The sequence below is a fragment of the Lucilia sericata genome, unplaced genomic scaffold (assembly GCF_015586225.1).
Source record: "Lucilia sericata isolate MDLA Ls3-8-SP2 unplaced genomic scaffold, ASM1558622v1 Contig000885F_arrow, whole genome shotgun sequence".
Taxonomy (NCBI): Eukaryota; Metazoa; Arthropoda; class Insecta; order Diptera; family Calliphoridae; genus Lucilia; species Lucilia sericata.
The window spans coordinates 80,001-201,949 of NW_023994874.1; the positions used below are offsets into that span (position 1 = coordinate 80,001).

At 31.1% G+C, this 121,949-nt stretch overlaps 8 protein-coding genes and 1 non-coding gene across 18 annotated transcripts in view; 7 read left to right on the top strand and 2 right to left on the bottom strand.

Moving 5' to 3' along the window:
- Positions 1–5,331, top strand: part of LOC119608825 (eukaryotic translation initiation factor 5B) — a 40,489-nt gene extending 35,158 nt beyond the window's left edge. For both annotated transcript variants that reach the window (XM_037963361.1, XM_037963362.1), the window contains exons 9-10: positions 2,962–3,123; positions 4,964–5,331. In XM_037963361.1, the coding sequence (XP_037819289.1) occupies positions 2,962–3,123; positions 4,964–5,071 (270 nt within the window). In that variant the 3' untranslated portion in view covers positions 5,072–5,331. The remainder of the gene's footprint in view (positions 1–2,961; positions 3,124–4,963) is intronic.
- A 29,344-nt stretch (positions 5,332–34,675) lies between these two features.
- Positions 34,676–62,119, top strand: LOC119608824 (protein sprouty). Of its 3 annotated transcripts, none has more exons than XM_037963359.1 (3): positions 34,703–34,737; positions 37,802–37,910; positions 57,943–62,119. In XM_037963359.1, the coding sequence occupies exon 3, from the start codon at positions 58,119–58,121 to the stop codon at positions 60,093–60,095; it is 1,977 nt and encodes a 658-aa protein (XP_037819287.1). In that variant the 5' UTR covers positions 34,703–34,737; positions 37,802–37,910; positions 57,943–58,118; the 3' UTR covers positions 60,096–62,119. The 3 variants fall into 3 exon arrangements, with proteins under 3 accessions (XP_037819286.1, XP_037819287.1, XP_037819288.1); XM_037963360.1 differs by having other exon boundaries at positions 34,707–34,725; XM_037963358.1 differs by having other exon boundaries at positions 34,676–37,910.
- An 8,828-nt stretch (positions 62,120–70,947) lies between these two features.
- LOC119608832 (iduronate 2-sulfatase) lies at positions 70,948–72,658 on the top strand. Its single transcript, XM_037963379.1, has 3 exons — positions 70,948–71,175; positions 71,237–72,443; positions 72,513–72,658. The coding sequence occupies exons 1-3, from the start codon at positions 70,957–70,959 to the stop codon at positions 72,650–72,652; spliced, it is 1,566 nt and encodes a 521-aa protein (XP_037819307.1). The 5' UTR covers positions 70,948–70,956; the 3' UTR covers positions 72,653–72,658.
- Positions 72,659–75,119: 2,461 nt separating this feature from the next.
- On the top strand, positions 75,120–76,493 carry LOC119608833 (putative nudix hydrolase 6). Its single transcript, XM_037963380.1, has 3 exons — positions 75,120–75,646; positions 75,705–75,841; positions 75,907–76,493. The coding sequence occupies exons 1-3, from the start codon at positions 75,213–75,215 to the stop codon at positions 76,179–76,181; spliced, it is 846 nt and encodes a 281-aa protein (XP_037819308.1). The 5' UTR covers positions 75,120–75,212; the 3' UTR covers positions 76,182–76,493.
- A 1,210-nt stretch (positions 76,494–77,703) lies between these two features.
- LOC119608829 (proliferation-associated protein 2G4) lies at positions 77,704–82,425 on the top strand. Of its 2 annotated transcripts, XM_037963375.1 has the most exons (9): positions 77,717–77,803; positions 77,979–78,173; positions 78,656–78,753; positions 78,829–78,965; positions 79,092–79,254; positions 79,954–80,268; positions 80,615–80,747; positions 81,859–81,986; positions 82,051–82,425. In XM_037963375.1, exons 2-9 carry the CDS (start codon positions 78,086–78,088, stop codon positions 82,168–82,170), a joined length of 1,182 nt encoding a protein of 393 aa, XP_037819303.1. In that variant the 5' UTR covers positions 77,717–77,803; positions 77,979–78,085; the 3' UTR covers positions 82,171–82,425. The 2 variants fall into 2 exon arrangements, with proteins under 2 accessions (XP_037819301.1, XP_037819303.1); XM_037963373.1 differs by having other exon boundaries at positions 77,704–78,173.
- On the top strand, positions 80,793–80,910 carry LOC119608837. Its single transcript, XR_005231874.1, has one exon. It is a non-coding gene; the product is annotated as a small nucleolar RNA SNORA15 (small nucleolar RNA).
- Positions 82,426–82,971: 546 nt separating the features above from the next.
- LOC119608828 (ubiquitin carboxyl-terminal hydrolase 47) lies at positions 82,972–94,680 on the bottom strand. Of its 2 annotated transcripts, none has more exons than XM_037963371.1 (9): positions 94,340–94,680; positions 87,744–88,936; positions 87,033–87,523; positions 86,548–86,965; positions 84,632–86,482; positions 84,440–84,566; positions 84,084–84,154; positions 83,889–84,022; positions 82,972–83,821 (listed from the first exon to the last, which is right to left on the bottom strand). In XM_037963371.1, the coding sequence occupies exons 1-9, from the start codon at positions 94,341–94,343 to the stop codon at positions 83,614–83,616; spliced, it is 4,497 nt and encodes a 1,498-aa protein (XP_037819299.1). In that variant the 5' UTR covers positions 94,344–94,680; the 3' UTR covers positions 82,972–83,613. The 2 variants fall into 2 exon arrangements, with proteins under 2 accessions (XP_037819299.1, XP_037819300.1); XM_037963372.1 differs by lacking the exon at positions 94,340–94,680 and adding an exon at positions 91,535–91,794.
- Positions 94,681–95,515: 835 nt separating this feature from the next.
- On the top strand, positions 95,516–97,872 carry LOC119608826 (dnaJ protein homolog 1). Of its 3 annotated transcripts, none has more exons than XM_037963363.1 (2): positions 95,516–95,863; positions 96,537–97,872. In XM_037963363.1, the coding sequence occupies exon 2, from the start codon at positions 96,584–96,586 to the stop codon at positions 97,613–97,615; it is 1,032 nt and encodes a 343-aa protein (XP_037819291.1). In that variant the 5' UTR covers positions 95,516–95,863; positions 96,537–96,583; the 3' UTR covers positions 97,616–97,872. The 3 variants fall into 3 exon arrangements, with proteins under 3 accessions (XP_037819291.1, XP_037819294.1, XP_037819295.1); XM_037963366.1 differs by lacking the exon at positions 95,516–95,863 and adding an exon at positions 96,279–96,424 and having other exon boundaries at positions 96,539–97,872; XM_037963367.1 differs by lacking the exon at positions 95,516–95,863 and adding an exon at positions 96,442–96,476 and having other exon boundaries at positions 96,539–97,872.
- Positions 97,873–103,204: 5,332 nt separating this feature from the next.
- On the bottom strand, positions 103,205–112,027 carry LOC119608827. Of its 3 annotated transcripts, XM_037963369.1 has the most exons (3): positions 111,863–112,027; positions 110,955–111,071; positions 103,205–103,943 (listed from the first exon to the last, which is right to left on the bottom strand). In XM_037963369.1, exons 2-3 carry the CDS (start codon positions 110,976–110,978, stop codon positions 103,464–103,466), a joined length of 504 nt encoding a protein of 167 aa, XP_037819297.1. In that variant the 5' UTR covers positions 110,979–111,071; positions 111,863–112,027; the 3' UTR covers positions 103,205–103,463. The 3 variants fall into 3 exon arrangements, with proteins under 3 accessions (XP_037819297.1, XP_037819298.1, XP_037819296.1); XM_037963370.1 differs by lacking the exon at positions 110,955–111,071 and having other exon boundaries at positions 111,859–112,027; XM_037963368.1 differs by lacking the exon at positions 111,863–112,027 and having other exon boundaries at positions 110,955–111,152.
- Between the last annotated feature and the right edge of the window lie 9,922 nt (positions 112,028–121,949).

The window sequence follows — 121,949 nt, forward strand, 5'->3', positions numbered from 1 at the left end:
GAAAAACTGGCGACGAATTACCACATACATACGTGATCGAATAAAAAACATTTCGATATCGAAATTATGCTTATTCAATATCTAATGCCATCAAGAAAAGGGCAATTACACTTGAATATACTTGATCACGTATGCTAGTATGATCATATCTATGATCACGATCTAGTCTATAGACAAGTACGAAGATTAGTTTAGATTATTCTCATTGAATAGGTCGTCGACTATTCAAGCGATTAATCAATAAAATAATAAAACGACTGATCCATAGTTAAATAAGATTACAGTTGACTAGTCCATACAATAGGCAATAGAAAAGTGCATAGACTAGTCAATAGATGAGTCCATTGAATATTCAATAAACTACATAGTCAACAAATTTGTCAATGAACTGGTCACACTATTGAATAATTAGACTAGTACGTAGTACAGACTAGACTAGTCACTAGACTAAAATATAGACTAAACTATAGACTAGACTATAAACTAGACTATAGACTAGACTATATACTAGACTACAGACTAGACTATAGACTAGACTATACTAGACTATAGACTAGACTATAGACTAGACTATAGACTAGACTATAGACTAGACTATAGACTACACTATAGACTAGACTATAGACTAGACTATAGACTAGACTATAGACTAGACTATAGACTAGACTATATACTAGACTATAGACTAGACTATAGACTAGACTATAGACTAGACTATAGACTAGACTATAGACTAGACTATAGACTAGACTATAGGCTAGACTAGACTAGACTATAGAATAGACTATAGAATAGACTATAGACTAGACTATAGACTAGACTATAGACTAGACTATAGACTAGACTATAGACTAGACTATAGACTAGACTATAGACTAGACTATAGACTAGACTATAGACTAGACTATAGACTAGACTATAGACTAGACTATAGACTAGACTATAGACTAGACTATAGACTAGACTATAGACTAGACTATAGACTAGACCTATAGACTAGACTATAGACTAGACTAGACTAGACTATAGACTAGACTATGACTAGACATAGACTAGACTATAGACTAGACTATAGACTAGACTATAGGACCTAGACTAGACTATAGACTAGACTATAGACTAGACTAAGACTAGACTATAGACTAGACTATAGACTAGACTATAGACTAGACTATAGACTAGACTATAGACTAGACTATAGACTAGACTATAGACTAGACTATAGACTAGACTATAGACTAGACTATAGACTAGACTATAGACTAGACTAGACTATAGACTAGACTAGACTATAGACTAGACTAGACTATAGACTAGACTATAGACTAGACTATAGACTAGACTATAGACTAGACTATAGACTAGACTATAGACTAGACTATAGACTAGACTATAGACTAGACTATAGACTAGACTATAGACTAGACTATAGACTAGACTATAGACTAGACTATAGACTAGACTATAGACTAGACTATAGACTAGACTATAGACTAGACTATAGACTAGACTATAGACTAGACTATAGACTAGACTATAGACTAGACTATAGACTAGACTATAGACTAGACTATAGACTAGACGACTAGACTATAGACTAGACTATAGACTAGACTATAGACTAGACTATAGACTAGACTATAGACTAGACTATAGACTAGACTATAGACTAGACTATAGACTAGACTATAGACTAGACTATAGACTAGACTATAGACTAGACTACAGACTAGACTATAGACTAGACTACAGACTAGATTATAGATTAGACTATAGACTAGATATTAGACTAGACTATAGACTAGACTATAGACTAGACTATAGTCTAGACTATAGACTAGACTATAGTCTATACTGTAGACTAGACTATAGACTAGACTTAAATCAAAGCAAAAGTTTTAACAAATGCTTAAAATAAAATAAACTTTCGAATTTTAAAGTCTCCCTAATCTGTAAGCATTTGAATGAATGAATTTTGATTCAATCCAATTGTATACATTTCAACACAGAGCCGACCTGCTGCTGCTGCTGCTTGTCGTCAGCCCACAATTGCTGACTATTACAAATGCAGCATTTTTTAGCTTTTAACACAAACCATTCAAAATAAGAAATCTGGTTAAAAAAATCTATATATGCCTACTTACCGACACTCACACTAAAAATAACAACTTTAGATACCGTGAATATTTTTTCAGTATTTTGATAGTAGGATTTTATAAATTAATAATTTAAAAAAAAATTTGCTCATGTTTAGATTGTTTGAGATGGCATCAATTAATAACTACATCAGAAACTATAACATCTTTACAGGTTTTTTATTTAGAATTTTTCAAGCCCTAACAAATATAGACTTCATTATTTATATTTCCCCAACTAAAATTATTTAATTTTTGTTGTTGCTGTCATAAAATATGTAATATTATTGTTACTTTATTATTACGTATTTTACGTTGTATTCGCTGCTGTTGTTGTAAATAATATTTTCTGGTTTGTGGTATCTATACATACACATCTACCGCCCACAGGAAACACTAAGCTTTTAATTTCCTGTCATAAGAAGTATGTATGGATGTATGTTTGTATAAACGTATGTTTGTTTAAAGAAAAATGTAGATAGAGTTTTTTGATGTACAAAGTAAAACTGCTATAGAAGGTTTCTTTTTACGATTTTTTTATATAAAACTGGTCATAAATTTACATTTATAAAATACATACAAATAAGTACAAAATAACTAAAGAAAATCTATCTGCAAGAAAGTAAATGTTGTGTCTGTTACAACGACTAATACTGCCCACCTTTATTGAACACACACAAGAAATTCATTCATAATGTTGTGCAAAATTTGTTTTGAATTCAAAGTTGTTATAAAATTGTTGGAAATTCCCAAATACATACATACATGTATGTATGTATGTACTTTTATTTACAAATAATTAAAATTTATGTTTTTTTTCGTTTAGTTTGTGGACATTGGTATTGTTACTTCGATTGAATCGAATCATAAACAAATTGAAAGTGCTCGCAAGGGTCAAGAGATTTGCATAAAAATTGAACCCATACCTGGTGAATCACCAAAAATGTTTGGCAGACATTTCGATGCCGATGATATGCTTATGAGCAAGGTAAGTTTTTAAAATATACTCTATGATTTTAAGATTTCCGACGAAGCTCTCAATTTTGACGATATGTAATTGATTAATCAGTATAAAAGGTTCCCACCAGAAATATCTCAAGTGACAGACATTTGCTAAGTCAGAAGCATTTTCCATAAGATTGCGATATTACATCTTCCTCGTCATCATCATATATAGGTAGATCTTCCCCGTCATAGATAGATAGATAGATAGATAGATAGATAGATAGGATTAGATAGATAGATAGATAGATAGATAGATAGATAGATAGATAGATAGATAATATGATAGATTAGATAGAATATAATAGATATATAGATAGATAGATAAATAAATAGATAAAGAGATAGATAGTTAGATAGATCGATAGATAGATCGCTCGCTCGCTACGCTCGCTCGCTCGCTCGCTCGCTCGCTCGCTCGGCTCGCTCGCTCCTAGCTCGCTCGCTCGCTCGCTCGCTCGCTTCGCTCGCTCGCTCCCTCCCTCGCGCCCTCGCTCCCTCGCTCGCTCGTTCGCTCGCTCGCTCGCTCGCTCGCTCGCTCGCTCGCTCGCTCGCTCGCTCGCTCGCTCGCTCGCTCGCTCGCTCGCTCGCTCTCGCTCGCTCGCTCGCTCGCTCGCTCGCTCGCTCGCTCGCTCGCTCGCTCGCTCGCTCGCTCGCTCGCTCGCTCTCCCTCTCTCTCTCTCTCTCTCTCTCTCTCTCTCTCTCTCTCTCTCTCTCTCTCTCTCTCTCTCTCTCTCTCTCTCTCTCTCTCTCTCTCTCTCTCTCTCTCCTCTCTCTCTCTCTCTCTCTCTCTATCTCTCTCTCTCTCTCTCTCTCTCTCTATCTCTCTCTCTCTCTCTCTCTCTCTCTCTCTCTCTCTCTCTCTCTCTCTATCTCTCTCTCTCTCCTCTCTCTATTTCTCTGTCTCTATTCTTTCTATCTCTCTATCTCTCTATCTCTCTCTCTCTCTATCTATCTCTCTCTCTCTCTCATCTCTCTATCTCTCTCTCTCTCTATCTATCTATCTATCTATCTGTCTCCTACTTTTCAATGTAAGTTTTTGTTAGATAATTACGTTATTAAGGCAAATGCAACAAAATGTTTCTTAGTTCTCGTTTGCGAAGAAAATTGGAGGGTTATAAATAAAAATAACATAAATAAATTACTTAAAGTTTAATAATTCGAAAGTAATAAATGATAGCTTTAGAATATCATCTTACATACTGGCAAAATATTAACATAATTACTGTCCTGAGTATAAATAATTAAACCCCACAAGACAATTTAAACAATTTAAGTACACTTTAAAGAGTTCTTAAATAAAATCTATTTGTGTTTGATAAAAATGTTTGACGTCATCAATTACCTTCTACAAATGCTTGTATGTAAAGTTCATTTTATATACACATTCGACTATACATATATACAAATGTAGTACATAAAGATATGGTATATAAAACCAAAATATAAGAATGAATGCTTTTGAAAATGACACATTGACCCAGTTATTTTATAGTGACTGTATATGCATTTCATGCAAAAAGAAATGAACAGAAAAAATAACTACAGAATCTATTTTTAGCAACATGACCTACAAAAGTAACTACTAACTGACTGACGTTAGTATATATGAATAAAACGCTGAATGAACAGAACAACAATTTAAAGTTAGAGAGAAAAAAGAAATGTCCTTATTCCGTTCAACAACTTAATTGCAAATGCGTCATAATTTGTAGTTTTACGACTCCCTGGTTTGTCCTTCTTTTAGAATATAAGTTAAATAGTTTTTACTAACTATTGTTATTTCTATTTAAAATATTTTTTGTTTTTAATTTTTCTAATTTTAGATTTCTCGCCAGAGTATTGATGCTTGCAAAGACTATTTCCGTGATGATTTAATCAAGGCTGATTGGGCTCTAATGGTTGAATTGAAGAAACTCTTTCAAATTTTGTAATTTAATTATAAATGTCTAGAGACTCTAAAACATTTTGCGGCTAAATAATGCAACATTAATTATTAATTTACGATTGCCTCTGCCCAACTAAAACAAAAAAAAAAAAAGAAGAAAAAGCAACAATTTAGTAATTTATTATTTTTATCCTTTTTTGTTTCAAAATTTCATTTGAATTTCAACCAAATGTTGTCACAATAAATGAATGTTTGATGTATGAATAAGAATCTGTATTCAGTACTTTTTTGTACAGTTTCAACGTATTTTATGGGTCTTTTCTTTACATTTCATACCAAAAGGTTAACGGAAGAGTTATTATTAAATTGTATAAAGGTTTGTATTTAAACAACTGACTATGACGTCATTGGCTTAAAAAAAAAAAAAAAGCAGAAGGTTGTTCAATGAAAGAATGAATGGACGGACGGACGAATGGATGGATGCTTGGTTGAGAAAATGTAAGTTCCTTAACCGGCAACTAAAGGATATTGACCTACATACATAACTGTTGTATAGTTACGTTAGTATCTCTGCAGTGCAAACACACAGTTACTTACCACACAACAACATTGTAGTTGTGTAAAATGATGATGACTGTATTAGTTGTAGTTGTTGTTCATTTAACAAGGCTGAAGATGATGATGACTATAAAACGCTGAGAACAACATGCGCATGCTTTCATTCATAAAAAAAACAAAAAAAATAAAATTTCAGAAGAAAAACTATGTTAAAATGTGAATGAACTCAGCTGCACCAACCTTGCCACGAATGTTTCAAGTATTTTGTATGTAAAAATGCACAAATCAATGAAAATATAAATGAATGGAAAGTGTACATACAAACCAAACTACATCATAATACTTACATACATATATACATACATACAAACATAAATACATCTGTCTGTATGTTTATACGACTGTATATATAACGAACGACAAGCGTGCCACCAAATGAATGAGTAAGTGAATCAATCGCATACTCATATGTGTGAGTATGTTTGTTTGTAATATTTTTAGACCATCTCTCAATGAATGTGAAGAAAACACACACACACTTTCACAATTGGTTTATTGAATGAATGAACGATTGAATGAATAAATAAAATAATTTTTTTTTTTCAAAATTTTGATGACATGTTTCGCTAAAGGCCAATTGCAATAAACAAACAATGCAACCAACTAACCATTCAGCCATCCATCCGTCTGTCTGTCTACATATTTGGGTCAACTTTTACAAGAAAAGGCTATGAACCTTGGCTGTTTTGTATAAAGTAGCCCCTTTTGAACATAAAGGACGGACGACTGCATTTACGTATGCACACCCAACATATGAATCAAGACAACAATACGGTTTTTTATCTCCATTTTGGCTTCAATGAAGCTGCTTTAATGCGAGAATGCTGCAGAGTCCTTTTCGATTGCATACATATTAATCTATGTATAGAGAAACAAAATCCTTGAAGTAAATGACGCAAATTTTGTTCATCACTTGGAAAAAAGTACTATTAACACCTTCAACTTATGTATGTATTTAGTAGTTCCATTTAAATTTTGTATGAGTGTAATATTTATCATTTCTTTTATTTGTCCAAAGCCTTCAAAGTTAATTTCAAATTGTTTGTTGTAAGAGGATTTAAAATATGATTTGTTCAACAGATTTAAAAGTTTGCACTTATTAATTAAAAATTTTAACATAAAATACATGTCTTTGTGTAGTATACTCTTCACCTTCGAGAGAAGAAGTTTGTAAGTTTTACAATATAGTTTTATATATTCCGAGATAACGGAGTCGATTTAGCAATATCCGTCTGTTCGTATGAATGTTGAAATATGTTTCAGAAGATAACTTCGAGATCCAAATCATCAACAATTTTATCAGTCGTGCTTTTGATAAGTTTCCTATTATATACGGAGATATAAGCAAAATAAACTTCAAAACAGGATCCAAAACTTTCAATTACTTTATATACTTTTGGGGAATTGCTTCGTAACTTTCATATTTAATATAATTTGTAACCAAATACACAATGTTATCGCGATTATTTATTTTAGTTTGTATCCTATCTAGGTCATTGCTAGGAACAAATCATTTACGTGAAAATTTGTGTATTTCTTTTTATTTCACCACTTAATACCATTATTGATCAAACATTTACTATCCAAACACTTTGAAGATAAATATATAAATCGGTTTAGAAGTTATGTAATGTACTTTCATACAAGTTTTACTACCAAATAAGTAAGAAAGTATTGTTGGTCATGGTCGATTCCCTACACGAATTGTTAAAATATCGACCGATCCTCAAACAATTTTGTGAATAGTTTTACGTTTACATAAACTGAATTTATCCAGAATTTAATCGCGACATAATCTTGTTTAAGCAAATTGTGGACATTTAACTCATTATCTGAAGGAGTCTTTGTGTGGGGGACCTTTGTGAGGTTCGATTAGATTAGTTTGAAGGAGCACGAAGCATTACGACCTATGTGTGAATCTTTTGTGCAGCCCGTTGGTTCACCATAATAGTTTCAGTTCACGCATGAAGGTAACTACTGATTTAGTTGGTGGGAGATTAAAGACGTCTTTTGGGGTTAGTAAGGACCCAAGATCTTAACCCTGTGGGTCCCTAATAATGGGCAGTTGCATAAAATATGCTCTGATGTTTCCTTTGTAGGCCACAGAATCTGCATAGATTCGTTATAGAGTTGCCTAGAGTGAATTGGTATGAGATGGTACCTAAGACTTTTCGACTCTTTTCGACTTTTTTCGACTTTTTCCGACTTTTTGCTTTTTCTACTTTTTGACTATTTTCGATTTTTTTCGATTAATTTTTGACTTTTTTCGAGTTTTTCCGTCTATTTTACAGTTTTTGACTTTTTTTCCACTTTTTTAAAATTTCTTTTTGACTTTTTTCTACAATTTTCGAGTTTCCGACTTTTTTCGACTTTTTCCGACTTTTCGACTTTCTTCGACTTTCGACTTTTTTCGACTAATCGACATTTCGACTTTCAGACTTTTCGACTTTTATTAACAAAGTCGACTTTTCGACTTTTTCACAGAAGATAGTCGAGTTATCGACTTTTTTGGAACAAAATAGTCGACTTCGACTTTTCGAATTTTTTCGGCAAAAAGTCGATTGTTCAATTATTCGAAAGTCGATTTATAGAACCCTAGTATTTAGTGTTTGCGTATTTCTGGGGAATGCCAAAGAAAATCTCGGAGTCCATTAGTTGGCGACGAGCTCCCCTATGTGCTAAGCAGTCTGCCCTTTCATTGCCAGAGTGTAATTGTGAGGGCGTGATTGTCTAGTGGTTAGGGCCCTATGTTGTAAGGTACGATAATTACAAGATTCGATAGAGTCATCAAAGCTAGTATAAAACTTAGCTGCGCCGCTATTTGTCGAAATTAAACATAATTATGAGCTCTATTGGGAGGTTCAGTTGTATAGGGACTAGGTTAAATAATGGACCGATTTTAACCATTTTCAAAAAGTTTCGTCCATGGGACAATAGAAAATCATTTACCAAAAATCTTAGACCCGATTGGTATACTTTCAGGTGGGTATACGACAAATATTATTGTGCGTTACAAACATCCGTACTACGGTTATAACTTTTATACAATTTTTTAAAATTTCAAATCAGTCCTACCCATTCCACATAGAATATAAAAAAATATATATCATTTTTTTCGCGAGTATTAAATAAGTTTTTGTGGCAAATGCTTGTAATATTTCGATATTTACTCCAAACTAAATTTTAAATTTTTTAATACAAAATCGGAAATTTTTGATATTAACAACTGTCATTGTTTGACCCATAACATTTACACGAAAAAAAGCAAGGATATAATAGTCTGCCCTCGATTTGGCGCGGAATGTTTTTGCACAAAAATGACCCGAGACCCAGATTTTCGTTGTTATAACACTACAAGTCATAGCCATAGCATTTGCAGAAACATTGGATCGAGGTAAAAATTAACCACTCTCCTTATAAATAAACATAATTTAATCAAAATTTCCGAGTTGAGCTATCAGTTAAAGCCCTAGTGTGTCATTATAATGCTCAAAGATAAAAATCAATATTTCGATATAAATAAACCAAAAAATAAACTTTTAAATTCTGAAGGATATTAAAAAAACCCAAAGTTATTTAAAGAGTTATTTCCAGAACACTTTGTTAAATAAATTATGAGTGTTTGCATGTATGTATGTATATATGTAACTATTAAAGTGTGTGTATTTTTCTAATGACGTCATTTATATGTACATATGTATGTATATAAATAGGAAAATAGAAAAAAAAAAACATCCTCCACATAGAAACAAATATTACATTCAAAAGCAAATTCATTCACAAAATTTCATGTGGAACTAGGTTAAAACCGACCGCAGTATTGTGATGCTGTCGTGTGGATTCCATTTACTCATACATTCAAGCAACAATACCCGCATACATTAGAAATAGCTATTGGTGAGTAAGTTTGTGTTTGACTACAAGGTGAGTTGAAAAAAATGTCCTTTAAATAGGTATGAATGGGGTGGATTTATTTTTAAGTAAGTTTATGAGAGAGCATCTAAGAGAGAGCCAAAATGAGTTATAAAAAAATCAATTGATAAAAATTTTGTTGTTGTTGTTAGAAATTACAAGGAGACTTGTGACAAAAGCAATCGTTTTTGTTTTTGTTCAAAATTTTCATTGATAACTACAAAAATACAGAGCAGAACAATCATCAATGAACGAACATTATAAGAACGTGTCCTTCAGTTCATTGCTTAATTTTACTTTTAGTTTATGGGAAGTGAGCACTATCCTTGAATTAAAAATAAAAACTATTTATAAAATATATGAGATTATGCTGTTTGTTTTATTTTAAGATATGAATTATAAATATGTACATAGTTTGTTGTATAAGTAAATGTTAATTTAGTACAAAAGAATTTTATTTTGGTTTCATTTGGTTTCATAATTTTTCAAGTACATTTATTTTGTAATGTACTATTTTGAACAAATTAAAATTTATTGTTCGGGGAATAAACTATTTATTATGCGTCAATTATAAAATTCGGTGGAGAGATTTTGGCTTGTAAGAAACTTACTTCTGTATATCTTATTTCATAGCTGTACTAAAATTTGTAAGCCAGTAATGTGCTTTAAAGTCATTTTCTAAAGGGGGCCTTATATGAGGGGTAGGGTCAATTATGGACCGATTCTCATAAATTTCGGTAGAGAGATTTTTGCTCGTAATTTCAGCGCTGTACTCGTATTTTTAAGGCAGTAGTGAGCGTTAAAGTAATTTTCTGAGGGGGACCCTATATGGGGAGTAGAGTCAATTGTTGGCCGATTCTCATAAAATTTGATAGAGAGATTTTAACTCATAAGATACTTGCATATGTCGAATTTCATCGCTATACTCTTATTATTAAGGCAGTAATGAGCATTAAAGTAATTTTCTGAAGGGGACCTTATATGGGGGGTAGGGTAAATTATGGACCGATCCATCATAAAATTCGGTATATAGATTTTTTACTTATATCGAATTTCAGGGTTAGACTAGTATTTTAAGCCAGTAATGGGCGCTAAAGTAATTTTTTGGAGCGGACCATATATGAGGGGTAGGGTCATTTATGGACCGATCCTCGTGGTAGAGAGAATTTGGCTCATATGAAACTAATTTATGTCGAATTTCATTGCTATACTCGTAATTTTAAATCAGTTATGACTGTTAAAGCAGCTTTTTGTATGGGGGCTATGCGAAAACGTGAACCGATATTACCCATTTTAAATACCAAACAAACCTTACCTATAAGAAATATTTGTGGAAAATCTAGCTCTTTCTATTCGGACTCTATAGTGGTTTCAACAGGCAGACGGACGGACGAACAGATGTGACTAGATGGTCTTAGAATTTAATAAGGACCTAGAATGTATATACTTTTGCGTCTATGATCAATATGTCGATGAGTTACAAACGGAATGACAAAATCAATATACCCCCATCTTTTTTGATGGTGGGTATAAAAAACAAAATACGCAAAGCAATGAAACCAATACACATCCAAACATACGTTTATTCCAATCCAGAATATATATTCTTTATAGGGTCGGAAAATTATATTGTGGAAATGACAAACGGAATGACAAACTTATATACATATATATCCTTCTTACACAAAGGTCGACAAAATTTGTAAAAAGTCGAAACCCGAGACCAAGTTATACATTCATAAGAATAGCCGAATCTGACCTTAGAATTTATTCATCACATCTGGGATTTGAAATTTGAAAATTTTGAGACGTTTTAACAACGCCAAGACAACTTTTTTGATGATGTATGCTATCTGAAAGTCCATTCTGTCACCTATAAGATAAAGGCTTAACATTTGACATCTCTGTATCTTCTTCGAGATAAATTCAACTAAAACTTTATGGAACAATAAATTGACAAAAATTTAATTTTTCGTACTTTCGCCTTTATTTTACAAAAGATGTGATGGAGAAATTCTGATGCCAGATTCGGATTTAGCTCAATTATTTAAAAATGTATGAGTTGGTCTCTGAGTTAATGGCTTGCATAATTTAACAAAATTTGGTTCATTCTAATATTTTACCCATAGGTACCATACAACCTCATAGTATTTCTGTAATAATCGACAGATCTCAAATGATCCGATCTACCATACAAACTTAATTTTTAAAAAATTCCTTAAACGTCCAAATTTCAATTACAACTAGTATTATGTTGGTCACCAATAAGTTTTTCACATAAAAATATTTGACCCTAGCTTAAATATAATACCATTTTTATACCCTAAACCTTCCTGAGATGTGTATAAGTAAAGTGCTTTACGTGAACACCTGCCTCTCGGCCTATTTCAAGATGGTACTTTTACAACCAAAGTGTGAGCTTGAGACGCCACTTTGTGTGCTTTGCACCCACATGCTGGTAGTATTTTTTTTTTATAGGGAACCACATAATCTGGTACCACGGGAACCGGCATAGTTTCGGACTTTGTCTTGTACCGGTTATTAGAGAGGTCCCTTCGGGGTGCCCGATTTCGCGGGAAGAGAATGTCGGTTAAAATACTGATGCACGATAAATCAATAATTCGGGATAAGTTTGGTGCTGTAGCCAACAAATAACCCGCAGAGGAGTGACTTTGGGAGTAAGCGTTGGTGCTAAATGTATATGATACGGAATGAATCTTACCCATCCGTATAACTAGAGCGAGTGTGTCGGATCCTGTTGTCTATGAGTGTGTCGAATGAATGAGAAGTGTACTGGGTTGAGTGGTGATCTTCTACAAGTGATACCATAGAATTTTAATTTCTTGTCCAGGTATGTTCAGGGTTTAATCTGTTCATACCAGATTTACCACAGTCTGTTCTCTGTGAATAAGAACAAAAATACGTCTCTAGGTGCTGTTGCCGACTTAACAGAGGCTATACCATCTGCGTGGATGTAAACGGAAGTGATGTCTTTGCATCTCGGAAGTTAAGCAACGGTACAGAAATGGTCGGATATTAGATAGCACGAGTACTTAAGCAAAGTGCATGCACATGGACCGGCAGTACAAAAATTGCCACCGGCGTGTAAGATACACAAAGTGGCCTAGTCATCACACCCAGTATTTGAAAAAGTTCCACCGTGAAATAAGGTCAACACGACAGGTGTTCACGTGAAGCAATTCGACATCTTGTGGTCTAGTATGCAGAGAAAAAACCCTGACAAAGAAGGAAAATTCAATGGTCAATCAATTGTATAAGATATCGTACATCCATCACCATTCAACCCAGCACACTTCTCATTTATCTAAGTGTACTGGAGGATGCCCCACATTGTTGACACCAACTTATTCTCAACGCTTAAACTACAGCCACCACGTGCACCCCGAAGGGTCCTTTCCAATAACCGGTGCAAAACTCTGCCCTGCGGCCTTCCGGTAACCATGGTACCAGATGATAAGGCTCCCTGGTTCGACCCCAGGTCAAATCTTTCAAAGGAAAGGCCGAGGATACATTCAACATCAACAGTTCCGGTAGACTATAGGTATGTTACCAGTTCAACAAGGTAACATACTTCGGGGGATGTGAGAAGGGTATATATAAATTTGTCATTCCGTTTGTAATTTCTATAATATAATTTTCTGATCTTATAAAGATAACGGAGTCGACTTAAGCGTTGATCCAATAAATTTTGTTCGAAATTTTCACCTTAAAAAGTAGTTCTGGGTACACTGATTGTATGGGAAGTTTCTGGAACTAGTTTTAATTTTTGTTGGAAATACTCATCATTAGAATTATGTATGTAGGGTAGCTTTAGACACCTTAGTTAAAACAGTTCAGGAACTAGTTTTTTCCCAACGATTATTGTTTAAAATTGTTAAGATTAGATTAAGATAAATAAATTTATTTTCTTTTGTATTGATCTAATTTTTTTCAACTGGTTCCAAGAAGTTATTTCGAAACTAGTAGGCGTTGCATTGAACTAGTGTAGTACCAGTGTATATAACTAATGTCAAAGAACTGGTTCCTCAATAAAACACATTAGAAGTATTTTAGAATCACAATTATGTTTCAAATAAATTCCGAAATGTATGCTGAGTAGCAAATTACTTTATACAAGTGTAAATTAATAAATAATTATAGTTTTTATTGTAAATATTACAAATTTACAAGCATCTTTATATACAACTTTTAAACATTATTAAATATACAGACATACAGACCTACATACATATGTAAATATATTGTAAATAAACAATAATTTATAAAATATATAGATTTACATACAAATGTATATGTATGTAAAACATAAAAACAAAATTTGTTGTTAGTATTTAGTATTTTAAAAATATGGCGGAACTTTCAATATCAATATCAATATCAAGGGCACGCCCCTAAATACTATAAACAAAAATCTACCGCCCAGCTTTACTAAAGTTTGATACAAAAAATAGGTTTGGGTGTGAGTGAATATTCAAGTGCATACTACTATAACTTGGGTTTATAGAAACAACAAAAAATGGCCGCCAGTAGAGCCAAAACACACACACACAGACATACTTGTGAAATAATAAAATGACCTTGAACATGAAAAGCTCATTGGTGGCCTTCGTTATGCATTCATTGTCAAGGATAGTAGGTGTAGTTCATCTAACCCATTTATACTACACTTTAGTTGTTTAACACCCCTTCTGTATGCAATGTATGTATGTCTGGCCCGTCTGTCTGTCTGTCTTTCTTTCCATCTATCCAACGTCTCTTAGACCTTCTGTCATCTGGGCTACAAGTATCTCTTGTCATACTGCAAGGGAATATCAACGGAACTAGTCAGTTTTTAAAAATGTTTTTGTTGCTGTAGTTTTAAATAATTTTAAGGACATTTTAACTATTGTTTAACATTTTATTATATTGAAAATATTAATTGCTGTTGTTAATAATTTGCAAACTATTAATTATTTACCTGTACATAAGTGTTATCATTAATTAATTTCCATTTTCAAAAATTAAGATTAATAGAAAGTATTTTGTTTCCTTTATTTCCTTTACATTTCTCATGTTTGTAGTGTTTTTTTTTTTTCATTTGTATGTATGCAGCAATAACAAAAAACACACAGATACCCCAATACAAATGCAGTTAGATGTGCATGGAACAAATGTTCTTTTTCTGTTGTACGAACAAACGAAACATTGCGAAACTTAACAGCCAGGAAAGACCGAATAACGACAAATCATTCGGATTTATCTCATGTGGCACGAGGAGCTGGCGAAAGGATACACAGCTTTACGAAGCTTATGATTCGTTTATTATTCGTGATATTTTATTTCTGGCATTGTTTTTGTTTTTTTTTTATCTTTTGCATTGCCATTTGTAGAAATTGGTTGCAACATTTAGTTGCAGTATAAGTCTTGAGCAAGTTGATTGTATCTGTATGTCAGTAAATAATTTGCAAATATTTTACACAAATACATACATCTACTAAATATCTTATACATATAAAAAAAATATTAAATATAAATACATAATATTAATAGAAAAAATACTAGTGTATTTGAAACAAATATAAAAAAAAACATAATAGGCCTATAATTAATTAAATAAAATAATAATTATAGTTTGTTACTGTTGGTTTGTGCAAAAATAATTACATTTTATTAAATAAATTAAAAAACAAAAAGAAAATAAAAAAGCTAAACGATTAATTAAAACAAAATTAGTTTAATTGTTCGTTAAACAATTTGTTTCGTTGATTAATTCCAGGTAAGAATATTAATTATTTTAACTGCATATTTAAGTATTCTTTATACTCATTTCAATTCAAATCTAAAATGTATTTAATTTTATTTATTATTAACTATTTAAAAATCAAATTCGTTACTATTGGTTTAAAACCATTACAGTCTTATAATAATTTATCAAAGGTTTATAGAATAGTTTGCTTAAGGGGCTTATTCATAAACAAATGTTTATTTAAGAAACGGTTTATAAATCATGTTTTGTATGAAAATTTTGTTTTATAAACCTTTTATAAAATAAAATGTTCTTTATAAATGTTTACAGCCCAGGAAATTTAGCAAACAAAGGAAATTTAGATGGCTAAATAAAAGTTGGTACATGGCCTCTTCTTGGAATCTTAATTAAGATACTTAAAGTCATGCACGGTAAGCGAGATAATGAGACTCAACGGTTACAAAAACAGTTTCCTACAAATATCTCATTTCAGCTGCTATTGCAATTCTGTAGACAATTATGTTTCCTACATTTTAATTCAGGACTAGAGACAAAGAGTCAATGCATCCGAAAAAGGCAGTGATTTCCAATTGCGTCTAACCACCTGGTTGGCTCCAATTCGTCTTTTGTCACGGATGTACTCTTTGTAAACGAGGGCGAAGATAATCGTCACTTTAGTGTCCCCTTTGTAAGCGAGAGAGTGGACACTTAAAAACAAACTTTAAGCTTTTTGTCTGTCTCTTCGTAATCTATGGGGTGACGATTGACGTCCTCCTTGCACAAGCACATGTTAAAATAGCTAGTCACCTGGGCAGTGGGTGGCTAGGGGTAACCCTAAAGGTAGGTTAAAAAGGTAGTTCGATACTGTCCGACCGAACTGCTGGGATTAGTTTTTTCCGAGCTATAGTTCATTATTTTTCAAACTAACTAACTAACTAACTAACTAACTAACTAACTAACTAACTAACTAACTAACTAACTACTAACTAACTACTAACTAACTAACTAACTAACTAACTAACTAACTAACTAACTAACTACTAACTAACTAACTAACTAACTAACTAACTAACTAACTAACTAACTAACTAACTAACTAACTAACTAACTAACTAACTAACTAACTAACTAACTAACTAACTAACTAACTAACTAACTAACTACTAACTAACTAACTAACTAACTAACTAACTAACTAACTAACTAACTAACTAACTAACTAACTAACTAACTAACTAACTAACTAACTAACTAACTAACTAACTAACTAACTAACTAACTAACTAACTAACTAACTAACTAACTAACTAACTAACTAACTAACTAACTAACTAACTAACTAACTAACTACTAACTAACTAACTAACTAACTAACTAACTAACTAACTAACTAACTAACTAACTAACTAACTAACTACTAACTACTACTAACTAACTAACTAACTAACTAACTAACTACTAACTAACTAACTAACTACTAACTAACTAACTAACTAACTAACAACTAACTAACTAACTACTACTAACTAACTAACTACTAACTAACTAACTACTAACTAACTAACTAACTAACTAACTAACTAACTAACTAACTAACAACTAACTAACTAACTAACTAACTAACTAACTAACTAACAAACTAACTAACTAATTAACTACCTAACTAACTAGCTAAATAACTAATTAACTAAGAGGATCCGAAGAAATGCATCTAGGCCACTTTCGGACCTGTTGCGCTTATTTATCAGGTTTCTGGTTTGAATCTAGAAAAGGTACTAGAAAACACTTCATATTATTTGGAATAGCATCCCTGAAACTAGTGATTTGGTCATTACTTCTAGAACTCGTTTTCAGAAACATTATTGTGATTCTTAAGTACTTCTAAAGGGTTTTCTAGGAATAGGTTATGGAACTACTTCTTGCAACTATCCCAAAGAAGGGTTATTTATATGTTCTTTAAAGCTTTGCTACAACTATTTTCGTATTGAGCTTTACAACTAAAGCAAATTTTCTTCATAATACACCCCAGCAAAAACTTAACATACTTTTCAATGACTACTACATATAGTCCTGATTAAATAACGTCTTATTTATAATGTTTTATATAACTATTTTCTTAATCATTAGTCATTTAGCCCATGTATATATGTTCATACGATGTACATTGACTAATTTTTCTAATTACTTGAAGCGATTGTAATAAGTACTTGCCTTAAATAACATCAACGTGTTATATTTTTAGCATTTTAACCCCTTACTAGGTAATAAAAGTTTTTGCTGGGATATTGTTAAGCAGAGTATGTATTTAATTTTATAAATACATTTATCGAAATTTATGCATAAATAGAAAACTTTAATTAACGAACACTTTTTTATGAAATAAATTTCTATTTAACTTATTTATCGAATAATTTCAAGGAATAAAAAATATTTATTAGAATTCCCCATTTACTCCACCTTCAGTTATTGTTTAACCGCTAGTTATTTTTCCGGTTAAAATAATTTTTGTATGCAAACTGTTAATATATCTTAAAGTTAAGCGAGTGTAAGTAGAACCACTTTAGATTCTTTATACCATTCCTGAAACTAGTGATTTGGCCATTATTATTAAAGAATTTTCTATGAATAAGTTTCGAGAAAAGTGTTAGTGTTCTAGCGCACAACATACCCGATGGTAGCTTAAGTGTTTTTTTCGTTTCTAACTAACTAACTAACTAACTAACTAACTAACTAACTAACTAACTAACTAACTAACTAACTAACTACTACTAACTAACTAACTAACTAACTAACTAACTAACTACTAACTAACTAACTAACTAACTAACTAACTAACTAACTAACTACTAACTAACTAACTAACTAACTAACTAACTAACTAACTACTAACTAACTACTAACTAACTAACTAACTAACTAACTAACTAACTAACTAACTAACTAACTAACTAACTAACTAACTAACTAACTAACTAACTAACTAACTAACTAACTAACTAACTAACTAACTAACTAACTAACTAACTAACTACTAACTAACTAACTAACTAACTAACTAACTAACTAACTAACTAACTAACTAACTAACTAACTAACTAACTAACTAACTAACTAACTAACTAACTAACTAACTAACTAACTACTAACTAACTAACTAACTAACTAACTAACTAACCAACTAACTAACCAGCAAAAATAAAGCGAAGTACTTCTAAAATAATAACATTTATCACCAACTCAATAGTAGCAATTAGTGAATTTTTTTACATTCTGTGGAAGTGATGTTTAATGACTTCCAAAGAAGCGAAAATAATTTTATTTTTTTCAATGCTGAATATATATTTTTTGTTCTTACATTTTTGTGCTTCTGTTTTAAATGTATCTAATTACCCTTATTAATGTTAATATTATTCAAGTCAAATTAGTTGTATTCCATAATAATACAATTTCACTTCCAAATAACCAAAAGGTGTATAAAAATTACTTCTTAAGAATAACTTCAGAAGTAGTAAATTTGGGATCAAATAAAAAGGACATCTCTCCTATGAAAACACAGGCTTGTCATAGGAGAGATGGCTTAAATCATCACTTCTTCTGGTCTTTTTCAGTACTTCCATGGAGAAAATTCTACATCTTTTTCACTTCTTTGGAAGTTCTTTTTTTGCTGGGTAACTAACTAAGAAGATCCGAAGAAATACATCTAGGTCTCTTTCGGACCTGATGTGTGCTCTTTTACCAAGTCTCTGGTGAAAATCTAATGCTTAAAAAGGTGATAGTTTTAGTGCGAGTGTAAACATAACCATTTTAGATTCTTTAAAATACCATTCCTGAAATTATTGATTTGACAATTACCTACTTCTAGAACTCGTTTTCTGATTCTAAAGTACTTCTAAAGGGTTTTCTAGGAATAAGTTTCGAAACTACTTCTTGGAACTGACCTAAAGAAGGGTTATGTATGTGCTCTTTAAAGCTTCCCTAGAACTATTTTCGTATTGAGCTTTATAACTAATGTCAATTTTCTTCATAATACATCCCAGCAAAAACTTGTTAATTACTTTTAATTGTAACCTCTTACCTATTAACATACCATTCAATGACTACTACGTATAGTCCTGATTAAATAACGTCTTATTTATAATATTTTATATAAATACTTTCTTATACATTAGTCATCTTGGCCACGAAGCTATAAATGTTCATACGATTTACATTTACTAATTTTTCTAATTACTTGTAAGCGATTGTAGTAAGTACTTGCCTCCAATAACATCAACGTGTTATAGTCATTTTTAGCATTTTAATCCCTTACTAGGTAATGAAAGCTTGTGCTGGGATATAATTATCCAAATTAAATGGAAAATACTTTAAATTTAACAGTTATAATAGTTTCATAAAACATGTGTTTTTAATTTTATTTATCGAAATTTTTGCTTAAATTTAATTAATGAACACTTTTTATGCAATAAAATTCTATTTAATTTATTTATCGAATAATTTCAATGAATAAAAAATATTTATTAAAATTCTACCAGAAGAGGATATTATATTAACCCTCATTTTCTTCACCTTCAGTTATTGTTTAAACGGTAGTTATTTTTCCGGTTAAAATAATGTTTATATGAAAACTGTCAATATATCTTAAAGTTAAGCGAGTGTAAACAGAACCACTTTAGATTCTTTAGAATACCATCTCTGAAACCAGCGATTTGTCTATTACTAGAACTAGTTTTCTGAAACATTATTGTGATTCTGAAGTACTTCTAAAGAATTTTTTAGGAATAAGTTTCGAAACAACTTTTTAGAACTGTCTAATTCCAAGGGTGAAAAATTCTAACAAAATTATTAATGAAAGAACTGGTTTCAGAACATTTCTATTGAACGAGTGTCGATTATATAACGCCTCCACAGTACGAGTTACAAAGGTCAGAACAAATTTTTACCACAATCATCAATCATTAGCCAAATGTTTTTTCTAACCAAAAGTTTTAAAGATCATTCTTTCAAAATATATGCACAACTGCGGTTGTTAGGATTTTTTGCATCACGGGCCCTTTCTTCATTTTATTTATTCTTTATTGAATCTTCCTTATGTAAAAATTTACAATAATTATTAAAATCTTAACCTAAACTATAACGTTGTTACTGCCACTGCAGTTTGAACACTTGTTCTCAATAATCTGATTATCTGACAATATCCAGGTTTTCACGCGCCCTAAACAATTTATTTAATCCTGTGGGCCCCCTAAATATTTTGATTTTTATTGCTTTACGAAACCATGTTTTCATTTGAAGAACTTTCTATTGCATGATGGTAACGAACAAAGTTAGTATTGGGGTCCTGGGCTTTAAGGACGCTGTTCTAACTTTTTAATTTGTTATTATTGCAGTAGTACGCATAATTGACTAAATTCGATTTTCATAGACGTTGTTGTGACGTGAATAGTTGATGATCTTAACACAGACTTGACATAGTAGGTAAGTCCTTTTTATTTGATTCCAAATTCACTATTTCTGAAGTCATTCTCAAGAAGTAATTTTTATGTTATTTTTTTTTAATTCACTTGCAAGTGAAATTGTAGAATAAGAAAATATATAATTATTTTCACTTCTTCGGAAGTCATTAAACATCACTTCCACAGAAGGTAAAAAATACATTTTTGTGTTAAATGTTATTCTTTGGGAAGTACTTCTTTTTATTTTTGCTAGCTACTTAAATATATTCAATATTAAAGGGAATTAAGTTACAAAATTAGAAAATTAATTTGTAATAAATAAATTTTATTATTGTCACAATAACTTATTGTTAATAGTTAGCGATGTATATGATAAATACAACAAAACTATTTATGTAAAAAGTTAATAAATAAACGCATAAAAACAAATAGTTATACTCGTATGTAAATATGTATACATATAAATAATATATTCATAATTATGTATGATCGTATGTTGTACAATTCATAAATGTATGCAAATTACATCGAAGGTGTTCATTCGCCGGAACATACTACATACTTCTACATATGTATGTATGTTTGTACCCGTATGTAGGTGTTTATCAAAAAATGCTGATTAACAAATTTCAATCTACAGTTACAGAAATCGTTTCATATTTATGCATTTTTTAATAAAACATGTTTTAACAATTCCTAAGATTTGCAAAAAAATCTTATAGAAACAAGTAACAAGGTTAAAATTTATCGGTAACCCGAACATTGTATGCCTTACCTACTATAGTTTACTGATATAAAATTAAGAAAAATTAGGAAACTTTTAGAATTTGTTTTAAAAACTCAATTCGAAAAATTAAATTATTGAATGCTTCTATAGAACTAGAGATATCGATAATAGTTACTTCTAAAACTTGTTCTCTGGAACATTTTTGTGATTCTAAAATACTTCTAGAACCAGCTCTTATTATAAAATTTATATTAAACCCATTCAATAAACATTTGAAAGTTATAAAATATCACATTCTGCAATATCAAACTTTTTTTCGATAAAAATATGTAATAAATCTTCAAAAATGTTCGAAATTATGTTTCGAATATTCGATTAATCGACACAAATTTTGCGAATTGTTCTTGATTCTAAATTGAAAAAATTTTATTTGTTCTAAAAATTTTTTTTCCCTCGATTAATCGAATTCAATTACGAAATGTATGATATATTTTTATGGATTACTTAATTTGATGGCTGAGCTCATAAGCAAAACGCCAAGGTATTCGACGTTGCTTTAAAGGAAATTCTCCAAGTCGATCTACATATGTATATCTTCATATAGGAAACTGGAAACATTTAAACAGTTTTTGATGGTACTCCACCAGCAAAGTTGAAGAGTTTTAAGGGTCCACACCAGGGTATAAACAGTTCAGCTATAATGGTCTCCACCAGTGTCTAAACGGTTGTCACGAAATCACGCACAGTTATAAACAGAGGGAAAAAAAACTTTTTAAAATTATACACGCTTGGTACCAAATTGACATCAAAGTATTTAAAAATATTCAAAAACACCCGTTGTCGAAGTATGTACGGATAGTTATCAAATCAACAACAAAAATATCAAATTAACAAAATAATACATGACGTTGTCAAATCATAAAAGGAGATTCGTTCTATGACTATGACTATGAAAATTTTAAAATTTGTTTATAATATTTATTTATATAGGGTATCGTTTCGGAGTGAAAAAAATGACAACGCTATGTTGTCACACAGAACGTTGAGTTGTCGAAATCACAATGCATAGCCGAAATGACACAAAGTGTAATCAAAATGACAACAATGCAATAACAACGATGCGTTACCAAAATTACAACGGTAGTTGTCAAAATGATAACTGGGTGTTATTTTACAAACATCCGTTGTCTAAATGTTAACCAAAGTGGTAAACTTTGGTTAACATTTTTGACAACGGATTGTATCAATTTCGGTACTTTTCTACCGGTTTTTTCTTTCTTTGTACGAATTAATACATTACACCAGTGCGAGCCAGACGATGAAGCGAGAGTTGTTCCCCAACTCAGACCTGAATTACGACTGGAAATGTATTATAGATTTAAAAGAATCTGATAAATTCTTTTGATCACTTCAAAATTATGCTATAATTTGATTATTTTCACAAGTTTATCTCTATACTTTACTGCAATTGTAAGCCGATTCTATTCATACTTCAAAATAAATATAAACTAAAATACAATCATTATAAATTTGAAACTTTATTTGTGTGGGAAGTTGGAAAACATCTGAAAATTAAGTTGCATTTTTACCGACGGCCTTTTACCATAAAGTGTCGACTTTTATTGAAATCAAAAGGAAAATCTTATAGATTCTATACGGCATACAATGTAAGAAAGATGGCAATTATAAAGAACCAAAAATATTTAATGAAATAACAAAATTCTATAAAATGCGCTCTAGTTCAATGCTTTGCGGACACACTATTTATTTAATTGATACATATCCAGCAAACACTTTCGTTACTATGTAACCGGTTATATCGGTTTCAATAGCTTAACAGGGATGAATGAATTAGAAAGAATGATATTAGAGTACTTCTATGCAATCCAGACGATATGTTTTCTTAATTCTAAAATGAGGCCATTGTTTGAAGTTGAAATTATTTGAAAGAGAAGTTTCTCTTAAGCATTATCCTATAAACATTTATTGGGCCTACTATTGGCGTTGTAAGGACCTTGTTTGTGTTTAGCAATTTCTTGTAATGTAAGTGGCACGATCTATGTCATTAAAGAAGACAGCAAAATTGAGAAATTTAAAGTTTTCGGGTGATTTTTCTGATTAATTATCGATATACTAATGGGAGTCTAAAATCTAAGCATGAATATCTTTTTGATAATCGTCTCTAATCTCTTCCTGATACCTTTATTAACTCACGAATATTTAGATGTTGAAAAATTTTGATAAATTGTTAATATATTATACATATTATTCCCGTGGGATGTTGTTATGAACCACCATTAGGGAACCGTTAATCTAGTCAAATGGTAAGTTTGGGTTTCTAGGAACTTTTTTTCTTAAGAGTTTAATGATCCAAGGTTTGGATCCCCAAGCTATCGGCGGAATTCAGAAAATTGATTTCAACAAACAGAGAATTTGTTGCAATTTAAGTGGCATAATCTATGTTATTAAAGAAGGCAGGAAAATTGAGAGATTTAAAGTTTTCGGGTGATTTTCGATTTAAATAATCTAAACATGAGCAAGTTTTTGATATTCGCCTCTAATCTCTTCCTTTATTAATTCACGAATATTTAGAGGTTGAACAATGTTCAGACATTGTTGGTTTAGTATACATATTTTTAATCTTTTCTTCGCGGAACTCGTGGAAAGTTGCTATGAACCACCATTAGGGTACCGTTAAACTTGTCAAATGGAAAGTTCGGGTTTCTAAAACTTTTTTTGCTTAAGAGATAAATGATTCCAGATTTGGATCCCCAATATTTAGAAGTTGAACAATTGTCAGTTTTTCAGACTTTGTCAGTTTGTTATACATATTTTTTACTCTATTCTTCGCAGAACCCTTAGAATATTGCTATGAACCACCACTTAGGGAACCGTTAATCTAGTCAAATGGTAAGTATGGGTTCCTAGAACCCTTTTTGCTTAACAGTTGAATGATTCAAAGTTTGGATCCCCAAGCTATCTAAGGGTCTTCAGAAAATTTATTTCAACAAACAGACAGGCGACATCACAAACTTTGCAGGATTTTTCAATTGTAAGTTTGTTTTAAAATGACCAAATGAAAGAACAAATATTTCATTTCTATGGAACCCTATTTTGATTATGTGAATGACTCCTCTGACTGTTCAGCGGCTTATTCCGTCAATCCAATTTTCAGGGGTTTTTTGATGTATTCTAGTCCTTTCCTACTAACTTTTCCGATGAAATTATCTTTAAATATTTTGATTGTTTCTTTATTATTATTATATTATAACTGTGGCCAGAAACGACACCATAAGAAAAAGTTTAAGAAGGTTATCAAAAGATCATTTCAAAAATCTATGATTACACAGACCAACGAAATTTGAATAAAGTTGAAATCCAGAGACCAAAGTATATTTTTATAGAAGACTGAGTAGAGAATCTATCATCAAATTGTTTCTATCACATCATGTATTCAATATTTTGTACCTTATAGTTAAAAAAGAATTGTTTTTAGCAATATTTAAGACGTTATAGTAGAGCGAATACATCTGTATTTATAAAATTTGTTATGTCGTCTGAAAGTCTAATCAGTCGACTTAAAAATAAAGGTTTAAACTCGTTTATATCTTGCTCCTATTTCGAAATATATTAACTCAATGTTGAAAATAACTATAAACTCCAAAAAATTAGGCATGTCTTAAGTTTACAGTTAAAATTTCAGCAGGCGATATCTCTGCAAATACATGAGACGTTTAAGCATTTCTAAAAGTATTTTTATGAGAAAATTAAGAAGAACTTCTGAATTACGAATATAAAGGCCAAATATAGTTAAAAATTCAGTTTTTGTTTTATTTATGGTAGTTTCATGTTTTAAAACATCTCGACAAACAAAGATGATATAACAGAAGATTCGCGCTGTTATAACATCTCAAAAAAGGGGTTTTAAGGAACTAAGATATCTTGTTGATGTGATGCAGAAATTCTAAGGATCCAGCGAGGCTCAATCCTTTATAAAAGTATGCTTTGGTTTTTGTGTTAAAATTTTTTGTCCTGTGTTATTCAAGGCGTGCAGACAAAGCTAAAATATGTTTAAACATTAGTTTTTTATTAAGAAGTCTTACGTCGAAATTAGCCGAATATTAATAGAATTTACAAACGTTTATTTATACACCAATCAACAGTTCTATTTAAGGTAGTGTGTAGGGTGTTAATAGTAAAAAAAAAAGTTAACAAAAATTCAAAAATTTATATGTGGTATGATTTATTAACGACAACAACTAAACAGCACATGCTTTACGAATCGAATCGCGCTAAGTGAGTGTGAGTGACTGACAGAGTGAGTAAATGAAAGAATAGTATGAGTGCGTGTGTCTGTCTGTCTATCTAACTGACTGAATGTATGTGTGCATAGTATGTCTGCAAGTAAGTGAGTGACGGACTGAATGTGCTGAATTTATTATTGTTTGAGTCGTAACGTCGGTAAATATACACGTTTTTTTTGTCTTCAACAACAAAAAAAGAGGTATTCTGTTTGCTTGCGAAATATGAGACCACCGGATATACGTAGGCACGTATTCTGCATACTTGTATTTTATATGACAACAACAACAATAACAGTACTAGCAACACAGCAATAAAATCAACAAAAATAATAAAAACAATAACAACAACACGTTAAATACTCCATGAATGAACGAACGAACGAATGAATGACTGATTGAATTACTGAACGAATGTAGGAAAATACACATATTTTTATAGTTTTGGACTAGGTTGGCACTGTTTCGTTCGATATCCAGAAACACCTGGTGTATGTTATTAATTGAAATTGAAAATTAGTTCACTAGAACATTTTCCGAAATGTTTGTCCCAAATAGCCATCCATCGTTTATATGTGTATTCTTCGAGCTGTTCGAAGAGGTTATTAGAGAGAGAGAGAGAGAGTTATTACATTCGTGACTTTATCGTCCCTTTTGTAAGCGAGATGATCGTCACTTTACTAACCCCAAGTAATCTAGAGAGTAGACACTGACAAAAACTTAAACTTAAGATTCATTGCCATGTATTGACTGCTATGAACTAGTTTTTTGTCTGACTCTTTGCAATCTATAGATAGACAATTGACTTCCTCCTAGGACAAGCACACCTTGGTAGTCGGGAAGCTATGGGTAACCGTAAGTGGTACAATAAATAGCTAGTTCGGGATTGTTTTACTGTATTGCTGGTATTTAGCCTGTGATTTTTTAACAAAAGAAGTAACATTTCGGAGTGCACCCTAATACTTATAAAACTGACTTGGGAAATGAGTGAGCGAGCGAGTAAAATACAAAAAAAAAATCAGATCAGTTATTACTACTAAAATGTGAAATTTGTCATTTGTTGAAGAAAAAAGTGTTTATTTGGGTACTTAGCTTGCAGTTGAATAGAAATACATTCAAAAATTTTACCGTACCACTCAATTGATTATTTATTTATGTCTAAGAAAAGAAGGGAAATCTGAGAAACGCAACATTTTACACACTATTTTTAATACGAGCGCAAGATTAGAAAAATTCACAGGATTAGAATTCTATTGCAAATGACAAAAGCATTTGAGGCCAGGTGTTCTCTTGCTTCATGGACCACAGACGGAATTCCAAAAATCTGCTTTCGTTACAAACTTCCACGTAGAAAGTACTTAAGTATGTCAAATATCAACCTTTCCTTCACAATTTGAACCATCAATCCATGACATTTAATTATGAAAAGCTTTCATGGTCGAAACTGTTGAAAAGAATGGACGAACGGACGTGATATTTAATCTCTTTCGACTCTTTCCTTTTAGTCTATGAGGCTCGTACATCTGAAGTCCTTGGCGGATGATTCTTGAGCGAGAAGGAATCATTCGTTCTTTTAAGCCTTACATTTTGAATTTCGGGACCAACAAAACCTTTGTATTTCTCATCTTCAAGATAACGAACAAGGGTTTTTTTTGTCTATGCTCTAAGAATCTCATTTCTGCTTTTAAATTTGTTGTGATTACAGTGTCATTAAGTTTTCAAGCAGGAGTTGGCCACCTAAATACCATGAGAAACTAAAGGGAGTAGTTAAACGTGTGTGTAGAAAAAAATCCGACATTGTTAATCCTTTCCTCTTTCTATGCACTATTACTACGGACCTCTTAGGGTTCACGGACTCCCATTTGGGAAGCGTTGTTCTATATTACTTAAGGACACCGACGTGACCATTGATTTTCTCCTAGGATTATTTAGATACAATTTAGTGACGATTGACTTTATTACTCCATTAGAAAGTACTCAAACGTAAAAAAACACTTGGAAATATCACCTTGGCCATTGAGAATCCGATTACAACATCTTATATCATTTTACCAAGGAATTTGGTTGATCTGGATTCGTCACGAACTTCCACGTAGAAATTACTTTAGTATGTCAAATTTCAACCTTTCCTTTACAATTTGAACCATCAATCTATGACATTTAATCATAAAAATCTACACGACTTAAGAATATTACAAACGTCCAACTTTCATGGTCGAATCCGTTGAAAAGAATAGACGAACGGACGTGCTATTTAATCCCTTTCGACTCTTTCTTTTGGGTCTATGACGCTCGTACATCTGAAGTTCTTGGCGGATGGTTCTTGAGAAAGAAGGAATCATTCGTACTTTTAAGCCTTGCATTTTGAATTTCAGGACCAGCAAAACCTTTGTATTTCTCATCTTCAAGATAACGAACAAGGGTTCATTATTTGTACTCTAAGAACCTCGTTCCTGCTTTGAAATTCGTGATAGCAGAGCTAAGAAATTATGTTTTCGAGCAGGAGTTGGCCACTTAAATATTATGAGAAACTAGCGGGAGTTTAGTAGTTAAACGTGTGTGTAGAAAAAAAATCCGACATTGTAAATCCTTTCATCTTCCTATGCACTAATGTTACGGACCTCTTAAGGTTCACGGACTCCCATTTGGGAAACGTTGTTCTATATTACTTAAGGACACTGACGTGGCCATTGACTCGTAGGATTATTTAGGTACAATTTAGTGACGATTGACATTAATATTGCACCGATTACAACATCTTATATCATTCTAGCGAGGAATTTGTTTACCTAGAAGAAATCATACATAAAATAATATTTACCTCAATTGTTCTACCTCATCTAAACGAAAACTGTAAGCATGTTAATATTCATTGGGTTGGACAATACTGCCGGTATATTTACATGTTTGGGAATGTTTTATTGTACATTTCCTTCATAAAACTCAAATATTGCATCCATTAATACATACAAAAACACACATGTTTTGCATGGGATTGTATTGGTATTGGAATACTTACATATGCACATGATGATAGAGACACCAACTGATTAATATGCCCACACAAAATATAGAAGGATGAAGAGAGTGGGTGGGTGATAGTTCATAATATGTTTTAATAATCAACATTCATCCAATATATTGTACCTATTTATGCATACGAGTAGGTACACGATTTGTAACATAACATTGCAACACACAGTGATACAGATGTCGGTATCTCATACTCACACTTACCAATCGCAATCTAACCATACAACAACATCTTACTCTCTAATGCAGTACTAATGAGTGATAAGAGAGGTAGATAGAGAGAGAGGGAGAGCGAAACATAAATAGTAAAGATGATAAAGAGCACACACACACAACAACAAAAATGAATTATCAAGCAAAAGAGTCTAGCAAAAAGATACAAAAGAGAAATTCGTAAAGAAAAACAAAGCCAAAACCACTTTTTTTGGCATCTCCAACAGACATTCATCCATTCATTATATTGACCGTATTTCATTCATAAAAACTCTGCCGATTTCGTCCATCATTGTCGGTTGTTGGTTTGTCTTTTGTGACTGCACAACTTAAAAAACGAAACGTTATAAGCAAAGTCACAGGCAATGGCAAGAAGAAACAAAAAAAAAACAGCTGTCTTCCAACATGGACAAGGTTACGACGCTATTGAATGTTAGTTGTTGTCTATTTATAAGTCATAACTCTAACTCACCCCCAAGACAACTAAATTATAGAAAATTTTTCATTTTCACCCATCACATCATCGAAATCGAAAAGGCTAAAAATATTCATTCTCCTCTAGTTGGAATTAGAAAATATTACAAACAAGTGGAGATGGAAACATATTCATGTGAGAAAATGTTTTTGAAAAGGAAGAACGAACCCTTTAATAATAGAGTTTTAAAGCGGCTGTTCGTATCAGAATATACTGTTTATAGGGGAGATATTCATCTAATTGATGTATACAGTTAAATCATTCAAATGTTTTAATATATAGAATCGATTTTTTAGAAACTGATCATAAGAGGATCTATAAAACACATTACAGACATTATTGTTACAGTGATCGTACTGCGTTTACGTCGTAGAAGGAAGTCAATTGTCCTTTTGGAGACTACCGACATACTTGACTTCGATTACAACTAGACAATTGACTCACCAGTAGATTATTTTTGACGTATTGAAAATTTATATCCTTCCAAGTTAAAGTAGAAATGTTGAAGAGTTTTCTCTCTAGATCAGGGAGAAAAAGGAGAATTTCAAGACCAGGAATAACTTTGGTTTCCTTGGGAATTTCTCCTCTTCTAGATAACGAAAAAGATTATTCATCAAAGTCCCAAGCGAAAGTTCAAGCGAAGGGATTGTCGGTTCGGTTCTCTTTACAAATTCTTAGCTTAGCAGTTAGCATGCTTAGTTAGTTTGAAGGAGAATCCGAAGGAATATAGGCAAATATCGGACCTCTTGAGCGCTCCTTGATCAGAGTATCTGGTGGTAATCGAACCCACCACCTCCGGAAAGATAAGAATGCTACCAACTAATCCACCAATGTAGTGCTTACTTATGTAGACTGTGTTTTGATTTAAAACTTTGAATATTAGACGCAGAGGGTTTCATTTGAGATCATCCACAATAACGAGTTCAGAATTTGTTATCCATAAAATCAACATTTCCAATCGAATATCAGAATATATGTAAATGTATAATTCAATCTTTTTAGGTTTGGTTAGTGTTCTAGTCTGGTAGACCAGAGTCGTATTTTCAATTCCCTCCTGAAACACTGGTAAAGAGCACACAACAGTCCCGATAAAGGTCTAAGAAACCGAAGAACTTGAACGATTTTTTTACCTTCTAATATTAAGTTCACATTAAAGAACTCTAAGCATAAAAACCTTTGAAATTGAAAGAATTAATGAACCGATCCTCATTATATAAAAAATGAATGATGGGTTACATAATTCTTCAAAAGGACCTATAATAGTTAGATGGGTTAAACCCCTAAAACCTATGGATAGGATAGAGTTTAAAATTCACAAACCAATATTACATACATTTGTATATGTACATGTGTTTGTGTGTCTGTATATTTGCTATACACACCCATTCGTAGAATACTTGTCGACATCCGCTACAATAAAAGAAGAAAAGTGCAGGCAAGCCGTCAGTTGGGCTGTCATTTTGATTGACTCACTCAACGAATTCGCTTTATAAAAAAAGAAAAACAAAACTTTACACATTACATATGAAATCGCAAAACTTCGCCGCACACTATTACTCTCTTCTCGAAAACCCCCCCAAAGACTTACAACTCCCCCTCCTCCTTAAAAAAAATAACGTGCAATCCGTCACTAACACTCTTCTACTTCCAATTTCAAAATTTCTCGTAGTCTCTTTGTTTCAACTCTCAGTATTTCTCCCATTTATTTCAGAGCGTGTTGGAAACTCTGTTCAACTAAAATAAATCGTAGACAGCCTCAGCGGCAATTTTTCATTGTGGTTTTATTTTATTCAAACAACATTTTAAACAACAAAAAAAACCAACGAGCTAACGAACATACGGGAACGATACAAACAACATGGATTCATTCGTTCAACAGCCATACATATAGCAAATAGTTATTGAGGCATAGATACTTATGTACTATGTTTAAATGTATGTGTTTGTGTTGGGGTACTTGCAAAGAAATTAGTGAAACTAACTTGGTGATTTTTGCACAAGCTTTGGTGATTTTTCGGAAAAGCTTCTAAACAAATAATGATCGGAAATAAGATTGATTTATTCAAGAATCGATGGATTAACAGGGGGCTTTCTTTGAAGTTGAATTCAATTTTTTCCAAAAGCCCACAGATATCTTACAAACATTAAAATTTGAAATAAATTTCACTTTCAAATAACTTACGAATTTGGAATATATGTAGATTCGAAGAATCACAAAATATATAATTTTTTGCAAAAATCTGATAAATTTCCTATAAAATCCGCCAAATGAATTACTTGAAAATTCGGTGCTTTTTTACCCCTAAATATGTTTTTTTGCTACAAAAGTTGACATCATTTAAAACAAGCTAACAGACAGAAATACTTACATACATACAAAAAAACTAACATCCACAATTTACGACTTACTTGTGCTTTTTAAATGAATAAACAAAATACATACTTAAGTATGATGTATGTATGTATGAATGTACGAATGAATGTATGCTTTATTTCAAGAAGTATCTAAATACAAATCGACATACATACCTACTAGATACTAGATGTATGCCTGTAAGTTTGTAACTACACGACGTGCTTTCAATTATTTTGTCTGTCCCTCCAAACGACCTGCCTATCCATCCATCCGTCTGTCCGTCCGTCCGTCCAAATCGACTCAATAACAAAAATACATTGAACCATAGGAGTCTTTTCTATATAATCAGAGAGGCACACAGAGAGAAAAAAAGAGTGTATTATTAGACTCTTTTTAGTTAAATATTTATGGTAAATGAATGAAGCAATGAAAATTGCTGCCAACATGAATTCGCCACTTTATGAGCAACATACACCTTCTTCTCAGCATACGCTTGCCCCCCATTCAGTTGGCTTGAGAGAGCGCGCGCCCACAAGTTGGCATATTTTCAATTTCCGTTTGTTTTTTTCTATTCTAAAGTGTTGTTTTTGTTTTATTTTTTTATTTCAAAATCTTTGCAAGAGGAAATCATACATCCAATTGATGATAAAACAACACAGTGTTTTGTTTGTGTGCTTCCAAATGTACTCATGTACTCGTAAAAGGGTAAAGAGTCGTCTCACTGGCCTACATACATTTAAACACATGTACGAAGATATACACATGTCTGTATGTATATATATAGGTGGTGTACGTTGTATGTTTGTTTAAATATAAAATAATAATAAAAACAGTAATAAGAAATTTCCTTGTTATTTATCAATGAAATTTTTGCTCGCTATTTTTAAGGTTGCAATTGATTAAATTTTGCAAAATAAAAAATAAAAACAGCGAAAAAAAAAAACACACAAACAAAAAAATAACATTGAAATAACGAACATTTCCGAATACCAAACGTATTTTATTATTTAGAATTGAGTTAAATTCGCCTCAGTTATCAATGAAATGTATGTGGTGGGGTTTTAGAGAGTCCGTCTGTGTGCTCCCCCTCTCACAGAATAGCAAAATGTTTGCTCTCTTTTTATTATAATTTAATGAGTATAAAAATAAATGTGTTAAACCCAGCAAATAATTGCGTTGTGATTTGTTTAGAAAATTAAATTTATCTACCAGACATTCCCACTGACTAACACCTTTTTTACTTTAGTTTGTTTCCAGGGTTCTTGTACTAGGCCAATGTCCAGGTCGTCTTCAGTTAAGAGCACACTTTGATTGCCCATAGCGCTTCTCGAATGTTGCATATTAATTTGCACTATTTACTTTCATTAGCATTATCAGCGGCCCACAGACTGTACCGCGCTTTCTCAAACTCAGGGTTCTTGTACTGGGTCAATGCCCTGATCGTCTTCTGCTTAAAGCACCAGCCGATTGTATATAGATCTTTTAGAGTTTGCACTACTCTTGGTACCACTATCAGCATTTGTTTGAGATTTTTAGAGCTTCATTTCGGTGTGAGAGAGAGCTGGCTTCTTCGACTTTACCTGCATGGCACCCCCCCAGGTTTTGTAGGACGGAACACCTTAACCTTTGGGTAGCAGACCTCGCTTTCTCAAACTCAAAGGAGCCCGATTCCGTAATATCAAGGATAATATGCGTTACAAATCTTAGTGATACATTTGTTGATGAATTCCTTTGTGAACACTTACATGCATTTGATCACCTAGTATCCCCGGTGTATCTCACTTGAGTCAAAGCGATGTGCCGTGTTGTCCTCATTAGCAATCAGGTGTTCCATTACAAACCACTAAATGGACATTGAACCCATCTTTATCGTTTGACAGTGCTATTAGTAGATGATTCTTCACCACTTACTCAAGGGTCCGATTCCGTAATAGCGAGAGTAAAAAGATCATATGTCTATCCTATAAGCGACCTGGTGATAAAAGATCAATAAATCGACTTCTGCTCGATGTGATTTTGGATCTTGAGTGGTTTTGTTGTCTGTAACCTTTCTTCTTTTTGACATTTTACCTGCATCGGTCAGAAAGTAGTTTCATTTGGACCATTCATTTTCTATAGCTGCTGCCTTAGATGTGGTGAGTACGGATTCCATAGACTTCTGTCTTGTCCACCACCGCTTAATATTTTTACGCGATCTTGGGGATAGCCATTGGCAGTATTTTTTGCAATCTTATCTAGAATGAACTTGCCATATCCAGCCTCTATGATGTCTTTCTGACTCTTCTCCTTCTTAATTGGTCGCCAGACTATCAGATTGAGAAGGATTCTTGTCGAGATTTTGAGAGCTGTGAAAGTCGCTCAAACTAACTTACATACTGATCAACGTCTCTTGCTTTGAGGATCATCCTCGGATCCTTCTTCTGTTTCATAATTTTTGGTCCCACGAGTAGCCTCATAAAGGAAATGAGGATCCATGCAGTGACGGAGTACATTGATTACACTAGACATTAAACCGACCCCTGTCTTGAAACCAGAGAGGTGCTGTTAGCAACTAATCTTCTTTTAACACTAATATGTCACTCAGGTTTCAACCACCTTAACCTTACAAGTGGGGAATAAGTCTAAAGACTAGTCCATGGACTAGTAGATAAGATTAATCGTCATTTTGTTAGTTGGGTTATAATTTTTTTCTTTTTGATTCACTTTATTTTACATCCGCAGACACATACACATAAACCTAAATAAGAGTCATTCATACAGATAGATATTCATTCGCTCAGAGCTGGTTTAGTTTGTGGAGAGCGCAAGTATGTGTGCGAATCAGTCGTTTTTCATATTTCCTCCAAAGCGGACGGAGTACAAAAAAGTGCGTATAAACGTACGTTTGGTGTTTTTTTATTTTCACAATATTCTTATAACATTTACACATAGATACACAAACATACACACGCACGCGAACACACTCTATATGCATACATTCAAACATACATACATATACTCCCGATATACAAACAAACGTACCTATGTATATAGTTACAAAGATACTTTTGTCACATTTTTACCTTTTTGGATTTCCTATTAAATTTTCACAAAAACGTCTATAAGTGAGGACGGTTCGTGCTCTTTAAATTTCAATTACAACAGCAACAAAACATCTAAAGAACATTGGAAAAATCGGAAAACAAACAACAACAAAACAGCAGCAACTACATTAAGATTGTAACAACAACAACAATAAGAAAAGTTGACAATCAGCAGACACGTACATAAGAACGACCTTATCGAACTGTGTGCAGAAAGAACGACGTTGAAATTCATTCATTGAAATTTTTTCGCAAATGAATTAGTAGTTGCTGTCTTTGTTATTTTCGCATTCGTCGTCGATGTATTCGCCTCGCCGCATTCGTATATAGAATAAATAAACGACTAAGAAAAAAAAACTTGAATCAAAAAAATTTAGAATGAAAGAAACGAAGAAACTAAAAAAAAAACTGAATGAATTTAAAAAGTGTGAATCAATTTGAAAATAACTAAGTATGTGCATAAAGAAATTAAATAATTGAAAATTTCTAACAATAATAAAAACTAAAAAAGAAAATAATAAAGAATAACTAAAAGTATTAATAAATAATTAAATTATGAGTAATGAGTACTTTTTGTTAAAGTTTTCAATAAATTAAATGTTTAAAAAAGGGGTAGGGGGATTTGTTTAAATATTTTATTTAATTGAAAAAAAGAACTAACTGAAAAAATGGGCAAAAGACCAACGTCATCGATAAACACGGCGAAAAAAATAGAGAACAGACAAACAAATAATTGAATATCTTACAAATAAATCATAAATATAAACGAATTTAAAAAAGAAAATAAATGATCTTTTAGCTAAACGCTCTCTTTTACTAATAGTTCATTCAGATTACAAACTCTCTCTCTCCCACTCTCTCTCTCTCGTACACACACACACCTACAAACTAAAGCAGGAAAATATAATTAACGGCGAATTTATCTTAACGTGTTAAACGAAAAGATCCCTAACTAATAATCATACGCTCCCGAACACTCTTGAAATCTACTTATGTAAATGTAATGGTGTGTATGTGTGTGTTGATTCTCTCTCATTTAATTTTAACTCTCTTTCCTCGCCCAATTTGACTACTAAATTGTACTTTAAGGCACCGTGACTCGCGTGAGAGTGGCACGCATGCAACAAACCACCTCGACAGACATTAGTTCGAGGTAGACAGTGCGCGATACACAACCACTTGGATTTATTTCGCTTGAAAGCGTTTCTAACAAACTGTCTCGTACCATCGATCGATCCGTCGCGGGGCTGACTAACAACAACTACACAAGAAAGCAAAATAAAAAAAAATCAAACAAATAAATAAAATTATAAAGAAAGAAATACCGAATGAGTGTGCGTGTCCATATTAAAATCGAGTATATATCCGCCTCTGTACGTTCGCCAAGAAAACGTTTTAAACTAACAGCAACAACAACAAAAAGTGACCACACGTTTAGGCCTTAATTTCTTTTAAATGTAATTTATTTATAAAATATAAATCCTGCTTATTTTAACGATCCGACGATAACACTTTTAAGCAACGACTCATTCAGTTTTTAAAGCAAATGTTATTAAACGAAATTTAAAGAAAAATAACGAAAAGTATTTAGTGCCTAAAAATATAATAATAACAACAACAGCATACAAAAAAAATCAAACAAATCTTTTCTCAAATCTTCTGCTAAAATACAAAAATTAAACAAAAAATATTTTTTTTTTTTTTTTTCAAAAATTTATAAAAAAAAAAGTATTATCAAAAAGAAATAATAATAAAAAGAGAAGAGGAAGAAAATAATTCAAATAAAATAAAATGAAATTGTGTGAATTAAGTGTATACACGTCTACAAATACCAATACAACAAATACAACTACAAATACAAAACGTAGCTATAATAAATGTATGTCTAAAACAAAATCTTCAACATCATCGTTGTTGTTTTCAAACTCTTCGTTGTCGTCGTCTTCTTCATCATCATCATCAACATCCTCATCATCATCGTTGTAGTCGTCGTCATCGTCGTCACCGATGTTGTGTTTATATAAATGTATATATTGAAAATAATTTATGAATGAATTAAAGAAAGAAGAAAAAAAATATTCAGCAAATCAACAACAACAACAACAACACCGTCTCATTATCATAAATATGTAGTAGTATGTTTAAATAACAAATAATTAAACAAAATCGTTTTAAATTTGCAAATTTCTATTAAAATTTTTATAAGAATTTAATACAAAAAAAATAATTATACACAATTTAAAAAAAAAGAAATTATTAAAGAAAAAGAAATAGAAAAAAGTGCAACTGTGTGTTAAATCCAAAAAAAACATAAATTATTTCTTCATACATACTTCTTACTCATAGTTATACACAAACAACAACAACAAATAAACATCATAAAAACATACATTTATAAATAATACATACAACAGCAACAAAAACAAAAACAACAACATCTAATAGTAAAAGAAAAGTAAAATACTTAAAAACCTATCTATGTTTGTTTGAATGTATGAAATGTAAGTTTTTCTTTACATAAATATCTGCTAGATAGATGTATGTATATGAATCTTAAATAAGAAACCAACAAAATTAAAAACAACAACAACCAGCAGCAGCAACAGCGGCATATTCAACCATCTGTCATTTCCTGTCTGGATTTTGTGTGTATGCCTGTGTGTGTGTGTGGATTATTACAACAAGTTAAACACTATAAAAGATTTAAATGAGTTTTACTATTTCTGTGAAACAACAACAAAAACATCATTAATTTTCTTTTTTTTCACTTCTTCTTTGACTACGATTCAATTTGATTTGATTCGATTTAAATCATTGTGGAATCTAAACAATTCAAAATTTAAATACATACAACAACAGACCACAAAAAACAACAACAAAAGAATTAAGGATTATTTTAAAATCTTCCACAAAACGGCATCGAACGAATTTTTATGTTAATTATATTGGATTGCTTTTTAAAAACAATGTAAGTTTTACTAATATTAAACTATATAGTATTATTATTATTTATTTCAAGACCCTTAAAACCCTTAAGTTTAGGAATTTAAAAATTTTTATAAAAATTTATTTTCTCTTTAAAATTTTTTATGAATTTATAGAGGGAGACAATTTTTTTTTATATATTACCAGTGTAATTTTATCAACCATTTGATTGGTTTCACGAAAAAAACAACAACTACAACGTTGTTGTACAATGATTTTACGAGTTAAACGTTAAACGGGAAGTTTCTAATTAGGGGGATATATACAATCAACTACATAAATATTTCATAAATTTAAAATATGTGAACATTTACATGCATACGTTTTATTAATAAATATTAGGAGAGACCATGAAAAAGAAAGCAATAACAGTAAGAGCTTGTGGACCAAAAGAAACTGGTTTTACAAGGTTTTTTCTAATAAAATAGGAAAGGCATATGTGGTCACCTCATAGGTCCTTTTTGGACATCAGAATCCTCTTAATTTCCGAAATAATTTGTTGTCACCTCATAGGTCCTTTTTTGTCATCAGAATTCTCTTAATTTCCGCTATAATTTGTTGTCTTTAGCATTACTTTTATCTAATCTTACTATTGCCTTCATATAACAAGACTTTTGGGTCCTGAAAATATGAAAAAACTAACCTCAGATATCTATAAAGTGGAATATTTAAGCTCAAATATTGAAGATACTTTTTAAATTCCAGTCTATTCGATTTGATCTTTTTAAACCATGAAATTTTTATTTTAACATTAAATCAAAGAGCATTTCTTCTATTAGAATAAAGTTACAGGATTTTATGACCTTTGACCTCGAAAATCTTGTATATTTTGATAATCTTAGAGCTGAATGGTGTTTTCCATTATTTGTTGAATAAAAACTTCATTCCCTAGATTCCTATTGATTTCCGTATCAATATTTAAGGAGTTTCTTAGAAAGGTCCGAATAAGTAATAAGTTAAATATATAGTCTAACCCCCATTTGTTTTTGGAATTCCTGAGTAATCTGTGATGGAAGGAGTTCTCTCAGTTACAATAACATTCAGTTAGAGCCATTAAAAAAACATATCAGATCCTTCTTTTTTTGATGATATTCAGTTGCCGACAATTTTATTAATGTAGTACTTAGAGGTCATTGACCTGCAGTTAGAGAATAAGAATTTTTCTATACAATTAAGGTCATTATAGAAAAACAACCTAAAAATTAACCATAAGCCGAGGTAAGGAACCAATTTCAAAACTATTGGAGCTATTAAAAATACATGTCAGATTGTGCTATTTTACGAGGGTATTTAGAGGTCATTCACCCGCAGTTAAAGAATAAGAAGAATTCTTTACAACTGAGGTCTTTAAAGAGAAACAACCTATTTCTAAATTAACCACCAGCCGATGTTAGAAACCCATTTCACAACTATTGATTTTGTAAGAAATTCTGAAGACTTTTTAACTTCATTTGAAGATCATAATGTATAGGTTTAGGTCCTCGGGATTATATAATTTCTTCGATGACAGTCTGTGAAACACATCCATGCTTTAGGGAACTATGTAGTTCTATTCAGATTCTAACATTTCATAATAAAATATATAGAAAAAATAAGTAAATAATGTCCGATTAAGACGCGATTTATCTTAAGAGGAAGTCCATAGATTCTTAAAATATTTTCATTACATTTTACTTCAATTACAAATGATCAATTAAACCTATAATAGTAGATTACTTCCGATTAGTTAAATAACTAATAAATTTAAAGTCTCTTCTTTTTTGAATACTTAGTTTTGCGCCGGTGTGCCTCCGCTAGTTAGTTAGTGTTAGTGTTCTAGTCTGGTAGATCGGAGGTGGTGGGTTCGATTCCCACCTGAAGCACTGGTTAAGGAGCGGACAACAAGCCCGATAGACACCTATTCTTCAGATTTGATGTATATCCTCCTTTCAAACTAACTAACTAACTAGTTTTGCTAAAGTGACGATTAACTTCCTCTCTGTATTACTTAGGGGGACTAAAGAAAATACTGACTCCCTCTCTGCATTATTTAAAGACACTACACAGCAGATAGAGAATGAGACCTCTAACTGGTTATGTTACGTAAGGGTTCTATTATTAGCCTTTATCTAAACTAAAATAAATGAAGAATATCAAAAAAAGTCAATAGACTACTTCTTAGACTTCTGAATAGATTTTGAGAAACATTATAGATGAAACAAAATTACTTGGAATCTTCTCATATTAAATTCTTTAAAAAATATGAAATCTTTATTAGAACATAAAATACAGTGTAAAAAATCGAACCCATAACCACCAGATTACCCACTGGCTTATAGGGGCTCCCAACCCTTTAATATTAGTTGAAAATGACTAAAAAAATTTTAACCAGTAGAAAAATGTAGTTTAAAGCTGCTTTGACAGATCACTGAAGTTTAAGAAATCCTATGAAACTAGTAAATTTTAATCATATTTTAGAGATAAATTAGATAAATACCTAGAGACGCGAGTTCCGTAACTAATAACTTTAAAAAGGTGATTTAATATTAATTTTCACTTCTTACAAACATTGCTAAAATTAACCTATTTTTAAAAGATCACAATAGAAGATCAGTAATACATATATTAATTGACACCATTTGCTCTTATAAACTGCATATAAGATCAATTAAACATTTGTCATCGCTAACTAAAGTTCGATTTTCATTTTTTTCCCCTCAGCATAGTGTAAAAATTAAGAGAAAGAACTAACCATTTTCAAATAAATTCATAGTATTAGAAGAGTCTTATGTGTAATGTAAAAATTTAAATGCTATTGTGGCATCAATTAAATGACGTTTTTCTTGAAAATGTCCCAAGTATTTAATGTCGGCAACAATGTAAAATTGCTATCTGTCAATGTATTTCTTACGTATTACGTTAAATAAATTGTGGTTATTTACGTGTATGAGCTAAATTCGTAACAAAATGAGAAAAAGTATGTTCTAGAGAAATCAACTAGGAAGTAAGAAACATGTTTACATTAATTACTATAATAGAGTATAGGAAAAGTAAAATCGTTTAAAAAGTATATACCTATAAAACCTTAATTATCATTTTATATCTAAAATAATCCTTTAAAGTGAAAGAAATTTGAAAATTTGTGCAAAAATCTATGACGATAATGTTCAAAGTTTTATCATTAGCATCATCATTCATATCTACTACTCGTAATAAACATTAGATTTATTATGAATTTAAAACATATTTCATTTAGCTGTGGCATTTTTTTTTTCTTTTTATTTTTTCCTACTTATTTTTCATACTACGTAAAAACATTTGTTTATTATTATTTGCTATTTTTACTCTCAAAATTCTTTCGTTGCTTTTCATTTTGCAATTGCTATTTTGTTTTATGACATTTTTATTTTAGAAACAAGAAAAAAATACAATTTCTGTTTGCGTAGATTGTTAATGATTTTCGATTAACTTTGTTGTTGCAAGTGAAATGGATTTGATTTTTATGAAAAAAAAAAACAAAATGAAAATTTTATAAATTAAATTAAAATATACAATTAATATCATTTCTTACACTTATTGTATACGATTTTTGTATAACAATAATAATACTGAAGTTTATAATCAGCTGATCTTGTAATGTTCTGTCTATGTTCACACTAACAATATATTTATTAAAATTGATGTGATTACACAGTTATTTATGTATTTATTACTTAGTTGCTTTAGATTTGAAGTTCTCATTTTAGATTTGCTTTACTATATGATTCGCTATTATTAGCAATTACAAAAACCATGTAAAATGTAAACCAACTACAAATGTTTAATACGTGTGAACGTAACCACAAGCCAAGGTTAGTTACCCATATCAAAACTATTAGAGGCATTAAAAAGACATGTTAGATCCTTCTATTTTTAGAGTTCAATCACCCGCAATTGAAGAATAAGAATAATTCTGTACAACTAAGGTTTTTAAAGAGAAACACAAGCCGTCGTTAAGAACCAATTTCAAAACTATTAATTTTGCAAAAAAAAAATCTGAAGACTTCATTTGATGATCATAATAATATGCATTTTTGATCCTTAAGATTATATAATTACTTCGATGACGGTCTGAGAAACATATCCATGCTTTAGAGAACTAGTTTTATATACATACGTGTGAACGTAGCATAAGAATTTATGAAATTATATTTTAATGGTTTCTAAAACTACCGTTGCATTTTATCGACATTTAAAGTAAAGAAGTTTTTCGACAGTTTCGTACCACTGTCATTATGTTTATATAAACGCCTTAATAGTATATTTGGAATAGGAAAATTTGTCTACAAAATGCTATGAATGCATTTGAAAATACATATATTCATAATATTTAATGAAAAAGAATATATATATACATATATATTTATTCGTATAGCCTTTAGTTTGCAGTAAAAGTCTGTCGTATGTTGAGACTAAAAACGCAACTGTGAAAGTAAAATCCCTGCAGTTCACAGTGTATTTCTTGAAATACATATGTTACAGCATTAACTGTAAGACATGTTTGTCTTAGGAGAAAGTCAAATGTCTAATCTTTAGAAACCTTTAGAAACATTAACATGACAATTGTTTTCCTCCCCGAATTACTTGAGGACACTAAAGAGAAGACTGACATTCTCCCTGCATTACTCAAAGACACTAAAGCAGAAGAGAATGAAGGAAAGAGAGTTCTTTGCCTATATCTGCTTTATAGTGAAGATTGCATTAAAAATGATCCGAATTACTTGAGAACACTAAAGAGAAGTCTGACATTCTCTCTGCATTACTTAAAAACACTAAAGCAGGCATCGACAATAGGATAAAGGAAAGAGAGTTTTTTGCTTATCTCTGCTTTAAAGTAAAGATTACATTACAAACGATCTGAATGACTTGAGGACACTAAAGAGAAGACTGACATTCTCTCTGCATTACTAAAGACACTAAAGCAGGCATCGGCAAGAGGATAAAGGAAAGAGAGATCTCTGCCCATCTCTGCTTTATAGTGAAGATTGCATTACAAATGATCCTAATTACTTAAGGACACTAAAGAGAATACTGACATTGAATATACTTCACTATCTCTGCTTTAAAGTAAAGATTGCTTCACAAATTATTCAAGAAGGTATAAATCAGTAGTTGGACACTATGTAGAGAGACATTGACTCCTTGTATAAAAATTTCTGGGTTATTTGCATACATTTGTATCTAAAAGAGTAGAGTGCAGCACACACACATGAGATACATTTTAAGATATTTTGTGCATAAATTTGAGGAGGTGGAGACGGTAAAATGACATCTTTCTGTTGGTAAAAATAGCAGAAATTTTCAATAAGAAAGATAAAAATAGTTTCTGTTTTATATGAGAAAATTTCTATTTAGTGGACTTTTTAGTTTACTTAATTTTGTTGCATTTACAAATTCATTTAGTTTGATATTTGTAAAAGGTAAATTTTGCAAAATTTAAAGTTTTGAAATTCTTTTTTAAAATTGTTAATTTCCACATACATATGTAGATTATGCTGTGTTTAATTTCTAATAAAATATTCATAAATTGCAAAATATTTATGCATAAATATAGATTTTTGTCATAAAATCGCATAAATATCGAAAAAAAACTCATAACGTGTCACATGCAGTTTGTGCAATTGTATTCGCATTGAATTTTATTATTATTATTATTTTTGTTCTTGATACAAATTTTTTTTCTTTTTTTATTTCTAATTTTATTATTGTATTCAATGCAACGACAATAATATCTCTCACAGAAAAAAAATCTATGTCTGCTTTTATCACTGTATGAGAATATTTATTTTGCAATGTATGTGTTTGTATCTGTGTTTTTATTTTGAATTCATTCAGTAAATTAGAGATAATTGCATTTTTTGTTGTTGTTATTATTGTTGTGTTCTCAGTTTGTTTTTAATTTTTTTTTTTTTTTTAATTTTACTTTAATTTTATGTCATATGTTTGTTGATATTTTTGCTCACTGGTCTTTTGATTATTCCATTTAATTTTTTTGCTTACATTGACAGTTTTCACTTATTTCTTTATTATTTTATTTTTATTAAGTCTCATTTTTGTAGGGTACATACATAAATATGCAAAAACAAAACTCGTGCAAAAAATTATATACTTTATTCTAAACATTTTAAAAATATTTATAGGGCTATCAACAGTCTTATTTACATATATTAACGAAAATACCCAACTGGAAATTGTAGTAGGAGGTAGTTATGGTTTATCAGAGAAGAGAGTTTTTAATAGCAACTAATTTCACTCTCTTAAATGAAATGATCTTTAGTTAATATTTAATAAATTTGATGCAAACATAATGGTTTTTAAGAGATTTAAGCAAAAGTTGTTTATATGACTTTTGACCTTTAACCTTTTTCAATATGTAGTATATTTTATTTCCTTAACTTATAAACCCTTAGTCTAAAAATCTTCTTCTAGGATTGTAACAATCTTTTCAGGTGACCTTTGATCTTTACTTACTTCTAAAACAATTTCATTATCATTAACACTAGCCCCGTAACTGACTAAACGGTTAATTAATAACTGAACCCAATTGAACAGTTTAAAATAGGATTTAAAAAAAAAAAACAGATTTCTCCTATTTTCTCAATATTTGTTTTTTTATTGAAACGCTCTATGCGAAATTTCACAATATCTACCGGTCAAACGATAACCGGAATTTTAAATTATGGGCCTTATATGTAGCCAAATTCGGCTTTACTTGGGTCCATGGTGACCCCTTTGTAAAAATACCTCTAAGAAGAAGAAAAATAGAAAAAAGTAGAAAAGAGAGTATATAGAGGAAGAGTAAGGAAAGTAAAGTCGTCAAGAAGAAGAACCAGGCAGGATTGCACTGCAAGGTTAAAAGTCTTTACTGAAGGATTACGTCCTGTTTAGTGGGAATTCAAGATTCACACCCAATCTGATAAGTTAATGAACGCAGTAAGGCGTTTCAATGAAATATTCGACAAATCGGTTAGATCGCCAAACCGACCAAATACATGGATACGTATGGGGCTCTAGCTATCGAGAAAGTGTACTCTCGCGACCATCGGTCAGGAGCAGTAGAGTAGCAGTACTCGTTAATCTGCCTTTTAATTGCAAGAAGTGGAACATGCCACGGAACTGATCTATTTCTAGTTCGCCAAGCGCGGTTCCAGTTCTTGCCAGAATGTCAGCAACATTGCTGCCATACGTACTCCCGTGTCCCCTGACACAAATTAGGGTGATGTTCGAATGTCTCGCCATCTATTTGAGAGACGTACGGCATTCATGGACTATTATAGATGTGGAAAAGATACCAATTAGGAATTTAATAGGAGCTTGACCGATAGTACCTTAGCCAATTTGACGTCCTCTTTATCGCTGATAATTCAGCTAGAACAATACTACAGTCATCATTGAGTCGGAAAGAGATTTTAATACCAAATTCCTCAAAGAAGATGTCACGGCCAACTCCCTTCGCCATCTTGGATCCGTCTGTTTACACACGGAAGAAATCGTTTGACGGAAGGAGGGTTTCTTGAGACTCAGTAAAAGATATAATATCGGAAAAAGTAGTTTCGAAAACTATTCCCGCCAAAAATTTTGAAGAAATAAAGATTTGAAAATAAGTTCTCATTAACTTTGAGATAGATCATTTAGTAATCCGATCAAATCTGAAAAGACTGATCCTTAATTAGCCAACAAACTAAACTCAATTTTATTTCTTTGTCTCAATCGTAACTATAGGTCTTAAAATAGGATAAATTGATACCTAAAGTTAACCTTTACATTTCGTAAAATATAATGAAATAAAAATCTGCCGCAATATTAATGGAATTTGTTAAAATATTTAAAAAGTCAAGAAATTATTAAGACTTTTTCAAAAACTAAATGTAGTCCAATATATTTGAAATATTTAATTACAGTTTGCGTAGGTTTTACTATAAATACAATTAAATAAAACATATGAGTATAACTACTCAGATACTCTCGGTAATCTGGAAAATTTTTAATAGATTTGCAGGGTAAAGAGTTAGTTGCTGTTATCAAAAAGCACTCTTGATTAAGCACAGGTGTTGAAATTACTCACACACACACAGAAACATTAATATTTTTTATTATATTTCGATTACAAACAACAACAATTTACAAATATAAAGAATTGAAAATGTTGAAATGCATGTGATAAGTGCTTTTTTCTTACGATTTTTATTTTTTTGTTAAACAAGCCGTTGGACTTGCCTGTAATAATTGCAGTCAGTCAGTCAGTCATATGTATACGATTTATAAACTTAACAATGAACACGTTTTTTTTTTTGTATTCAATTCAACTTACTACGTCACAAATCTGTGTATCTATAAACAATTTTGATTGTTAAGTTTTTTTTTACTACAAAGAGTTTGTTATTGTTTTTTTTTAAATATACATATTAAATAATCTTTTAACATTTTAGAAACTTTATTATACAATAAAGTACAATAAAAGCTAGATAATAAGGTTTAGATTTTTTTGTTTTTGTTCTAGATACACATTTTCAATCATTCATTTGTTATATAGATAAACTTGGTTTAAATTGTACGAAACCATAAGTTTACGAATGAAAACAAAAAAAAAAACTTCATTTGAACCAAGTTTGTTTTTCCAACACACACACCTTTTTTCATTTGTAAGATGGATTGAAAGTTTGCTTTTTGTAGTTGTTGTTTTTTATATTTTTTATATATATTTTTTTGTTATTGTAGAACATAGAGTGTGTGTAGTAAAACAATCATTATTACAATAAACTGGTTTGACAACAACGACTATAATAACAACAACACCACCAACCGCCATTGACAACCAACAAAATCACAAAAAAAAAACAACAAAACCAAATACAACAAATTCAAGAGAAAAAAAAAGCAGCTAAAAGTGTAATAACAACTTGATTTGTAATTTAAGCAACAATAAAAACAAAAATAAAACATAAAGAAACTTAAATAAATACATACATACATACATATGTATACAATAAAATATATAAAATATATATATATATAAAAGCACACATAAATACTTATATATTTTTATGTTAGTATATGAGCTATTACCAAAATTTTGTTCATTGCCTAGCAGTTCTACAAAGAGTCAATGCATCCGAAAATGACAAACATCAACACTACTAACGTCGTACCACCTGTTTGGCTGAAATTCGTCTTTCGCCTCTAATATGTTCTCTTTGTAGACGAGACTGTCGTGATTTTAGGTGGGTGTCTCTTTTGTAAGCGAATGGAACTGTTCCATTGGAACACTTTACTGTCCCCAAGTAAACTAGAGAGTTGTCACTTACACTTCTTTGTACTAGCTTTCTGACTGCCTATTTTTAATCTATGGAGCGACAAGTTAAATTAGATAGTCTCCTTATAGTTAGAACGACACTGTCCTCACCAAATTATCCACGTAAGTTCAGTTCTAGTTCATTTCTAGTTCAGTTCTAGTTTAGTTCTAGATTAGTTCTAGTTTAGTTCTAGTTTAGTTCTAGTTTAGTTCTAGTTTAGTTCTAGTTCAGTTCTAGTTTAGTTCTAGTTTAGTTCTAGTTCAGTTCTAGTTCAGTTCTAGTTCAGTTCTAGTTCAGTTCTAGTTCAGTTCTAGTTCAGTTCTAGTTCAGTTCTAGTTCAGTTCTAGTTCAGTTCTAGTTCAGTTCTAGTGCAGTTCTAGTTCAGTTCTAGTTCAGTTCTAGTTCAGTTCTAGTTCAGTTCTAGTTCTAGTTCAGTTCTAGTTCAGTTCTAGGTCAGTTCTAGTTCAGTTCTAGTTCAGTTCTTAACTTTTTCAAACTTCTAAACTTCTTAAATAGCAAGTTAAAGAGTGCATGTTAACCGTCACCCTTAGCGGTAAATAAAGTTAGAATAAAAAAACGAGGTGAACGTTAAAGGGTTAAAATTAGGTTAAGTAAAATTCTAAGAAACTTTTAAATGTAAATAAATTCTAAAATAGCGGAAGTTCTTTAATAAAATAACATAAAATAGAAGAAATAACATTATTATTATACTATTATCTATGAATTCACAAATTTTCACTTTATTCCTTCTTTATATAGACCAAAATAGAGATCAAGAGAACTTTCAATATTATAATGTAAAAATTGTCTGCTTTTATTTATTGGTTCTAGTCGGTCATTAAAACAAAATAAACAAACAAACAAAATAGAATAAGAAATTATTATTTTTCTGTTTTACATAGTACTCGATGTGTAGGCTATAAATGAATTTTGGTATGACGGACAGACAGAAAGACTCTGTATCTGTTTATCTGTCTATACGTACGTCCTGCCTGTTCGTTCGTTCGCCTGTTGTGGGCACAATTATAATATTTGCCTTTGGATTCGCGTGCATGGTGTTTTTATGAATGCGCTCTGCTGACGATGATTTTTGTGTTGGCATCAGCAAATACAAACATGTGATTTGAATTTATAAAAATTGCAAAATCTTATTTAAATCTATATTTAAATTGTTGTCAATTTTAAAAATTTCCTAAGATCTATTTTAAGCTTTAACACAAATTTAAGAGGCAGTCAGGCAGGCAGTAGCAGTAATAGTATGTATTTATGTAGATGAGTTAGTAGCAGAATTAGAGGCGACACTAGGAATAAACGAACAGCAGCAACAACAACAACAACGACGACAGCAGCAAGAACAAATTACCAAAATGAAAGCATCCAAAAATAAACAAAATAAGTATATACAAGAAAAAAACAAATATTTATACTTAAAAACATTCTTATAGATATAAATATTTTATATACAACTTGTAAAAATATTATTATATATAAATTATTTTTTACACTTAAAGAAAAAATATGATGGAAAGTGATTACAGCAATTATTGTAATAATTTTACAATGAATTCTACGATATTATGGTCACTGAAAACATTTCTCGAGTTGTTGTCATCATATTATAATTAATAAATTAAATGACGGACGTAATCATATATATGATCACAGTAAACAAGTATATGTTTGTGGCAAACAATATGTTACTCTTTAGAGTTATCATATTAGAAGAGCAATGTTATGATATGACATTTTATAAAAAAAATTGCTTGCTGTTATCATATAAATGATTGTGGCAATCATTTTAATGATTGATTTAATATAATATGGTTGCAAAAACTAGAAATATGTTTAGAGTAACAATACTATTGTTGAATTTTGTGTTTTAATTGCAAAGTAATTTTTGGAATACAATTTTTTTTCCCTCAGTGTAGTCTGTCAATCATTTCGTTTAAGTAAAAGGCATATTTACTTTTATGAAAATATGTACAATATGTATGTATGTATGTACATATACACACAAACATATATAAAATTGTTATGCTTGAGCCTCTAAGGAAATCCTTAAGCATGAAAATATTTAAAATATAGAATTTGTTTTTTTTTTAAGAAATTACAAATTTATATAAAACTGTGTCGACAGACGGCTTTTTTTAAAGCAATTTATGCAAAATTTTCACTTTACTAACACAAACATATAGATATTTATGTATGTCTGTCTGTCTTTGCATGTTGGTGTTAGTAATTAAAAAGAAATTTAAAGACTAAAGAGGAAAAAATTATTCATATAAATAAAAATGTCTGTATTTTACAAATTTTCAAAACCCATACATAATTTTTTTAAGAGGAACACATGTACATAAAGAGACAATCCTACATACCAGCAAACATACATACATATGAGTAGTATTTCTTTCTTTTTTTTTGTCTTTTCTTTTTATACTCGTACACAAAAATAGTTGCGGATATCCGGTCATAAACAACGTTTAGCAAATCAAAGCAAACATTACCAGCCACCACTCATCGCAAACGTTTGAAATTAAAAAAAAAGAAAATAAAATATAAAAAATGTTAAAGTATTCGTGTATAAATGTGTGGATATATACACAGCAACAACAACAAATAATAATATTTCAGACACCATACATCCATCCAACAACAGCAATAATAAAATACTATAATATTCATCGTGTTCATTTAGAAATGTACAATAATTTTTCTATGAATAATTTCCATTTCCACTTCTAAATCAACAAAAACAACAACAACACACTGACTGACTGTATGTATAGAAATATAGAAAATGTGTTCTATTCAAACAACAACAAAACCCTACAACTCATAATTTGCTTTCAAAACTAAATTGTATTGTATTATTGCTGTGTTGTTGTTGTTGTTCTTGTCTTCTATTAAATATTTTTTTATTTTATTTAATGGAATTTGTAACTATTTGACAACACTGTGCACGTTCTATGACCGTCAATTCACGATCATAACAATAAATGTTTCCATATTTGATCCATGTTTGAGTGACATAATGTTCAGGTGCTTGTTTTCATTTCCGTTCCATATTTGTACATACTGCTGTGCGGAGCTAAATTCAACAGTTTGCTGTGTGTTGCTGCTTGTATTGAATGAAATTTTTTCTTTTCTTTCTAAAATCAATTAAAAACCATTTGGTAGCTATATAAATAGCAGTGAAAACGTTAGTTTTAGGTTCTTTTCAACCTTTTTTTCTTTAATTGTTTAGTTACTCTTTAAGAATTCTTAATTATTATTTAGTAATTTATATGTATTTTTAATTTATTTTAAAAGAAATTAACGTAAAGCCCCAGGGCAGCATATTTAATAGGTTCCATAAAGAGAAATTAATTAGAAACTAATTGAATTGAATGTTAATAAAGGGTTTTTCAAACAGAGTTCTAAAGAGGAATCTAAAAACACTCCAGACATTTCTATTTAGTAGAACAAAATTTGCGATCATTGCCCTAATTTGATCTCTAACCCAAATTACTATCAACATTTTCGATCGCTATGAAATCTTTACAAAATTTTGAGATCATTATCTCTGAAACCTAAAAACACACCCGACATTTATGTTTAGTAGAACAAAAATGGTAAAATACGATCAAAAATTTCGAGCATTGCCTTAATTTGACTTCTAACCCAAAATGTTGATAACATTTTCGATCAGCTTAATTTGACCTCTAACCCGAATTACAATCAACATTTTCGATTGCTGTCAAATTACTACAAAATTTTAAGATCGTTATCTTTGAATTAAATTACGATCAGCCTAACCGTTAGTTATTAAATGCTTCTGCATTTCACCTGTTGCTATTGTCCTGTTTACCTAGAGTTCACGACAAATGTTTTGTCAGCCTTGAACCAATGTTAAACATTACTTACTCTTTAAAGGAAATGTAAACTCGAGCATAACCACCTTGATTTTTTTTCAAATTTAAATAGAATTCACTTAAAGTCGAGTTAAATTCAAAAGAAAATCTCAAGTACTTTAATTTTTATTTCCGTCCTTCATAGTTTCTTAAACATATTGTAATTCTTTGAAAACAATGACACTTAGAAAATATAGAGTAGGTACTTAAGAATATCGAATACTCAGTACTTTTACAGCACTAGAGGGACCATTTTTGTCGAAAATACTTAATGAAAGGTCTTGAAAGTAGAACTGAAGTTATCTTCTTTTTTTGGACATTCTCTGAGAATATTTGATCAATATTTGTCTATACTATGAGACCTTCCTTAGCGATCAGACTGGCAGTTTTCATTAACAATTACCGCTTGGATCGTGTAAAGGAATTGTGTGAAAATGGCCGGCTAATCAAAATATAGTATGAGGATCTTCTTGATAACCAAACTATTTTACTTCTAATGATTAAACAAACAGGCTCTAGTACTTTACTAAACATGACATGGCTCATTGATCTTGTTACATAGAATGGTCTAACCAAACCGATATCAACCCATTTAAGCGATCTTCATTTCTCTAAAACTGGTTGCCTAAATTGCTTCTCTAATTAACATATAGATATGATCTGGAGCGATCAATGTATTGATCTTGCCAAAAATTCTACTTCTAGCTCTTAAACTAGAACCTTAAACTACAGCAATGGGATATGGAACTCAATAGAATTTAAGTGGACATTTCTATACTTAAAATAACAACCAAACAATGTTTATATAGCTCGCTAGGCCCTAAAAATTTGAATGATTCTTATGAAATTACAAACTCAATGACAAACATAAATTATCATCTTTCTTCGCAAAACATTTTGTAAGTATGTGTGTATGCGTGTATTATAATGGTTTTTCCTGTAAAGTAATTTAAAATAAAAATAGTCTAATACTCTAAACACTGCCAGGTACTTATACAAATATAAAAAACACCCACACAGATGTTTTTAATGTACATAAACAAAATATCTTCCTACTTACTTTATTATAAAAATATACACATGGAAACAAACATACATATAAATATATCCTGTTGGTAAGGTAAATATGTATGTGTGTGTGTGGGTGTTTTACAAGGCGCGTCTATACCCACTTTTAAAATGAAGTGCTTGTTCGTGCTTAAGAGCTGGAAAGTGGATCGTGAAATTTTATATATTCAACAAACAAAAAAGACAAAAACTTGCCAGCCTGTTCATTATCCTCTAAAAATTTTTAGTCTGTTAAATATGTATACTTTTATATATTTTAGAAAAATTTAAAAGAAAAAATCATTTACCTAATTAGCATGGTGATTGATGTCATTGAATTTAAGTGTTAATGGAAAGATAGATATTTATGCAAACACGTACACATAAATAAAATCAACATTGACGTCATTACTTAAAATTTCGTCATTGCTATTAGTTGTCTAAAGGACATGGAAAATTTTCTTTTTTTTTTCTTTTTATTTTCTAATACTCATAGATGTAGTTAAATGTCAGTTTGAGAATTTCCTTTAAACTTCCTTCCACATTCCCTATTGACAAACTGCTGACTTGTAGCCCATTATTTAAGTAAATCCATTTCATATTTAATAATTTTTCTTTTTATTTCTCTCTACTCTTGCTGCACTGTAATTTTCTGCATAAATCCACTGTCTGTTTAAAAATTTAATTAATGACTTTGCTTTACCTTCAATTGCTTCCTTTTTGACACAATTCTTTTATTTCTATTTGCTGCTGCAGGATGTTTGTTTAAATATTTATGTGTATAATTATGCATTTGGGAGACTGGCTCTTCATGTGTTGGTTTGTGTATCTGTCTGTCTGTTCGTTTGTCAGTAAGTCGTCCGTCTACTGCTTACAACAAGAGTAAAAGAGCACATTAATAAAATCGAAACTCACATACATACATACTTACATATGGGTGTATGTTTGTATGTATGTGGACTCATAAGAGGTTCATTAAGAATATTGGCCAAAGAGGAAAATGACAAAGTGCCATACTTAGGGTACCCACTCAGAAGATACAAAGAACAAAAGACAGCTTGATGATTCTTTTCTTTTTTTCATTTTGTTTTTTATTCTTTTATTTTAGTCTAAAACGTTGTCGATGTAGTTGTTATTGTTGTGATTTTATCCTTTACTTTAGCACAATCATTTTGCCTTAAGAAAGAATAAAACCTGACAGTTTGTACGCACAATCTACTCATTTTCATACGTTTAAACATTACATACACATAGACATTATAACACAGGTGTGCAAAAGAATGCATTCCTTTTCAGAATTCTCAAGCTCTAAAGTTTTACTTTGAAATCGTTTAAAATCACCAGCACTTTAACATAGAAAATAGTTGTTTCCCCATTTTAAAACTAAATCTAATCGAAAACTGAATGGTCGTTCTGAGAATCATTCAGTTTTTTTTATATGTATATCCCTTTAGATAAAATATTCCAGAATAAAGTTAGATACCGAAACTTAGTTACTTCGGCGAAATTGATTTTCCTAAATACTATTCTCAAATTTTGTTCCTCGCTTAAATCAAAACTTAATCTTGTCGTTCATCTAAAACGAAAATCCGCCATTGTTACATTGATGTTTAACTTTGACCTTAAGTCTTAAGTTTTGAATCGTTTTATATATCTAATTAAATACAAATTCATTTCAATTTCTTTTAAAACTTTTATTAATTGAATAAAGTCTTTTATAACTTCTGTTTCTACTATGTTTGTAGACATGTATACGAGCATATAACGATAAATTTAAGTTTATTATATAAGTTATATTCAGCTACCTGAAGAAACGACAACAACAACAACTAATATCAGAAAAAGATGAAAAACTAAAGAAATACAAGTCAAAGAAGAGAAAAATAAGTAATCGTACAAACAAACAGACAGACAGACATACATACATTCATGTATGTTTACGATTACGACTAACAGCTGTAAGAATCTATGTGTACTATGTATGTGAGTGTGTGTGTGTGTCTATAGTACTAGATATCTTATAGCACTTCTTAAGGTCGATCACTTTTGTTCGTATATTTTGTACATAGCGTTAACTGAAATGTAATCAGTTTTAACAGGTAGAAATCAATCGATATTAAAGAAGATTTATTTTATTGGAATAGTTGTCCTATTTTAGCCTATAACTCGTATCCCGCTCTCTATACAACAAATGTTAAGGTTTTGAATACTAGTTAGATTTGTTGTTCAGACCCTTGGCAAATTCACCCACTATATATCACATACTAGTAATCATTCTGAAATATGTATATCGAGAGCGTATGTGTGTACTACTAAATATACCCAGCAGTTCGGTGGGGACAGTCCCTATCACTTAGGGTAAGACCTAGCTACCAGACTACCGGGGTGAATAACTTTTTTAACATGTGCTAGTGATAAGAAGATGGCATTCAGCAAGCTAGTTCTAAAAAGGAGTCAATACATGGCAATTAACCTTTCGCTTAAAGGTGTCTTCTCTTTAGATTACTTGGGAACAGTAAAGTAACGACTGTCTGCGATTTTCGAAACCGCAAAGTGAAAACTATGTTCACTCTCGTCTACAAAGAGTCCCTCCTAGACAAATAGCACATTCTTGACTAAAAACAAATTAAAGCAAACCAGGTGGTTAGACGCTAGTGGAAATTACTGTAAATTTTCAGCTGCATTAAATCTTTGTCGAACTGTTGGGTAGTGTGTTGTAAGTAACACACACGAGCAGTTTGGAAACATACGTTCATACACTGTTTAAATAAATAGACATTATTCCATCTGTTCTTTCAACATTTCTTTAACAATACCCACACATTTTTATTCAGCTATACACTCACTCACTCGCATAAACTAATATTAAAAATATATATTTATTTTATGTTTGAATTATATATATACAAACATAGATAAATATTTTTTTGTTTTACTCCTCTATTCCCTTAACATTTCGTTTTGTATTTGCTGTAATACGAGAGTATGATTTTGTTTGTTATGACTTTTTTTCTTGAAATGTTGGTGCCTTCCTTTTGAAATTTGGCTTCCCATTTCAAACATTTTTTTCAAGAATGTCATCTAATGATTCCAAAAAAGGCAAGATGATCACTTTTAGAAGGTGGGTCAATGTGTTGTTTAAAGTGTGAGTAGAAACAAAGTTAAGTAACAATACTTCCTGATAACTGATTCTGTATCTAATATGACATTTCCCTGGTAAAATTCATAGTTCCCTGCAATGGGAGGTGGTAATGCTTCATTCAGAGTATCTCTAACTTTGTACGCCAAAAAACTCACTGATCATGGTTATGTATTGCTCATTAGTCGGAGAACAACTTCTCTTAAATATAACCTACGATTTTACTTCCGGCGTAAATGGATATGACTAACAGCCTTTAGGTATAAAATCTTTGTTTTGAATAGTAAAATTCACTCTTATAGTAGCTCAAGTCTCAGTCAAATAAAATAGCACAGATTCCGTTTTAAGCTGATCAAGCGGAATGGAACTTTGGCGTTTTGAAGTCAAATAGAATCACATAAATTTAGTTTTGAGCAGATCAATCTATATCACGTCAAGTTAAAAGGAAAATTGGCCTTTTGTAGTCCAATATAATGGCATAGATTCAGTTTTGAGCAGATCAAACAAGATCAGATCCAGTTAAAAGGGAACATTGGCCTTTTGTAGTCCAATATAACGGCATAGATTCAGTTTTGAGCAGATCAAACAAGATCAGATCCAGTTAAAAGGGAACATTAGCCTTTTGTAGTCCAATATAACGGCATAGATTCAGTTTTGAGCAGATCAATCAAGATCAGATGCAGTTAAAAGGGGACATTGGCCTTTTGTAGTCCAATATAAGGGCATAGATCCAGTTTTGAGCAGATCAATCAAGATCAGATTAAAAGTTAATAGGATCGCTTAGATTCCGTTTTCAGCAGACCCCATGCTAATCAGATATCGTCTATTAAACCGGGACCGGAAACTTTTAAATCCACATTGATATTAACAATTTCTTTTGAGGATTTTCTTTTATAAATAACTGCGGTGAACATTTGAAATTAATAATATATGAATAATTGTTGTTATTTAGTACTTTTTCAAAGTCTTAATTAATATGTACAAAAAAAAAAAACAACTGTTTACTTGCTAAGTAAACTTCCGCTTTTTGGCGATAAGAGGTGTATGAATGAGTATCAGGGTTGAAAAATAAATTTATACAATTTATTTAAAAAAAAAAGCCTAAATAAATGGTGGTACTTTTTTTGTAACGTAATTCTACATATTTACCCCAATTTCTGCCACACTTTGAAACTTTCCTTCATTAAGCTCTATCGTTATATTAAATTTATGTTATAGAAGATTTAACATAATTTACATATTTATAGAAAGAAATCAATAATATTTTATTTTTGGGTTCAAAGTTAAAATTATACAAAGATAGGCAGGGAGGATGTACGTATGTATGTTTGTATGTAAACCTAACATGTGCATATTAAACAATAGTTTTATTTAGAAAAAAAAAATATTAAAGTAAAGCAATAAAAAGATACATATGTACATAAAAGATGCTTGGAATTTCTAGCTAAAATAAAAACAACTACAACAAAAACATCATAATCGAAAAACATAAAGAAAAATAAATAATTAACACAATATACGCCCACTTATTGACGTCATATCCGGCACTCAAAATCAAATAAAAATAAAAGAAATACATGTTTACAGCCAAACACATACATACTCTCTTAAGCACACACTACTACATACATATGTACATATATATAGATAGACACTAAAAGAGAAACAACAAAATACCCCAGAGAACTTCTTCATTTGGGTATAATTTAAAAAAAATGGTCAACAACCACATTTAACAAAAAAATAAAGACTTAAAGAAAAATTTACATTCAAGACATTTTAAAAGCAAATAAAAGAGAATTAGTATTCCGATATGGTTACGCTGGTATCGGAAATGGTCTCAATAGACAGAGGGAATTATGACTTAAAGGAAATCAAAGATTTTATAAATTAAAATGAATGGTTAATATACAAAAAAAATACCTAGACATACCAATCATTTAAACAACCATTCTAGTACCAGTTAATTTTGTAGTTAAATACAAATGGTATAACTAATAGAAGATACAGACTGCCTAGGGGTAGAGTTTATCATAAATAATGAGTTAATGTGTTATAAAAATTCATTTAATGGTTTTTAAGAAAACTTGTACGTAAACTATTGACCTTGGCGTGGTTCTGGCTCATTGTCGAATTTTAATTTCATTTCTCTTAATTTTATTTATTCTTTCTGTTTTTTTTTTTTTGTTTATTACGATATAATCTTTAACAGTTTCTATTCAAAAAAAAAAAAAAATATTCGTATAAATATGTATAAAAACAAGTGAAATATACAAACGTTTATACATACTGCAGATAAATCGTATTATACCTACATATACATATGTTTGTATGAATGAATGTACATCTATTTGTAGTTTGGATGCCAAATTAAATGTTTAAATTTTGTTCATTAATAAATGCCTCTTCTCATTTAGCACTTTGTGTGAAAAAATTCATTCAACAAATACTTGTTCAATACATATAGAAACACAAACAAATACATTCCTAGGTAAACATATACACTGTGCGAAAAATTCATAGCAAACATTTTTATCCAAAAACTAAGATCTATTTTACAAATAATATTATTCTCTTTTTTTCAAAAACAAATAAGTAACGTTTTCTTTTTAACTCTTCTCTTTGCAGAAAGCGATCAAATTATTGGTGGACGCAACAAAAAATCTACATAATTGATCGAAATCTTCTTAGGTAATTGAAGAGTACGAATTTCAAAGCTCTGTTAAGAGGATGAGGAAAACTGATGATCCCCGGAGAAGATATCGAGGGGATTGAGGTTTTAAACATAATTACTTAAACGCTACATGGATCGCAGAAATGGCGGCGATCCCTTGGCGCCTCCCCGGCCCCCTAAATTGTTACCTAAAGTCCATCGTCCTAGAGCTCCCGAGCCGGAGATGATGAGCGCAGTGTCTCAAACAACTTCACAGACAACACCAGTAGCAACAGCAGCAGCAGGCGTAGCAGTAACAAACGTAGTGAACACACCTCAATGTACAAACCAATCAGATTTAAGTAGAAATAATAATTTGAATCAGTCGCATCATTTAAGTAGTAGTATTAATAGCACATCGTCGTTGTGGTCCTCTTCAGTGGCGAATACAGCGTCAACAATTCCAACGACAACGACGAGTCCACCAGCAACGACACCCTTAGTTGCCAACAACATTAGATACAATAGGGTCAGTTATAATAATAATCATATTGGAAACATTGATGTTGTTACCCAACAGCCCACACAATTTGACGATTATCAAATACATCATTTAACTTTCCTACCACAAAGACCCTGTAATCTAAGCCGAAACAACAGTCACGTTAGCTCATCATCGTCCTCATCTTCGGTTACAGTTTCGAATAGTTTTACGAGACGTCGACCTCCACCGCCAACACCTGGGGGCGCTGGCTCGGCAGTACCGCTACTTACCATTAGTGGCAACAATAACAACAATAATAATTTCCTTAATCATTTCCATAGTGCAGAACCGGTACCAACATCTCCCGTCACACTGGCGCAACCGCGACCCGAATCCGAACGGCTCGCCAATGAGTATGTGGACACTCCATTGCGAACGGCCCAACAGCTGCAGAATGCGACACGAATGCAACATCCGGCCGGTCAACATGACAACGGTCAGACGACGACGCATCACCTGCTGTTGTTGCCACAGCGTGAACTACGCCAACAGCAGCAACAACAGAGCCAAAGCCATCAGCACTTACATCGACTTGCCGGAACTGCTGGTTCAGCGAACGCAACGATGGGTATTGATGGCACTGACGGTCTTTTACATTCGCAGCACCACCACCACAACATCCACAATCACCAAACCCATCATCAACTTCACAATCCCAAAGCGTCAACAAAACCTGCAACGGTGACGGAGAAGCTATCTCCGAAACCAGAAACGAGGGGATTTCTAGCGCCTGGTATACAACCCATAAATCAACCTATCACCAAACAACCCGCCTTATCAAACACCGACAACGCTTGCAAGTTTGCGAAGGAACTACCCGCTCTCGACGAGTTGCTCGACATACACAACATTGCAACCGGTATATCAACGCCGCAGGGCATGGTCTCCGCTGTCAATGGAGCCAGTCCTTTGGGTACACCAATTGTCATTGGTAGCAGCGATGCCCCGTCATCACTCAATCCAATCACTTGCCCTCGCTGTGATCGCTGCCGTTGTGAACAGTGTCAGAGTCCGAGACCGCTGCCTCAAACATGGGTCTGTAACAAGACCTGTCTCTGCAGTGCCGAGTCCATAATAGACTATGCATCCTGTTTATGCTGTGCTAAAGCGCTTTTCTACCACTGTGCCCGCGACAACGACATGGACTGTGACGATAGTTCCGGTACACCCTGTGTCGATAACCCCTGCTCGTGTGGACCCTACAAACGCACTCAAAGATGGGGTTGGTTGGGCGCTCTATCACTCGTCCTACCATGCCTGTGGTGTTATTGGCCCATGCGAGGCTGTGTGGCAATGTGTGAGAAATGCTATGGCAAATTCGCGAAGCGAGGTTGTCGCTGTCAACAAATTGGCTCCACATCCAGCATGTTTCCCATTACATCAGCCGCTAATGGTGCAAACATTGTCGTTCTAAGCAATGGTACTGGTCTGCAAAGCAACTCAAATGGCACAACCAAATCATCAGCAACTAGCGGTAATCACCATCATATTCACCATAATGACTGCAGTACTACAAGTAGAATCCTGCGCAAAGGCGACCTAACGCCAGAAAAAAGATTACTAGACTCCAGTCCCGAGTATTAGAACAATGTCTGAAATTCTGCTAAATTCTATAGTAAAATTTGTGTGCCTGGAGGAGTGCAAGCCGACGTTCACACATTTCAAAATAAAAGGTGGTGTTTTGAAGATTTTTTAAGTGCGAAAAGTTTTAAATAAATTATGTTAAAAATTCAAAGCATTTATGATGTAAATAATGTACATGTTTATATATTAATTAATTAATAATAAAGTAAAATAAATTTAATTAAAGACAAAACTAAATTAACTCAAAATAATGTATGTATTTAGATAAAATCTCACGCTACTACAACTTTCAATTATTATTATTTCAAAAATAATAATAATGAGCAAAATAACTAATGCGTCTAAAAAAAGAAGATATAAGAAATTTAATAAGTAAATTATTCTAATTGTAATTGTAATGTATTAACAAACCAACAACTTAAGTAATAATGATAATGATCTATTTAACGGAATGTATCTATAAGATGAACCGTTTATTTAGATTTTGAAAATGTTTTGCCATTTTGTTAACATTTTTCCATAAGTGTTTTTAACTGAAAATGGCCAAGTGTAGAAAACATACAAATTAAATACCAAATTCTTTTTTTTTAAACTTCAACACCACCACCAACAACTACAACACTTACATACATACATAAATACATACTTACATGCATACAAACATAAAAACACATACACTCACACTTACACACGCATACTACCACAAAACGATTAAGATAAATACCAATACATATTAATTAAAAATAAATTTAAAATAAAAACACAATTAACTAAAACTAATAAAGAAGAAAAAAAAACAAAAACAAAAGTACGAAATTAGCAAGAGAAATTAATGTAAAACTAAAATTAAAAAATTAATAATGAAAAACAAAAAAAAAACTAAACTGAAACTAATATTATTATAATTATTATACATACAAACAAACATATTACATACTACGAGTATAATGTACTACATACATACTATACGATACTATCTATTAGCTATTTTATGTATGAAAAAAAAAAATATTTAAAAGAAAAAAATATATAAAATAAATTTTAAAAAATAATAACCAAAGACTGCAAACAGATAATTATTAATAATTAGAAATGTTAAAAAAAGAAACTAAAAACAAAATATATACATACACAGATACATACATACGAAAATATAGTAAATGAGGAAATAAACAAATCAACATAGATACAGATACATATTACATACAAATAAATGATCACACATTCACTCACGTTCAAGTTCTATCGTATCAATATAACAAACAAAACAAAATTTTAAACAAAATAAAGAAAAATTAAACAAAATTATTATCTTAAAGAAAATATGTATAGAAAACCATAAAAATAAAACAAAACAAATTTAAGTTCATGTTCTTGTTATTGTTGTTATATTTTATATTTTACTTGTTGGCTTAATTCGTATACAAAAAAAAAACTATAAACTAAAATTTTTACTTTATTAAGGAGGTCCAGTTTTTTCGGAGACAATGAGACTATATTCGTAAAAAAGTAAAAATGAATGAGGAATTTATTTAGAGATATTCGATTCTGTCGGAAGATTCTTTCCGATGTGTTTTTCATATTTTCTTTAAATGATCTTTAAAAGACCTATAGAATATTATCAAAATTCCATTCGTTATAGAAAAAATTTAAGTTTTTGAAGAAAATTTTAATTCTGACAATAGAGGGAGCTTCGACAACATTCATTTACTGCAGTGGACCTGTTTGACTTTATTGAGAACAAAATAATTCCTTTGAAAAACTAAAATTTAACACAGAACTTAGAAGATATTGTTACATTGTTTTGCTTAGTACTAAGTATTCCGGAACATTCGGTTTATTGCGAAAAAAAAGTGATTACATTGAGGCATCAGGTTCTTTAATTTCCAGAACATTTAGTTTATTGAGAAAAAAATTGAGTGCATTGAGACATCAGGTTTATTCATTTTCAGAACATTTGGTTTATTGAGAAAAAAATTGATTGAATTGAGTTTCTTTCAATTTCGGAACATTTGGTTTATTGAGAAAAAAAATTATTACTTTGACGTCACATGTTCATTCATTTTGTTCAGATAGATACCTCTAATGTAATTAATCTAATTATAAATTACTAAATTAAATATAAAATATAACAACACTATTAGGAACATGTTCATTATTTCCCCAGCAAAAAAAGGCTTAACTACCGTTTAACAGTTTTCTAAAATTTGTCTAAATTTCAAAAAGAAAAAACTTTTCATACAAAAAAAAACTAAATGGTAGTTAAAACTTTTTGTCCCACAAATGACCACATAATTGTTGTATGTATTAATTAGTTTTTCACTCATTCATTGATTAAATTGTGTATTAATCTCCGACCTTTCTTTGTTTTTTTTTATATATACTATGTGTATTTTTTTGAAAAACACTTTATTTGTCACACTACTCTCTTTGTTCAATATCTAAGTCAAGTTATAAAAAAAATGATTAATAAAATTTAACACGTTATAGGTCTAAATATTAATACCACATATACATATGTATAAATTTATTATCACTATTATTATATTATTATTATTACTATTATGTATGAATTATTATGATTATTATTTCATTCTTTCATTATTATTATTATTATTTTTAACAGATTTAAGTAATTTTAGAATTTTTACATAATTCCATTTAATTATTTTTCCATAACAACTACAGCAGAAGCATCAAACAAATGTTAAGTTATAATTATGTATTTTTGTTATTATTTTTTAACAAATAAAATAAAATATATTTAATAATGAAATAAATAAAGAAATAATAAAAACAAAAAACATATAATGAATTGTTATTTTAAAGGTTACGAAAATGTTATTTCGTAAAAAAGACGGAAAAATTTAGAACCACTTGAATGAGAAACCTGCAGTTTTAATTGCTCTATTAATAAAGAAAAGGGAACTAATATAGAAATGAGTCGGTAATTGGTTCAAAAAGTTCTAGTTGCAAATTTTGATTAGGACCTAGAAGAGAAATTCAAACCTAATCCAACATGTTTTGTATCCCAAAATCTGAGGGAGGATGTGGAAGTATATTGAAATTTCTTTTTAAAATGGGAATAAATACTTTACATCAAAAACCAAATAAATAGTTTTTGCTTATCGATCGCATAATAAATTATGAAAGCGTATTTGATGAAATTTTACATCAATAAAAAAATTTGAAATAGTTATACTAGTGATATTTAAATAACTTGTATTACATCGGCTATAGTTTTATAAAAATATACTAGTTCAAATGTCCATACAACTTATATCTATATTTATTTATGCATTTATGTATATAGTTTTATACGGATCGTTAACATCCATAATTTTACAAAATGTGTACAATATACAATAATTTCTATTTTTCTCACTCTCTTTTCCATTCTCTCTCTGTGTGCGAGAGTTGCCAAGTTGGGGTATATCGATTTCCCCCTAGATTAAGTCTCGATAAATACTCATTATGAATTCATTAAGAAACGATTCGAAGAAGTCGTGGTAAGAACTACGTCTACCAAAGGTATAGAAACAATGCTAGACATTTCAGCAAATCCCTCTAGAAACCACTACTACATGGTTGACTCTAAACTGGGGAACAAAACGGGTGCGAGAATCTAAAATGAAATCGCGAAACCGATGTATATTAATCATAAGACCTGCTTACGGGCGGAAGTCCGTGCTATCACGGAAGGTGTAAAATGGGTTGGATTGACGACGGCGCCAACAGTCAATTAGGGCGATATCATCTGTCTGTATACTCTTTTAGTATTTAGTAAGCTGTCTGTATACCCTTTTAGTATTTAGTAAGCTTTTGATTATAAGGGTAATAGGTCACTCGGGTATAATCGGCAATCTTAAGGATGGGCTAAATTAAAACCATTTGCATAAGGATTCCAAACAGTCAATCGGGAACGAATGTACTTGGTATAAAGGAAACATAAGTTGAAGAAGTTAACCTGACGAATGCCAAACCTTCGGACGCAACAATAGCTGAATTAAAATCAAACGAGAACAAAAAGAAAAGCCTTTTCAATGAGACCGAAGTTGGTATGATGGTACGTATTCATAGTAGACCCGGATAAACTATATAAATTTGGACGATCAAATTCTAACGATTGTAGAGTATGTGAAGTGGACAGTTTAACTTTGAAACAGATATTACATACCTCAGGGGCACTGATTGGAAAATTCTACGGAACTACGTTCAGGAAACAGAGTATCTGAACATTAGATGGTAATTACTCTCGCGGGTCGATATATAAGCTTTTCAAATCAATATTATTCTTGAAAAGCAGCGCACAAGGTGTATTTTTTCAGATCTGATGAAATATATGTACATACCACTTTCAACCTATTCTAACCTTGTCTAAGTGCTCGCGAATGGCCAGTCAGCGTTTCCATGCCGGGCATGTGAACGTGTACCATAAATAATCAATAATACTTTACTAGAACAAAAATTATTCCGAATATAAATCAACAATGAAAAACCAAATCCTATTTTTTTTCCTTAAAAAGAGTAGATGGCAACACTGTTCTGTGCTTTCATTAAGTATGTTGCGTGTTTCGCATTTCAATTTGCCGTGGTCGTTTTTTTTTTAGTTTTTTTTCATGTGTATAAATACTATTTTTTCAATTTTTATGTTTTTTGCTCTGTAGGGTTTCGAATCGTTAACATCTTGTCTCTGCTGTCGCACTGTCTGCTGTACACTTATGTAGTCGTAACATAACGTATGAGTGAGTTTGAATGTTTGTTTGTATGTATGTATTTTTTGCCTGTTCGGTGCTGCTTTAGTAACAAACCATGTTTACACATTCAACGCAACTAAGTTCGATTATAGAGAAATGAAAGAAAGCCAATGACCCGGAAATGAAATCAGAGTTCTTAAATCATAAAAAACGCTGCCCATTAATGAAATTCAAAATATGCAAACTGCACAGTTTTGTAAGTTTTCTTTTTCTAGATTTCATAAAGTTTCTGCGTCATCTTAATTTTACTTGCATGCACTTAAAACTAGCGCTATATATGAACTATTCCATCAAAAGTAGGTGTGTAATAGAGGCCTGCATTGTAGTATTTGTATTCAATATATTTCCAAGACCTGGTTTTAAAACTTTACTGCGCATAGTGTTAAAACACTTAAATACTTAGCATTCAACATTCATAATGTTGCATTATTTGCAACATTTCTACTCCGAGATTTTTTCTGATCATGATATAAAACTTTGAACATTTATTGATAAAATATGTCATTCCTATAAAGTAATTATTTAAGGAACGAAGAAATCTATTAGGCCCGTTTTATAGAAAAATTGCTAAATTATAAACAGTTTCAACATTACTTCCATAATTGTTTGTAAATAAAGGAAAATGTATTCAAACAAAAGATTTTTATAATCAATTGTTGCTATTAACGATTTCGAGATCGTGGCTATTGTATGAATATATCGATTTACCGTATTCGATAAACAGCAAAAATAACAAATAAAGCATCTACAAAATAAGAGATTGAGACCCCAATCAAAATTCACATCAGGTACTAAGCGATGTATTGCGAATATGATATTAAAGTACAAAACCATAAATGAATTGAATAAAGACTTTTATATTAGCGTAGTTTTTTTGTATTATTATTTTGTATATATTTTTATACTTTTTGATGGAAATGAATAGAAATCGCTGGAATATGATGACATATGTGTATACATTAACACCCATACTAAGTATATTTTTACTTTTGCTTAATAAATATGCATCTACTATGTATTTGGTAAACAATTCGAATCGTTTGAATAAGGAAATGGGGTTTTTTTCATACAACTGAGTATAGTTTTTATAAATTTTAATAATAATATACAAAATCAGCAACAATTTGCGCTATGATCTTGTCTTTCAGCATATAATTGTTTTTAATTCGAATAGACGGATATATCATTAAATAATATGGATTTTTTTTGCATTTCTTATTAATAGTTCCAGCCCAGTAAAAATTGGAGCTTACATGCAAGCAGGTTTGTAAGGGAACGAAGCTATTTTCTCCCTTACAAACCTGCATTCCCACTAGTAAGCTTAAATATTATTTAAATATTTCACTTACAATCTGCTTCTCTGTAAGGGATAGTAGTAAGCTTTTAATTTTTTTCAGCTTACATTATGAAATTACTCCTATCATTGGTATTCCCTTATTTCCTGCTTCTCAGTAAGGCTTAATAGTAAGCGAATACAGATGCAGTTACTTCCCTTTTTAGCTTCCTAAAGTATAAAAATTTTTTACTGGGAGTATATGACTTAAAATTTTCAAAATTCTAATAAAATTCGACTAAACAAAGTCCGCAGAGCAGTACCAAGTCATTATATAGCTTATAAAAGACCCATATATCAGAATGTTTATTTAAAGTAATCGATGACGTGAGGATCATTCTTTAATTTGTCATGTCAGAGGTGAATTGTTTACGTGATTCCTATCCACCTCAATACCGTAACTTCCGAAGTCATATTCTCAAGCTAGAACCCATCCTAGAAACATCATTATCGATTATCCCGTAAAATTACATTCATAGGATCTACATGTTAAAAAGAGAGCTCATTAATTTAGATTGAATTTGGGAAATATAAGTAACTACTCTCTTATTGAACTCTCCTTAGAAGTTTCCGAAGTATGTGTACTTTAAACTCAAATCTTCAAATCGTTTGATTCTGACAAAAGCTTTGGACGATATGTATTTGCTCTCTTTTTGAATTTTCCTTTAATCTGTAATCCAAAAAGTGTCTGGAGCATTGAAATAGTGTGCTCTTAAAGATCAACTGGAGCGATCAATCATGTCATAGACAAAATAAAAACATGAATTGGCTTGCAAACTAAATTCCGTAGTTTCCGCAATAGTTATATTCTCAAGATAGCGCTTAATCTAAAAATCACATTTCTTATGATATTTCAACGTATGATCCCTGAAACAGGATTCAAAAATTCACCATGTTCATCTGATTTGATAAACTATTCTCAAGGTAGCGCTTAGACTAAAGAGCTCATTGGTTTTGATCGGAATTTCTAACACATTTAAGCTGACGAAAAGTATGGACGTTAAGAAACTGCTCTCTAGCTGAATTTTCTCTTTGAAAGTTTCTTATACAGACAAAGAGAGTGTTGGCAAATCAACAGAAGTCTTTACATCTCTGTGCTTGTAAACGGAAGTGATCGTTCTGAAGCATCTCTGAAAAAGGGGTCGCAATGGTCAGATATTAGATAGGTGAGTACTTGACCTTGCACAAGGTCAAGGTTCAAAGGCTCTAATAAAAACTGGATTTTCATCAACAAATTATTTTCTGCCAAAATATTAGGTTTTACGTGAAAAAATCTGATATAGGATATATTTATTAATTTTCAAATTAGTACTACATATTTTGAAAAGATAAATAATTGAAAATTTCGACTCTCATATAATTCGATTAGTGAATAATTTTTAGCAGAATAACATTATTCTATTATCTCTGGCTTAAAATTGTGTACACTAAATTTATTTAGTCACAGTAGGCGAAAAAATGAATTCAATCCGACAGATGTCTGATATGCACCCACTACTACTACTACTACTACTACCAGCAAACAGTTAGTTTGGTATTAAAAGCATCTTTATCCATTCGCCGTCTGTTTATTTGTTCATTCTTTGAATCTTTTAGTTTTTCATTCATTCATTTATTCAGTCATTCATTCATTGAACAAGAGCAAAATTTTTTGTAAAAAACAAACAACTCAAAGCTAAACAAATGATGAGCAGAAGTGGCAATATATAGTAGTATAATGTGTTGTAAGTTTACGTACATATGTACATATGTATGTAGTATGAACATACATATTTGTATACATATGTACATTTCCACACATGAGGGATATACTAAGTCATATTGTACATCTTACTTACGCAGTTATATGTAAATTGTATAATATTGTTTTGTTGTTGTTTTATTATTTGATTGTTTGTTAAAAAAACGCTTATTTGAATGCAAAACACAAACTATTCCGAAATATTTATGTACATGCAAAGTACATACTACGTTCAGACGTACAAACAACCAAACCATATAAGTACTTACAATCGCACATACGATCATTTTTATATACATACGTAGTATATCCAAATAAATATGTATAAACGAATGTCTATAATTGTATTCGTACAGACATACACACTCACAAAAAACAAAAAATAAAAAACTATAATAAAATAATATTACCTAGATAGAGAAATCGTTGTTACATTCATTTAACCGCGACCGGAAGCACTTCCTCTTCTACATAGAAATCGTATGAGTGAGTAACAAATTTAAAACCACAATACGAGTATAAATTGTAAAAGTGATTTGCTTTTTATTTCTGTTTTTTTTTTTTTTTTTTTGTTTCAACAGTGAAAATTTGCTTAAAAGAAAAAAATTAAACACAGTTTAAATCATACATACTCGTATGAGTTTATAGGTACATAAAGTCGTTGTCAGACATCGTGAAAAATTCACTGCATTTTTATAGTAGTCTATATATGTTTGTATATGATTCTATGGCTTAAGTAGTATATGTATATAAAAATTACTTAAATAAGTATTATTAAATATACACATGAATATACATATTTATGAATGTGTGTCTGTATATTAGACTGGTTCAAAATTGTGTTGGAAGAAAGCCTTTTGGTTATGATCTGAAGATTACAAAGAAAGTTAAAGAGAATTACTAACACCTTTCTGAAATCTAGATGCCACCAAGAATGCTAGTTTAAATGCTCCATTTCCCTCAAACCCGATTCTTATAGAGTCTTGATTACTGATTTTTTATGGACTGAAATGTAAGCTATGGACGGGAAGGCACAAAGATTAGAAAACAATCCACATTTTACAAATTAAATTGGGTAATTGTACTTTGCCAGATGTGATCCATACCATTAAAGTGAATATTGAGCTATTCTTAAGATAGAACCCTGGGGTAACATATCCCCCATGATGCAAGCCTGTGGAAAAGAGATCTTCTAGTCGGCCGGGACAATAAACTGGTAATAATGAAATGTATCCTCGGCCTTTCCTTGGAATGATTTGACATGGGGTCAAACCAGATAATCTGGTACTTCGGGAGGCCAACTACCCCCAGGACTTTGTCCTGTCTGGTCAGTTGGTTGAGGTTCCTTCGGAATCCACATAGTAGCTGTGGTTTAGACGCAAATTCTCGGGAAGGGACGTATGGTTAATATTCATGGGACCATGCAGTGGATCTTGTACTACCATAATTTTAGCAAAGGAGTAGTTTTGTAGATTACGTGGTCCTCATCTAGGACTTTAAATGGAATAAGTTTTTTTCTTCCAATTACGTCCCTAGGTGTTATTGCCGAAACAACAGAGCCATCTCAGTAGTGTGGTTGTGCGACTTTAAGAGGTTAAGGAATGTACTGAGTTGAGTCTATAGATGATAAGAATATTCTAGGGAAATGAGCATCCCTCATAACATCAATAGGGTTATGAGTAATGCTATTGTCTCTAAACTAGTGATTAGCTTTTCCTTGTCGTGGTATTTATTGCGCTTGTCTTGAACAAAATTGAGAAGAAAACTGCTACTACCAATGACCGATAAGTACCATATATCAACTAATTAGGGCCTAATAGAGGAAGGGGACAAAACCAAAAATTTGGAAAAATGGGCATTTTCTAATGGAAGCAAAATTCCCAATGTATTAGTCTACATCTTTTGCAATGATAAATTAATAGGACCACAACATAACATAAGAACTGCTAATGTTAATTTACTGCAGAATCATGCAGTTTCCCCAATAAAAATTAATCCTATTTTGATCAATAGAATAAGCTAACATCTTGAGCATTAAACATTTTTCTAATTTATAAATTAATCCACCCTAATAAATGCAATAGAAGGAATACGAGTATATTTTCACAGATTTATTGAGAAAATCACGTTTCAAGATCATAATAATGTTCGGGTTTTTCTTCCTAATTAAAACCAATAGATAATATGTTTATAATTTATTAGAGGATATTTAGAAATATTTAATATTTAATACGGGAAACTTATAGAAATTATTTTACATACAAAAATACTTCAGTTATTGATAGTTAAGTTCATTGAGGGTTTTTTGGAATATATAATTGCTTAGCAGTAAAGACAAAAATTGTTGAGCAGTTATTTTACCATTGCCCCAAATTATAGTAGAAGTGTACGATCCTTATGGATATATTATAATAATAGGTCCTTGAATAAAAGAATTAAAAAAATAACACAATGTTTAATATTTTTAAACCTCAATCTAATCTGACAACATTATTCAAATCAAATATTCATAATTCCTTGGGTACTTCCTTAATCACACTTCATTTGGGTCAAATGTTGAAATGGTCTCGAAAAAAAATAAATACAAATATTTCATAATAATATTAAACGACTGTGACATTAAATTCTCAATGAGTCTAGAGAAGTTTGTAATTGTAGTGGTCGATTTATGGCTACACCATTTCCCAACGAATTATCAAAGTTCCATAATTAAATTTAAAAAGAAAAAACTTGATCCGAATTTTACTTAATATCTATACAAATAAGTTTAGTTAGAAATGGTGTAATTCATTCAAGAATTTAATAAGACTTTTGTGTAGTTAAAGCACTTCCGAATTGAGAATCAAGCAAAAAAAAAAAAATAATGAAAAAATAAGTATACAGATAATAATAAAAATAAGATATAAGCAAATAAATGACGTCCCCTTAAAAGGCAAATTACTTATGTATACGATATATCCATAATTTCAATATGTCTGGATAATATTAAATTTAGTTGCTTTTACATTCGCGTATCGAGTGAATTTAAAAATGTTTTTCTCTAGTATTTGCAAAATTTTGTTTGTGTTTTCTATAATTTCTATATTAAAATCTGAAGCGGAAAGAAGAAATCCCAAGTATAATGTGGTAGTTGTAGTATTTGATGATTTGCGGCCAGCAATAGGAGCTTATGGCGATAGATTAGCACATACGCCACACATAGATGCCTTTATAAATGGTAGTTATTACTTTACACGAGCCTACAGTCAGGTAAACTTGTAATTTGTTTAATTAACCACCAACCATTAATGGTAAAGTTTTATTTTAAAAGCAAGCACTTTGTGCTCCAAGTCGTAACTCATTTCTGTCTAGTCGTCGACCAGATACTTTACATCTTTACGATTTCTACAGCTACTGGCGTACGTTTAGTGGAAATTTTACAACATTACCACAATATTTTAAAAACCATGGCTATTATACATATGCAGCTGGCAAAATCTTTCATCCTGGGGTTTCATCCAATAATAGTGATGATTATCCTCTTAGCTGGTCAGAGAAACCATTTCGCCCAAAAACCGAAAAATTCATGAACTCTCCTGTGTGTCCGGATAAGTTGGGTGTTTTGCGCAAAAATCTCATCTGTCCAGTACATTTGCAAACACAGCCTTTTAAAACTTTGCCCGATATAGAGTCAGTAGCGGAAGCCATAAGATTTGTACAAAATCGTAAGAAAAGTCGTAGACCTTATTTCTTCGCTTTGGGTTTTCACAAGCCACACATCAATTTTCGTTTTCCTCGTCAATTTTTACATAAATTTCCTTTGCATAAGTTCTACAACTATACCTCGGATACTTATAAACCACATGATATGCCCAACGTTGCTTGGAATCCCTACACGGATGTTCGTTCCAGAGATGATTTTAAACACATGAATATATCATTTCCCTATGGTCCGATTTCCCAACTGCAAAGTGCTCAAATACGCCAGGCTTATTATGCCTCTGTGGCTTATGTCGATGATTTGTTTGGTAAATTTATAACTCACATTGACTTGGAGCGAACGATTGTTGTGGTAACTAGCGATCATGGTTGGTCTTTGGGTGAACATGCAGAATGGGCCAAATATAGCAATTTCGAGGTAGCATTAAGGGTGCCCCTAATTATACGCAGCCCAGAATTTCCCCTAACAACTGCAGGAAAACGTTTAAATACTATTGCTGAATTAGTAGACATATTTCCCACCCTAGTGGATCTGACCCATTTGCCCAGCATGCCTAAGTGTGATTACTCAAAGCCTATGAACGAGCAATTGTTTTGCACTGAAGGCAAAAGCCTACAACCCTTATTTCACGGAATTGGTCTAGGACAAGAATATTTTGCTCTTAGTCAATATCCTAGACCTGGTATGCAACCGACAAAGCATCCCAACAGTGATAAGCCAAAACTAAAGAATATTAAAATAATGGGTTACTCGCTACGTACAAATCATTATCGTTACACATTATGGGTACAATTTTATCCACATAATTTTACACGTGGTAGGTTGTGGAATTGGACATTTCTAAGCTAAGTTTTAGATTAAAATTATTTTGTACATATTTTTGCAGATTTTTCCAATATATTTGGAGAAGAAATGTATGATCATCGTTTGGATGCCGCCGAAGAAATCAATTTGGTCGACTGGCCTGAATTTGACGATATACGTCTATGGTTAAGAGATAAATTAATAAAAGCGTTTAACAAATAAACTGAACCGTATATCTAAAGGCTGTGTTTTCTTTTTTTCTTCATTTGATATTTGATTGAGTGGGGCAACAAGCGAAATGAAGTGGGGTTAATCAATTGCATAGCAGAGTTTACTTTACATGTACGGCACTGTGTGAATATTTGTATGAATGGATTGAATACTTATAAAAAAATTCATTCATTCAATATTTTGAGATGTGCAGCAAGCAAAACTATCTTACTACTTACATACAACCTATTATTACGAGGAGTAAAATTGTGTGTGTCTTTTCATGGTGAAACTAGTTTTAGAAACTAGATGTTGTTGCTCGCTTGTTGCCAACCTGATAAGTAGTTGGTCGTTATCGTAGTCGTATTGTCGTCGACGACGTTCTGTGTTACGACTAGTTATTTATGTGTTAAGATCTCACGCAAAGTGAAAATGCTGCAGACAATTAAATTTTAATGCCTACGCAGATATGGTGGCCTCACTCACTCACTTACACAAACTCAAAATATACCTACATAGATACACCAATGTACACACATTCATACGTACATAGATTATTATGCGTATGGTTATTAGTAAGCTGTAAGCCTTAGTAAGTTTTAGTATATGATCTTACAACACGAAATCGCGATTCTCCTCCAAGTACCTAGACAATTGTTATCAGACCTATAGGGATACCCTGTTACAATACTATAGAACCCAAATTTCTGGAGTAACAAGATCATTTTGAAAAAACTTTCAGCTTGTTAAAAGTCATAAAAGTTTTTAGTGATCTTTCAACTCAAAGCCACGATTCACCTCCAAGTCTTCTCATAATTGTTACCAGTCCTACCAATTAATCAATGTTAAAGACAATAGTATAATACCACAACACTTTGAGATCTGCTTGTTAAAAGTCATAATATTTCAAACGTTTATCTTAATGTTTGCTGGGCATAGACCCATAGATACTTGTTTTACATTCACATACAAGCCCACATTAAATTCTTTTGAGCTTTGAAAATGAATTGAATACTTTTTCATCATTGTGCAGTACAAATTAGGTAAAAAATATAATACTTGTTATATGGTTTTTTGGTTCATTCATTCGTTTGTTTGATTCGTTAGATGGTGGTTAGTTAGTTGTTTGTTTGACTATTTGGTTGGGATTAATGTGTAGGTAATGTGAATTGATGATGTTGTAGTGCATTCATTAATGTATGTATGTAGATTAGGATGGCTCAAATTTTGAATTTTATGGAATAATACAATGAGGAATCGATTCATTTGTGAACCGAGCCGATCTTATAACGCTGTTTTTTCGCATTTCAATGTTATATTATTGGACATTTCGTTTCTATGGGTCTACAGTATGATTTGCGACTATGTGCAAAATTTTTTAAATAAAAAAAGTAATTAATAGATTTCAAATGTTGAAACAGTATTCCGAAGGATATTTGTATGGGGGCTAGGGGAAATCGTGGATCGATGTTTTTTTCATTGTCATTAGTAGCTTGTGCAAAATTTTATAACGATTAATATTTAACTAACATGTTTATAAGCATTTAAACAGTATTCCGTAGGATATTCATTTTGGGGGATGGGGGAAATCATGGACAATTTTTTTTTCCATTTTCAATACTAAACTCAAATATCAACGCATAATATTTGTGGAAAATTTCAGCACATAAGCTTATTCCATTCTGGTCCTATACAAATATCCGCAGACTGGCGTGGCCAGATCGTCTTAGAATCTTATTAGATCCCATAATAAACATACTTTTGTGGATCTACGATCATTATTTCGCCGTTTAGTAATTCTATTCTTTATTATCCTTTTCGGAAAGCTATTTTTGATAATGTTTTTCACATTAATGGATTGCAAAAAATTAAGTATATTGGAACTAAATTAGAAGTATTTAAATTAAGTGAAAAAAAAACTAAAATTTTATTACCTGGTCCTCTCGGACCAAATCCATATTGTCTACAAATTCTGGAAAAATTAAGTTTTCTTCGGACATTTGCTCCATATCTCGGATATTTATCAACCAATTTTGTGGACTTTCAATAGCAAACTTCTCGAAAGCATGCCTGATACAATTATTGAAGATTTGAATGCTTAAGATGTCAGGAGTATTCACAAAATTGATTTAAACATTTATACAGACAGACGGAATTTCCGAAGTTGCAAATGGAATGCCATTTCCTCCAAGGTGAGGTTATGTGACACAATTTTAATAAAGACTTAAGTGGAAAAAATAAACAATGCTCTAACTTTGATACATGTGTGCTTAATACGCCTTATATTTTCCTCGCATCGAATTATTAAGGCCATAGTAAACATCCGATTTAATTAAAATTGGACAAACCCTTTAACATAAGATTTTCCTTATTTCAAATTTACACACTAATAAATTTGAATCTAAAAAAAATCACAAGCAACCAACTCTGTTTTGCATTTTATTGTTAAGTTTTATTTGACAACTGGACACTCAACATGAAAACGTATAGCAAAACAAAAAGCAAATAATAAAAAATTAATCAACTTGTTATTGTTGTCGCTACACACCTTTTTATAAAATAACAAAGAACAATGTCCAAAGCCACTTCTTTAACTGGAACAATCTTAAATAGAACTTGTCGTAATAATATTTATCCTAAAAGTGATGTAAAACGATTTCCGGTAGCCGATGAGTACTTAAAATGGAGCGTTTCATACCCCGATTATAAGCCTCCTATTTATACGGCGCCGCATATAACAAACCAGGTATGGGCTGACCCGGACATAAATGATGCTGAATTTAAACCGAAATGGGGTCAAATAGATGGAAATGTGAATCGTGTCTCCTTCAATGGAGCATATGAAATAGATAGTAATGATTGTCCGGTCAATCCTATAGGGCGAACCGGCTTACGTGGACGAGGTCTGTTGGGACGTTGGGGTCCGAATCATGCTGCCGACCCTATAGTTACACGCTGGAAACGTGATACAGAGGGAAAGATTGTCAAGAGTGCTCAAAGTGATAAGTAATTATGATAAATAACTGTTGGACTCTTTTCAATTGAGTTTTCTTTTGTTCTTCAGAAATATTCTACAAATGGTGGCCATACAAAGACATGATAATAAAATGTGGGCTATACCGGGCGGTATGGTAGATCCAGGTGAAAAAGTTAGCACTACACTCAAAAGAGAGTTCATAGAAGAAGCTTTAGATGGTTCTGGTAAATATACACATATTGATGGCGAATAAGTGGACATATTTTCAAAGAATACTAATTATTTATAGACGAAAAGCTAAAAATAGAGCAATTCTTTGCCCAAGGTTCGGAGGTATACAAGGGTTATGTTGATGATTTTCGCAATACGGACAATGCCTGGATGGAGACAGTGGCCTACAACTTTCATGATGATAGTGGATCGCAAATAGGTAAAATACAACTTACCGCTGGTGATGATGCTGCCGCAGTCAGATGGCTGGATTTGGACAAAAACTTGGAATTGCATGCTAATCATATTGATATATTGAAGAAAGTTATTGATATGTTAAATGCTCACTGGTAGAAGTGTTCGTTTAGACGCGAATACTTAGATTGTTTATTTGTAAATAATAAAAACCATTCATTCGTATTTATAAACACAATTATTGACATATTTATTTTATACTTTTTTTAATTTTATACACTAACACTTGTAATTATTATTTATTTGTCAATTTTTCTGTTTACGATCTTTTTCACTTATTTTTAGTTAAAAGCCGGACGTAATTTCGTTTACCGTTAGTTTTGGCTCCAGGAGCTTGTTTTTAAACAGGGTTGTATTTTTTGAACAGTGTTACCTACTTTCAATTTAATAAAAAGTGCTAAACTACTTTAATCAATGTTTATAACATTATAACTATTTTTTTTAACAAATTTAAATTTATGTGGGGCTTATGAAAAACTCTTTACAAAATTATAAAGAACGTATTGGATAATTTAAAATAATTTAATATTTTTGATATCAAGCAAATAATTGTCCTAAAGTTGAATTTTACATAAAAATATATTTATTTTTAAATATTGTTGGAAGAACAATTGCATTATATTTTTTCACTGTAATACCAATTAAAAAATGTTGGAGTAAAACTCCAAACTGCCGGTCCACACTAGGAAACTATTTTTGGGAAACTTTTGATTTTTCATGAGAGAGAAAGAGAAGGAAATGTCATTCATCTCTCTTGCGGTATGGAGTTTCTCGTACTCGGAAACTCGTTTTGTTTTGTTATTCTTCTCATACCCCATGTCTATATTAGACAAATATTTATTATGCTAAACGTCAAATTGTTATCATGATAAAAAAATTTGCAGATACAGACGGCATTTCTTAGCGTTATAACGTCGTTATTACAGTGTTGTCTAAACAATTGTTTAGACAATGTTGTCTTGATAACAAACGCCATTTTATTGTAAAATTTGTTTAGAATTTTATTTTTGTGCAATTAAAATGGATTTTTAATATAAGTTTTAGTGACATTAGTATTTATTTACAAAATTTGCATTTAATTTTAGTTGTTTTATTATAGAATATAGCATTATTTCAATAAAATTATCTGTGAGTTGTTGTGATAAAATCAGCATTTTGTTACCCCAATGAATTAACATAAACAAAAAACTGACAATTTTTCTGTCGACGTTTTGTCAAGTGCCGTAATAATTATTTGTCTAATATAGACACTGGATTACGTACAAAAACAAGTCAATGCAATTAACATGTAGTTTCTGAAACAAAAGTTTCTATGTGTGGACATTAAGGAAACTTAAAATGAGAATTAAGAAATAGTTTCTCAACTAAAGTTTCTGTCATTAATTGCCATCAGTAATTTTCGTAAACTACATATTTTGCTAAAAAATAAGTCCGTAAATCGTATATTTTATTATATATTATTAGGATAAAAATATGTAAATAAAAAGTGGAAATGAGATATAAAATATATAGTTTTATTAGAACTATGAGAATTTATTACAGACTTTCATCACAAAATACAACTCTGACCATTAATTATGCTAAATAACCGATAACCAAATCTTTGGCAACACTATTTCCTTCGCACCGAATACATTCATCCGCGTCGAATGTTATTAACATTTTTTTATATTATTCCAATTCCAAAATAGAGTATAAAACAACGCGCTGCAAAACAATTGGTATTAAAATAGTGTAACTACAAAAGTATTCAATATAAATAGATTTATAAAATAAAATTCTTGAGCTATTTACAAGCTCTATCAATAAAAAAGAAAAAAGTTCACAGCCCTTGTTATTTTTTCTTTTTGTTATTTCAACGTACACACATACATACAAACATCGTTATAAATACAGCGCTGCGCCAACAACGTTTTCGTTCTGCTTATAAAGTTTTCTTTCGTATTTATTCAGTGTTTGACGACGGTGTGAAGAAGAAGTGTGTGTAGTAGAGTTTAACAAAAATGGCAGACATTGTGGAAAAGGAGGAGAAAACAATTGCCGAAGATTTGGTTGTAACCAAATATAAATTGGCGGGCGAAATCGTCAACAGTAAGTGGAAATTTATTATAAAATTGTAGAAAAATAAACAGTTTGAATAAAATATGGTTTTAAAAATAAAATAAATAAATACAGACCACCACTAGCAGGCATTGTTGTTGCCGCTTTTTGTGAAAGCGAAAGCCACGCGGCGCTTCTGCCGTTAGTCGGGGTGTACATAACCTAGTTTTATTATTACATGCATTTTTTTTTTGTTAAAAGTCTCCAAAAAGGAAAATCTAATAATAATTTTAGTTATTTATTTTAACAATTTTATTTTTGTGCTAATGACGTAGTTAGTCAAAGCTATTAATGTTGAATAACCGGTCTCTGACCAACGAAATCTTGGTCTATGTATTTGTGTTGGTAGGCATTTGCCACGCTGGGTATTTCTTTGTTTGCCCAAAAGTTTTCTTCTACCTATATTATATATTTGTGTAAAAAATTTAATTATTTTACTGATACCAAACATTTTATTATATGTTTGCCCTTAGGAACTTTGAAGGCTGTTATTGATCTCTGTGTTGTCGGTGGCTCTGTCAGAGATATCTGCACAAAGTCTGATGCTCTTATCACCGAAGAAACAAGCAAAGTAATTTAATTTTTTTTTTAACAAAATAAACAAAATTTTATTAATTATTTATGCCTCAATTATAATAATTTTCAGGTTTACAAAAAAGAAAAGGAATTAAAGAAGGGTATTGCTTTTCCCACCTGCCTGTCAGTCAACAACTGTGTTTGCCACTTTTCACCGTCCAAAAATGATCCCGATCATGTGTTAAAGGATGGCGATGTTGTTAAAATGTAAGTTTAGTTTTGTAATTTAGAAAAAAATTCCATAATTTGTTTATGGCAATTGTTTACAAACATCAAAATGAAATTTCAATTGATCAAATTTCATGTTTTAAAGTTTTCTTTTTTATTTCTTAGTGACATGGGTGCTCATATTGATGGCTTCATTGCCGTAGCTGCCCATACTGTGGTAGTAGGAGCTACTGCCGATAAAAAAGTATCTGGTCGTCAAGCTGATGTAATTCTTGCTGCTTACTGGGCTGTACAAGCTGCTCTAAGATTACTTAAAGCCGGAAACAATGTAAGTGGAAAAATTTAAGATTGCATTATTAATTGTAATTAGAATTTGTTTGTGTGCAAGAAACGGATTGTTTTCAATACAAAACACAATTGTAAACATCTCAACACTTGCATAGATTAAACAAAAATCCTTAAGGAATTTCAAAGTAGTAAAGTTTTGTTTAACGAAATTTTGCTCAATTTCTTTAGGAAACACTATAAGAGAATTTAACCAAAATTGGAGTTGCAAGACCTTTAATATTTGTTCTAACCAGGAGGGTTTTTCCATTCGAACGAAAAAGTTATCGAAACACATGTATTTAACATACAATTTGCTTTCTAATCGCGTTTCAGTTTTTACAAAGCTTTTAATAGCTTAAAATAGTTTAGTTTTTGAAAAGCTTTTAATTGCTGAAATTAATTAAAAAAAAAAGTTCTAAAAGCTTGAATAAATTCTATTTGCCATTTCCCCAAGTATTTACATTGCAAGCAACGGATTGTTTTTAATAAAATCTCAATTAAAAACATCTCAACACTTGCATATAATAAACAAAAGTCCGAAAGAAATATACCGAAACAAAAGATTCTTCTCGAACTTTTGCTCAATTTCTTTAGGATATAAGAAACAAGATTCTTTTCAACAAAAAATACATTCAAAATTAAGAATTTTCTGGGTTCCCATTTTAATATCTCATAAAATTTGTCTCTTCTTCAATTCCAGAACTATGCCATTACCGATGCTGTTCAACAAATCAGTGAATCCTACAAGTGCAAACCCATCGAGGGTATGCTCAGTCATGAATTGAAACAATTCAAAATCGATGGCGAAAAAACAATCATTCAAAATCCTAGCGAAGCTCAACGTAAAGAACACGAAAAGTGTAACTTTGAAACACATGAAGTCTATGCCATCGATGTTATTGTGAGCACTGGTGAAGGTATTGGTCGTGAGAAGGATACTAAAGTGTCAATTTACAAAAAGACCGACGAAAACTATATGCTTAAGTTGAAAACATCTCGTGCTCTTTTGGCTGAGGTAAGTTGTTGTAAGCTATAAAGAGAATTCAACAAACCAATTAAACCAAGAAATTGTCAATGATTAAGAAACTGCGCTTGAGGGTAGGAGGTTGATAATGCGTTGAAAGTGCAACAGTTGTGTTTGTTGTAACTGTTTCCTTTTATGCTCCGCTTCTTAAGGACATATTTGGCGTGCTTTTGATGCTGCATTGGCTGAAACCCAGAGATTGTAAGATTATGAGATCTGAGACAATTTCTATGATAATTTAAAGCTATAACTAGCTCAAATTGTTACTATTAAATGCTAAATATAGTTTTTCCTCTACTTTTTCTTTCCGGTAATTGCTATGGACTGCCGTCCTTAGGTTAAAACAAAGTACGGTAATATGCCTTTCAATATTCGCGGTTTTGATGAAGAGACTAAAGCCCGTATGGGTGTTGTTGAATGTGTGTCCCATAAAATGATTGAACCCTTCCAAGTGCTGTACGAGAAGCCAAGTAAGTTTATTAATAATTAAGTTCAAATTAATGTCTTAACTGTTTGCAAGGACTAATTCCGTATTTGTTGCACAATAGCTTGTGCGGCCAGACACCTTGCTAGACTAAAATTTTATTTCGAAATTTTTTAAGTTCGTGTCATTTATTCGAATTTAATAAAATTTTGAAATTGAATAAAGTTATTTAATTTAAGTAAGAGAGGTTATTAGCAAATGTGCTGAATATATGAAATTAGGTGAAGACTTTTTTAAGTGAAAAGGACTTGTTCATTGTTCAATGTAGTTCCCCAGATTCTGGGGAACAATTTTGTTTTAATTGTTAATTTTTGTTAATTGTTGTTTTAAATATACAAGAATTAATTACGTATTAGTTGCAAAATTGCTTGTACGGCCAGACACCTTGTAAGAATAAAATTTAATTTGAGATTTTTTAAATTCGTGTCATTTATTCGAATTTAATAAAATTTTGAATTAAAATACTCTAAATGAAAGTTTTCGTTAATGAGAAAAGCATTTTTTGGCGAAAAATCATCAGAAAAGCTATTTTGGCGAAAAAGCTTTCATTTGTGAGAAAAGCATTTTTTGGCCTGAAAGCTTTAATTTCGGAAAGATTATTATATGAAACAATTATTTAACAGTTGAAAAAGCTTTTAATTGTTGAAAAACGTATTTTGGCTAAAAAGCTTTCTACTGTTAAGAAAGCTTTTTGTTTTTGAAAATTCTTTTAATTATGTGCTTTTCGGAAAAAAAGCTCTGCCCAAAAAGTTAATTTTTCTTTTTAAAAAATCTTTTAAATATTGAAAGTGCTTTTAAGCAAAAACATGCTTTCATTTGTAAGAAAAGCTTTAATTGAAAAAAATTTTAATCGCAGAAACAGTAAAAACTTGGGAAAAACCTTTCAATTTCTAACAAAAGCTTGTAATTGTTTAATTAAAAAATAATTTTTTATATAAAAAAGCTTTCATTCTTATAGGAGCTTTTTAAAAAAGTTTTTTGTTTTGGTGGATAATTACTTACTGATTTTAAAGTTTAAAATTATATATTTTTTCTTTAAGTTCTTATGGAAATTTTCTAATAATACATAACCCATTTTTCATTCTCTATGATTTCAGGTGAATATGTGGCTCAATTCAAACACACTGTCTTATTGATGCCCAATGGAGTCAATTTAGTAACTGGCATTCCCTTCAATGTTGAAAACTTTGTTAGTGAACACAGCATAGCTCAACCTGAATTAAAGGTAAATACGAATATTTTTCTTTCAAATCCATAAATTATTTATAAAAAATATTTTGCTTTTGCAGGAACTTGTTAACACTCCCCTGCAGCCACCCAAGAAGGGTAAAGGACACGCTAAGAAGAAGGCCGCTGCTGGTACAGACACTGCCACTTCAACACCGGCTCCTGTGGAGACCAAGGCTTGAAAGCAGCAAATCAACAACAATTGCTACGCCTTTTGCTATATACTAAAATATTAGAGCAACTAAAGCAATAAATTTTAAGTATGGATGAGAATGAAGAGGAAACTCTGCAACAGAATGTAAACACCCTAATAACAAAACAGTAAACAACATACTACAATTTACTCATTTACCATAATACAACCACATCCCCGTTCTATAAAAACTATATACCAGCTGTTAATTAAGTGGGAGCTGGTTCAACTATCTTCTGCATATTGTGCCCCGCCAGCGTTACAAAATTCAAAACATCTCTTTTTTTTATATTTTTATTCAGTCCAATTGAAACAAATTTCATTACGTACGTGTACAGTGAAACTAAAACACAAGGAAGTTTAACAACAAAACAAAAACAAACAAATGTTTCAGCATTATTGTAATAATATCTATCCTAAAAAAGGATATTTATATTTTTTAGATAATTTTCAAAATTATCTAAAACTTGAATTCGTTTTATATTGTTTTATAAAATTATTGAAAATAATTTTTTAAAAAAAAGCTAAAAATTTTATTAGAAATAAAACCATCAAAAACTAAAAAAAAAAAACAAAACATTTGTGTGAAATGCTTTTAAAGCAATTTTCCTTTTTGGTTTTTTAAACTTATAAACAATTGGAAAACAACAACAAGGTAATGAACGCGAAGGGCGGCCAATTTTGAAATGAAAACTTAAGATTTTAAATATTGAAATGAAATAAAGAGTAACAGGAGTATGTATGTGTTATACGTATTTCCCTACAAATGGAAATGAAATGATAATATTTCAATGTTTTTTTAAATATTTTTTTACGTTTTATTACAGTTTTTTAGTTTTACTTATTTTTTAAGAAGCAGTCTCATTTAAGGTATAGAAAACTAAGTGTCTCTGTATAGATGTGTTATTTTAGCGTGTTTTGTATTAGTATAAGTGTGGAAGTGTTTGTGTAAAAGGTTAGGTTCGCACCAAGAGAAGAAATTTTTATATATATTTTTTTTAATCGCCAACGCATATATTTATTTCTTTTATTCATTTAGTCAATCTAATGCAAAAATTTGATATTTGGCGAGCGGTCGGGCATTTTTGTTAGTTAAAGTTGATTTCTTTCTACTATCTGATAGATTTAGATAATTTTTTTAATAGTGTTGAGTTAGTTGTAAGTTAAAAAAAAATCATTGTTCTCTTGAAAGATAAGAGTAAGGGGGAAAAGAAAGAAAGAAAACAAAAGAACTAAAGACTTATTCTCATATTGTATGTATAAAGTAATAACGTTAAATATTGTATGTGATTGGTAGGTAGTAAAGTAACACTTTGATTTTGTTTGTTTTTCTCTTCATAACTGCTTGTTAATTTTCAGCGTCTTCTTGTATTTTGTTTTGATTTAATGCTTGATATACAACAACATGATAAACATGAGTCGTCATATTTAATTAATCATCCGCCATAGAACTGTTGGCATCCACTGGAGGAGACGCTGTTGTGGCAGGGCTATCTACGTAAATTTTAAGGGCACGCTCGCGTCGCGGTGAAAATCGTGATGAGGACATGCAACCCAAACGATCTAAACGTGTTTTCTCTTTGTTGCTCATTTCACGTCTTTCCTCGGTGGTCAGTTCTTTTAATTCGGCTGTGTCATCCCTGGAAAGTTGATTTTTGCATTATATTTGTTGCAATTGCTATTGTTTAATATAATAAATGAGCTTACTTGTAAAAGAACAGATTACCACTGACCGCACTACTGAGCGGATATTTGTCCAATGTGGAGGGTACAGTAAACCAAGTCATTGCACTGTTTATTGTCAGCAAGGAGACATTAGTGTAGGGAAAATATCCATTAACCTAATATAAGAAAATTGCTTTAAAAATAAGACAATACAATATTCTTCTCAACACATTTTACCTTTGTGTAGGCTACATTATCCTCAGGTATACCCGATATATGGGATATAGCATTACGCATTTCACTGTTTTCTACAAGAGGATGAAAGATACGAAATATTAGTCTATTTACTGTTTTTGATCTATTAATATTCTAAAAATGGGTCTATTGGCAAGTCCATTGACTAGTCAATTGACTGGTCTATTGGCTAGATTATTGACTGATTTACTGGCTAGTTTAATGACTGGTCTATTGGCTATACTATTGACTTATCTACTGGCTAGTCTAATGATTGGTCCATTGACTGGTCTATTGGCTAGTCTATTGACTAATCTAATGACTAAATAAAAAAATAAATCAAACCTTTTTAAACTTACTGTGTAATGTGATTTCCTGAAATTTGTCCAATTGTAAAGAATCCGGATGCCAGCGGCGAACAAATATTGTTAAACTGTTCTCATCGGGACTGGCAATGGCACCATCTTCACACTCTTGTACAATAAACTAAACCAATAGAAAAATACGTTTATAAAAATGACTATTATCTTAACACACAATCACCCTCCTACCTCCATTGCTGCCGACGAACGAATATCAGAACCAAGCGTTTCGTCATCTGTGAATATTTTAATGGGACTGCGACCGCCCTTAAGCCACAGACGGCAATTTTGCACATTTAAGCTCTTGTACTTGGCGAGATCAATACGTTGCAGTTTGGCAACCAAATTTGCTTTGGCTGTCGCTACCGTCATGGAATCCGTGTAGATCCATTCACACACGCAGGGCAATCTTCCGGATTCGTTGTTCAACTCGGACAAACGCATAAAGAATATTTTGGCCTTGTGTTCCTCGGGCTGCAGTTCTTTGCCCAGCTCAACAAACAGCGACTCTCCCTCGCTGAAGTAGACTAGAGTCTCTGACATCATGTTTTTCAGGCACTTGTCATGTTTGCGATTCAGTTGGAAGTAGTTGTCGGGCACTTGTATTAGACGTTGAACATGACTCTTAAAAGTGCTCAACTTCATGTGTGAATCTACTAGGATTTTATAGCTAACTACGGGTTTACGGGCCGCTTCCTCGGAACTGTCAGGATCCATATAGTGATGTCGGCTAGAGATGGTTGCTTTTGTGTCCACACTTTCTAGTTTAATGGCATGAAAAAATTGTGGTGCTTGGGGTACAATGGGTGATAAATCAGGTTCTCCATGCGAATAGCCGTTATAGAAAGCATTGATGCGATTAATGGAGTCCTGGCGATTCTCTTCTTCAGGACTTGACAGTTGAGGAGAATGACTAGTGCTAGAGATTTGGCTGTCACCATCACCACGATGTTGTATATTCTCAACTAAAGTGCGATCGCCATCACTCAGACTGCTGTCTTCAGAGTTTGACTCGTGAGCAACAGTTAAGGTAGCAGCAGCAGATTCATTGAATCCATTTGTTAAACCATTGTGTGTTACTGTCGTACTGCTGCCTACTGTGGGTTCCTGTACAGCGGGGATTACCGGTTCGTGCGTTTCATTAGCTGGTATTCCTATGATTTCTAGATTAGTAGGATCTGTATTGGGGACGAATAAGTACAAGTAGGTGAGATCTTTAAAACGTGATCTAGCCATTTCTTGTAATTGTTGCTGAGCTTCTTTAGTGGGCATGGGATCATAGGCCACAAATGCATTTCCATTACGTAAAGTTGCCACCAACAATTGGTCCTCCTTGACATGTAAGCGCACAGCAATTGAGTGGCGTAGAGTGTCATTGTTTTCAAAGGTTTTGGAATGCACGAAAAATGGTCCGTCCATCTCCATTGTTGACAAATTAACCATGTACACATACCAAGTCGAGCCATCTGGCTCATAAACCTCAAATTCCTGACCATCTGCTCTATATTCCAACAAGAATTCCACAGGATCCTCATTATTACCTTGTATTTCTTCTAAAGTGGGATCTTTTAAGCCTTCAAATGAACGTATGATACGCTCGGCTGGTGGATCATAGCCCACGAGACGGCAGTGCGACAAAGGAGCGAATTGTTCCACAGATAACATTTGATAAGCTGACTCTAGTACAACATTAATATCGAACTTTTGCGAGACATAAACTCGTGTCATTATCAATTTTTTCATTTTGGGATTGTAGAAATAGACTCGTGGTTTGATCTGCTCCGGTAGAGCGAGATCCGTCATAGGACGATGACGTACACTACCACGACTGACACGTGTTTCTTCCTCTTCCTTTAGTTTCTCTGTCAGAGTTTTAATGTGTTCCGGAAATTCCTCTGCCTTTACACATTTCTCATTTCTCTTTGTATCTATTTGCCTATACATCAACATGTAGGCATTTGTGCTCGAACTGTAGACGCTGGAGTAGTAGGTTTTACTCGAACCACCACCGAAAGACTTTTGAATATCTTCTTGTGTTATCTAAGGGGATTAGAGGAATAAATGTTTAATTAACATTTTTATTAATGGCTGTATTTGCTACTTACAGGCGTTACAGTTTGATCGTTGAAACAATACCATTCGTTGTTATCGAATTCCTTAATGTACGCATAATAATGACCACCCGAGGCACTGCCCGAATGTATCATTATGGCAAATAGTTCATAGGTATAGGGTCCCAGGTCTTGTTTTAAGTTCTGTTCACTATTTACACGATTACGATGATCTGTACTGGAGCTCATGTCGATGCCTTCGTCCTGCTCTTCTTCATTGACATCGGTGTCATTTTGTGTAGTTGAACTGGCTGTAGTGCCCACACCACTACTCCAGTTGTCTTCCTCCATGGCCGAACCACTGTCCGTAGTGCTGCAATCATCTGTGGGTGCAACACTATTGCCGTTGGCTGTCGTTGACTCGGATTCTTTAACAAATGTATTTAAATTGAGCGTTTGTGGGAAAGTTACTCTGCACCAAAGAAAAGAAAGATTTAAAATGGTTCGATTAAAAATGCCTTCGCCAACTTGATACTTACTTGTCATTCAATTTAATGCGATGCATGGTGGTGTAATCAAAATCGAATCTCTTGAGATGTAGTGTCAAAACATAAGGAAAATTCTTGAACTTAAGACCCTTGTGGGCATCACATTTCTTATTACACTTTTCGCAAAAGTATTGATTATTACCATCCAATGTCTCCGGCTGTACAAAGGCCCTGAGAGCTTCTTCAATACTGCCATAGGCAGCCTGACTGCCAAAAGGACGAACCGGTAAAGGTATATCTAAAAAGGTATCGGCACGTGTTTTTTCCGTATTGCACTCTAAACACTTGACATAATCTATCATTTTTCCCTCGTACAGATTGGAGATGAGATTAGCCTGTTTGGTGTTTTTGAATTTGTGTTCCAGGGCGTCGAACATAACACGACATAATTCCTGAATATCATGCTGCTGCCAGGCTTCTGAAGAATTCCAACCGAAACTGCGTGTTAAATCGGTTGTTTCTACTGCGGACTTTTTGGAGGTCTTGAAATTAAAGTAAAAACTTATTTAAATTCAAAAATTTTAAAAGTTCAAAATTGGAAAAAATCTTCCTCAAATAGAGCTAATATTATAATTTTAAAACTCTTCATGATCCGGGTTTAAAAGCTTAAAAATTGTTCGAACATAAGTTCGAAATTCCCAAAAATTTCATAAAACTTTTTGAATTTTCGAACTTATTTTTATCAATCAATTAATTACTTACTTGTAAGTTCAGGAACAGCTTTTGCAATTGATAGGGAATATTTTTAGCTTCGTTGTCATTATCGAACTCCCAGCGGTATAAAGCATTGCGAAACTCGGGTGTCATGTAGAGAGCTTGTAAAAGACTATTCAAATAGCAGGTCATGGCTTGGTTTACAAGACCCACATAACCATTGTTGGTGGGTGCAGCCATTATAGCAGCAGTGGGGGCCGGCAGAGGAGACAGTGGACACTTGTTTGTGGCATCTATAAGACTATCAGGTTTGTCGTGGAATCTTGAGTTTTTGACCGACACGAAATGCATAGCTATTTTAGATGAAGAGTCATGTGTCAGCGATAGAGGACCACCACATTGCATGGGTTCCGTTTCAGTGGGACTGGCGGAGGCTCCCAAGGCTAAATCATCATCTGACAAAGGATCAGGATCTGACATGGGACTCAAATTTAAAGAATCCGTATTAGTGGCATTTGTAACCGTAGTCATTGAGGAGGGAGGCGATAAAGTATTTGTACTGCCGAGTGCTTCCTCATTCAAAGGCCCATGATAGCTATTGCTGTTGTTTAGATTTTGGCTTTGATGGTGTTGACTATTGGTTAAGGGTCTGCCATTCATGGCCTTAACACAAGTGGCAATATTATTATTACCCAAAGACCCTGCTGTAGTGGTTGTAATGGTTGTTGTTGTTGTTTTCTTATTGTTGCTAAGAAAATTAACTGGTGGTAGTGGTGGCGGCGGGGGTGGTGTTGTTGCTGTTACTGTAGTGGCTGTGGTGTTAAGGTTTTTAGCAGTGCTGCTATTACTATTACTACTACTGCCATTCATTATTAGTTTAAGTGATGATTTTGCTGGAAATTCATAACGTTTCTTGGTATTACCATCCCATTTACCAAATGGTAATATAACTAAAACATTTTTTGTCTGTGGCTCAAACCCATTAACCTTATAGAGCAGCTGATTTTGATGATCATTCAAATACACCAGGTCGCCACCAGATATGGGTTGCATTAGTAGTTCAAATTTATCATAGTGATATTGTGTTTTAATGTCACTTATTACTTTGCCCACGGTATAGGCGGGACGAACTACAATATTGATTTTCTTTTGCTCTGAATCTGGTGTTTGGTCATAGACGACACATTGTGTCGTTTTATCATGGCCACTAAATTGGACCATATCGTTAAATTCCGAATATTCTATGTAGAGGAAAATATATAAATAAAACGATCAAAGACGATTAATATTGGTTCGATATGAGAATGACTAGTAAAGGTATATCTATGACTAATAGGTAATCTTTTGTGAAAACCTATTTATTATAACATCGTTATAAGTCGAAAATATTAACTTTTATAATAATTGCAATATTTTCTGGGTTTATTACAAATCAAATTTTGAGATGATTCGATCGTGAATATTATTATACTGACAATAACATTTTTACTGAAGGTGAAATTATTTCTTATTTTGACTATATAAATTTTAAAAAAGTTTAATATATTCAAATGTCTCAATCTTATTGCAAATATGAACAAAATTTTATAAAAGATTTTAACAAAAAAAAAAAATTACTACAAAATATTCTCAATTATTTACCGGTCTTTTCAACAAATTTTTACTACAAATTATTGTATATGAATTAAAAAAATATTTATATACATTTAAATAATGTTTGTATATTGTGTATATAACAATTTCTGTGTGTATATCGTATATTTGCAATAAATATTATTGCATATGTATGAATATATATTCAACAGGAAAATAACGAAATTCCTCTGATACTTTGCAAAAATATTTTTGGCATTTGTCCAAAGCAAAATAAATAAATTTCCAAAAAAAGAAGTATTGGGAACAAGGGAGGGAAAAACAAAAATGACGCGACCTTATCATATTGTTGGATCTGTAAAGCAACAATGTATTTCGTCTATAATTGCCATATGACATGACCCTTAGCTTATCTGCTAATAGTGAGATATTATTGATAACTATAAAAATTCAAAAGATTTTTTTAAAAATGCCATGGAGGATACTCTATATTTCGATGCACACAAAGTTGGTCATTTTGATGTTTTTATAAACCACAGAATCTTTGCTAGACCTTCCATAATTTCAAGGATTTGAAAAGGAGTTGTTTACTATTGCAATATTAAAAAGAATGAAGTTAATAACATTAACTTTTAATATGAAAAATGAAAAATAGAAAAATATTTTAATGGAATTATAACATTAATGAGTAACACCAAAAAATCTCGTTTTTTTGAAAAGTTTACATTGTTTAGTTAAAAACATGTGGCCATCCCACACCTTTGTTTCTTATATGCTAACAGTAGCAGACTGAATCATGGATAATTAGTATTTCTTTATGAACAAATGAAGAAAGTTTTTGTGAGTTCGTTTTCATACAAATAAACAAATAATTAAAAATGTTCATATATAAAGAATGTTTGTTTTTATAAGAATTTGGTATTAGACAAAGTCGAAGACAAATAACTAACAAACAGTTTAAATTAGAATATTTTGAATTCTATTATGAATTAAGTTTAACATAATGCTTTGGAGCTCAGGAGGATTTCAAAAATTGTTAAAAGTTTTTAAAATTAAAAATCTTTAATCTATTAGATCTTGTTGTTTTAAACATAATAAGCTATTCGACAATTTTGTCTTAAAGAATACACATAAAAGTAAATGTATATAATCAAAATTGCAGCTAAAAATATTATTTTACTTTTTCGGTAGACAATTTTCAAAGAGTTTAAGCAGGAATGTTTTGCAAATAGAAAAGAGAAGGAAAAAGAGTAAAAATGTTAGATACAAAATATTTTCTACAAGAGCATCAAACTCTTCCCCTTTTACTCTCTTTTGCTGAAGAAAAAACATTTCTAATTATAAATGATTTTTTTAAGTAAATTTCTTTTTTTTCAAATCAATAATCAATTTTTGCATTATCATTTTTATGTTTAACGCTATTTATTAATAAAAAAACAAAAACATATAAAATTTAAAAACAAACTTGTATGTAAATTAAAATAAATAAAAAAGTTTAAAATTAACGCCAAAATAAAGAAAATATATAGAAAACTTGTGCACTTAAATGTTTGTGTGTATTTTGATCTTAAAATTTCTATACTCTGTGAATGTTGAGATAATTTTTTTTTTTTTTCTTTTTTTTTTTTTTTGTCAGTTAGTTGCCCATCGTCTATCTATTTTTATCCATTTTTCTTTTCGTTTGAATAAATTCAATTTGATTTTGAATTTATTTTTAAATTGTTCAACTGAATTACACATGAAAATGTTTCAATATTTTTAGATTCTTTTTATATTTTCAATAAATTCTAATTTTAATTGGTTGATTTTATCCAAATGATTATAGACAACATACATAGTTTCTTTTTAAACCACAATTATTATAATATTATTTGTAATATAGAACACACAGTACTGCTGATGAATGTATAAACACACAAGTTGTTAATATTTAATAATAATATGTATTTTTTTATAATTTTCCCGAAAAGCCAATTGAATTTAAAAGTTACGAAAGTGGGGCGTTTGTCTTCATATATCTCTTATATAGAACGTGATATTATAAATAAAATTTTCTTCTTTTCATAGATATATGTAGTCAAGTATAATATATTAAATGTTCACCAACATTTAAAGAAAAGTACAAAAAATTAACAATTTTACAATAAAAACACTTTTCTTTTTTAGATATTTTTTATATGAATTTTAAAATTTATGTTCCATTGATTTATTTATTCATTTCCTAATATTTTACTTTTTTTTCTAACCTATTTATTCTTGAGGTATTTTTTCTTTTCGGAATATATGTATAAATAAATACATTCAAATATATATTTTTATATACACTTTTTTAAACGAATTCATTCACGCGCACACCACGTCCGTTTCAGTTTTGAATACGATTCAGAGTGCCAGTTCTAGTGAGATTTGTTGCTTCTTAATTTTGAATTTTATTCATATCGTTTTTTTTTTCTTTTCTTGTTTGCGAGCATTGAGAATTTGGTGAGATTTTCAGCAAATATCAAAATTTTGTGTTTCACAAAAAAAGAAAGAAGGAAATTTTTGAGTGTGATAGATATTTTGCATACATATCTTTTACTAGCGATATAAACATTTGTACATATGTACATACATATTTATGTATTTGTATGTTTGTTTATTGACATCATCTCTTTACAATGTAAAATTTACAAAATAAATTGTGTAAAATTGAATCTACCATTCAATTTTAAAACATATTTATTTAAATATGACAAAAACAATTTCATTAAAATAATTATTAAGATGATTATTAAAAAAGTATCTTATTCGATGGTATATTATTGAAAAAAATCTGCATGAAATTTATTTTTACTTCATGTATGTTTACTAAAGTCTTGAGGTTATCTTAATGATTGTTTTGATATTAAATTGTACTCTTTTAATTACAAGACAATAAAGGTTTCTCAATTTTCCAAACTTCAACTACTTTGATGTTAAACATTTTATAAAATGTAATGATTTTTAGTTATGCGAATATGATAAAGTTTAGTAAATCACAGTTTCGTATACTCTATGATGGTGATCATACAAACAATAGGATTTTTTTGGAACTGAAAGAGGAACTTTCAATACTGGGTGTATCAAATATTTACAAAATATCATAGTTTAAATAAATTATGATGAAGGGAATGTTTAAACTTATAATAATATATTTTCTATACATACTCTATATCGAATGAAGGGACTTTTTAATATCTTTCTTTTGATATATATCTACTATCTATGTATACCTCTACCTATACATACCGAACTTAGCATCTAAAATAATTCAAAATTTGGAAAAATCATGAGTTTTTGTTTGTTTGTTTAAATTACAAACAAATCGAAAGTATGTCTGATAGATTGAAGAATAGGACCTCGAAGAGGTCTAAGGTCTTAAGACAATAATATCAATAGATAGAAGTACATTAATAAATTGAGAAGCTTAAATGACTCAGTTCGGATCAACTTTGCTTAGCTAATCCTATTTCACTTTATCCAATAGATTTATGGACACATACAGTTAAACTTTTTAGTTCAAACAAAACAAATTTAATTCACTTAATGTACTATGCAATGATATAACAGATGCATTCGTATTCATAGATTAATCTTGACGGGTCATTAGGACACTGCACTTTAAATTTGTTAAGCAATATACAGATTATTTATCCTATTATTAACCTTAGAGGCTATCCACACTACACTGCAATATATCATCTCTTCTATGGAGTTTCCACGAGTCATACCCGGCCAAAGATTGTCAACCCAGCGACAGCTATATCAACCAGAAGGAAAGAACTTGTGGTCACAGTCGAACTGTTGTAACATCCTCCTAACCTTTTCCGTGATTTAACCCAGATATGGTTTTTTAATAACAAAATTTAGAAAATAAAAACAAATAAAGAGGAAAGGGCAATAAAACACATATCTGCCAGTCAATAATTCAATTAACTCATCTAACACAGTGAATCTTGTGATACAAATAAGAATAATTTTTATGGAATCTCATAAGAGACAAACAAATTAAACTTTTCCTTTGCATTCTATGAAATATTGCAGTTTATTTATTATACCAAGCTAAAATTTGTCTATTTGTCAATTAAACATTTTATAACGGGATTTTTCTACATGTTAATGCTCCTGTCACTCGAGAAAATGATAACAAACCTAACAAAACAAAACATTACATTGCAACTATAACACATTGTTCCAATTTTCGAAATTAGAAGTCAAAACACCTACTCCCATAAATGCATAACAACAAATGCAACATACTCATTCCTAATGCTGCAATGTAAGTTTATGTAAATGTTTGTTGCTTTTGTGTTACATGTAGGACTGAAGAATATATTGACAGAATAAGGTTAGGTTAGGTTTTTCAGACTGCTTACTAACACGAGTAAGTCTATACTTGGGTCCTATTTGGTCCCTTTGTAACGTCTGTAAAGAGAAAAGTTAAGGGAAAACATTTGGAAGGGGAAGAGTAGTGATAAAGAAAGTAGTGAAGAAACAGATATAGAAAGTAGAATGATGAGTATAGAATAGCGAAGAAGTTAAGACTCTGTTACCAGAAAAATCATAGTGTGTATTTAGTTACACACCCACTTCGACAATTTCAAGAATGCTAGTATACACTCAGGTTGAATAGCTGACAGATCAGATAGATCAGAAAAGTGAGACGAACCCAGCGCCTGATGACGGAGCGATTCCAGGGCCGGGCAGTTACACAGAAAATGAGTAATAGTTTCCTCTTCTTCTTCATTTTGACAGCTCCTACAAAAGTCATTATATGGAATACCAATACGTCTAGCGTGGTTTCCAGAATAAACGTAGTTCTGTTTTTTGTGCGTCCTCCATATTATGTCATCTACAAAATAATACGATTTTTTTAGAAAAACTTTGAATATAGTTCAAGGATCTTGATAGTACTCAAGAAAAAAAAAACAATTTGCCCATTACCTTGCACAATTATTAGAAAGAAAATTTCCGCAAGATAACTTCTTGGTTCAAATTTAAAGTTACCCAAGTAAATATTCTAAATCTCTTACCCATATTACTAAAAGTTTTATTATTTTGTATTTAATTTATTAGCTTTTTGTTGATTTTCTTTTCAGGTGCAGGACTTGACGGCTATTGCAATTTACTTCTCTTTTTGCTTGAATTTTACACAATTATTTTTTTAAGGATTTTATTTGTTTGTAATACTACAGGCACACACGTTTGTCAATATGTTTTTTTTTCTTCTTTCGAATCAGCAGCTAGAGTTGCTAAAACATTATTTTTATTTTATTAATTTTTTTTGGATTATTTTTGTAAAAATAAAGTGTTTGTGTGTGAAAAAACCGAAATGAAAAAACACACAGAAATAAACATCAAATTGCAAATTGCAAATGACAGCGTTGTCAACTTTGCAATTAAAAAAAAGCTCTAAAATGAAAAATCGTTTATGTTTAACCCTTAGAGGCTTTTTATTTTTGAAGTGGAACAGTTGGATTTCTTAAAAATTAATGAAGAATTATTACAGATTAGATCCTTATATGGATAATGCTATAGATCAAGTTTAGGGTCAGTAAGGTATATCCGAATCAGTACAACTATTTTTTTTTTTATTTTAATGATAAAAAGGTCCATTTTAGTGAATTAATATTTTTGAACTAGCAAAAAAAAACATCTTAACGATATTGGAAACGCCTCTCAAAGATCTCCTACAATGAACTGTATTTTCCGTATGTATGTACATATAGAAGGTTCTAAAGGTGGGATTGTATGTATACAAAATTGTCTATAGAACGAAGTTGGTATTTGATGCAACATAGAGGAGAGAGACTCCATTCCCATACATAAATTTTAAAATAAACTATACAAATCTAGGTCCTATAGAAAAAATTTCGTCAAATTGAAATTCTTCTGAAAAATTTTACATTGAATGAGTAATAAATATATTAAATTGTATAAGTTGCATTGTGCTGTCTCCTTAAAATAATAAATTTTAGATAAAAATTGCAATTTGTATATAAAAACGCCCAAAAAGTAATACTCGTCTTATTTAAATATTATATACAAAAGCTGGTGGTTATGAAAACAGCATTGCCAGATTTAACTCGCATATTTACGAAATACAACTCTGACGGATGAATACAACTATGTAGGCAAAGAAATGTCAAAATAATCTGGAACATTCTAGAATTTGAAACACAATTTGCTATAAATACAAGTGAGTGTCCAGGAAACGGTTTATTAACAAAACAAACAAGCAAGAAAAAATAGTGATAAAATTCAAGCAAATAATCGTATTATACGTGGAAGATATTAACTAATTGCTATTTAATAATAAAATAAAGATTTATTATAATATATAAAAACAAGAGTTCAACACTAATAAACAAGTTGGCTTTGAAATTAATTTAAAATAAAACAGAGATAAACAGCAAATACAAAAAAAGTAAAGAAAAATTTAACTAGTTTAACTAAAATTTCAAGTGCATATTGCATAAAACTAATTAAACAAAATCTTAAGTATTTTTAAGATTTATAATAATCAAAGAAGCTGTAGTAAAAAAAATTCTAAAAAAGGTAAATACCAATTTTAAATAATTACAGATAAACGTTACAAAACAAAAGCAGCAACAAATAAAACAATTTTAGTTTTTAAAGTTCAAAAAACACAGGCCTAGTGTTTCTATTTTGTTAATTCAAAATAAGTAATTTAAATTATAAAACAATTAGCTTGTATTAATTAATTATTTACAAATTAGTGAGAAATAAAAGTTATATTGCAATGATTTTTTTTCTTATTGTTACGGGAATATTCTTGAATTGTCGATGAAATCATTAGCCTAATAATTGGCATTACACAGAGAGCACAAGAGAGAAAGAGAAACTTGACAAATTTTCTCTGTTTTGATGGCAAAAAAATAAAATATAATTTACTTGTTACAAGTTGAAATGAGACCGCTATTGTCCAATTCGATTTCATTCAAAAATCATTCATTTTTCATTTTCTACCCGTTTCTGTGCAAAACCACTGTTGGCACAAAAAAAAAAAAAGAAAAAACCCAAAACATCTCTCGAAAGTTCTATGCACTAGAATAAAGAAAATCGTAGAATAATCGTTGAAAAAAGTATTTTAAAAAGTAAATAAATCATTTATTGTTGTTGTTGTTTGTTACATGGTTAACGTAATATGTAACAATTTTTTTTTTTATAAATTTCCCAAAATACTAATAAAATTTTAATTTTTTTTCTAGAATTCCGCTTATTAACTGCAGTTTAGTGAAATTTAAATCCACACAATGGGAAAAGATTTCTATAAAATTCTTGGCATCAATAAAAATGCCAATGATGACGAAATAAAGAAAGCCTATCGCAAATTGGCTTTGAAATACCATCCCGACAAGAATAAGACACCACAGGCTGAGGAACGTTTTAAGGAAATAGCAGAGGCCTATGAGGTACTGTCGGACAAAAAGAAACGTGATATTTATGATCAGTATGGTGAAGAGGGACTGAAGGGTGGCATTCCCGGAGGCGCAGGTCATGAGGGTGGTGGCACCTACACTTATCACGGTGATCCAAGAGCTACATTTGCCCAATTCTTTGGCAATGCTGATCCCTTCGGTATATTCTTTGGTGGCGGTGATCCCTCACGCATTTTTGAATCACAAACTATTTTCATGGGTGACAATGATGATATTTACTCACAAATGACTGGAGGTGGTGGCCCCGGAGGAGCATTCCGTTCACAGTCCTTTAATGCCCAACCCAATCGTAAACGTCAAACCCAAGATCCTCCCATTGAACATGATTTGTATGTCTCCTTGGAGGAAGTTGATAAGGGCTGTGTTAAGAAAATGAAAATATCACGCATGTCTTTGGCCACCGGACAGGCCCGCAAGGAAGAGAAAGTCTTAAATATAACTGTTAAACCTGGCTGGAAGGCTGGCACTAAGATCACCTTCCAACAGGAGGGCGATCAGACTCCCGGTAAAATTCCTGCCGATATTATTTTCATCATACGTGATAAACCTCATCCAGTGTTTAAACGTGAAGGCAGTGATTTGCGCTACAGTGCCCAAGTAAGTTTGAAACAAGCCTTGTGCGGCACCACAGTATCCGTACCCACTCTACAGGGTGATCGCATTACCGTCAATACACAGGGTGAAATCATTAAGCCCACCACCGTGAAACGTATTAGTGGCCGGGGGTTGCCTTTCCCCAAAGAACCATCACGTCGTGGTGATCTGATGGTGTCGTTTGATATCAAATTCCCCGATTCAATACAGCCGGGTACAAAGGAGCTGCTCAGTGAGATTTTACCCAACTAGATAGTAGTATAAATATGTAATACAGTAGGCTAGTGTAATAAGTAGGGGAACTGCGTTCAAATTGCTGGGCGGGATGTATTTATTATTATGTAATATTTAATATTATTACTATTTTTATTATAAGCGTTATATTTAAGTCTTAAGAACAAGAAGTGTTAGGCTAACAACTACTTCCAATTACTAAAACACCACAAGCTTGCAGTAACAATTGAATTAGGCTGCCGGCGGCGTGGTATCGAGTAAACAAAAAAAAAAAACAGATCTGGAAATGTGAAAAGAAGAAAATACTTGTAGGAAACTTTAAATGAATTGTTTTGTCCATATTAATATCATTTTTTCCAAATTCATTTGTTAAATGTCTGAAGCTTGTTTTGTAATCTATAAAACCTATGTTACAGAAATAGGGAAATCTCTGTGTATATCCTTATTTCTGCAACAAGCCCTTTAAGGCTTTCTTTAGGATAACAAATACATAAATATCTAAACTCATTCCATATGTAGGAATCCAAAAAGAAAACTTGCCCGAACATGTGATCCCTTAGTTATTACAAAACAAGCAGACAACAACTTCTTTATTTTTGTTATTTATTTTGTAAATTTTTTCTCTTTATTGCAATATGAGACAAAATTCATTCATTATTATTTTGGCAACAAATTTTAATTTTGTTTTAAATTTAAAAAAAAAAATCATTTCCTACTATTTATTTAATGAAAATTAGTTCTTTTTAGAATTTAAGTTTAATTTTTTAGAAAATGAAATATGGAAGAAAATAATTTCATTAAACAAAAACATGAAAATGTAAAACAAATTTCTAAGTTTATGATAAATTCTGCAAATAAGGCCGAAAGTCATTTGGAATGAAGAAGAAGAAAACATTGTTAAATATTTTTGTAACATATGACTTTTGGCATTGCTAACGTTAGAAAATTTAAAGAATTTTTAAAATTTCTTTTGTAAAATTTAAATCTTAATACACACAACCAGAGACTGATTAAATAAAATTAAAGAAATGGTAATTAAAAAAAAAAAAATAAAAAATTTAAAATAAAATGTTTGAATTAAAAATTACTTGACTTTTATTTTAGGAAGGGATTTATTTGAAAGTTCTTTACTAATTAATGTAATATGTTCTATAGGACTGTTAATTAAAGAGTATTTCTTTAAAGATATTAGATTTTTGAGGGGCTAATGCAGATATAGTAAAATTAACTTGTTAAAGATACATTTTTTCTATAAACATGTTGATGCAACATTAATTAAACAAAGTTTGTTGTTATAAATGAAATGGAATTTCCTGTTGCAATATTTGATTTTCCGCCAGGGACTTTTAAACATATGTATGTATTAGTTAAATTTTATCTGTAAGTTTCTCGATGTTTCCGGAGTTCAACAGTATTCTTTTAACATTTCTACAAAGATTCCGGAATACATTCCGATCTAATAAAACACAATAAAATGCTATTATGAATGTTTCCTATAATGAAGACACAGCTCCAATGATATTAATACTAAAAATTTGGGCAAATTCTAGAAGCTTCTGGAAGTTTATCAACCATACAGCGTATTGAAGTTAAATATTCTTTAGAAATGTGTGGAAATATTCTTCAGAACTTCCATTAAATTTCTAGAAAGATTCCGGAACACATTCCGATCTAATAAACCATTAGAAGAAGAATTTTCTAATGAAGACACAACTCCAATAATGTTAAGAATAAAGAAATTTCGGTTAAATTCTAGAAATATCTTGAAGGTATATCAATCATAGAATGTGTTGTTGTTAAAAATTCTTTAGAAATTTCTGGAAATATTCTTCAAAACATAATATTTCTAGAAAGATTCCAGAATATATTTTTGCAAAAAAAAAAAAAGAACAGAAGCATGATGCTGCTGTTTCTTAAAGTTCCTCTAGAATTATCTGGAATTACTACAAACAAGGATCTGCTGTTGCTGTTTAATAAAAACAAGTCAAAGTTAATAATTTCCCATAGTTTTATAAAACATCTTCGGCAGTTAGCAAATCATGCCTGGAGTTTAACAACAGTAGTTCGTAGTAACACATACATACAATCTAAGACTCTCGAAGTTATTGGATCTTAATAAATATACGCACATGTAACTTGTACATACATATTTTTTTGTTGTTGTAGCAGTGATTCTCATGGGTACGTCTTGTATGTAACTTACTACTGTTAATAATTTCCCAGAAGTTTCTAGAGTTTAATAAAGCAAAGCGGGAGCAGCTGATAACCTTTTAGTGAAGTTTCTCCAAGTTTCCTGAGTTAAAAAAGTACACAACAAGAAGTTCCGGTTAAACTAATCCAAGTATTAAACAGTGTATGTACTTCAAGAAACGTGCGGCGATGCTTAAGAGCTTCTCCTGTTTTGTTGTATTTATCTCTGGAAGTTACTTAAAGGTACCAGATGTTTCCGGAGATTAATATAACAAAACAGGAGAAGGCCTTAAACATTGCCGGACGTTTCTTGAAGTTTTCGAAATTTTATAAACAAAGCAAGGAACTGCTATTTTATAACTGTTCAGAAGTCTCTGGAGTCCAAAACACAAAACATCTTGAGAAGTTTCCTGTAATTAAACAAAAGGTGCTCTAGCTAAATCAAAAAATTGTACATAATATGTACCATAAATAACAATTAACTAAAAAATGTCATATTATTTCTAAAAAATTACAACAGCATCAATTAAAAACAAACAAAATGCAGAAAAAAAACGTTATTTTGACATTTCTTTAGTAGAAAATTTAGTTTACGCGGAATTTTCTTACGGTACGGTTCAATATATAAAGTGTCTTAGAAAATTTATAATTTTGCTTTGAAATAGTAAAGTTTTATTAAATATTTTTGCATAAAAATAAAGTTAAAATGCTACTTAATAAGTGTGCATAACTTTTTTGTTAAAATATCCATTTAAATTTACAGAAAAGAATGTAAAAAGTTGTTAAATTTCTGTTTCGTTTCCATTGTTTCGAATTTATGTTGTCGTTCGTTTCTTTTTGTTATTGTTGTACTAGTGTTTGTGTATCGTAAAGTAAATAAATGCATTTATTGATTTTGAAGTGCAAATATTGGAAATCAATAAAATTTATTAATTACAGCAATTTCTTTAAAGCAGAATCAAACAAGTAAGTGGAAAAAATTGTATTTTTTAATTTAATTTATTTCCAAATAAACCAAATTTCTACTTAACGATTCTACAATTTTATGTTATTTACATACATACATACATACAGTGTCTCTCATAAGTATTCGAATTTAGGTAAACTATGAAAAGAAACCAAATTTAATAATATATTTTGTGTGCCAAAAAAAATTAATTTGTTATATTGTCTAGACAGCCCTTAAGTTTGATATCACGCTTTTTAAAACTTGAAAAATTTACATTTACTTAAATTAAATTAGCTTTTTTTAAAAAAGTCCATAAAATTGCCTCACAAAAGTATACGAATTTTTACTGTATTTCATATTTGAGCATATTATACGAAACACAAATTTTAGAATAGACTAGTTTTTATGCTTTAAATTGTTTTAAGGGGTTACTATCAACCGAAATGATATATTTTAGGCCCATTTGGTCCACAATTTTTGGGGATTTGTACCCCTCTTTTTATGTAATACCATTAAAATGGCGATTTTTGGCAATATTTGTAGTATTTTCTCTTTTTTTCCAGAGATAAAACCAAAGTTTGATATTGGGATTTAATAGACCCCTTGGAGTATCTAAAAATAGTATTTTTGTTACAAGAATCTGTATTCAAACGATCCAAGATATATTATTGATATCATTATTCTGTCGCTAATTCAATATATTGGAACTTAAGTCCATTTTCATAATACTAGGGTCAAAAGTTTTCGGGGAAAGTTTTCTTGTATATATTCTTTTAGATATCAGCTTTTATATATTTTAAGTTTTCAATGTATTGTGGAAGTGTACAACTCCAAAACATGCCTCGAAGAAACACCATTCAATATGGTAGTATCATTATTTTTATATACCAATGACCTCCAGGCTGCATGCCACTATATCATTATGGTCTAACTCAAAAATATCGATATCTGTTTAAATATTGATTACTATGATCAAAATAAACCCAAAATTTTGGACTTACAGTGTTATTGTAATGGGCAACATAAGCGTGAAAGTTACGAATAGTAAAAACTCAAATCTACTGTATAGGATGACGTTTTGTTAAGGCATGTTTTGGAATTGTATACCGATATAATGTATTGAAAATTTAAAATATATTAGTGCTAATATGTACATGAATGTATACTAGCCAACTTTGTCGGAAAATATCGGCCCTAGTGGTACGAAAAGGGACTTAAGATCCATACAATTTAATTAGAAACAGAAGAACGATACCAAAAATACATCTTGGAACTTTTAAGTACAGATCCTTATAACAAAAATTATTAATTTTAGATACCTCAAGGGGTCTATTAAATCCCAATATTAAAGTTTGGGTTTATTTCTGAAAAAAAGGAAAAAAAAATTGCAAATATGGTCAAAAATCGCCATTTTAATGATATTACATGAAAAGATGGTACAAATGCTCCAAAATTTTGGAACAAATGGGCCAAAAATATATTATTTCGGTCGATAGTAACCCCTTAACACAATTTTAAGCAAAAAACCACTCGATTATAATTTTTGTGTTTCGTATAATATGGTCATATATGAAATACAGGAAAAATTCGAATACTTTTGTGAGGCAATTTTATGGCCTTTTTTTAAAAAAAGTTAAATCAATTGAGGTAAATGTAATTTTTCCAAATTTTAAAGATTGTGATATTATACCATAGGACTCTCTAGACAATATAACAAATTTAATTATTCATTTCACACACAAAAAATATTATTAAATTATGTTTCTTTTCAAAGTACAACCAAATTCGAATACTTATGTGAGACACTGTACATAATAATAAAATATTCGGTGAAATGTTTGTGATATAAAAATCGATTTTTCATAGGAAATATGAGTGATCACAGATTTTCACTCGTTTCTTGATTAGAGCGTTATTTAAGGAACTAGAACCGATTTTATGTTTTTCATATAAGAATCGGTTTTTCATAGGAAATATGAGTGATCACAGATTTTCACTTGTTTCTTGATTGGAGCGTTATTTAAGGAACTACAGCCGATTTCATGTTTTTCATATAAAAATCGATTTTTCATAGGAAATATAAGTGATCACAGATTTTCACTATTTTCTTGATTGGAGCGTTATTTAAGGAACTACAGCCGATTTTATGTCTCTCATATAAAAATCGATTTTTGATGGAAAACATGAGTGAATAAAAGTAGAGCGTTTAGAATTTAACTACTTTTATTAATAATTTATTTATCTGCTCTTACAGATGAGAGAGATTAAATATTAGTTATTTATCTAGAAAAGAGTTGAGTCAATTATAATTGCTCCAGTGCAATTATAATTGTTAGTAGTAAATAGAGAAAATAAAAAAAAAGGGATACAATTTCAATCAGTAAAAATTCAGTTTTTATTTTGGACAAATTTGGGTTTAGATAATTATTTGGGATTAGTAATTTCAAGCTCACCGTTTGATGGTTTTTAAAAGAATAATATTTTAAATATATATTGTTAGTCGCAGCTAACATTAATGCCTAAAAATTATTGACATAAAATGACTTTTTGTAGTAAAAGTTATTTTTGACAATTTATAAAAAGAGCGAGTACTAAAGTGTTTACACTAAAGGTAAATAAATACAATGGTTTCAAATTAAATGTTTAATGTTACAATGATGTAAGTAATGTGAGCTTTTGAAGTTATTAAGGTCCAAACCTTGTTTGGACATGGCGCCCGCCTTGCAGTCATGCAAATGAGTTTGGAACATCTGAAGCACAAAGTATTTGAGCTAATGATCTAATGGCCTCGGACAAGATCTTGGTATTAGGTGTGATCACATTAGATTTGTGCTCTCGTAATGTACGTTGATTACGCAAATGTTGGGTTTTTAAACTTGGCAGTGGTCGATGGCGTTGTTGACTTGCATGTAGTAATGTGTGGTGAAGTTTATCACATATCTTGCATGTTGCTAATGAAGTGCAAGACATAATTTTATGGCTTCTGGCCAAGCAATTAAGGCAATATCCCAGCTTCTCCACTACCATTTTACGTCTTCTGGTGTCCATGTTAAGGAATTTGCGGCAGAACTTAAGCGGATGATATTTTCTGCATATTAGACACTGATGAATGTCCGAATCTCGGGTTCGCTCACGATGTCGTCTAGTATGGTTGCTTTCTGAGCGATAGTTGCGATGCTGCCTCATTTGATACGGTTCTTCTGATTTCTGTTTGGGAATGAAAGATACAATTAGTGGAGAACTTAACAGTGAGGGTTTAAGTAAAATGTTTATAAGCTGAAGTGAAATAAAGAGATCTAGTGAGTTATGAATGATGTGTTAGTAAATGAGAAATGTGATTAGGTTAGAAGTTTGTGAACAAAATGTTAAAGTTATTAGATCATGAGCAAGTAATTAAAATAAGTTTTCGTTTAGGAAGGGAAGATAGCAAAGTTTTACGATTGAACGAGTTATAATTCCTGATGCGGTGCGTATATCAACAGTACGAATATTAGTATCAGAACCTGGATATAACTTAACGACTCTACCTATTCGCCACTCAGACGGAGGTAGTAAGTCATCCATAACGATTACTAGATCGCCAATTTGAAGATTCCGAACATTGTTTTTCCATTTGTACCGCTTGTGAAGAGATTTCAAATAATCTTCCTTCCATCTGATTGCGAATTGATGATGGACAGCTTTCAGTTTTTCCCATCTGTTTACAAGGGAGATATCTTGAATACTTTGCTCTGGGAAAGCCATTATGGGTGCTCCTCTTAAGAAGTGACCAGGAGTAAGTGCTGTTAGATCAGTAGGGTCTTCAGATAAGGCGGAAATTGGCCGTGAATTTAAAACTCCTTCGATTCTTGCGAGGATAGTGGAGAACTCTTCGAAGTTGAATTTTTGAGCACCAGAAATTCGCTTTAAATGGAACTTAAAGCTTTTTACAGCGGCTTCCCAAAGTCCGCCCATGTGGGGTGCATGTGGTGGAATAAACTTCCATTCGAAGCCGTGAGAGATATACTTTTGAGAGATATCTGATGCGACAGATTTTATGAATGAAGCAAATTCTCGTACTAGAACTCTACTGGCACCAAGGAAATTCCTACCGTTATCAGACATAACCCTTTGGGGGAGTCCCCGCCTCCCAATGAATCGGGAAAACGCAGCTTGAAATGCTGCAGATGATAGATCAGAGCAAGCTTCTAAATGTATAGCCTTTGTGCTGAAGCAAACAAAAACGCAGGCATATCCTTTAATGATGGTAGATTTGCGTAGAGATGACGATTTAAGATCAAAAGGGCCAGCAAAGTCTATACCTATGCTTTGAAACGGAGGCGATATTTGGCATCTTTCCGGCGGTAGTGGAGCCATAATTTGAGAGCATGACTGTTGCTTGTAAATTATGCACGTTTTGCAATGGCGAATTATATTTTTCACTCGGGGTTTGAGTCTCGATATATAGAATTCAGTTTGTACTATTCTACACATTTGATTGTACTCAGCATGTAAGAGTAATGTATGCAAATAAGAAAGATACAAATGACAGAATCGAGAATTTCCGGATAATATAATAGGATATCGTTCATTATATGGGAGAAAAGATTGAGACAAACGACCATTTACACGTAATACTGAGTTCGAATCAAGGAATGGATTGAGACATTTTAAAGAGCTTTTACTAGATATTGGTTGAGAGTTAGAGAGTTGTGCATATTCTTCAGTAAAATAGGTTTTTTGAGATAAAATTATAAGCTTAGTTTTTATGAAATTAATTTCTTGCTGAGTTATGGTTACTGTAGATGGGTTTATACATCGCTTAGTGAGTCGATTGAAAAACCTAAACATGTAACAGATTACTCGAAGCGCTCTAGAGTATGAAGAGAAATTTTCAAGTATATCTTCATTTTGTATAATATTGTGGAAAACTTGAACTTTGTTATGGTTTTCATTTGGTTTTAATGGGTTTCTATTTGGCCATGCATTCACGGGTCTAGTTAGCCATGATGGACCATGCCACCAAAGTTTATTGATAGCGAGTTCTGATGGTTTACAGCCTCGGGTTCCTAAGTCAGCAGGATTATCGTGCGTAGAAACATGACGCCAATTGATATTGGGTACAAGAGTATGTATTCGAGAAATACGATTTGCTACATATGTTTCCCATGTCGATGGGGGTTTTGACAGCCAACCTAACACTATAGAGGAATCTGTCCATAAATATATATCTTTTCCAATAAATTCTAGGGATGAACAAAGGGAATGTACTAATTCTGCTAATAGAACTGCTCCGTTAAGTTCCAAACGTGGAAGACAAACAGTTTGGATAGGGGCCACTTTACTCTTTGCCACTAGTAAGTTAGAGAAAACGATGTGGGTATTAGTTTGGCACCTAATATATACAGTGGCACAATATGCTGTTTTAGAGGCATCTGAAAAACCATGAATTTGAACAACATCCGATGGGTTGAATTGTAGCCAGCGAGGAATGCGGATAGTTTCGACACCTGAGATATCTTGGGCAAGATTATTCCAATTTTCCAGTGATTCTGCTGAGACATCTTCATCCCAATCCAATCCTTCCAGCCAGAGATGTTGCATAAGCATTTTGGCTTTAATCACTACTGGTGCGAGCCAACCAGCCGGGTCAAATAGTTTGGCTACGATTGATAGAATTTGGCGTTTGGTAATTTTTTCAAATCTTGGGATTGTAGAAAAGCTATAGGTAAAAGAGTCTGTGAGAGCATTCCATTTAATGCCCAGAGTCTTTGTGGAGCTTGTTTCATCAAATAAAAGAAAATCTTGATCATATAAATCTTCTTTGGGTAGACCTAAAAGTAACTGGGGATTGTTTGCAGTAATCTTTTTAAGTGGCATACCTGCAGATTTTAAAACTTTAATTAACTGATTCCGAATAGATAAAGTATCGTCAATAGTGTGGCCGCCAGTAAGAATGTCATCGACGTATGTTTCATTGCGTAAAACATTAGCTACTCTAGGGTTTGATGTTTCGTGATCAAATGCTATTTGAAGTAGAGTACGAATTGCGAGATAGGGAGCACAATTTACTCCAAATGTTACAGTTTTCAACTGATAGTCTCTAATAGGACCGTTGGGTTCATTTTGAAATAAAATTCTTTGAAAGGGCCTATCTGTCGGGTGAATTAGTATCTGGCGATACATTTTTTGAATATCGGCGCTAAATACATACTGATACTTTCTCCAATTGAGAATAACTGTTATTAAGTCGCGTTGAAGAATTGGGCCAGTATATAAGATATCATTAAGTGAAAATTGTGATTTGGTTTTCCTTGAGGCGTTAAAGACAACCCTTACTTTTGTAGTTTTATGTTCAGGGCGAACTACAGCGTGATGAGGTAAGTAAAATGAATTATATTTATCATGTACCACAATTTCACGTGATGAAGTTTCTTCCATGTGGTCAAGAGTTAAATATTCATTAAGAACAGTATTATATTGGGATTGGAGACTTGTATCTTTAGCAAGTGTTTTTTCCATTCTTGAATACTGAGCTAAAGCTATGAATCGTGATGATCCGAGAAAAACCTTTTCGGGAAAGTCTTTTTTAAAGGGTAATCTTACAACATACTTGCCATCTTCTCGACGTTTAGTCGTTTTTGCATAAAATTCTTCGCAATATATATCTTCTTCTGATTTTGTACGTGATGTGGGAATTTCTTCTTGTTCCCAAAATTTTCTTAAAATGTCATTGAGGTCAGATGTGTCTGATGAAATAACAGAAGTTGTAAAGGACTGAATGTTTATAATGTTTATGGGACCGCTGAGTACCCAACCAAAAATAGTGTTATATGCTGATGTTTTTCCGCAGATATTCTTCTTTATACCTTCAATATTAATGAAATGCTCATAATCATTTCCTAGCAACAAGTCTATTTGAGATGATTGATTGAATGTTGGGTCAGCTAAGTCAAGTTCAAGTAATTCAGATGATTTTGGAATATCAAATGTGTAAGAAGGAAGATTTTTGGTAACTTTTGGCAAAATTATAGCTTTAATAGGGAATTTCATGTTATATCTTTTGGCGTACAATATGAATTCACACTCCTTATTTGAGGATTGTTTTTGACCACCAATACCAACGATTTCATAGTGACATTTTGTATATGGAAGTTGAAGTCTATTCCTTATTCTTTCGGATAAAAATGTGCGTTGTGAGCCAGGATCAATTAAGGCTCTTATGGTGAAATGTTCACCCATATGCTCAATTTGCATTAAAGCAGTTCGTAATAGTATGTTTTCGTTGCTAGCTGAGAAATTAGCTTGAATTTCTCCTGACGTTTGGGGGCTTTCATTTTGAGTATTATTTTGATTATGAAAAGATCTATGTACTGGTTGGTTTTGAGATATATTATTTGCTTCATTTGTGTTGTTCGTATCTGAGCTTTGGGGAGAGTTTGACCACTTCTTTTTCATGTGCAATAATGTGTGGTGTGTCTTTTTACAGTTAAGACAAGTATTTTTGCTTTTACAATTCGTTTTTGTATGAGATGGAGACAAACAATTGTTACAATATTTGTTCTTATAAACGTAATCTATTCTTTGTTGAATAGTATATGTTCGAAATTTTGGGCATTTTCTTAGAGAGTGAGCTTCATTACATAATTTGCATGGTGGAAATAAACTTTCTTGAGAGACATATGATTGTATTTTAGAATTAGGTGTTTCTGTTAACACAAAGCAATCTTTTGTTGTTTTTATACTATTAAGACGTTCAACCGCTTCATATCTGTCGACTAGAAATTGCGACATTTGAGACCATTTTGGTAGCTCACGAGGAGATGCGAGCGATTGTTCCCACAAGGAAAGTGTAAATTCTGGTAGTTTTGTAGAGATTAGACGGATTAAAATAGGATCCCAACTTTCTACCTCGATTCCTAGAGTTCTTAGGGTAGCTAAGGAATCACTTACTGAGGATTGAATTCGTCTAATTGACTCACTGTCTTCGTGTTTCGCAGGGGGAATATCGAATAATATCTTAATTTGATTATCTACGAGTACTCTTTTGTTTTCATAACGAGTTCTTAATGCTTTCCAGGCGAGATCAAAATTGTCATGAGATAGAGGGTAGCGTTTGACAATTTCGCCTGCTTCACCTTTAGTTTTGTTACGGAGGTGATATAGTTTTGTGACTGGGGTTAATTTTGAATGGTTTATATATACGGCTGTGAACATATCCCGAAATGATGGCCATTGTTCATAGCTGCCGTAAAATATTTCTGTATCGCATGGTGGGATTTTAATGCTTATATTTGAGTTATCTAGAGGTACATTTTGTGGAAGGGGTAATGAGTAGCGAGCTGACGCATCGAAACCTTGGGCTACAGATGTATCTAATTTAACTGTCTTCATTAAATCAATGATTTGTGAAGTACAGAGGTAATAAGCATCGACGCAAGAGTCAAAACTAGTTTTGGCTTTTTCTTTAAATTGCGATTGCACCTCCTTTTCAGGGGCTAGCATCAATTTTTCATAGGAAGCCTCTACTTTTCCCCATCTTGAATCTAAATCTCTTAATTTTACATCTAACACGGAATCCGTTTGGTTTTCAATGGGTGCTTGATTAAACTTTTGACAGAACTGCAGTAAATGATCGCAGTCAAATATAAAGCGCTCGTTCAGAGCTGAATTGGTTGTAGTGTCTTTTTGAGATGATGTGCTCATTTTAACAAAAAGAAAAAAAAAAAAAACTGTTTAATGGGAAGTACAGGGACCTAAATTTTTTGTTCTTAAATATCAAATTGTATTGTGTTTAAATGATAATCTGCGGGTATAGTGCTAGATGAGAAAATCAAGATAGGTGTAATTAAAATTGTATGGGAAACAATTGAGATAGTGTTTGTTTTAATAGTATTTGCGGTTTTGTAGGCTATTTATCGGTATAGCACTAGATATGAGTTTTAAATTTGAATATAAGATAAGTTTATGTTCGTATGTTTTTTTGCGCGCTATTTATTGGTATAGCACTAGACGTAATAAATAAATAAAATTTATTTTATGTCAATAGAAGTGGAGTTTTAGAATTGAACCTTTACTTAAGTTTTGTAAAGGAAACCGGAATCAAGTTGAATTTATTCAGATTATTGGTTAATCGTTGCAAATAAGATATTATTTTTGCTTTAATATTTTGTAAACAATTAATTTTTGTAATAATTTGATGCGAAATAATTTGATTGAGAAGAAAAGAAAACAATATTAATTTCCTCTAAACCAAAATCTAATCAGAAAATTTTTACAATTCTTGATATTTAGCGTTAAGAGCATTAAATTTAATTTGGTTAATTAAACTTAGTTTTAATTAAATTTAGTTTGGTAGGGGGTTTTCCTTTTTTTTAATATTTAATTTTTTTTTTTAATTTTGATTTAAGGATTTGATTTTTTCAAAATTTTGTTTAAAAAAAAATTTTTAATAATATTAAAGTATAACTTTTTTGTTTGGTTTAGGTTTTTATGAAAAATAAACTGCAAAACGTATATGACCTTTGAAATAAGCTAGATATTACGCAATTAGATTTCTTAGGTGCGTTAAATGAGGGTGAGTTGTTTTCAAAATTAAGAGAGAGTATGAAAAAACCACCACCAAATGTTCAATTTTTTTCCTGAAATCAGTCAGTGTTGCCGATGTATGAATAATTATTTTAAATGATGAGCTTGTTTTTTTTTAAATTTGATGTTGATATATTAAGTAGATTTTTGTGTAATTTTTCATGCGGATTTCTAAAATTTTGAAATAGTTTTTGCAAAATATATAACACAATTTTATATATTTTTTAATAAATTTGTTTCATAAATACTTCCTGGTAACACTGAAGTTAAATAAGTAAAGTTGAGTATTATTTTGTTTTCTTTTTGTTTTAATACGAGTGGACTGTATGAATTGTTGGTACGTATGTACACGTAAGAGAAAAGTTATAAAGAAGTAAAGAGTTATTTTAGATAAAAATTCTATGAGAGATTGAACTCTATGAAGAAGAAAAAAAATAGAATTCAAGAAAATGTTCTAAGAGATCGTGAATTTTTTATGTTCAAGCTTTTTTGTATGAGTTTAAGAGAATTCAAATTGTTTGTGTGTTATTTTGTTTAAGAGCTTAGGATGTTAATGAAAGGGAAATGATGTGATAAGATATTAATGTTTTTTTTTTTTTTTTTTTGGATATATGTATGAAATTTTATAATTTGAATTTTAGAGAGATTTACCTTATAAACATACGCCAACGACATACAACACGTACATATATATGTTCTTCTTTCAGCTTATTTGGATGACGAGTGTTGATGCACTTAAAACAACGGGATCTTTTTGTTTCTTAATTTCTTTTGATATTCGTTTGGAAAAAAAGTAATTTCTTAAATTCGTTTTATTTTGTGTATGTTTATTTTATTTTTTTTTTTTAATATTTTCTTGATTGGTTTATTTGATGAAAAAAATTTGTTTAACGGGTTAGATTTGATTTTCAAATATTTTTTTTTTTTTTTATTTTATTTAATTTTAACTTTGACTCTGTAAGTGATTGAAAAAAATTATGTATGAAGCTATGTATATAAAAAAATGGCCGTTATGTAACAATATATTTTAATGGCGACTTTTCATGATTTTTCGTTAACATATATTATGTATTTTTATACAGTTTTATTCCTTTTTTTTTTGTATTTTTATTTAATATGGCGGTTTTTCTTTTCTATGTACAAACATAACCTCTTTTTTTATGCTTTTAATTTTTTAATATGGCGACTTTTAATCACTATTTTTTTTAAATTTTGGTAACTAAAAATGGATTTTCGTTGGTTTTGTAAAGATGACAGACTTTGATTTTCTTTTCACATATGTCACTTGTTTTTTATACAGTTTCTTCTTAGACAAAATTAAATTTTATACCTTTTTTCCTTTCTTTTTTTTTTACCGATTTTTTTACGAACGACACTTATGTTTTTTCGTTTTTAAACGGACTATTATTTTAGAAAACAATGACAATTTTTTGATATTTTTAATTTTCTTTTTGAACTAGAACTGTTGTATTATGTTTTAATTTATTGTACGTGTTGTATGTTTTTGTTTTAAAATATAAAGACATAAATGTAAGCGCTTTAGTTTTTTACTTACTCACTTCGATTGGTACTGAAGTTATTTTATTTTCTTCTGTTACCTCCTCAAATAGACTTTGATACAACTCAATTATCTTCACTGACACTTGAGAGACAATATTGGTGTGGATCTTCTTTTTTCTTTTCAGCTTTGGTTCCCACACAAAAGGACCATGAATAAAAGTAGAGCGTTTAGAATTTAACTACTTTTATTAATAATTTATTTATCTGCTCTTACAGATGAGAGAGATTAAATATTAGTTATTTATCTAGAAAAGAGTTGAGTCAATTATAATTGCTCCAGTGCAATTATAATTGTTAGTAGTAAATAGAGAAAATAAAAAAAAAGGGATACAATTTCAATCAGTAAAAATTCAGTTTTTATTTTGGACAAATTTGGGTTTAGATAATTATTTGGGATTAGTAATTTCAAGCTCACCGTTTGATGGTTTTTAAAAGAATAATATTTTAAATATATATTGTTAGTCGCAGCTAACATTAATGCCTAAAAATTATTGACATAAAATGACTTTTTGTAGTAAAAGTTATTTTTGACAATTTATAAAAAGAGCGAGTACTAAAGTGTTTACACTAAAGGTAAATAAATACAATGGTTTCAAATTAAATGTTTAATGTTACAATGATGTAAGTAATGTGAGCTTTTGAAGTTATTAAGGTCCAAACCTTGTTTGGACAATGAGTGATCACAGATTTTCACTATTTTCTTGATTGGAGCGTTGTTTAAGGAACTACAGCGGATTTTATGTTTTTCATATAAAAATTGATTTTTCATAGGAAATATAAGTGATCACAGATTTTCACTATTTTCTTAATTGGAGCGTTATTTAAGGAACTACAGCCGATTTTATGTTTTTCATATAAAAATCGATTTTTCATAGGAAATATGAGTGATCACAGATTTTCACTATTTTCTTGATTTTATGTTTTTCATATAAAAATTGATTTTTCATGGGAAATATGAGTAATTACAGATTTTCACTATTTTCTTGATTGGAGCGTTATTTAAGGAACTGCAGCCGATTTTGTGTTTTTCATATAAAAATCGATTTTTGATGGAAAATATGAGTGATCACAGATTTTCACTCGTTTCTTGATTGGAGCGTTATTTACGGAACTAGAGCCGATTTTATGTTTTTCATAGAAAAATCGTTTTTTCATGGAAAATATGAGTAATCACAGATTTTCACCCGTTTCTTGATTGAAGCGTTATTTAAGGAACTACAGCCGATTTTATGTTTTTCATATAAAAATCGATTTTTGATGGAAAATATGAGTGATCACAGATTTTCACTATTTTCTTGATTGGAGCGTTATTTAAGGAACTACAGCCGATTTTATGTTTTTCATATAAAAATCGATTTTTGATGGAAAATATGAGTGATCACAGATTTTCACTATTTTCTTGATTGGAGCGTTATTTACGGAACTAGAGCCGATTTTATGTTTTTCATATAAAAATCGTTTTTTTCATGGGAAATATGAGTAATCACAGATTTTCACTATTTTCTTGATTGGAGCGTTATTTAAGGAACTAGAGCCGATTTTATGTTTTTCATATAAAAATCGAGTTTTCATAGGAAATATGAATGATCACAGATTTTCACTCGTTTCTTGATTGGAGCGTTATTTAAGGAACTAGAGCCGATTTTATGTTTTTCATATAAAAATCGATTTTTGATGGAAAATATGAGTGATCACAGATTTTCACTCGTTTCTTGATTGGAGCGTTATTTAAGGAACTAGAGCCGATTTTATGTTTTTCATATAAAAATCGATTTTTGATGGAAAATATGAGTGATCACAGATTTTCACTCGTTTCTTGATTGGAGCGTTATTTACGGAACTAGAGCCGATTTTATGTTTTTCATATAAAATCGTTTTTTCATGGGAAATATGAGTGATCACAGATTTTCACTATTTTCTTGATTGGAGCGTTATTTAAGGAACTAGAGCCGATTTTATGTTTTTCATATAAAAATCGATTTTTCATAGGAAATATGAGTGATCACATATTTTCACTATTTTCTTGATTGGAGCGTTATTTAAGGAACTACAGCCGATTTTATGTTTTTCATATAAAAATCGATTTTTCATAGGAAATATGAGTGATCACAGATTTTCACTATTTTCTTGATTGGAGCGTTATTTAAGGAACTACAGCCGATTTTATGATTTTCATAGGAAATATGAGTGATCACAGATTTTCACTATTTTCTTGATTGGAGCGTTATTTAAGGAACTACAGCCGATTTTATGTTTTTCATATAAAAATCGATTTTTCATAGGAAATATGAGTGATCACAGATTTTCACTCGTTTCTTGATTGGAGCGTTATTTAAGGAACTAAAGCCGATTTTATGTTTTTCATATAAAAGTCGATTTTTCATAGGAAATATGAGTGATCACAAATTTTCACTCGTTTCTTGATTGAAGCGTCATTTAAGGAACTAGAGCCGATTTTATGTTTTTCATATAAAAATCAATTTTTCATAGGAAATATGAGTGATCACAGATTTTCACTTTTTTCTTGATTGGAGCGTTATTTAAGGAACTAGAGCCGATTTTATGTTTTTCATATAGAAATCGATTTTTGATGGAAAATATGAGTGATCACAGATTTTCATTATTTTCTTGATTGGAGCGTTATTTAAGGAACTACAGCCGATTTTATGCTTTTCATATAAAAAACGATTTTTCATAGGAAATATGAGTGATCACAGATTTTCACTATTTTCTTGATTGGAGCGTTATTTAAGAAACTACAGCCGATTTCATGTTTTTCATATAAAAATCGATTTTTCATGGGAAATATGAGTGATCACAGATTTTCACTTTTTTCTTGATTGGAGCGTTATTTAAGGAACTAGAGCCGATTTTATGTTTTTCATAGAAAAATCGTTTTTTCATGGGAAATATGAGTAATCACAGATTTTCACTATTTTCTTGATTGGAGCGTTATTTAAGGAACTAGAGCCGATTTTATGTTTTTCATATAAAAGTCGATTTTTCATAGGAAATATGAGTGATCACAAATTTTCACTATTTTCTTGATTGGAGCGTTATTTAAGGAACTAGAGCCGATTTTATGTTTTTCATATAAAAATCGATTTTTCATGGGAAATATGAGTGATCACAGATTTTCACTTTTTTCTTGATTGGAGCGTTATTTAAGGAACTAGAGCCGATTTTATGTTTTTCATATAGAAATCGATTTTTGATGGAAAATATGAGTGATCACAGATTTTCATTATTTTCTTGATTGGAGCGTTATTTAAGGAACTACAGCCGATTTTATGCTTTTCATATAAAAAACGATTTTTCATAGGAAATATGAGTGATCACAGATTTTCACTATTTTCTTGATTGGAGCGTTATTTAAGGAACTACAGCCGATTTCATGTTTTTCATATAAAAAACGATTTTTCATAGGAAATATGAGTGATCACAGATTTTCACTATTTTCTTGATTGGAGCGTTATTTAAGGAACTACAGCCGATTTTAAGTTTTTCATAGAAAAATCGTTTTTTCATGGGAAATATGAGTAATCACAGATTTTCACTATTTTCTTGATTGGAGCGTTATTTAAGGAACTAGAGCCGATTTTATGTTTTTAAAAATCGAGTTTTCATAGGAAATATGAGTGATCACAGATTTTCACTATTTTCTTGATTGGAGCGTTATTTAAGGAACTAGAGCCGATTTTATGTTTTTCATATAAAAATCAATTTTTGATGGAAAATATGAGAGATCACAGATTTTCACTCGTTTCTTGATTGGAGCGTTATTTACGGAACTAGAGCCGAATTTATATTTTTCATATAAAAATCGATTTTTCATAGGAAATATGAGTGATCACAGATTTTCACTATTTCCTTGATTGGAGCGTTATTTAAGGAACTAGAGCCGATTTTATGTTTTTCATATAAAAATCGATTTTTTGTAGGAAATATGAGTGATCACAGATTTTCACTATTTTCTTGATTGGAGCGTTATTTAAGGAACTAGAGCCGATTTTATGTTTTTCATATAAAAATCAATTTTTGATGGAAAATATGAGAGATCACAGATTTTCACTCGTTTCTTGATTGGAGCGTTATTTACGGAACTAGAGCCGATTTTATATTTTTCATATAAAAATCGATTTTTCATAGGAAATATGAGTGATCACAGATTTTCACTATTTCCTTGATTGGAGCGTTATTTAAGGAACTAGAGCCGATTTTATGTTTTTCATATAAAAATCGATTTTTTGTAGGAAATATGAGTGATCACAGATTTTCACTCGTTTCTTGATTGGAGCGTTATTTAAGGAACTAGAGCCGATTTTATGTTTTTAAAAATCGAGTTTTCATAGGAAATATGAGTGATCACAGATTTTCACTATTTTCTTGATTGGAGCGTTATTTAAGGAACTAGAGCCGATTTTATGTTTTTCATATAAAAATCAATTTTTGATGGAAAATATGAGAGATCACAGATTTTCACTCGTTTCTTGATTGGAGCGTTATTTACGGAACTAGAGCCGATTTTATATTTTTCATATAAAAATCGATTTTTCATAGGAAATATGAGTGATCACAGATTTTCACTATTTCCTTGATTGGAGCGTTATTTAAGGAACTAGAGCCGATTTTATGTTTTTCATATAAAAATCAATTTTTGATGGAAAATATGAGAGATCACAGATTTTCACTCGTTTCTTGATTGGAGCGTTATTTAAGGAACTAGAGCCGATTTTATGTTTTTCATATAAAAATCGATTTTTCATAGGAAATATGAGTGATCACAGATTTTCACTATTTCCTTGATTGGAGCGTTATTTAAGGAACTAGAGCCGATTTTATGTTTTTCATATAAAAATCAATTTTTGATGGAAAATATGAGAGATCACAGATTTTCACTCGTTTCTTGATTGGAGCGTTATTTACGGAACTAGAGCCGATTTTATATTTTTCATATAAAAATCGATTTTTCATAGGAAATATGAGTGATCACAGATTTTCACTATTTCCTTGATTGGAGCGTTATTTAAGGAACTAGAGCCGATTTTATGTTTTTCATATAAAAATCGATTTTTTGTAGGAAATATGAGTGATCACAGATTTTCACTATTTTCTTGATTGGAGCGTTATTTAAGGAACTACAGCCGATTTTATGTTTTTCATATAAAAGTCGATTTTTCATAGGAAATATGAGTGATCACAGATTTTCACTCGTTTCTTGATTGGAGCGTTATTTAAGGAACTAGAGCCGATTTTATGTTTTTCATATAAACATCGATTTTTGATGGAAAATATGAGTGATCACAGATTTTCATTATTTTCTTGATTGGAGCGTTATTTAAGGAACTACAGCCGATTTTATGCTTTTCATATAAAAAACGATTTTTCATAGGAAATATGAGTGATCACAGATTTTCACTATTTTCTTGATTGGAGCGTTATTTAAGGAACTACAGCCGATTTTATGTTTTTCATATAAAAGTCGATTTTTCATAGGAAATATGAGTGATCACAGATTTTCACTCGTTTCTTGATTGGAGCGTTATTTAAGGAACTAGAGCCGATTTTATGTTTTTCATATAAAAATCGATTTTTGATGGAAAATATGAGTGATCACAGATTTTCACTATTTTCTTGATTGGAGCGTTATTTACGGAACTAGAGCCGATTTTATGTTTTTCATAGAAAAATCGTTTTTTCATGGAAAATATGAGTAATCACAGATTTTCACTATTTTCTTGATTGGAGCGTTATTTAAGGAACTAGAGCCGATTTTATGTTTTTCATATAAAAATCGATTTTTGATGGAAAATATGAGTGATCACAGATTTTCACTATTTTCTTGATTGGAGCGTTATTTACGGAACTACAGCCGATTTTATGTTTTTCATATAAAAATCGATTTTTCGTAGGAAATATGAGTGATCACAGATTTTCACTATTTTCTTGATTGGAGCGTTATTTAAGGAACTACAGCCGATTTGTTTTTCATATAAAAATCAATTTTTTATAGGAAATATGAGTGATCACAGATTTTCACTATTTTCTTGACTGGAGCGTTATTTAAGGAACTAGAGCCGATTTTATGTTTCTCATATAAAAATCGATTTTTCATAGGAAATATGAGTGATCACAGATTTTCACTATTTTCTTGATTGGAGCGTTATTTAAGGAACTACAGCCGATTTTATGTTTTTCATATAAAAATCGATTTTTCATAGAAAACATGAGTGATCACAGATTTTCACCCGTTTCTTGATTGGAGCGTTATTTAAGGAACTACAGCCGATTTTATGTTTTTCATATAAAAATCGATTTTTCATAGGAAATATGAGTGATCACAGATTTTCACTATTTTCTTGACTGGAGCGTTATTTAAGGAACTAGAGCCGATTTTATGTTTCTCATATAAAAATCGATTTTTCATAGAAATTATGAGTGATCACAGATTTTCACTATTTTCTTGACTGGAGCGTTATTTAAGGAACTACAGCCGATTTTATGTTTTTCATATAAAAATCGATTTTTCATAGAAAACATGAGTGATCACAGATTTTCACCCGTTTGTTGATTGAAGCGTTATTTAAGGAACTACAGCCGATTTTATGTTTTTCATATAAAAATCAATTTTTTATAGGAAATATGAGTGATCACAGTTTTTCACTATTTTCTTGACTGGAGCGTTATTTAAGGAACTAGAGCCGATTTTATCTTTCTCATATAAAAATCGATTTTTCATAAAAAATATGAGTGATCACAGATTTTCACTATTTTCTTGACTGGAGCGTTTTTTAAGGAACTACAGCCGATTTTATGTTTTTCATATAAAAATGGATTTTTCATAGAAAACATGAGTGATCACAGATTTTCACCCGTTTCTTGATTGGAGCGTTATTTAAGGAACTACAGCCGATTTTATGTTTTTCATATAAAAATCGATTTTTCATAGGAAATATGAGTGATCACAGATTTTCACTCGTTTCTTGATTGGAGCGTTATTTAAGGAACTAGAGCCGATTTTATGTTTTTCATATAAAAATCGATTTTTCATAGGAAATATGAGTGATCACAGATTTTCACTATTTTCTGGATTGGAGCGTTATTTAAGGAACTGGAGCCGATTTTATGTTTTTCATATAGAAACCGACTTTTCATAGAAAATATGAGTGATCACAGGTTTTCACTTTTTTTTTGATTGGAGCGTTATTTAAGGAACTACAGCCGATTTTATGTTTTTCATATAAAAATCGATTTTTTATAGAAAATATGAGTGATCACAGATTTTCACTCGTTTCTTGATTGGAGCGTTATTTAAGAAACTAGAGCCGATTTTATGTTTTTCATATAAAAATCGATTTTTTATAGAAAATATGAGTGATCACAGATTTTCACTCGTTTCCTGATTGGAGCATTATTTAAGAAACTGCAGCCGATTTTATGTTTTTCATATAAAAATCGATTTTTCATAGGAAATATGAGTGATCACAGATTTTCAATATTTTCTTGATTGGAGCGTTATTTAAGGAACTACAGCCGATTTTATGTTTCTCATATAAAAATATATTTTTCATAGAAAATGTGAGTGATCACAGATTTTCACTCGTTTCTTGATTGGAGCGTTATTTAAGGAACTACAACCGATTTTATATTTTTCATATAAAAATCGATTTTTCATAGAAATACGAGTGATCACAGATTTTCACTATTTTCTTGATTGGAGCGTTATTTAAGGAACTACAGCCGATTTTATGTTTTTCATATAAAAATCGATTTTTTATAGAAAATATGAGTGATCACAGATTTTCACTCGTTTCCTGATTGGAGCATTATTTAAGAAACTGCAGCCGATTTTATGTTTTTCATATAAAAATCGATTTTTCATAGAAAATATGAGTGATCACAGATTTTCACTCGTTTCTTGATTGGAGCGTTATTTAAGGAACTACAGCCGATTTTATGTTTTTCATATAAAAATCGATTTTTCATAGGAAATATGAGTGATCACAGATTTTGACTCGTTTCTTAATTGGAGCGTTATTTAAGGAACTAGAGCCGATTTTATGTTTTTCATATAAAAATCGATTTTTCATAGGAAATATGAGTGATCACAGATTTTCACTCGTTTCTTGATTGGAGCGTTATTTAAGGAACTAGAGCCGATTTTATGTTTTTCATATAAAAATCGATTTTTCATAGGAAATATGAGTGATCACAGATTTTCACTATTTTCTTGATTGGAGCGTTATTTAAGGAACTACAGCCGATTTTATGTTTTTCATACAAAAATCGATTTTTCATAGAAAATATGAGTGATCACAGATTTTCACTATTTTCTTGATTGGAGCGTTATTTAAGGAACTACAGCCGAATTTATGTTTTTCATATAAAATCGATTTTTCAAAGAAAATATGAGTGATCACAGATTTTCACTATTTTCTTGATTGGAGCGTTATTTAAGGAACTAGAGCCGATTTTATGTTTTTCATATAAAAGTTGATTTTTCATAGGAAATATGAGTGATCACAGATTTTCACTATTTTCTTGATTGGAGCGTTATTTAAGGAACTACAGCCGATTTTATGTTTTTCATATAAAAATTGATTTTTCATAGGAAATATGAGTGATCACAGATTTTCACTACTTTCTTGATTGGAGCGTTATTTAAGGAACTACAGCCGATTTTATGTTTCTCATATGAAAATCGATTTTTCATAGGAAATATGAGTGATCACAGATTTTCACTATTTTCTTGATTGGAGCGTTATTTAAGGAACTACAGCCGATTTTATGTTTTTCATATAAAAATCGATTTTTCATAGGAAATATGAGTGATCACAGATTTTCACTATTTTCTTGATTGGAGCGTTATTTAAGGAACTACAGCCGATTTTATGTTTTTCATATAAAAATTGATTTTTCATAGGAAATATGAGCGATCACAGATTTTCACTATTTCTTGATTGGAGCGTTATTTAAGGAACTACAGCCGATTTTATGTTTCTCATATGAAAATCGATTTTTCATAGGAAATATGAGTGATCACAGATTTTCACTATTTTCTTGATTGGAGCGTTATTTAAGGAACTAGAGCCGATTTTATGTTTTTCATATAAAAGTTGATTTTTCATAGGAAATATGAGTGATCACAGATTTTCACTATTTTCTTGATTGGAGCGTTATTTAAGGAACTACAGCCGATTTTATGTTTTTCATATAAAAGTCGATTTTTCATAGGAAATATGAGTGATCACAGATTTTCACTCGTTTCTTGATTGGAGCGTTATTTAAGGAACTAGAGCCGATTTTATGTTTTTCATATAAAAATCGATTTTTGATGGAAAATATGAGTGATCACAGATTTTCACTCGTTTCTTGATTGGAGCGTTATTTACGGAACTAGAGCCGATTTTATGTTTTTCCATAGAAAAATCGTTTTTCATGGAAAATATGAGTAATCACAGATTTTCACTATTTTCTTGATTGGAGCGTTATTTAAGGAACTAGAGCCGATTTTATGTTTTTCATATAAAAATCGATTTTTGATGGAAAATATGAGTGATCACAGATTTTCACTATATTCTTGATTGGAGCGTTATTTACGGAACTACAAGCCGATTTATGTTTTTCATATAAAAATCGATTTTCGTAGGAATATGAGTGATCACAGATTTTCACTATTTTCTTGATTGGAGCGTTATTTAAGGAACTACAGCCGATTTGTTTTTCATATAAAAAAGTCAATTTTTATATAGAAATATGAGTGATCACAGATTTTCACTATTTTCTTGACTGGAGCGTTATTTAAGGAACTAGAGCCGATTTTATGTTTCTCATATAAAAATCGATTTTTCATAGGAAATATGAGTGATCACAGATTTCACTATTTTCTTGATTGGAGCGTTATTTAAGGAACTACAGCCGATTTTATGTTTTCATATAAAATTGATTTTTCATAGGAAATATGAGTCGATCACAGATTTTCACTATTTTCTTGATTGGAGCGTTATTTAAGGAACTACAGCCGATTTTATGTTTTTCATATAAAATCGATTTTTCATAGGAAATATGAGTGATCACAGATTTCAC

Coding starts and splice junctions, on each gene's coding strand:
- LOC119608829 (XM_037963373.1), top strand. CDS start 78,086: ATGGCAGACATTGTGGAAAAGGAGGAGAAAACAATTGCCGAAGATTTG. Junction 78,174..78,655: donor GGCGGGCGAAATCGTCAACA/GTAAGTGGAAAT, acceptor GTTTGCCCTTAG/GAACTTTGAAGGCTGTTATT. Junction 78,754..78,828: donor TCACCGAAGAAACAAGCAAA/GTAATTTAATTT, acceptor AATAATTTTCAG/GTTTACAAAAAAGAAAAGGA.
- LOC119608826 (XM_037963363.1), top strand. CDS start 96,584: ATGGGAAAAGATTTCTATAAAATTCTTGGCATCAATAAAAATGCCAAT.
- LOC119608824 (XM_037963358.1), top strand. CDS start 58,119: ATGGATCGCAGAAATGGCGGCGATCCCTTGGCGCCTCCCCGGCCCCCT.
- LOC119608832 (XM_037963379.1), top strand. CDS start 70,957: ATGTTTTTCTCTAGTATTTGCAAAATTTTGTTTGTGTTTTCTATAATT. Junction 71,176..71,236: donor TTACACGAGCCTACAGTCAG/GTAAACTTGTAA, acceptor TTATTTTAAAAG/CAAGCACTTTGTGCTCCAAG. Junction 72,444..72,512: donor TCCACATAATTTTACACGTG/GTAGGTTGTGGA, acceptor ATATTTTTGCAG/ATTTTTCCAATATATTTGGA.
- LOC119608828 (XM_037963371.1), bottom strand. Junction 87,524..87,743: donor AGCTGTTCCTGAACTTACAA/GTAAGTAATTAA, acceptor TTTAATTTCAAG/ACCTCCAAAAAGTCCGCAGT. Junction 84,023..84,083: donor ATAATGTAGCCTACACAAAG/GTAAAATGTGTT, acceptor TTCTTATATTAG/GTTAATGGATATTTTCCCTA.
- LOC119608827 (XM_037963369.1), bottom strand. CDS start 110,978: ATGTCGTTGGCGTATGTTTATAAG. Junction 103,944..110,954: donor CGTTGGCGTATGTTTATAAG/GTAAATCTCTCT, acceptor ATTCCCAAACAG/AAATCAGAAGAACCGTATCA.
- LOC119608833 (XM_037963380.1), top strand. CDS start 75,213: ATGTCCAAAGCCACTTCTTTAACTGGAACAATCTTAAATAGAACTTGT. Junction 75,647..75,704: donor AAGAGTGCTCAAAGTGATAA/GTAATTATGATA, acceptor TTTGTTCTTCAG/AAATATTCTACAAATGGTGG. Junction 75,842..75,906: donor AGAAGCTTTAGATGGTTCTG/GTAAATATACAC, acceptor AATTATTTATAG/ACGAAAAGCTAAAAATAGAG.